Source organism: Saccostrea echinata, unplaced genomic scaffold (genome assembly GCF_033153115.1).
Source record: "Saccostrea echinata isolate AGI-Se365-2 ecotype Australia unplaced genomic scaffold, CSIRO_AGI_Sech_v1 ptg000033l, whole genome shotgun sequence".
Classification (NCBI taxonomy): Eukaryota; Metazoa; Mollusca; class Bivalvia; order Ostreida; family Ostreidae; genus Saccostrea; species Saccostrea echinata.
Window position 1 is genome coordinate 20,506,385 of NW_026889782.1, and position 144,179 is coordinate 20,650,563.

At 33.3% G+C, this 144,179-nt stretch overlaps 7 protein-coding genes across 11 annotated transcripts; 6 read left to right on the forward strand and 1 right to left on the reverse strand.

Annotated features, from left to right (window-relative positions):
* Nucleotides 1–14,342: 14,342 nt before the first annotated feature.
* Nucleotides 14,343–25,981, forward strand: LOC133199041 (uncharacterized). Its single transcript, XM_061334927.1, has 2 exons — nucleotides 14,343–14,408; nucleotides 23,539–25,981. Exon 2 carries the CDS (start codon nucleotides 23,550–23,552, stop codon nucleotides 25,581–25,583), a length of 2,034 nt encoding a protein of 677 aa, XP_061190911.1. The 5' UTR covers nucleotides 14,343–14,408; nucleotides 23,539–23,549; the 3' UTR covers nucleotides 25,584–25,981.
* A 742-nt stretch (nucleotides 25,982–26,723) lies between these two features.
* LOC133199042 (tropomodulin-1-like) lies at nucleotides 26,724–41,935 on the reverse strand. Of its 5 annotated transcripts, XM_061334929.1 has the most exons (10): nucleotides 41,920–41,934; nucleotides 39,890–39,963; nucleotides 35,695–35,832; nucleotides 34,659–34,815; nucleotides 33,644–33,844; nucleotides 32,725–32,855; nucleotides 31,810–31,917; nucleotides 30,462–30,605; nucleotides 28,726–28,873; nucleotides 26,724–28,277 (listed from the first exon to the last, which is right to left on the reverse strand). In XM_061334929.1, exons 3-10 carry the CDS (start codon nucleotides 35,818–35,820, stop codon nucleotides 28,249–28,251), a joined length of 1,044 nt encoding a protein of 347 aa, XP_061190913.1. In that variant the 5' UTR covers nucleotides 35,821–35,832; nucleotides 39,890–39,963; nucleotides 41,920–41,934; the 3' UTR covers nucleotides 26,724–28,248. The 5 variants fall into 5 exon arrangements, with proteins under 5 accessions (XP_061190913.1, XP_061190914.1, XP_061190912.1 ...); XM_061334930.1 differs by lacking the exon at nucleotides 39,890–39,963 and having other exon boundaries at nucleotides 41,920–41,935; XM_061334928.1 differs by lacking the exons at nucleotides 39,890–39,963; nucleotides 41,920–41,934 and adding an exon at nucleotides 38,544–38,590.
* A 773-nt stretch (nucleotides 41,936–42,708) lies between these two features.
* Nucleotides 42,709–87,821, forward strand: LOC133199044 (dynein axonemal heavy chain 6-like). Its single transcript, XM_061334933.1, has 70 exons — nucleotides 42,709–42,988; nucleotides 43,254–43,451; nucleotides 43,630–43,741; nucleotides 44,867–45,002; nucleotides 45,453–45,600; nucleotides 46,108–46,230; nucleotides 46,568–46,702; nucleotides 47,153–47,291; nucleotides 47,567–47,702; nucleotides 47,906–48,089; nucleotides 49,343–49,414; nucleotides 50,551–50,741; nucleotides 51,255–51,363; nucleotides 51,516–51,636; nucleotides 51,813–51,964; nucleotides 52,241–52,393; nucleotides 52,598–52,699; nucleotides 52,965–53,114; nucleotides 53,459–53,701; nucleotides 54,129–54,272; nucleotides 54,426–54,635; nucleotides 55,099–55,311; nucleotides 55,628–55,808; nucleotides 56,030–56,126; nucleotides 56,306–56,448; nucleotides 56,724–56,794; nucleotides 57,037–57,294; nucleotides 57,464–57,745; nucleotides 58,052–58,213; nucleotides 58,699–58,990; nucleotides 59,332–59,603; nucleotides 59,980–60,192; nucleotides 60,649–60,834; nucleotides 61,223–61,419; nucleotides 61,835–62,018; nucleotides 62,278–62,502; nucleotides 62,752–62,973; nucleotides 63,410–63,847; nucleotides 64,132–64,303; nucleotides 64,578–64,741; nucleotides 65,036–65,167; nucleotides 65,320–65,480; nucleotides 65,764–65,914; nucleotides 66,725–66,906; nucleotides 67,235–67,421; nucleotides 67,750–67,904; nucleotides 68,164–68,344; nucleotides 68,768–69,003; nucleotides 69,557–69,719; nucleotides 72,162–72,244; nucleotides 73,042–73,279; nucleotides 73,582–73,884; nucleotides 77,707–77,892; nucleotides 78,213–78,385; nucleotides 78,715–78,895; nucleotides 79,323–79,502; nucleotides 79,879–79,985; nucleotides 80,416–80,692; nucleotides 81,011–81,181; nucleotides 81,612–81,802; nucleotides 81,962–82,296; nucleotides 82,816–82,916; nucleotides 83,720–83,824; nucleotides 84,251–84,365; nucleotides 84,896–85,017; nucleotides 85,187–85,444; nucleotides 85,714–85,960; nucleotides 86,175–86,338; nucleotides 86,530–86,752; nucleotides 87,164–87,821. The coding sequence occupies exons 1-70, from the start codon at nucleotides 42,713–42,715 to the stop codon at nucleotides 87,265–87,267; spliced, it is 12,618 nt and encodes a 4,205-aa protein (XP_061190917.1). The 5' UTR covers nucleotides 42,709–42,712; the 3' UTR covers nucleotides 87,268–87,821.
* Nucleotides 87,822–91,830: 4,009 nt separating this feature from the next.
* LOC133198741 (E3 ubiquitin-protein ligase DZIP3-like) lies at nucleotides 91,831–94,205 on the forward strand. The gene is made up of 3 exons (XM_061334750.1): nucleotides 91,831–91,860; nucleotides 93,315–93,928; nucleotides 94,057–94,205. The coding sequence occupies exons 2-3, from the start codon at nucleotides 93,331–93,333 to the stop codon at nucleotides 94,203–94,205; spliced, it is 747 nt and encodes a 248-aa protein (XP_061190734.1). The 5' UTR covers nucleotides 91,831–91,860; nucleotides 93,315–93,330.
* Nucleotides 94,206–94,777: 572 nt separating this feature from the next.
* Nucleotides 94,778–100,721, forward strand: LOC133198742 (uncharacterized). Its single transcript, XM_061334751.1, has 2 exons — nucleotides 94,778–94,805; nucleotides 97,561–100,721. The coding sequence occupies exon 2, from the start codon at nucleotides 97,716–97,718 to the stop codon at nucleotides 100,089–100,091; it is 2,376 nt and encodes a 791-aa protein (XP_061190735.1). The 5' UTR covers nucleotides 94,778–94,805; nucleotides 97,561–97,715; the 3' UTR covers nucleotides 100,092–100,721.
* Nucleotides 100,722–108,929: 8,208 nt separating this feature from the next.
* Nucleotides 108,930–110,769, forward strand: LOC133198743 (uncharacterized). Its single transcript, XM_061334752.1, has 2 exons — nucleotides 108,930–108,956; nucleotides 109,370–110,769. Exon 2 carries the CDS (start codon nucleotides 109,383–109,385, stop codon nucleotides 110,355–110,357), a length of 975 nt encoding a protein of 324 aa, XP_061190736.1. The 5' UTR covers nucleotides 108,930–108,956; nucleotides 109,370–109,382; the 3' UTR covers nucleotides 110,358–110,769.
* Nucleotides 110,770–136,060: 25,291 nt separating this feature from the next.
* LOC133198744 (uncharacterized) lies at nucleotides 136,061–138,500 on the forward strand. The gene is made up of 2 exons (XM_061334753.1): nucleotides 136,061–136,264; nucleotides 137,905–138,500. Exons 1-2 carry the CDS (start codon nucleotides 136,064–136,066, stop codon nucleotides 138,088–138,090), a joined length of 387 nt encoding a protein of 128 aa, XP_061190737.1. The 5' UTR covers nucleotides 136,061–136,063; the 3' UTR covers nucleotides 138,091–138,500.
* Nucleotides 138,501–144,179: the final 5,679 nt, after the last annotated feature.

Genomic DNA, 144,179 nt, shown 5'->3' on the forward strand with positions numbered 1-144,179 from the left:
AAATATGTAAACTTTTTTATACAGTCAATAACTTTGTTTTAAAAAGATATATGATACCTGACTTAAAAATTGCTTAAGGCCTAAAAATGTGCTTGCATCTTAATTCAAAGCAATATTTACAGTCTGTCTGTTCTCTCTCTCCCCTCTCTCTCTCTCTCTCAAAAGTATTTCCCTTGATATTTCTGTCCATCGTGGATCAGAACAGATGATGCAAAATATAGATTCTCTTCTTTTCGGCCACTGTATGTTTTAATCAAATGGTGTGCTATCTTTAGTTTGCATAAATATAGAAATGTGTTAGTAAAAGAACACATATACATATAGTTTGATCTCATCCTGGTAAAGACGATATGTGAGGCATGTTTACCTGATATTTAAAATATATCTATAAACTGATCTTTCATATTTCAGAGAAAAAATGTTACATGGGTATATTTTTCATATCATTTAAATCCTAAGTAAAGTTATATACGATCACTGATTTCAGAATTGTTCTTCAAAACTATTTTCAGTTGAGTTGAGCTTTGCAAAGTTTGAGTACAAAAGGAAACATATTACAGTAAGTGGGAAATAATTTTCAACTTTAAAATTAAATGCAATAAAAAGTGTTAAATATTAAAATGTCGCTGTTTTGTAATAAGTACACTGTAAATTGAGTCCTAGACATAGAGACCTGTTTGAATAAACGTAAAATTAATTTTGACTTGAATTAAATAGCAAAGTACTTATAATAAGCTTCAGCTGGTGATGTTTGATAAGAGTAAAACATATTCAATCATTCATATTGAATTTTATGTTTAAGTTAAGACATTAAATAAACCGGGTTTTTTTTTCCACAAAACTTACAATTAAGATTGTTAATATACATTTCCTTTTGACATTTTTTTTTTCAATACCAATCATATTTGGTATACACAATCGTGATAAGTCATAAAACATGAATAATCTTGAAATAATATCCTGCAACTGATGATAGTTTTTTCTACGTTCATGTATGATTGGAAAAAAAACCCTGTAAGTTCTATTTAAAACATATATGGCTAAAGGAAGAATGTATACTGTATGTCTCCAAAGGTAGCATTTTAATATAATTCTTTATTTTATCCCTTTCGGCATTTGATTTTTATAACTTGATAAATTATTTTATATCTGATCCGTCAACGTATCTAGCCTCAGTCTTTGGCACCCGTTTTTCAGCTCTTCAAAGTCTTTTTGATTCAAATATTTCTACTTTTCATCATGAGCATCACCGGGGAGACATAATTTTTCGACATGCGCATCCTGTGCTTCAAAGTTTGGTACTGTGTATGATTTACTTTAGAAAAAAATATTCTACAGTATTTCAGTTTTTATGTAATAAAACAGAATAATAGGAATAATGCTGATAATGCTGAAAATAAGTCCCTAAGCCCACTTTGTACACTTGTACATTTAAGTATTGCTTTTTGTACAATGAACCTAGGAATTCTCAAGATTTATGTATTCCCTTTTTCGTAGATGGTTGATTGGATGCCTGTACTTTCTCAGATAAAATCTGCCGTACAAGCTATATTTTGCGATTTCAAAGGGGCAAGAAGGACTCAGGAAAATTTTTCAAGGCAGTGTCCGCTTCCCAGGGAAGATCATTGTTTGAATTATTTTTTATAAATAGAGAAACTGCACTTGAGACTCAAACTGAGTGTCTACAAATTATCAACGGTTTCTTTGATGCGGTTCCTCTGGTTGGTCACGTAAAAGGCTTCCTTCATTATGTTATAGGAGACAAAGATGGCGGGGATTATGCTATGAAAGCTGCTTCACACAAACTGGTGTTAATGGTAGGTGGTGCCGCTGGTTTCGTTATCTTTGGAAAAGCAGGGACTATTCTTGGAGGTATTGCGTTTGGACAAGTCATAGATTTAGTGATGACAGAGATAGACTCTGGTGTTCATGGTAATAGAGGTCAATATGGTCTTTTTCGGCAGATTGTAGAGATCACAGAAAATCCTTCTGACTCTGGGATATGGTTCGATACTATTGTTATGGTAGCAGTGGATGGATCTTGTGGATATGCAGGTGGGAAGGCCTACGTCTCAGTGAAGCAATTCTTTGCAAAAAAAGGAATTCCAAAGCAATTTAAAAACTATTGGACAATTCGAGAGCAGGAAAAGGCTAAAAACATGGACACTTATCCTAATCCTAATTTTAAAATTCCCTATGTGGAGCCGCCTATGAAGCCTAATCAAAACATATTTACAGAACAACCGGATTATTACAAGCACTACAAAGGGAATCCACAAGTTCTTCCAGAAATTACACTGCCTGCGAGCAATAAAACAATGATAAATTACATGACATATGAAACTGGGATATTTCTACTGGATATACATGTTTGAGGGAGAACTTTTTTTCCTTAATGATCCAGATTTTTGGAAATATTTCTGCTACAAAAATCCTTCTCTATGAATGATAATGGTTAAAGGGGTTGTAGCAATTGAGATTAGAACAGAACAAATAAAAGAAGGAGAAAAGGACCAAAAGAAAAGAAAGTGAATATTGATTTTTCTTTTTCTTTTTCTTTTTTTTTTGGGGGGGGGGGGGTGTTGTCGTTTATGGTTTAAGGAAGCCAGCATTGCTATTATTCTAAAAGCTTTTGCTGCCCCAAGTAATAGGGGTGTGATATTTGACTTTACTTACATTTATCAATTGTAAAGATTTTAATTTTCGGTGTCAATTAAAGACTTCATATCGTGCTTCATATTTTTTGGTTAGATTAAATGTTGAATTTGATTGCTGCTATTGATGGATAAAAAGAAGAAATACAAATGAGAGCTATACAACAGGCCTGTAAAAATTATATAGGCAAACACTCATTTTGATTTGTAAATAAATTATAACATGTATTTAATAGCATGTGTTTGCATGCATTTTCTTTATCTTGTAATATTTCTCGTATTTATATTGTGATATTATCTAGTATATAAAATCAATTACCGGTAATTTTTTTCTTATTTTTAATCTTTGTAGATTGACAAATGTGCAAGCTAATATTTATTTATTATATCAGAGCAAATAAATAAATGTTAAAGCTATTGGTGCAGTGGCTGCAAAGCCATTTTTGACAAACCAATCGTGCAAAATCGTTCGTGTAATGTGTGTAATCAATCATGTATCGTGATAGATCGTGCATGAATCAGATTCAGTCGTTTGCGGTTTTGATCGAGCGTGATCATGCGAGAGTAACCATGCAAGTTCGTTTGTCAGTTTTTTTGGAATGTTTCCCCTTTCTGTACTTTTATTGGATAAAAAAAATTAAATCAATTTATATATTACTTAATTAGTTTTTCCTCTATTTCATAAGATGGGTCATGCAGTGAGTGTCTTTCGGATGATTCAAACCAGATGTTTAATGAAATAATTTCTTATACACATTTTATTTTTTTACATACTTCAAATTTTAATCAATGAACTTTTTATCTATGCATAAGCTCTTTAAATTGTTTATCACACTAGATATTTTACATCCCATCTCTATGTCGTTCAAGACATGAAATAATTCATATTAATTGTGATATTAAGCGATTTTTTTCTGCGTAGCTCAGTTAAATACAACTAAACTAACATCAGCCAAAAAACTATACAAATACATAATGGCAAATAAATACTAATATTCTTTTTCAAACACACTCAAGTACAGTTTTTCTGAAAAATAATGTAAACATGAGTTGATGTGAAACTATCTTGCCATAAAAACACCTTTTGAATGTAGCCACTTTGACCGAGATGACGTAACGAACTAGTTTGATACGCAGTTTTTCTTTACTTGAGTCGTTGATAAAGCTATTTTTAGCATTTATATATAAAACTTTAAATAAAACAATCGTGATCTGACCAAAATGGATACATTTTCTTGAATGTATCAATATTTTATATTCTAATTAAATTGAATATGTATAGACCTTAAATAAATAAAGTCGCAGTAAGACACACTTACACAGTAATGTACTAGAATGACAGGCAAAGACACTCAAAACTCTGTTAAGTTCAGGGATATCCGCTTTATTATAAATTATGAGTTTTTAAACACATGTAGCTATTATCCGTACTATTTTGAAAAGTGCTTGAAGCTGGACGTTTGCTGTTGCTTTCTTTCTTGCAATTTAACATTTTAATGTTTCAATGCTTCCTATTTCAATGCAGAAAGTTTATAGAAAAACGGCTAAATTCTACATAATTCCCGGGCATGAGGAAATTGCTTCCAGCACTTTTCATGTAAAGGGACTTCTTTCAAAGAAAACACAAACAATTTTAATAGTGAAAATATATCTGTATATCGTTGAGCTTTCAGGATCTTTGTACTCATACATATTTATATATATACATATACATGTCACGTGACAGACAGCTGATGTAAGTGAAGTCGCTTTGACCGAACTCGGCATAGACCCGATAGAAACATATGAAAAAATGGAGCCCCCATTCATCAAAACTCATGCTGTTAAAAAGTACATCAAAACCATATTCCTTTTCTCCGTATTTCCTATTGGCGACCTTAATTATGTACACTGCTAAATATGGTTTAGGTATTTATATATCAATTAAATGAAAAGGTATATCTTTAATTTCAAATAACACTGCATGATATCTCAAGAATAGTGCAAGTCTAATCATTATCCCGGAAGATTTACAGGAAATAACAAGAGGAGAATTGGATTTGTACCAGCATACATAACGAGAACTCCACTTTTTTTTTAAATTACTGTCAAATAAACGGAAATGAAAAAGAATTAATTATAGAATTTTAAGTACTATTCTACATTATTTTTTCTTCAAAGTGACCTGTTTTGATAATTTCAAAAAATACAATTTGTCATTGAACCCTCTTAATACGAATGAATCTTTTTTGTCGTTTTTAAATTGAAATGATATTCTACTTATTTGGGGGTGGGGCGGGGTGCTCCCTTATTTAGATAAAAAAAAGTGGTCTCTAATTAGACTTTGAATGACAATGTCAATGTTGAATTCACAAAACAATAAGTGATTATCGTAATTATTCATGGCTTATAGCTGTTATGACAGTTATTTTACAACATAGGAAATACACGCATAAGGTTTTTTTATGTTACATACAAACTAGTAAATCTGGCCATAAATTATCAAATACATATTTACAAATAATTTTTAAAAGATGTTTCATGTCCATTTCAAGCGTTTTCGATAGATTTTACAATATTGTATAGGATATAGAAAGTACTGGGGGCACTGAACAAATTCATATTTAGATCGCGTAATTGACAAATTTAAACTAAAAAAAAAAACAAAAATAGATTACTTGATTTCTTTCCTTTAAATATCAATGTACAGGATTACATGAAAACCCATTTGGTTTCCTTTGATCTTAATATTTCTATTTATACCAATTAATACTTTGTTAATTAATTTAAGTTAGTTACTGTATTTCCCAAAACCATCTTCCATATGAGACAATATATGATATAGAATATGTTGGCCTTATATGAAGTTAACGTATCCTTTTTTATAAAGTTGATTTTCTGTATTTTTATTTAGAATTCAAATTAGTCAAAGATATATTCGATTCATCATTGTAACCACCTATTATGAAAAAAATATATATATTAAAATGCACAGAATACATGTCAATCAACTTTTAAGTACTCTTCGTTGAAACAAGGAGAGGACAAAATAGCCAAAAAGGTACAATGCTTCTTTTAAATATAGATACATGTCTTTATTACGAAGTGCGATTTTTTTTAAATATTCAAAATCTTGCGGAAAAAAATTTGTCGACAATCTTGATTTAAATTTCTCGATTTATTACCCTTTTAGATGCCTTGAATCTTTATTAAAGAAATCGTTCTATCATCTATCGGTGAAAAAATCGGAAAGATTTACGTGGAACAATTATGGAACGGCAAATTATATATTTACTTTTATCGTGATAACGTAAAACTCCTTTACATATTTAGAGAATTAAAAATATCCATAACAGAAGATATTATTATAAAGAACAATACTGTACATTTAACGAGGCCGAGCCTAATTTTTTCTACCCTAGATATTTCAATAAATTTTCTTGAATAAAGTTTTACTATTATATTAATTATTTTAAGATAAAACAAAAATCAAATGTTTACCATCCCGATTTCTTAGTGGACCATCTCAAAAGCTGTCAAATTTCACTATTGGACCCTATGGAAATTTGTTGGAAAAGCGCCAAATTATCACATTTTTCCATATTTTTTGTATTTCTGTCCTAGAAATTTCTTTTCAAGTCAAGTACACGAAAGTTATTGTAAAAATCACGAAATTGTGAAATTAAAAAAAAAAAGACCATTTGGTTTAGTCTAGGAATTATTACGAAGTTTTTTTTTCCGATGCCCAATACCTCTAATTTTGCCATTGAGGGCTGTAAAAATTAACAGTGTTTAGATTGCTGGTATGTTTTTTCTTACGTTCTGTCAACAATTTTTAATAAAATCTACATGGGCGTCTTGAATACTCAAACGGTTCATGCGTCATTCTTCAGCGTCATGCATTGCTTATAGAACCGAAAACAGAGACGTCGTGAAAGCCATTTCAGCGTTTATTCCTAATTATTATGTTAAAAACACATTGTAAGACCAATGCACGTTACAGATAATGTAAAATAATGTTAATTTTGTATCAAAATTATTATACTTAAGATAGGTGTTATGTTGCAACTACGACTGCATGAAACTAAAAACATGCGCAAAGTCATGCGCACTCGAATTAGACTCGGCCTCGTTAAATGAATAATTATTTCAAGGTTTCAATCATGATGTACAATTATTTCCCCACTTAGTTTCGGCGTCAGTGTCCGTTTGTTCTGAAAACCTACATATTGACACAACCGTCTTTAATGATTTATATATTGACTTTTTTCCGCTGAGCACATTTTTTGCAAAGTTTGAGAAGAAAAGGAGACATATTACAGTAAGTGTGAAGCAATTTTATATTTTAAATTCAATGAAAAGGAATTAATATAAGATTTGTCGCTCCTTGTAATTAGTTTAATGAAACCCTGATAAAGTGGATTGTGAGAATACATGTAAAATTGACATTGACTTAAAATAGTAAAATAGCTTCAAATGGTGATGGTTTTTTTTTTAATTTATAAATGTAACATACATGTATCAATTTATATATTTCATGTTCAGTAATTCAATTTAAGATTCAATTGAAAAAAGAAAATAAGTCATTAATGTGACATAAATAACATTAATAAAAATTACATTAATTTTAAGATTGTTATATATGTATTTTTATAAACTTTTTTATACTCATCAGTAAACGTAGTCACTCACTGTTAACTTTAATTTTTAGAAATTCGTACTGATAAAATGTCTAAAAATTCACAATTAAAGCCTTATATTACCTAAAGTATTGCTGAATTCAGTGACCTTATCATGTATTGCATATCGCATTGCGATTATTTTATAAATTATTTAAGAAATGTGTAGTGTAGTATTTCATTTTTCAGATAATAATAAAAAAGAACAATAAAAATAATAAAATATGATGTAATACAGCTACAAAGAAGTTTCTAAACAAAGTTTATACACTTGAACATTCATGTATTTCTTTTTGTACAACTAATCTTTACTAACATTCTAAAAAAAGACATGCTAACTCTTTTTCATAGATAATTGAGAGAATGCCTATGTTTTCTCAGATAAAGTCTGCTATACAAGCTTTATATCAAGGGGGGCAAGAATAACTCAGAATTTTTTTTTCCATGCAGTGTCCGGTATTATCCCAGAGACGATCCTTGTTTGAGTTAATTTTTGTCAATCAACAAGCTGCACTATAGAGACTCAAATGGAGGGTCTATACTTCAGCGGTTTCTTTGATGCGGTTCCTCTGGTTGGTCACGTAAAAGGCTTCCTTCATTATGCTATAGGAGACAGAGATGGCGGGGATTATGCTATGAAATCTGCATCTCGTACAACAGTGGTAATGATGGGTGGTGCCGCTGGTTTCGTTATCGGTGGAAATCCATGGGCCGTTCTTGGAGGTATTGCAGGGGGAGAAATCATAGATATAGTGATTACAGAGGTAGATTCTGCTGTTCATGGTTATAGAAGACCATTTGGTATTGTTAGGCAAATTGTAGACATCAGTGAAAATCCTTCTGACCCAGGGAAATGGTTCGAGACTATTATTATGGTAGTAGGGGATGGAGCTTGTGGATATGCGAGTGGGACAGCATACGTCTCAGTGATGGAATTTTTAGGAAAACAGGGAATTCTAAATCAGTTTGAATCCAAACAAAAATCTTTAATCGTAGATTTAGGGAAGCCTGGTGAAAAGGATTTTACTAAACCTGCGGATAGTTCAAAATACATGGTTCCTGACAATGAGCCGTATGATAAAACTATTCTTTGGGATTTGGAAAATTATGATGAATACCCTTGGTATGAGGTTCACCGTCACCAACTGAAAAACCTTTGGAAAATTCAAGAGCAGCAAGAGGCTGAAATCATGGGTAGCAAATATCCTCATTCAAAAATAAAAAGTCCATATGTGGAGCCGCTTTGGAAGCTTCAGCCTAATCAAAACACATTTACAGAAATACATAATTTTTACAAAGTAAAACCTCATGTTCATCCAAAGAATACACTTCCTGCAAGTGCTTCTATTGACAAAACAAATAAAATTCGAGCAATAAAACACTAATAAAATTACACAGCTTATGAAAATGTGTTTTTAGATGTTCCAGAAGATAAATGACAGATGGTGATTTTTTTTCTTAATTATCCAGATTTTGGAAAATGCTCCTCCTTCTGTGAATGGCAATTGCTGAAGGGGTTGAAGAAATTCACATAAGAACATAAAAGAAAAATAAAAGGAGACAAAAAAGAAATAGAAATAGAAAATTAGTCTTTATTTTAGAAGCCAAAACTAGTCTTTGCTAACTCATATAAGGCCATATGGCTTTTTGTCATGGAATACAATTTTATTTTCTTTTATCAATTGATTTTTGGAGTCACTGCATTAAGTTAAGTTCAGATTCGATTGTTTTAATTTTAGTGATCGCTACTTTACTATCAGAAGAAAGAAAAAATATAAATGTGAGTCATACCACAGACCTACAAACATTATATAGTCCAACACTCATTTTCCTATGTAATTTTTTATCATTCATTTTATGACTTTAATATTACATGTGTGTGCACTCGTTTTCGTTATCTTACAGTCTTTCTCAAATTCACAGTGTAATCTTATGTGTAACAAAATTAACTGGCTTTTTTTCCTTATGATTGTAGATTTCATATATGCAAGCAAGTAATTTTTTTCATTACATCAAATTTGAATGTTCATATTTCTATTAAACAAATACATTAAAGCTATCTATTAGTTTTGTGAGATATTTAGTTGAAAGGTTGCCATATTCTGTATATTACAGTTTGTAGAAATTCTGTATTATTCATTTTAGCACTGATTCTGTCCGCCGTGAACATGCTGAACGGATAAGGTCGACTAAGAGATCAGAATGGTTAGAAAAAAAATTTCTAACACGTATTGAATGATGAAGGCTAGAGCTGTTTCTTGTCTTCCAAATATTTTGTCGATGTCCCAAAATCTGCTACTGCAACTCTTAGCAGCAATATACCAGAGGCCTGTTCAACAGAGCGAACGTTCGCGAGCGCTCGCCAAAATTCCTTATCTTTCCAACAGAAATGTTCGCGAGCGCTCGCGAACGTTCGCTCTGTTGAACAGGCCTCTGGCCCTTCAAATACAGAACGAATTATTTTGTTATGGCAATTGATTTTATTGGATATTGTTAAAACTATGTAGTAGCTTGCGATATCTACAATGGAAGCAAAAAAATGGGATATGATTTTTTTTTCTATCGGAATTTCTTTTCAGGAATCTAGCTAAAGTAAGCACCAAATACTCAAATCTATACGCACATAACATATATTTATATATCTATTCTACATATATTCGGATATTTAAAATGCTCAGTACGCTGCTCTGTCTAAGCTTATGTTGGTGTTTTGCCGAATTTCACCAAGATGTTGTAATAGCTGGAAGTACACTCGAAGGCGGAATTATTGGCATTCCTTTCTGAGCTTTACAGACTAACGATGGTGTTTTGCAATTGTGCATCGCTTTTGCTCAATGCCATATGTTTAATTTCATTGTCAGGTGTACATGTAAAAATGCTGTTTGTTCTTCTCCGAAGAGAGATTATTGAAATGTGATCCTATTCAGATATATGAAAAGGCAAGAAAGGTGTGTCCATCGTAATTCAACTTCACTGGTCATGACCTATAAGGAATTAAAACTTTGCGCCAAAATTATGTCTATTGTGTATATAGTTTTGGCCTTTAAGACCTGGAAAATATTTTCATTTATGTCAACTGAGTCTGCAAAAAACAAGAAAAAAGTTACAATTTTTTTCAGCATAAATTATGAAAGCGAAAGTTTCTTTTTTGATTTTACAAATTTAAACAATCACAGTTATTCAGCATCCAATTTTACGGAAGTAAATAATGTATGCCTGCTCTGAGCTTTCCATTACAGATCTTCACTTAAGATGTAGACAAAGTAGAAGTGGAGAAACTCAAAGGCATTTATATAGTTTGAATTGTTATTAAACTAATTGTCCCCCGCTTTCGCGAAAGTGAGGGAACATTAAATCTCATTCGTCTATCTGTCAGTCTGTCAGTCTGTCACAAAAACTTTAACCTTGGTCATAACTTTTGAATGAGAATAGATAGGGCTTTCATATTTCGTATGTATATTACCTGTGACAAGACCTTTCCAAACATATTATGATTTTTGACCCCATGACCATGATGTTGAGGTTTGAACTACTTTTAAAAATTTGTAACAATACTTTAAATTGGTCATAAAATTTGAATGAAAAAAAATTTGACCTTCATATTACATTTTTACAATACATATGACAAGACCTTTCCAAATATACTATGGTTTTTACACCCCGTGACCTTGTCCTACTTTCAAAATAAAAAAAAGTATCTATGCTAAAATTTTGATTGAGAATAGACAGGGCTTTCATATTTGACATGTGACAAGGTGATTCTGAGCATGCTATTCTTTTGACTCCTTGACCTTGACCTTTATGTTTGATCTTTTTTTCAAAACTTTTAACTTTGGTGATTACTTTTGAATGATATATGATAGGGCGTTCATATTTGACAAGTGAAATTTGTGATAAACCAAGTGATGAATTCGCATGTTTCTTTCGTGTAACAAATCCTGATTGCTGAAGGGATACATGGAACAATTGTACAAGACTGACTACAAAGTGTATAAATTGAACAATTTAACAGAAGGGATCAAATATTTTTGTTTCCAAAGCAGATTACTAAACACCTTCAATGACACTCGTAATCAGTAGCAGGTATTGTTGTACAAGAAGTTATGTTTGTTTGTTTGAATGTTGTTTAACATACCTCTCGAGAATTTTTCACTCATTTGGAGACGCCACCGCTCGGCACTCAGGGCCATTGAGCAGCGAGGGATCTTTTTCGTATCAACCTACTGCGACACGGGACCTCGGTTAATGCAGTCTCATCCGAAGGACTGGTCTCCACATCCCACAGTGGATTCGAACCCGCGACGTAAGGATAAACTCCTTACTTCGCGACTCTAGAGCAGATGCTCTAACCACTACTCAAGAAGTTATGTGCACGGTCCCTATTATGGCTGAGAATTAATTTTCTTAATTGTCAAAGGCTGATCCAGCACCAGCGGACCGTGCGATGCCCCCTCCCCCCTTTTGAGATTTTTTTTTAAATTAGCTATATTTATTTATTTATTTTCCCTTCTGTTAATTTTTTCAACTTGCTCATACACTTAATTTAGTCCACATGAAATGTTTTTAATACTTTTAAGTTAATGGAAACTCAGTCGTGTAGGTGAATTACTTTTCTTAGATTTGCATACATTATGAACACATTTATTTTAATGCAAAACCCATTTGTGTTGGATTTCTATTTTAATAATTTGTCAGTCATCAAAATATGATAGTTACTTTGAAATATAAACCCCTATATTTTCCTCTGTTTTCAGTTTAAAAAAAAATTCATAATTGATATTATATTCATTCATTAATTTTATATCATGGCACTTAACACATGAAACACCTCAATGTTACGAAAGCCCAGAAAACTCATTCCTTAACATTTTATATAATTTTATTTTCTCCCTAATCAATGGAGTCATTAAATTATTTATCGACGTGAAAAATTTCTTGTTCAACGATAAGGCTTTATAATATCTATGTATTTATTGTTTTATTAAATAAGAAAAAAAAGTCATTAATGCATAATTTTATCAACGTAACCAAATATCCATGTTCATTTCGTTTTCATAAATGTAACATTCTTTCTTACATTATTATTTAATCAAATGACTCGAGACTTACACGCTAGGTGTCGTTTTTGCATCACTTCCGTAATTTCTACTTTGACATTTCCAAATCTTGTAGCATTTTTCACGTTTGACAATGAATACTCGGATTATTATGGAATGCCTGGGCAATTAAATAGCACGATTAAAGACAAAAATATCTACCGAAACAAGATATCATGACACATTTTGGTGACATTTATTAGGTAAATGATATTTCGGGCCTGATATCCAAGAGGGGTCAAGTGTAAACAAATGGAAGTGACTTACCTTCTCTATTTTATAATACCGCGGGTATGATTTTTTAGTAAAAGGTTAATTCTGCGTTTTAGTAAAAAGTTAATTCTGCGTTATTTTTTTTTTTTTGATTTTTCTAATGGAATACATTGCAAATGTGTACTAGAAGAATATTTTATGAAAAAAATTACATAAAAATATTTTTGACCTGTGGGGTATATTCGGGGGGGGGGGGGAGGGGGGTCTTGTCCACAAGTACCTGTGCTAGGGAGTTCTGGTATAATTTCATTGCAAAAGCTCAAAAGCTTCTTGAGATATCGCCCAGAAACGAAAGTGTTACACAAAGACGGAATGTATAAATTTATGACCTTGACCTTTGACCTTTTGACCTCAAAATCAATAGGGTTCTTCTTTAGGCCATAGGGAGTTGCTATGAAAAATTTCATTGCGAAAGCTGAAAGGGTTCTCGAGATATCGCGCGCAAATGAAAGTGTTACAGACAGTGCAGCCTCGGTTGACAATGGTTTTCTTGGGGTGAAAATTTTCAATGTTACACTCAACTACATGCAGTATTTATTATATTATACTGAATGTTTTATACAAATACATATTACAGTGAACCTTGCGCGCATGAATTCTGCGCAGTCAATATTTTTTGGAATAACACCCGTTGTCAAGCAATGTTAACTGTTGCTACGCTGGTGGGCGTGGCTTCCTTATTCAGCGGGTAATAGTGTTTATTAACAAATGTTTCTCGACGAATCAGATTCAACTAATTTACATGAAAGTATAATATACAGAAATACAGACGGACGGATGGACGGACAGACAGACCCAAATCAATATCCCCCACTTTCAGTGAAAGCGGGGGACAAAAATGTTCGATTACAAACTACTTCCAATTACTTGACAATCTGTAAAATAATTACACTCTTTTTCACTTACTTTTTTTAAACATTTTCCCATCCCCTTTATCTATTACCAAGATACACATTTGATTGTGTACCTGACACCAGAAAATCTCGAGGACAGTGCTACGTGCAGTATATAATATATAGCCCGACAGATTTACAGTAAGTGGCGAGGAGGAAATTGTGTTGTTGTTTTTATTAACCAACACTATTAATTACGAGAATCCCAGTTAGCAAGAACTGTCACATATACCTAAATGAAAAATAAGTGAATTTAAATGTACTTCTTATTCTATTCACTACAAACTAACGAATTGCCAAAGCTTTAATAAGTTGGGAAAACAAACTGCCATTGTGCCTTCAAAGCGGGAATGAGTCTATGTGTACTTTTCCTTTGTATAATAATATTTATTTACATTCTGCATATATTATTTACGTTCTGCATATATAATAACGAACTAAACTGCAATGGTAGCAATATAATTATTTTAATGTGCACATTTACAAAACAGCAGAAACATATTATTTATCTGCTATAACTGTGAAAAAGTTAAACCAATATAAAAAATCAATGAAATCAATCAAATTTTGAAAGAAAAAAAAGTTAATTGGTTGATGCCAAAATTGAGGCCATTTCTTTCTACAGAAGCCAAAATAGAGGACAGGTTTCGGGGGCCAGGTCAGGTTTTTATGGTATGCCAAAACAGAGCGCACTTAAATCATTATGAATGATTCATTGTGATGTAGTTTTCTTTCCTTTACACGTACTCAGGATAGTTTCGGTTTCAGTGTGCTTATCATGTTTTATACGGTACTGTATTGACTTAACCTTGAAGGGGAATTTAAAACACCGACGTAAGTTTTTGATTTTCATGCTCAATTGACAAATGCTCATTGATCTGAGTAAATTCATAGACATTTTTACGCATGTTGACCACAAGATGCAACTTTTCATGTGTACTTACCTCATGCTTTTATGTATTCAAAATATATAGGTTAAATTATTTCGCATTGCTTTGACATCTTTCATATTTACTCACACATGGTTTACCTTTAAATATCAAGCACACTTTGCAATGTCGTTATAAAGATGGCAAAAAATAAGATGACATTTTTCGAGAAAGTTATTGAAATATGCTGACATTGAACTGCCAAGGCATGAGGGATGTCAATAAAAATGAGAAATGACTTCGATTTTTGCAGGGAAAAAATAATGTGAAAAAAAACGAGAAGTACATATTATTTTTAGTAACATGTACATGTAGATTGTACGATTCTTGTATTTCTCAACACTTAATTCTTTGTATTTTTTTTATAAAAAGTTACTCCTTTTATATTTTACACTGATATTTAAATAACTTGCAGGACTATCGTTGTTTTTTCTATTTCTATTTTTTTTATTGCCAAAAACAGATATTTACTCGTGTATGGTGTATTTATCTTACTAAGGGGCTAGCTGTTTCTAACTTTAAACAAACATTCTGAGGGTATTGCGTAAATGATATTAGTCCCTAACAAGCAAGTGCAATCTGGTACCTCTTTAAAAAAATGTAATTCTCTCAAAAATAATTAAAAGCAGATGAAAATTGATCTGGAACTCAAGACAGATTTATATACCAAATCCTAGTATCAGTTGAATATCTGTGCATTTTTTTTTAGAAAATAATTGCGGAAAACCAAGTGGGGTAGACTGACAGAAAAATAAAGGGTGAGACAGATTGACATTTGAGGAGGAATCCTGTAGTCCCCTCAGGTTATCAGGAGAGTTATGTTTGTTTGTTTAACGTCCCTTCGAGAATTTTACATATTGAGACGCCATTAACTGTCGGTGAAGGGCTGCAGACCTGTACTCGGCACTTACGGCCTTTGAGCATTGAGAGATCTTTTTCGTGCCAGCCCCTAATGCGACAAAGAACCTGGTTTATACGGTCTCATCCAAAGGACCAGTATCCACGTCCCCGTGTGGGATTTGAACCAGTGGGATCATCTCCTTACTCCGCGACTCTAGAGCAAACGCTGAGCTACGCCGGCGACTAGGGGACAAATAAAAATAAACACAGCACACAAACATCCCTAAACTAAGTGGTATGAACGTCATTATTTAATTGTAGGGTCATTAACTTGTGACAAATTCACTTTTAAAATAAGGACACAATATCTGTTGAAAAGTAAAATATTTTAAAAATTAAATTTAAATTGTTAGATGTATAAAAATGCCATCATTTGTTGCGATCAAAGTACAACCATGGTGTGGATTATTTTATACCTAATTATATACCACCTTGTTTTGTTTTCCTATACTCATTACACAAGCTGTAATCTGAAATGCATTCACACTGTTTCATTTCCTTAGGGATTTTTTTTTCTTTACTCTCCTAAAAATCACCTTTTAAATTGACAAATTATTATCATAGCTCATCCTAAGTCGTAATACATGTAAGTGCGTGTGAATTAATGCAATCAAACGGAAAGTTTCTGTATTGTTTAAATTTAATAACAGAAAAAGGGTTTGTCGTTATTTGAAATTTTGAGGGCTTATTTCTTTTGTCCATTCATATTGTAATGATGATTTGGAACCTTCGATTTGGTTTTCCTTATGTACGACGCACATTTATTTCAATAAAATAATCCGAAAAGGTATGATTATATACAGGTCCATTTTGAAGTGAAAAAAGTTTCGGAGGAAATGGATCATGATGTGCCGGGTTTCGGTTTCGCATAATTACTTATTTCTAGAGTTAAGTACATGTAATTGTTTGTTCACAAGGGGGTATGTGTAAAACACGAAACGAGAAACAAGAAATGAGAAACTACGGAATAAAAACATAAAAATGACCTCAAAATGTCAACCAAGGGGGCAGTTTTTACTCTGATTTAATTTTGTTAGACAACTACGGAAGCCGGTTGGTGCCAGGTAGAAAAAATATTTTATCTGGCGGCCGCCACATAAATAACTGGCGGCCACCAGAAACTTATCTATTTTTCTACCTGCCACCTACCGGCTTCCGTAGACAACAGATGCTGAGTGAAATTAAAACATTTAACTGCTCTGCTAACCCATAAAGTCTTGACAGATTTAATTAGATATGAACAGCTGCAAAGTACATGCACGTGTTATTAACAATCGGATCACCTCGCCCTTTTCCGTCGCACGCTAGAATAAAGACTCGGAAGTAAGCGTATGAATAATGCTCGAACAATCGGATCACCTCGCCCTTTTCCGTCGCACGCTTCTTTTTTCTAGCGTGCGACGGAAAAGGGCGAGATGATCCGATTGGTGTTATTAACTGATGAGGGTCAGATCACATCAAATTATTATCTGATTGCTACATAATCAAAGAAATAAACAAAACATTAAAAATACATTTATACATGCTGTTTATCAATAAAAATATATAAAATATCAAAAGCTATTATAACATTGACTTACTTAAATTACAACAATTATTGTAATGTAACCAGATTTACTAAATCACAAAGATGGTCTTGGACATTGTGATATTGAAAGCTAATGATCTGTAATAGTTCATTTTTCTTAGACAGAGTGTAGTAAGTTTATCACTGAATTATCACTGAAAGTATCATTTGATGACAAATTTATTATTATCGGCAAAAACTGAGCAAGCATTTCTTTCAGATAATAGTATTGTATTAATTAAATCCGTCAAGATTTTCTGATTTTTCTGTGTGAGATAGTTGTGTGGATCACTGGTAAATCTAATCTAAATTAGATGTTTAAATCATTTCACTATGCATCTGTCATCTAACAAAATGAAGTCATAAGCACAAGATGTCCCCCTTTATTGACATTTTAAGGTCATTAGTTATTTTATGCTGAATCTCATTTCATTGTTTCTTGTTTCGTGTCTCTTGTTTCTCGTTTCGTGTTTTACAAATTCCCACGTTGTCGCATAACTGTTACAATTCAAGGCTATGTACCGATGAACATCCATTACTACGTTGTATATGTAAACATACAGGCTTTTCAAGTAAATGTGGGGAGTTACGTCTTTGATAATGCATCAAAATAAGAGGATGAGAGGATGACACAGTTTTAAATTTTCTTCATAAAGTGTTATCTAAAAATGAAATCTCAAATAGAAATAAAACAATTTTGTTTCAGTAATAAATTTCAAAAGAATTGCAGGTTCCAGATTAATTGAAATGACCGGTGTAACGTAGAATTTTGACCTGGGGTTCATTTTTCAAGGTTGAATATTGAAGCAGGGGTGAATTTTCAATTGAAAATTGAGACCAAAGGTCATGAAATTTATATCCGGAGTCATTTTTAAACATCTTGGTTATTTTTTTTTTTTTCGGCGCTTACGGCATAAACGCGTTGAGAATTGCTTGAACATCTTCATAAAATTGTTTCAGTAATATAAATTATCGATTTTAAAAATCTCTCGTTTTTGAAACATTTAAAACATGGCCGTAGGAATCGGAGGGAGGGGGGGAGGGCGTGCCCCCCCCCCCCAATAATTTTGCCGATATATAGATTACTGTAGTAAACATAGATACTATACGCTTGTGTCTCCTCAATAAAAACGTCTGATGACCTTTGGTGTTTTTTTTTTTTTTGGCTTGTCAGTGGTAGTGCCCCCCTCAACTCTCAACTGCAAAATGTTTGGCTGTGCCCCCCCCCCCCAACTGAAATTGCTTCCTACGGGCCTGTTAGATCACAATTTTTCTCCAAAGTCAGTAACACCAAAACGTATGATTTTTCAACACATTATATAGCCATTCCTTACGATAAATCAAACATAAGGTGTTTTGCTATCATAGAATGGCTTCCTCAAGAAAAATGGAATAAGGAAAATTTCCTGCCTAGTGACTAGTCATTATACAATTAATTTCATTAAGAAAACAGTCTAAATTCTACAAACAAGTATACTCTAAGGATGATGTTAAAATTATGCCTTAGTTACTCTTTCACAAGATCTACCGGGTATGTAGACTTTGGAGACCATGTTCTCCAATAATCTGTTGGAATTTCGATGGGACCTAATTGTATTCCTTTATTAAAACCTGTTTTTATAATCCTTATGATGTAGAATTTATTCAAATACTTCTACATGAGAACAAAGCAAAAAAAAAAAAAAAAAAAAAAAAATCCTGCATGTTGTGGGCTTTTACTAAACATTCAGATATATCGACGACGTTTTATCTATTAACAATAATTACTTTCATGAGCAAGATTGCCTCTTCCAAAATTGTGAAATTCATAGCCCCTTGGTAAGGGTTTCTGGTGTTATGGCGGGGCTCTATTGATTATATATAGTGAAAATGCATTAAGTATTTGAAAATCTTCTTCTCTATTCCTGGGTATTATTTTAACAAACTAGTAAGTGCGTAGTTTATGATTATGATAAGCAAGGAATGCTCTTCCAAAATTGTGAAATCCATTGCCCAAAGGTCGGAGTAAGTAGTTCATTACTCTTATGCAGTTTAGATTCGCAAATTATTTCATTTTCTGTTATTGTGAGGAATTGCTATATTTGTGTGATGTCACAGTAAACTTTTCCCGTATAAATTAGGCCCCGCCCCCTTTATGCAGCCTTAACAGAGCTGCGTGGTTCCGGTGATAGAGTAGGTGAATTTGTAGTGAAAATGCATTATTTCTTTGAAAATCTTCTCTGCTCCTGGGCATAAACGAGGCATATTAATAAACGAGGGTATTTTACCAGATTTTTGAACATCTGGACATTTTGTCAAGTGTTCTGGTCCTGGCCAGGGCTCTACATGTGTATTAATTTACAGGTATTCTACTGATGGAAGTTATTCCCCTTTGCCATTCACTTTTAATAATTAATTAGTGTAAACAATGTATTTGAAAGGTTTGTTTGCTTATTGTTTAACGTCTCTCTCATATAGGATGCCACCACTTGCCGGTGGAGGGCTGCAAATTTATACCTATACATGGTCTCCACGTCCAGCAATGGATTCCGGTCCTTCGGATGAGACTGTTTAAACCGAGGTCCCGTGTCGCAGTAGGTGTTGGCACGAAAAAGATCCCTCACTGCTCAATGGCCCTGAGTGCCAAGTTTAAGTATTTGAAAGGTTAATAGAATAAAAGAATTATGCAAGAATTTTATTGTATATTACAAAAAGTACTTTCATAGTTTTAATGATCAGGTAAATAATAAATAAATAAAATGAGACAAAAATAACATATCTTATTAAATGTTCTTCAAAGATCAAGGAAGGCCAATGTGAGAGGTTACAATATGGGGTTAAAAATGTACAGAATAGTTTGTTAATAGTCTACATGGTGATGGTGAAAATGGGGGGGGGGGGGGCAGATTAAAACTGAATTTATGAGTTGTTACTGAATACTAGACTAACTACTTCGTTGATCCTGATCATCCTATTTCTCTTGCTTTTGGACAACAAAGCTTCATCTATCAGTTGTTTTATTCTCTGTGGATCCTCTAAATTGTTGTATTATACTCAGGTGACCCTTAAGGCTCTTGGACCTCTTGTTTTGAATTCAAATAAATAAAGATATTGAAAACATCGATACATTGTTTTATTGACTTGGGAATAAATTGGAATAAATTGCTTTTTCACTGTTAAAAAGTGGGCACATGCATATACATTTCCTTAGGATGCTTTTGAATTAAAATTAGTATATGACACATAATGGCTTTGCTGTTCTTAAGAGTAAAATTTTTATTGATGTATCCTTTATATTCCTTTGTATAACTGATCCCATGTTATGGCCCCTCTATTTCCCTGGGGGTCATGATTTGAACAAATCTGAATCTACATTACCAGGGGATGCTTTAATATTATTATGACCAATCATGGCTTTGCTGTTCTTGAGAAGAATTTTAATGATCTTTCCTATGTATTCCTACGTAAAACTTTGATCACCCATTGTAGCCCCACCCTACCCCAGGGGGTCATGATTGGACAAACTTGATTCTACATACCTGAGGATTCTTGCATATAAATATGACCAATCATGGCTTTGCTATTCTTGAGAAGAAGATTTTTAAAGTTTTCTTATGTAAAACTTTTTAAAATCGCCCATTGTAGCCCCACCCTACCCCTTGGGGGTCATGTTTTGAACAAACTTGAATCTACACTATCTGAGGATGCTTGCATATAAATATGACCAATCATGGCTTTTCTGTTCTGGAGAAGAAGGCTTTTTCAATGATTTAAAGTATGAATAGATACCTTTCTAAACTATCTTCCCTTAGGAATACACAAGGTCTAGAGCAGAGGTAGTGTACTGTCCAAGTCATGGCATAGTCCTAAGTTAGTTTAGAGTAGATTTTACACTCGCATTGTGACATAGGAGGGGACACAACTCAGATGTCTCAACCTGCAACACACAAATACAAATTATTACACTATAACAGAGATAAAAAGAAAATCCAAGTCATGATTACTTTATGGAAGGTATACTCCATGAATTGTGCCAAAGTCAATACCAAACAGCCAATTACTAGTATAATTTTTTTTATAAATTTTGCAGTCAAATTGTGAAAAGTGATTTGGAATATATGTACTGCACTGAGCCCTAAATAGTGATTAATTTCAGAAATAATTTAAATTAATAATTTGATTTCAAAAATAATTTCAAAAATCTGAGATATTGTCAGAGAATGTACATGTACCATGATATATTTTGTTGGGAAATAAAAACAAAGACCAATGGGCAAGGATTTTATTTATTTTTTAAAAAAAATCTGGAGATTAAGGGAAACCTATATTCTCCTACAGTGGCAAGGAAAGTATTTCTATTCTGCTAAGGCAAATTTTTAAACTTCTAAAAAAAAAAAAAAGAAACAAGTTCAAACTATAGATTTCCAATAAAAGAAGTGTTGCAATTATGACTTGGCAATCCATTAATAACTTTACTATAATTTTTATTTCCATTTCACACAATAGAATTTGCATCAAAATCGAAGAATGCACTGATCCCTTTCCTTTAGTGATAGCAGTAAAAATTAAAATTAGATTCAACTAGATCGTAATGTGTAGCAATCTCGTTGGAGTGGAATAAAGATCTAATTTTAGTTAGACTGAATTTACTGAAATTTGTTTATTTTGTTTGTGATTTATAGAAGGATAATGACCAGCACTTATTACTCATCTTTGCAATCAATCAAAGTTACGCATATTTGTACAAAAGACAAGAGACAAAATGCACATTAAACCACAGGTGTTTGGGGACAGGAACACCCCCTCCCCCCATAAATTAAGGGCTTCCCGAGTTTTTTTTATGATTTATTTTTTTAAGCATATGTTGATGTATATTGCACTATAAAAATTCACAATTAATAATATAGCTACTTCATTCTTGGGTTGGGCATGCTGAGTCTTTTTCTCAAATTTATTTCAGAGAGCTATATGCGATACACATGTACTTCCTGCCATGTCGCGTCTAGCCTCGTTTCGTATGATATAGGGGAAAAATAATTATTTCATTTGAAGGATAACTGGAAACGAGATATATATCTCTTATATTAAAAAATATATATCTTTCTAACTTAGAAAGATATTTCTTTTTGAAAATCTAAAGAGATATCTCTTAAGCTTAGAAAGATATCTCTTTTAACGTTGTTTAAGAGATATCTCTCTAACTCCATGAGGTATCTCTCTCGCTTAAAGAGATATCTCTCTAGCTTAAAAAGATATCTCTCTAAGTAAAAGAGATATCTCTTGCAAAAAGAAATATCTCTTTCGTTTAAAAAGATATCTCTCTAGGTTATAAAGATATCTCCCCTAGTCAAAGAGATATCTCTTTTAGTTAAAGAGATATCTCCAAAAGGTGAAGAGATATCTCTAAAAGCTAAAGAGATATCTCTCTTATTGAATGAAATTGAAAGAAAATTTTAATTTTATGATATTGTTAAAGGGCCCTAGTAGAACAATCTGAAAAAGGAACAGAGTATTTAACGTCTATATAGCGTCTCCACGTTATGTTCTTTTCACGGTTATCTGGTGTACGGCTGTACTCCTTGTATCGTGAAGCCTCGATGGGGAGATCAGAACATCAAATTTGTTAACCGCCTGATGAGAGACTTAGATATAGGTTTTGCCTCCATTTCATAAGCTTTATTACTACATGTAAATGTATAACCTAGTCTCACTTAAAGGGTGGTTGGATGTAAAATGAAAAGAAACAAGATGTGTTTGTGAAACACTGATGCCCCCGTATGGCAGCTTATGGCGAAGATTAAAGTTTTTGAATGCAAGTCAAACTCCATGTCAAGAAATCAAAAATGTTGGTACCCAAAGAAAGGTCTTGTCTCGAGTAAATACCTGTGAAATATGAAAGCCCTAGTACAAACCGTTGAAAAGTTATTTTTTCTAAGTAAGTAAAACGGCAAAGTCAAGGTCAAATGGTGCCCTAGGGGAGTTCTTATCACAAGTGAAACACATGATCGTGAAATGTGAAAGCCCTAGAACCAAACATTCAAATGTTATGGCCAATGTTAAAAATTTTTAAGAGTAGGTCAAACTCCAAGGTCAATGCCAAAATTGTTGGTATCCAAAGGAAGGTCTTGTCACAAGGAATATACTTGTGAAGTATGAAAGCTCTAACACCAACTGTTCAAAAAATATGGCCAAGGTTAAAGTTTTTCAAAAGTAGGTCAAACTTCAAGGTCAAGGTCAAAGGGTCAGATTTGTTGGTATCTAAAGGAAGGTCTTGTCACAAGGAATACACATGTGAAATATGAAAGCCATAGCTCCAACCAATCAAAAGTTATGGGCAAGGTTAAAGTTTTTGCGGACAAACAGACAGCTAGACAGACGGACGGACAGGGCAAAAACTATATGCTCCCGAATCTTCGATTACGGGAGCATAAAAAATGAACGAGACGGGTGGCTTCAAATCCTTTGCCACTGTTTGCAGTTTAACATATTATCATATTCAAACCAAAAAACCAACTATAAACTGCCTGCATGTTAGTGTTAATATGTTTTGTTCAAAATAAGAAAAAAAAGGTTTTTTTTCTCTTTACAGACTATTTCGAGATGTCTGAAAACATTACCACACTAACTGGCGTCCTTGTTGATGTTTCTGGATCAATGAGGTGGAATGTTGGAGAAGGTGTTAACGAAGGAGGCGGTGATTGGGTGCGGTCAATATTTCAGGTCATTGACGATCTAATCAAACACGATATATCTGAAACAAACGAAGTGTTTGCTATCGCTTATGGAGCAAACAATTGTAAAAATGAAATTTTTGACATTCTTAGCACGTTAAAACGGTTTCAAATTCCAGTGCCTCGTTACGAGTCTTTTAGACAAATTATTGACCGTTTACTGCAAATACTTCATAATGCCGGTGCTTCATCTGTCAGAAAATGGGCAACTATTGATGTCATCAAGAATGCCATTTCACATAACCTGGCGGCTGCAATATTGCGCGAACTCGAATCTGACCGTAACTTTGTAAGATTTTGCGTCGATAAATGTTTACCACCAGCATGCAAGGGATATACACCAGTAGCCCTCAGCGGATATGATATATTTTCTTTGTTTGCAAAGGGAGTGATAGGCACAGCTGAGTCCGTAGCCAGTACAGTTCGTCCAGCAACGAAGGCTGATGTAACAGAAGCAGTGGGAAAGGCAATGGGTTTCCTCCTAAATGATGTCAGCATAAGTTCATCCATATTTAGTGTTCAAGAGGCTTCAAACATAATCCATGGAAGCGTTGGTGAAGAACTCACAGAAAACCGTTTGCAGGAGCTGATGGACACAGTGAAACCTATCATTTATGGTCTTACACCATTTTATACATCATTGCGAAAGGCGAAAGAGCTGTTTTCCAGTACAAGGTATAGAAACCATAAAAAGCTGCTGTTTATTTTTTCTGATGGAGTGCCTACGGATCAAGGAAATGAAAAAATGTTCGGGGAGTTGAGGGATGAAAATGTAGTGGTGGTGAGCTGTTTCATTACAAGATCAACAGCAGTCGAGTCACAGAGACTTTATAGTAAGATTGAAAGAGAATGGGACAACGGTGCTAAATTAATGTTTAAGCTGAGTTCCAAAGTTCCAACTCAGCTGCTGCCACGTACAATATTCGTAAAGCGTGGGTGGAAGATTGATATAAAAAATAACGAAACAAAATTGTTTTTGCAGGCGAATCACCCTGATATTATGAGGGATGCTTGTAGTCTAGCGCGGAATGTAGTCTGTTGTCAAGATGCATTAGCGGATATACTTGTTTCGGTTTCGCTAGACATTTATATCAACCAAAGTACCACTGGGTTTGGTGCACAACGTCAGGTTGGGGGTACGTGCTATGCTAACGCTTCAGCAGCAGTACTTCATCTGTCAATGAAACGAATTCTTGGACGAGAGGGTGGTTATCCGGACTTCTTAGAGTTGAGACAAGATTTAATCGATCTGTATGGTATAGAGGGAGCAAATACTCTTGCAGTTCTTCAAAATGTGTGCCCAAAGTACCGGCTACATTGTAAGAAAGTTGACATAATCGGCGCAATGCATGCCATAACTGCCAAGCGCCCAGTGGTTGCAAGGTTCCGTCTTACTGATGCCGAATGGAAAGTATTTTCAAAGTTCTATGAAGAACACAAAACAGGTGTTCTTACTAGAAATGAAATAGATCTACGCAAATCCCGATATGGTAAACTAGGAGGCCATGCAGTCGTTCTTACTAGCTTCAACAGTGAGTGTCTGTATTTAATGAATTCCTGGGGAACAGAATGGGGAGACAATGGATTTTTTAGGGTGCAAAATGCTGATGTCCTTGATTTAGAGTTCATTGATGTTTTCTGGACACTAAATGATCTCACTGAAAATGAAAAAGACTACCATAAGCGACATGGCTCCGAAGTTGCTGATAAATTGATGAAAAGTTTGATTAGCTTACAGAGGGCAAAGTACCTATGCCCAGTATGCAACCAAACATCACTTGTCACTGAGTTTTCAGGCCATTTGACACAAGCAAAATGTCCGAAATGCTATTGCTTTTTCAATAGTAATGAAGCGGGGAATATCTTAGCATTGAATATGTACCTCACCTCCATCAGTAGGTAGATGGTTTATTTTTGAAAACTGAGAAATGACACTTTCAACATTTTCATCCTTATACACATTCCAGTGGATGAAAGAAGATAGGTGAACAAGTCGAGAAACATGTCTATGGTTCGACAAATAAAAATATGAAAATGAAATCTCAATTACAACACAACTTTCTTTGATATCTTAGTGAACATTAAAGTAGTAACATTGAAGTTTAAAATATAACATGCATATGATGAACGTATCAGATATAGCAAAACATCTATAAGGAATAAAATTGTTTGACCCTATAGCACTCACTTGAAGCGTGATTTACTGTAACTGTACAAAAAATGTTAAGCAAGACACGCTCTATGCTTTATCAATATGATATACTTTACTATACAGGGAATAAAAATTCCTTCGTTGTAAGTCATTAACAGTGTTTTACAGTTTCCTCTTTGATACATACATGTTATTCATATTATAGCTATATATAGTAAAGATTGTTTCTGCAGTTTTATATTGGGTATTGCCCTGTTGGCCACCTCATCAGGGGTCCACCTTACAGTGAATTCCTGTGGGAAACGTAATCAAATAATCATATCGCCTTTGCTTTTGTGCTTGCTGTAAGCTTTAATTGGTTCCAGTGTAAATATGTGTCTGTTTTCATCTCATTCCAGCATTTTAAGATGCATCTTATTCATTCTTTGATTCTTGGATCATATTCTGCAAACAGAAGTGATAACTAATTATGGATTATGGTTTTATTTAGCATGTCATTTCTGTCAGCTCATGCCCTTAAGAATGAAGTTTATTTCAGAGAAAGAAACTTGGGGCAAGTACGTGTACACAATATAAAACCATCGAAACACCCTTTACTATATTACCATTTATCATGAATTATACACAAAAAAGGAAAATAAAATGTCGCAAAAATTAGTATTGGAGTGTCAGTTACCTAATAAATTTCATACACGAATTTGGCTGAATGTCCTTTTTTCACACCAAATGATGTTTAACTTTAAGTCAAATCTGATCTGTAAGTCATCAGAAATAAAAGCAAACACAAATCTGGAAAACTTAATGTGAAAGAATGACAGATTGACAATCTGAGGGATAGAGGGGGTTAAAAAATTCCATGGCATTTCTTTATAAAACAACAACAACATTAGAAAAAGGTCTCAATTTTTTATTATTGCACATCTATTGACTTCTACAGGACTCAGGACATCTGTATCTCCTACAATACAAAAAGATTCAGGACATAAGTAAGACTAAGTGTCATGATACAAATGACATATCCAAACTTTACTATCAAGAACATGGAGTGTGATAAAAATCACAAGTACAAAGTACTTACAATTATTTCAGTATTTTGAAATTCAAGAATTAACCAAAGAAAATCAATGTCTGCTACATGTACAATAAATATTATTCAATATATTTTTGGGCAAGTAACATTCCAGGTAAAATTTTCAAAATAAAATAGCTGAATTAAATTTTATTTTTAGACTGGTGCAGGCTAATATCAGCATCAGTCAACTGAATTACAAAATACCTCATAATTCCTAACCCATGTGTATGCATTAGACATAGAATTCCATTTACCGGTACGTAAAAAAATTAGTGTGCAATAACACAGGGGTATTTTGATGTAATCAAATGCATCTTAATTAAAATAAAATAATTTTTACAGTTAATGACATATCAAAATAATCAATTATATTCAGGAGTCAAATTTTTGTGGGAAAAGGAAAACATTTGGTTTCTAGGGACTTTATTTCATGGTTTAAGAAGACACATGAATACTTTTGTTTAAAATTTTATCATTTTGTGAAGGATGTCTCTTTGTATCCCATAAACAAATGAAAATTAATCCACTTTGGAAATTAATGAATTCATGGTAATAAATACTGTAATGAAAAAGGCCCATGCAAACATATATATATATATATATATATATGATCATGTAGAGTTTTAAATTAGTTTTAAAATACATAACATCAAAAATACTTATATTCATTATGATAATTATTGAGAGTTTAATTTTATATTTCTGCTGTCATTAAATTGCTCGCAATATGGCAATAAGATTTATTTACCTATATTCTATATCACAAAGATACCATGAGACCCACTAAATCCATTAAATGACATCATTTACTTGATAGTACTGAAGTAAAACTTCTAAAACAATTATAACAAAGCTACTATAAGCAGTATAAAAATGTACAGAAAAATGACAAAAACATTTAAATATTACAAAGTAACATATTTTTAAAACAAATGCCACCGTGATTGTTACATTATTTTTCTAGTATACCAGAACTTAAATCACAAATATTCATTTCAATGATTATTGCAAAACGAACATCATAAAATCTTCATAAATGCAGCAGCTCTGATGACATACGAAAACTTAAACACAAGACATAAACAAAACTTTCCTATTCCTCATTTTTGTAAGAAAATATGGTTCATTACAGAGATTCTTTTTTTTTACATTCTATCCAGTCGAAATCAAGTCGCCCTCTTCTGCGGGTTTCATTTTAGATGCTGCAAGAGAAACTGGCTTGTACTGGAAGCACGAATTATAAACATTCCATTTCCTTTGTGAAATAAGGCATGAAAACCATGTGACAGGTAACTAAGCAACAAGATAAGGTCAGTCTAATATCTGTAAAATGTCTGTACATCACTAATCCTTTCCAACTCGCTTCTTTCTCACTGAAAAGAAAAATAAAGATCAAATCTTGTCAGTAACACTTAAAACATTTTCTATTAAAACAAGTTTAGAAAAATATTTATTCATATACTGTAGAAATACTTTTTTCTGCATCAGAGATTACTTTTTACTGTGTATGCAGTAAGAAATTTTCCACAAAAATTTGTCACTGCGTACTCTGAGTTCCTTTAAGACACAATGACTATCCAAGAAATCTGCGTATTTTTCTAACCATGTACAGAAATTCTAATTTCACAGAATTATGACCCCATAGAAAGAAGTATGTCTACAGTACATGTATTTAAACAGCTTTTTTTTTTCAAATAAATGGTATTGCATCATAGTATTTAAATTGCATCTTGAAGCACAAGTTGAAGAATAATCTCAGATAATGTCTATATGCATCAGTTTTCTTTCAGCTTTTATGGAAACATCTTCATAATTACTTACAATTATCGTTGTTCTCCTGGAGTTTTTCATGGATTCGAACTCTTGCATCAGGAAATTCTAAAGCAATTCCAAACCTAAGTAAGTTACTGTTTTCACCGACTAGTTTGACTAGAGCCATCTCGACTTTGTTTCCCAGCACCTCTGGTTTCTACAAAATAATATCAAAAAGTGGAGATGATGCACAATATGTGTCACATACATGTAAATCATGCTGAGAAAAAAAATAGCCTTTCAAATCACTTTCAAAGAAATGAGAGTTGTCTTTCTTGGTCTATCACTTCTGATCTGGAAAAGAAGTCCAAGACTTCAAGAAAAGAATTTTTTTAACTAAATACTAAAGACAGTCAAATTTTGGATTCAAAATAAGCATTCACATTAAATTCTGAGTGCTAACAATCTATGTATTGTTTGTTTTGTCTTTAAAATTTCTTTAATACAGGGTGTTTCAGAAAACATGCAACCATATACTTTCCTCACTTTATTCATATGCAAACAGGAACATATGGACGTTTTATATAAAATTATGCTAAAAAGGCTAAAGATTTTATTAATAACAAAAATTTAGAAAAAAAATTACCATTTGAATTAATTATGACATCATATTTGACATCACTGAAAAAACAGATAATTTCATTCTTAATGTGGAATTTAATAAAAAGCAATCATCAGGAGTTCTGATACTGCTTTATCAGAGCATGTCACTAGTTCCTGTGATTAGGACAAGGAAAATTACGTTTACAGAATGCAAAGAACTTACTAATAGTAATATAAAGTGGAAGTTGTATAAATCTGTAAAATTTTGCAGCTAATGGAAGAGTTAATGCATGATAAAAGAAATTTAAAGAAAAAAAAATTCAAGAAAAAGACAATTAGAACACATGAAAACATTTAGAATGTTACAAAAGAGGCATTGTTCCAGAGACTCACATGAAATCCTTTTGTAAAATAACAGAGTTTGTGAACAAATTGAGCAAGTCAAGTGTAGATCAGATGCTGAAATATGTCTTAAGTCTTAAACCTTGGACTTGTTAGAACAAGTGTTTGGAGGACCATTCAACTCTTTCAAATCCGTTAAATTGGGTCTCCACACTCACCTGACTTAACACCCCTTGACTTTTATCTGTGGGGATATTTAAAGGTCAAAGTTTTTAAAATACACCCCCAAAAACAAATGAACTCAAAATGGTGCGAAAAATGATTCCTGATTCATTACCAAGAGACTCTCTGCAATAGTAATGAGAACTTTCTTGCATCGGATAGATTTATTCATTCAGCAAAAATGACGCCATTTAGGACATATTTTGTAACCAAGTGAAATTTTACAAGTTTCTTTTTTCTTTTGTAATTCATTATCTATTTGACATATTAACTTTATTTTCATAAGAATAAATCTTGAGCTTGTGACTTTTAATTTGATATGTTGGTGCATGGTATTGGTTGAAACACCAGTAAAATTTAATCAATCAAAATGGTTGCATGTTTTCTGAAACATCCTGTACCTGATTTTCTATTTTGATATCATAATCATCTTATATTGACACATTCTTTCTGTTGACCGCCGATATATGGCTGAAATATTGCCGACTCGGCGTTAAATAATATCAATCAGTCTTTCTGTTCTTTTATCTGGTTGGCTACTTATATATATATAGCTCTATAGAGCTCCTTAAATGTTTTCTTTATATTGAAAGCTTAATTTCTACAATCTGATTGGTAGTTTAGAGTTTTTCTCTTACCTGATTGGCTACTCTAAGCTCCTGAAGTGTTTGGTTCTTATTGATAGCTTTCATAAGTTCTACTATGGATTCCCCGCTAATGAAATTGGACTCCACATTTAACACTTTCAGGGTTTTATTTTCTGACAAGGCCTCTGCTAATTTCTGAAAAATGCAGAACAATTTAACACTAGAAATTAAAAGAACTATATTCTTAAAAGCATATTTTTGCCCCCATAAAAGCCAAATTTTGAAAAACTCTTGAAATATATACAATTGTATATATCGTATGAAAAATCTTAGATTACAGAAATTATCATAGTTTGGAAGATTTATGTCAATGCTTCTTTGACATCACAAACTATTTGAATTTTCTGTTATTTTCAAGAAAAAGGATAAAATTTGCTCAACTTTGAATACAGAATATACAGAGCACAAGCTTGCCCCAGATCAATACATACAAATCTGATCAATATTATAACTCTACACATTATATCAAAAGATCGAGCTGGGGCAGACCTGTGCTTGATGACTTTTAATTAAAATATCTATTTAAAATACACTATTTTCTCTCAAAATCATTGAAATATGAATTTATGTTATCTTCTTGATGTCCTATTTAACATATGGCATCATGGCTGATGAAAATACATGTATTTAATACTTTCAATTCTGCAGATATACCCTGGTTTAGAACATACCTCCCGGTAATTATATATTTCTACCTCTACGTTTTATTTGAGGGCAGATATTGGTCATTATCGAATATAGTCCTTTATTATTCACAATCTAAACATGCAATGAAAGATAAGAAAACTCAGCTAACACATGCAACTTTGACCTGTTAACCACTTTTGTTGTTTTTCAGTATTTCAGATGACATTTGTCAGTAAAATTTGGCCTTCTAATTAAGATTCACAGATTTGACAATGCAGAATAAAGTGATTAAAGTAAAACAAAAAAACAAAAAAAGAAAAAAAATCAATAGCTTTAGTTACTTTAACTAAGCTGCCATTACAAAGCATTCTAGATTGTAATCATTCAAGCATTTGCTTGACAATAATACTTCTGAAGTGTTTATGAAACTTAAATGCTAAAATTTTTAATTTTCAAATTTTAATAGATAAACACACACTTAGAATATACAATTATTTAATTAGCATTCAAATTCAAAAGAAAAAATTGCTATTACCATGATGATGTCATTTGAATCCTCAAAGCATGCTTATATTTGTAAATCCATTCAAAATATCTCCAACATCAACATCCCCTGGCCACATTTATAGATAAATCAGGCATCTTATAAAATGGTTCCATGTTTGGTAATTTCTATAATGCAATGTTTACTGAAAAGTTTATTTTATGTTACCTTGGCAACTTTGTCTGTCATATTAACACTAGCCATCTCCAGATTTTCCAGGACTGTGTTTGTTTTCAGAGCATCACAAATCTCTATCAACCTCTCCACCGAAATATTCTAAATAAACAAATGCTTTAATTTAATAATCACATTGATTTTTTAAAATCTCAATTGTACAAAAATTCACCAAACTGCTACAAATCTTATGAAAGAATGACACTGTTTTCTTTTTTTTTTTTTTTTTAACAATCATTTGCACATTCCAGCTGAATTTACTTATTTTGAGGAATAATCTTACACTGATGTAAATTAACAGTCAACAAAGTTGATATGAATGTTCCCTCAACATGTCATACACTGATTTGAATAAAATCGAAAATTTGTGTAGCAGCGAGTGTTGGATTAGACAGGTCTCACTGTACACATATTGATTTCATTGCATTTACAGATAACCTTACATTCAATGACACTTGTATGAGACTGACCTTGATATTGTTAAGGTGTTTGAAACTGACCTTGATACTGTTGAGTTTGAGGTGTTAACTGACCATGATATTGTTGACACTGAGTTCACTGACCTTGATATTGTTGAAGTTGAGGTGTTTACTGACCTTGATATTGTTAAGGTTGAGGTATGTACTTACCTAGATATTTGAGGTTGTGGTGTTTACTGACCTTAATACGTTTGAGGACTATTGAGGTTGAGAGGTTAACTGACCTTCATACTGTTGAGGTTGTGGTGTTGACTGACCTTAATATGTTTGAGGACAATTGAGGTTGAGGTGTTGACTGACCTTGATATTTGAGGTTGAGATGTTGACTGACCTTGATATTTTTGAGGTTTAGGTGCTTACAGACCTTGATGTTGTTGAGGTTTAGGTGTTTACTGACCTTAATATTGTTAAGGATGAGGTCTTTACTGACCTTGATATTGTTGAGGTTGAGGTGTTTCAGTTTTGGATCATTGTCCTTTAGTTTCTGTAGACTCTCCTCCACATCTGTGGTGTTGGGAGGCTCGTCTGGGACCTTGATCAACTCCTGGGCTTTGGCAACTCCTAAAACACGTATATACAGACATCTGAATAACACTACTGAACAGCCATAATTTGTTGTATATCCCGTCTCTATCCTGACAAACTACTAGCATTCTGATAACCATCTTAAATGGTTTCTTTTCTTTTGTAATATTTTCTTTCATCAACTTCTAAATGAATTTCATACTTTGTAATGATAAAACAGCTTTACAATTCAGCAATACGTTGACAATTTATATCTACTTTGAAAAATATTAAAATTATTACATTTATGTCACAATTAAACTTTATGATACTATGAGTTATTTGATTTTTTAACAAAAATAAAAATGCAGTATTTCATGACTAAAATGATATATGGTTTGTATTAGAAATATGATAGGTAAAAAAAATACTTAGCTTTAAAAATGTAACATATATCATGAAACACTCTGTATGTAATATGATGTAGTCTTCTAGAATTTACTTTATTTGTTGGTTTTATTTTTTGTCTTTAGTAATTGCTAGAAACTCATTTTCAAGCCTAAACACTTTAATCTACATTTAAATTAATCTTGAGCAAAGACACTTCTGTTTTCAAGTCTGCATCTATTTACTATTATAAGACAAGTGGCTTTACTCAGGCCATCTAAAAACTAAATAGAAATTCACATTCATAGTTTGACCCAGTGTAGAAAGAATTTTCACTATTAAACCAAAAATCTGAAATTCTAGCTAAAATCTGTACATTTTGGAACATAGCTTTAAAATTAGACTAGCTCATTTAAAAAAAAAAAAAATTCATAACACCCAGAAAATCTGTCGTTTACCCTGAAATCCGCCACCGTCAATCTTCGTGTTCTCCAGTCCGGCATAGTACTGAGTCTGGTTCAGCATTCCGTGGAACCCCAGCACCGCGGCGAGGTCTACCAGCTCCTCCTCTGAGGCCTGGGTCAGGATGTCGTCCCACTCTGTATCAATGCTCTCCTCCTCCTTAGTTTTGGGTTCCTCCTTCGGTTTCCAGATTTTTCCTGGGTAATTAATATATCATATACTGTGAAATCACTACTTTTCGGGGGGGGGGGGGGGGGGGGGGATTGTTAATTCTCATTGTTTTTGTGGTATGACGAAACCCACGAATTCGTGTCCTCAACGATATGTACAATTTCAAATGCCTTATAACTAACACTTCTTCATCCACAAAAATAAATCCCCATAAACCTTCTTTTTTTTTCTCAAATTGGGATGAACCAGTATTTTTTTTTCTCTCAAACCACAAAAATCTGACCCATACAAATATGTACAGTAATTCTCTAAGCTGTAGTTGGTCCTTGATATCTTGAATATGTTGGAACTATATCAAAGACATCCAGTTGTTTGTGTTATTATTAAAGTAAATATTGTAATGTTGGATAAGGTCAGGATCACTGATTCACTATGACACATTCACCAATAATAAACATCTCAATGTTTGAGATATTAAAATTAAATAGAGTGTAAGTGGAATTTTGAGCAAAAATTTAGCCATTTGATGATGCCTAGAAGATAACGGAAATCTCCGATGTGGAATGAATTGCTAGTAATATTCAATTTTAGTGATCTCAACATCTTCGCTAAAAATATCGAAATCATTTATAACAACCTTCAGCCTTTGACCTAAAGTGACCTCTGATTTCCTTTTTAATCTTTCACCTATACTGAGCTCTGATTTCCTTTTTAACCTTTTACCTATACTGACCTCTGATCTCCCTTTTAACTTTTGACCTATACTGACCTCTGATCTCCTTTTTAACCTTTGAACTATATTGACCTCTGATCTCCTTTTAACCTTTGACCTATACTGACCTCTGATTTCCTTGACAAAAGGTTTATTTTGTTCCCAGTCTTTTTCTTCCTTAGCCTTCTTCTCCAGGAACTGGAGCAGTTTCTGTCTCTGGAACGGCCCGGTCGGTGCCTTAGAGGTCTGGTTCTTCATACGCTGACTAGGGGGAAGTAAGGAATTCTGTGAAAAAGGGGCACAAATTACATAGCATATTTTTGAATAGTAAACATTATGTTTGAGACAAAGAAAATATACCTTTTTCTGCTGCACAGAAGGTATGTTTTGACAGATTTACCTTGCTAGAAAATATTTACTGAATTACAGAAGTTAATTTTTTTTCTTCTCATAACTGATCTATTCTGTTTTATTACATTTACTAATACATGTACTATAGTGACAATACTGATGAAACAAGTACAGAATTCCTAAACCTCATCATTGTTTAACTTTCTGCATGATGATAGCTGATGTTTATTATGATGATGATCATAATGATGATGATAGCTGATAAGGAAAGAGCTCTCTCCCAATTTATGAAATTAATGCCCTTAAATCCAGACTAAGAGTCCATGCTGTAATAATCATTCAATTTACACCTGGATGTCTCAAAATAATTCCTTAACAAACTCACAGCTAGGTCAAAGTTCCCATTCAACCCTAACATTTAACTCACATGGGGATCATTTTAAGTTCCCATTCAACCTTAACAAACTCACATCTGGGTCAAAGTTCCCATTCAATCTAATCTAAGACTTAACAAACTCACATTTGGATCAAAGTTCCCATTCAACCTTAACAAACTCACATCTGGATCAAAGTTCCCATTCAACCTTAACAAACTCACATCTGGATCAAAGTTCCTATTCAACCTTAACAAAACTCACATCTGGGTCAAAGTTCCCATTCAATTTAATCTTAACAAACTCAGACACATTGGGATCAAAGTTCCCATTCAACCGTAACAAAACTCACATCTGGGTCAAAGTTCCCATTCAATCTAATCTTAACAAACTCAGACACATTGGGATCAAAGTTCCCATTCAACCTTAACAAACTCACATCTGGGTCAAAGTTCCCATTCAGCTCTTCCAGCTCCTCTGGGGACAGGGATTCCAGGAGTTTGTCGATGTCATCGAGGTCAATTTCGGGGACATCATGGACGGGCTTCAGACTGGGGACCTCCATATTGTCAGCTGACTACAATTATACAACAGTTATCATAGTAACATATTAATCACAAAATTTCTGTATAAATGTACAGATGACAATGAGTTTCATGTTTTAATTACTATGTACTAGATGTGTATTGTCACAGAACCACTCATTATTATTTGCTATAATTCTTAGATTTATTTCAATATATTTTTTCAAATATGTCTTGTACATTTCTCTATGGACATGATCCGAATTAAGAAATATAAAATTTTACAATATTTATGAAATACATACAACACTATTTAAGTATTCACTTTATATTTTAAGATTCGGTTATGAAATGAAATAAATTCCATGAAAATTATTTTTAAAGACTTTCATTTTTCTCAACAATTGAATAGAAGCATAAAATAGCTAACCCATATTTAAAACATGATTAACTACCTGTACATTAAATAAAACTGTATGTATGATGCATCTAAGTTTCCCTTTATCTAAATTTTCATTCATCATATAACAGTTGTCAAACTTGCTGAGGAACATTATTGACACTTGAAGGCATTAAAATACACATACCATTGGAATGACTAACTCATGAATACAAATTATAATATCTGTTTGGGCTGTAAATACATCTAATAAATAGGTCTTATGCACTTCTAAATATCAGTTTTACCTTTTTCAAAGTATATAATTATCTAGATATATCTATATACATCTCAGAGTAAATTTATGCTAGTAGCTACACTCTATTCCATATTACATGTATGACACCTTTAATACTAATCTTAGTACATATGACACTTGGATATACCTACCTATGATTTTATTCTTTAATAATAAACTATAATATGAGTATATAGTATCATGTCTACAATTATATGTTACATGCTAGAAGACTAATACAGAGCTTACTTCAAGTCTCTTACATTATTACAATAACCATGATAACTAAAATATATTTACAGACAGAAAATGGATTATACTCTTATAATCTTTTAATTAAATCATGGCACAATGTAAGTACCAGGTTTCTTCATTCAGAGCAAGAAAACTATGATACAGCTGCTGTTTGAAATATACGCCATAAACCAGCTGATGACCTGTAATACATATAACCTGATCTATTTATAGACAGGAATGTCTGGCAGGCTCCATAGATAACACACAATATGTGGCCAACATCGAGGGTGTGTTCTTGTACAATATCCAATGTAAAAATAATTCTGTTTCAATTCATCTTTTTTTTTTTTGGCACCTCCATTCCGTTTATTATATTTTCAAAGTCAGAACCCCGGCCGACCTTCAATCAGTTACACAGCCAATACATTGTGTTCAGATCAAGAAATTTATGATAGAAGTTTTCTTGTTAATTGGGAATTCAACAAATATTTAATTTAACTATTCCACTAATACAATGTCAACTAGTTAAAAAAAAAATGTGTAGTGTTATTATTTTACAATGGATTTCCTAGATTCATCATTTAAGTGTGATTTAACTAATTTGTCAATAATAAAAAGCAAATATTAAAAATTTGTGTAACTTCTCTTCAAAATGGGATTTTTTTTTCCAAAACAAGGGAAATTGGGGCATGATCTGCTAGTTATATGTATAGCCCTTTAAAATCTCTGCTATAAAACAAAAAAAATCCTTATAAATATTGTTCCTGAAAATGATAAACTATCATATTACATAAATATACTCAAAATATTCTGCAAGTAATCATCTAGCTAACAAAGGCTTAAGAAACATTATTCCCACTCCAGTTTTAAAAATGACTGCCCCCTATTTTTCAAAGTAAACCTATGTTCACTTAACTGTTCAATAGGTTTAAACTCGTATTTTGGGTTAAATACCTGCCGATACAAAGCCTGTTTATCTTGGCTGTTATAAGTAACTGACTCATCAGATTAAAAAGATCAAAAACTGTTTATTATTCACAAGTAGTTATAAAGGCGTAATTTATGTGTGTTTGTTAATATGCTTTGAATATACAGCACACTAAGAGAATATACAACAATGTATTTATAAGCAAGTCTTAGAATATTCCATAAATTCTGGAACAGTTGATTTCTCTCTAGATTTTAAAAACCTATCATTTATCTACAAATATCAGCAAACGTTAATTATAATTCTCTAAGTGCATATGTACTACATATATAGCTGTATAGTAGTGTTATAACATTCTCATCAAACATGTGTTCATAACTGGGATAAGAAAAAGCAAATATTTGTAGGCTTATTATTTTTTGTTCCTGGATGTGTATTCTGTTCAGCTACATATATGTATGATAAATACGAGTGCTATAAATTAAATGCACTATGTAAATACCTGACTATAACTCGGGGACAGTTTTTTGTGAAACTCTCCAATCTTACATAAAACATGATAATTCAATATGACCATTTTTGTTTAAAAAAAATCATTTTTATGTTCTATTCTGAGCATAACAAACATAAAGAAATTGTTTTGTTTGCTACTTGTCTGTCTGTCTAGCTGTACGTCCGTCTGTCTGAGAATTTCCAAATTTCCAAAAAAGTACTTTGTCAAGATACTGTAGCAATTATACATGACCATTCCTTTTTCATTCAGTTTTAATAATTAAAGAAGAGTAAAAGGTGGTCTTTCAAAATTTTAGACAAAGTTTCAAGTCAAATCTTTTCTTTTATCTCTATCCATTCATTGACATAATAAATTGTTTTCTAAATCTACAAAGTAAATGCACTGCTCTATAAAATCTACAATGAAAACCTGTGCATTTTTCCCATCTGTCTCTTTTGAATCCATCTCTGAAAATAAGAGCTGGCTACCTTAAAAATCAAAGAAATTATAAACTAATCCATGTTCTAAAAATGCTTTAAATTTCAATGATATCATAAGCAGTTGTCAAAAACTGTTGGTCCTGTAGGCAAAGCCAGTAAGAAATTGTCTGGATGAATAGCTTAATATTAAAAAAAAACATTGGTCCAAATGTCACTGTTGTTTGGAAAAAAAAAATGGTGTGATGCAAATTTTTAAAAGATCAGGATCCAGATGCATAGGTAAGAGGCGAAAAAAACAAAACAAAAAAAAAACAACAACAACAAAGATGGCTGCACAGTGATGGTGCATGATCAAATTTATGACAGCATAGACATAAATCATGTTCTTTAGATTTCTCTGAGATGGAATACTGTTGAAAACAATGAAAGGCATTTGGGTGAAGTTTACAGTTACAAATTTTATTTTCTGTATGTAAATAAGATACATGCACAGTAAAGATGTATCTGGTCTGACAGAATTTATTCTGGTCTGATAGAACCTCTAACTTTGTCAGACCAAATATCTGACAGTGATTTTAGAAAAAATATTCTACAACTCTGATCAATATAAGCATTTTCTATTTTATTTTTTTTTAAAGAGTTTAATATTTAGCCTTTTATATTACAAATGCAAGTCTACAAAATTAAAGCCTTGTCTCCTAAAAATATGTAAAAGTGTTAATTAAAATATGTAATTATAATTAAAAATTATTGATTAATTAAGTGGATTACTCTCTTTTCACTTAGAAAAATCTAGTGTTTAACAAGGAAATTCTAAATCCCATAAAAAAAATATTTAATATAGAAATGGCAATGAATCTTCATATTTGTATTACATACACCATGTATATTCATGTATATAGCACCTCTCAAAAGGCTGCATATGCTGTAAACAACTAATTAAGTGCTGGAAACACTCTGATCTTATCTTACTGTGCTCTATATAACACAAACCATCTGGTGAAATCCAATACATTAGCAGGCCTGTTGTGTGTTATGTCTAATGTACATGTATTTTATCACCAAGCAAATCATGTAAATACAAATGTAGCCTAAAATTGTGCAAAAAACACTTTTTCCCCATTGCTAGTATATATTTATATGGTTAATTTACCCAACTGCGTCAGAAGGAAATTTGAAGAGAGCTTTCATAATATTGTATGCAGGTTATGTTGAATAAAACAAGTGATAAACTTATTTTGTCCAAAATGAAAAAAAGAAATATTTTCCAGTTAAAATAAAAAAAACAAACAAACAGAAGTTTCAACACAATGCTTGTAACCACTAGCCACTAACCTGATTTTTAGGCCTGTTGGAGTTTTACGTTCCACTTTAAAGTTCTGTGCACATGTAAATCACACTGTCCTGACCTGTACAAATATTATGGTCACTTTTAATACCACTGACTTCTATAAATGTTTACACCTGTTTGTGAGTAATAGCTGAACAAACAGTGAAAAATTTCACTTTTGGTGTTATTACATACTTATCTGATAAGATGAGTTTAATATGTTTATAAACATGTTACAGGATAGCTAAAGGGCCATAACTTTTGCTTCATCTTGGTAAGTCTACATAATTTATTTATCATTATATATACCAATGCATCATTACGCTCATGTCCTAGTATGACTGATTATTATTATTTATATTCATTCAGCAAATTTTTACATAATGTCTATGAATGGTAGAAGTTATGATTCTCTTTATATTACCCCCTCCCCTAGAAATTTATATACATTTAAAAACTATATATTAAACTTTTGAAACAATGCATATTGTAATCAATAGTTCACTATGTGTTGATAATTATTAAACGTCGAGTTGGAAAATAGATCAAAATAACATTTATTGATGATTCCCTGACATACTTATCATTAAATTGTATTTAATGGAGCACATTCTGATTCAAAGCAAGAATTTTAGTTTTGGAATCCACTGTACAACCATTAAGACTAGAGGGGATATGGACCTACATCTTTCTTTTCTCTTTGTAAAAATAAAAAAAAAAAAACAAACATTTGTAGTTCCCAATGGTTAGAAAAAAATCTTGAATAAATAATTATAATGCAGTATTGAAATAAAAACCTCTAAATTTAGTCTGTAGGCAGTGTTTTGTTAACGCAAATTTCTGCGTAATTTATGCATAAAAAATACCTTATACCCCCTAATTCATCACCCAAAGGGTCATCATGATGCAAGAAAAATACGGAAACCAATATTAAAAAGTTCCATGTTGTTGCCTGGATGGAACCAGTTTAATAATCTGCATTCAAAAATTCTAGGAATAAACTGTTGCTTTAATTTCCAAGTGACAGTGCTTGGAGTGAGTCTCGTTCAAACAGACGTAAACTCCTACGAGCTAGAATTTTAGCATATCAACAATCTATTTAAATTTTCAAATGATCTATCCAATTTTTAACAAAACTGGAAGTCCGAATTTAAAAGAAATCATGTCTGACATCTGCATATTTATTTCAGTTTTGGCTTTGTAAAAAAGACTGAAGATAGTAAGAATAAGGTCAGCGAAATTCAAATAATTAATGAACAGTTTTGCAAAACGTTCAAAGAACTTTTAGATGTTGCCTCTTGAAAGACGTACTGTAACCAATATGGCGGAATTGGTAGAATGTGTAAATAAAACAAGTTCAATTATATTTTTTACTTTCATATTTTTAAACATTAAATTATGATGAAAGGAATCATACCTAGTATAACATCTGAAAGCAAAATAAGAATATATTTTGACCCTCAAAAATTCTCTTTGACTTCCAAAAGTTCAAAAGGTCATGATGACCCTTAGTTTTCAGAGTCAGCGGAAACACTGGGAAGTCTGTGGTCTTGACATAAGCTGTACATTATTTTGTAGGAGTACAAAACATCAAAGAGAGAAGATTGAGTTTGTAGTAACATATATACATGGTCCTCCTCCTCTTCATAATGAGAGAGAGAGAATGAAACAAGCATCTAAGGTCCTATGATGTAAATAATTAATAATAATAAGCCCTCCTAATTAATGACTTAACTAAAAATAAATTGTCAGAAAACAGCAAAACAATCTCGTTTTCCTATACTATACTGAAGCAACAATACACAGTAGATTATCTCACTCAGTAAGCGATTGTTTAGTAAAAATGAGTCAGAATAAACATCAGGCTTGCTCAAAGGTCTAACGTTAGTCTGGGCCGGGACAGGTCGGCATTAAAATTTTCTTCAATAAACTCTACTTTATAAACAATTCTAATGTAAATGAATATCATAAATTTAGTTTTGATATTTTTAGTCTGGAAACATTTGTTTTACCAAAGTAAATGTAAAAAATTCACCTTTTATTCACTTCTTTTCACTGCACCGTACGTCTCACTCTTCGTCAAGAATCCAATTGACCTTCACCTTGTCAATAAATCTAAAAATAAATATACTTGTTCTCGTTACTGCGAGAAGACATTATATCTTCTTTTTTTTTTTTACAATTTTTTTTTTGCCTGTTATTGTTTCATTGTGAATTAAAGCGTTTGCTAAATTTCTGTATATGTATTCATTTTTTTTTTTCTTTAAAAGTAGCGAAACCTACCGTGTTGCCAAGCAATGTGTAAGCAACATGGCCGCCAAAAAGTGTATCTACTTTTGATTAGGTGGCCAAAATGCAGTAAATACAAGCTGTTTTAGACAGCAATTCATATAGATTTTGAATAAACGTGGAGATAATAGAAAAGGTATTTATAAAATGTTAAGAAAACTTAATGTTTTTCATCTCTTTTTCCTTTGAATTTATTGTTTTGTGTGCAATAATTGAATGTCTGCCAAAAATTCAAAAAGATTATACAGGACAGGGGGTCGTGTTAAATTTTGTAACACTAGTATGAGTAATTGGTAACTGCGTTTTTGTTTGTCATTTTTGCTATTCATTTCTTCTGGATTTTTCACTGTTTGTTTTTAAGGTTAATGGAACGATCAAGATCTATACTGCATTCTAGATCTATTTTTATTTATAATTGTATAGAAAAGTTGACAATGGTAGATGTCAATGAAAATTTATACTTTCATATATAACCAGAATTTGTTTTTATGTGATTTAAATACAATTGAGTGATTTGACATTGTTTTATAGGTTACAAAATGGCCTACAGACAAACAAATGGTGTACACAGGAGTATGAATGATGCTGCAAACATGAATGGATCAGGGATGAATGGAGCAACAGATAATGATCAAATGGCAGCTAGTCAGCCCATGGGATTGAGGGGTATAGACCCAGAATCTCTTAAATCCCGACTCATCTCCTTTGCTCCACAGCAAGCGGCAGTGAATACAAAGGCTCTTCGATTCAATAGAGTCACACAAACCCAAATGAGGAAAAGTTTTGCTCCCATTGGACCAAAATTGGAACCTGTGGTATATACTTATTCTTTGATTGCAACAGGATCATTTACCGAAAGCTGTATTTTGTGTTAAATCACATGTAAATGTTTTCAACATGACGAAATAAAATTTAATCTAAACTTATTAAATGCATCCCTCTAATATTGTGATATTGTGGTGTAATCAAAGCTTTAGCATTATCCATGAACACATGATATGCTACCTCAGAAGTACTGAATATATGTACATTGTAAGATTAAGACTGGAATAAAAAGCAACACTTTTATTTCAACTTCAGCCAAGTTTACAAAAATACCAAGAGAGAAATCATCCAACTTACATTCAGAATCAGAATAGAATAAGGTTGGAGTCCCAGGGAATGTTCAAGAAGGATGAACCTACAGCCAAGAAGATGAAAAGGGCTGGTTCTGTAGAACCAATGGACAAATCCGAGTCCCCCCTCCCAGAATTACCTGGTGACCTCCAACAAAAACAGGTCAGAATTTTTGATAAATTTTGTTTCGTCAAGTTGTTAGAAATGCATTTTTTTTATTCTTACATTATGGTTATCCCCATGACTATTGAAAATTAACCCCCAGTAATTGTGTTTGCCTGCTACTCAGTTGTTTGATTAATAAGCATTGTTCAATAATTTTTTAAAATTTTGAAACCAGGATTCCATGGTTTTACGAGTGCCTACACCCCCATCAGAGCCCAAGCCTATCTCACCTCGGGGTAAAGCACACACATCTGGTCCCAAAATGCCAGCATCAACAAAAGCCAAAAGTAAGTGCTTGGTTTCAGAAAAAAAAGAAGCACCAAAAATATATCATACAAACAATGTAGCTCAAAACTGTATTTAGGAATTCACAAAGTAATGTGCATAGCTATGTTATTATAAAATGTAACTTTTAGGGTTAAATTGTTGCTCAAAACTGTATTTAGGAATTCACAAAGTAATGTGCATAGTTATGTTATTATAAAAGGTAACTTTAAGGATGAAATTGCACAAAAATTATGTTGAACTAAATGTTGCTTCCAGAGATACAGATAAGAGAAATGTTCATATCTTATATAGATTATTTTATTTCATGAACAGAAACTTACAATTAAGACATAAATGACTTTCAGACTCTTTAGCTCTATATGAAAAATTCAAATTACCATTATTCCGTGAGTATGAAATACGAATGAAAATTTTTTGACTTTCCATTATCTTGGAAAAAGGTAGCACATGCTTAAATGAATAAATTTATGTTTGGATTGAAAAGATGTGAAAAATGTTCCTGAAAATTTCAAGACAAAATTGCTTAAACTTATTTCAGTCTTGGAACCTATATTAAGACTTTTATTACAATCATGTATTGATAAGTTTGGAATAGATCAAGCAAGAAAGCAATTTTTGAAGATACATATTGATTATTAAAGAACATATTTCACATCTTTAAAGTTCAGAATTTTTACAGAGATTTAAATATGTTTTACTTGAGTTTTCTGTTCCAAATTTTGGTTAAAGAAAAAAAAAGCAAGTGTGCTTGTTTATTTGTTTTAAGCATTACCAAATTGTTTTAATTTGCATTTTGCAATACATGTATAGCAATGCATGAGACATATGTATTGATGATTTATGCACATTTGCTGCATCCATGATTTTTGTGCAACATTTGCACATTAGCTATGCGGCAAAAATTCTGAATGCAACATTTTACATGGAGTACAAATATGTGAAAAACAAGAACTTATTATTACATGTATGACAAGTGTGGTTTCTTTGAAACCGTGGACTCGTTTTTATTTCTGAGTGCTAAATTTTTAAAGATTGTCAAAAACCTAAAAGATTCTCTCAATATTTCTCAGGTTTGATCATAATTTTGACATATTTATTAACCCTATTTTTTTTTCATATTTCAGTTGCTGAGACCCATGAAGGGCTGAATGATGCTGATGAAATCATCAGACTGATAAAGGAAGACAAGAGAATCGGATTCTTATATCTGAGTCCAAATGTACCGAAATCCTCAGTCAAATATCACTATTACAATCTCAGGTAAGTACCAGACTTGTTACAACTCAGTATCTGTTATCTGTGCTGATCCAATATAGTGGGACATCAGCAGCATCCCTCAACCCCCCCACCTTACACACAATGTAAGTACATGTACATGTATTGTTGAGGCCATTTTTCATGCAGAAAGTTGTCTCGGACTTGGATGGCGATGTTGTTCACAACGGAACATCTTATGATTTGACAATTGTGTGCTTCAATTCTTATGTATATATATGTAGACAATTTAAGTATTTAAGCTATGAATTTATCATGAATGATAATGTTAAAAATTCTTAAACTTAATTCATCAGATAATAAAGCAACACCAGAAAAAATGTCCTAATTGGAGACCAATGAGATTCAATTTTTTTAATGTTGTCCATCAGATCATAGGAACATTTGATAAATGCACAAAGGAGTTTCCTTTAAACACTGTCTTTTTTTTTTCAGGGTGGTGAACCACCAAAACATCAACCACACAGACTACTGTACGATCAGCCAGGAGGGCGTGACGAGAATGCGTAATGATGACGAGACAGAGTTTGTGACCCTGGATCGCTGGGAACAGGAGTACAACTACTTCAAAAAAATTATCAAGGTCAGCGATGTCTGTAAATAAATTAAGGAACTACGTTTTTTGTAAATACAGGACACAATTTTAAAGTACAGTAAATGCTGGTTATCTCGAACTGAATGGGACTGAGGAAAAACTTCGAGATATCTCAGGATTTGAGTTATTGAGGGTAAGATACTTAAAGAATAAGTGTTTTGGACTTCAAAATCACTTCAACCTATCCATGGTATTCCAGATATCAATGTCCAAAATTACAATTAAAGTTCAACTGTATTTGGACCAGTGCAGCATATGATTCAAGTGTCTTTTGTCTACATGCTTGAAAGTATTGTAGATTTATACTTGATATTTTGTAATCATTAAATACATGTATTATTCGTACTAATTAAGAATTCTTCAACTTATTTTGACTTTCATATTTTGATATATCTGAGAGCATGGAAGTATAGCATTTATATTTTAGATTAAGCAGTTACTTATTCTGTTCTCAAACAAAATACCGGGATATTCCATCTTTTACGTCTTTTCCAGATCAAGACTTTTGCACTGTTTAGAAAATGGAAGGCATTTAATGTCTGGAGGAAGAATGTCAGAACAAAGAAGATAACAGAGTGTACCAAAGCACTCAATGAAAATCTGTTTATTGTTAACCCGGTCAGTGTTTGTATTTACATTGTAATTATTAAAGAGGTTATCAGTTTTGTTGTCAGGAACTATTCACAACTGAAAGATGTTAAATCAAGCTTACAGTTGAGCTATTAATTATATTTTATTTACTCTTTAGTTAGTTTTTGAGTTTATGAGACCTGCTTGCCTATTTGAGATTATGTTTGAATGGACATTCACTAAATATTTTAATTTTGAATAAGTAATGATTACTTTGGATTTCAATCAGATGTGTAAAATTCAGATCTACATTTAATGTTTTCAGGCTTTCAGTAGAGCTAAGCCATATCACTCTGTATTTTACAATTTAAACATGTTTTTTCAGTCTTTGAGACCTGCCCTGCTTAACGTACGTGAGATGTGTCATCGTATCAGTGATATGGGTCTGTGTAAGGTGGAGAAGGGGAACACGTACGCCCTGTCACAGTTCCGGGAGGCCCAATTTACACAGCTTACAGAGGTATCGGAAATGTACATGACTCTTTAGAAAACTGTAAACCAAATCTTATTTGCATGCAAGAAATATCCACATATTACTAAATCTTACTCGCAAATATTTCTCATCCTGAACTATTTATTTAATTGTGTATTTATTGTCGCATACTGCAGATTTCAAATGACAAATTGCAAATAAAAGTTGTCACAAATGATAGTTGCTCTATAGTAACTCGATCCACAACAAATGAAAACTTACTAGTTATATGAAGCTAGATGTTATTAAATAAAACTTTTTATGGTCAATTAAGTCATATACCAAAGAACTGATAGTGACAATGGGTTAATAGTTCTTCATATTGTTTGACTAAACTGGAAAAAGCTAGGAAATTTCCTTTTACACTTACTTTTCAAGATTTAAGTTAACTTGCACATGATGCATATTCATTAACACATTGAATAATTTATTCTCCAGGTTGCAGGCAGATTGTCGGAGTTCCGGGACTTGGTTAAGGAGGTGGTCCGTTCCGCCTGTAGAACCGCCCTCCTGGAGGCGGGCTTCACTCCTGACGATTATTACATGGCAGATGATGGCGCCAACAGCCCAGGACTTGGTAAGAATCATTCTAAGACTATAGTTAGTGATAGCATACAGAGTGAATTCTATATCAGAGGATCTCAGCTTGGTTATCTATAACTCTTTACCCTCTGAACTTTACAAATTACATGACTCCTTGTGTGTTTTTTTGCTCTTCACCCTTTGACCATTACAAGCAAGATGGCTTCTGCTGATCTGTAACTCTTTGCCATTTAACCTTCACAAGTGACATGGCCCCAGGATTATAGTTCTAGAGTATATTTGTAACTCTTTGCCCTTTGACCTTTACAGGTGACATGGCCCCTGGTACCTCCTCCAGCTACATGATGCCTAGTAACTATGATATGGATATATATGGTGAGGCCCCAGACAGGATGACATACACAGAGCAGGCCAACAAGAGGGCACACTGCAAGCGCCTCACGTGGTAAGCTTGTTATTCAGAATAAGTTGAATTTATATTTTTTTTTTTAAAGAACAATTACAATGTTTGAAGATAATACAGACTGTTGTATTTGATTTGTACAAAGCATATTTAACATATTAAATAAAATTTTGAAAAATGAAAAAAAAAAATTACCAATACCTGGAAATATTTCTGAAAAGTACTTATGATAAATTTATTCACAGCTTCATCCGATTGGCTGATTACCTGATTGTGAACACAATGCATGTTCTGGCTGTGAACTCCGTGTCCACTCTCCTGAACTACCTATCTGAACAACTCCAGAGCACGCCCACTCTTGAACAAATCCAGGCATTCGCAGAAGAGGCCAAGCAGGCTGCCGACGAACTCAAGGAAGATCCAGAGACGGTAAGTAATCCATGGAGTAAATCCAGATGGTTTTTATCTGGCTTGGATGTGAGATTCTATTTTTCTTTTTGGATAAATTTAAATTTAAAGATATGAATTCTTATATACCCTAGTACATGTATATTTAAAAAAAATCTCTTTCATAGAGTTTAAATTGTTTTTTGAAAAAGCTTTTCAGAATATTTTAAAGACCTAAAAAATCTTAGTACCCCTGGTACTTGGGAGGAGGGGGTGTTACATTTATACTCAAGTAAATCAAGCACAGTTATAATACTGGCACCAGTCCCTATATAAAAGAGATAATAATAACATTCTTATTGATAGTGATGTATTTTATGTATTGTATTGTGTGTAATTAATGACTTGACATTTAATCAGATTCTCCCTGCAGTGTGTGATACATGTGTATAATATTGTGTGGCATTCCTTTGTACTAGCATGTAAAACTTTTGTGGTCTTTTTTATCTGCAGTGTGAATTACTCCATTTAAATACTCATTTGCATGTGTGTAATAAGGAAATTTATATCTATGTGCATTCAACTGCCTTGCAGAGTTAAACTTAATTTGCTTAAAATACATTATTTTAGCCGAACTTTCTATTTATAAGGCTTTCATTAAATTGAATTTCACTCAGTGTCCTTCAGTAAATGAAAATAAAAAGTATCCTTGTAAACTTGATTATTAAATAAATAAATGCAAGAAAATAAGAGTCAAGTCTTGTAAGGATAGGGGAGGTTAAATCTTCAATATGGACCTAATCTAAATCTTCACGAGAAAAATTGGGGAGGGGGGGGGGGGGGGGTTAGAGTATAAATTTCTCTTCAGTGTGCTTTGAAATTCTAGCAGCATTGTGAATATATATATACATGTATGACCAAGCTTCAGTGATTGTGTTATCATAAATCAGACTAAACAACCAAATACTATTTCTGAGTAACTCTCCCAGCTTTACAATGATATGGAAACCAAGCATTCATTATCTTCCTTATAAATTCTCTAATTATTTTATTAAAAAGCATTATCTAAACCTTGTTGCAAGGTTTTTATTACACCCCTCTAAGGCTTTGTAATTATACATGTACTCATCATTTCCAGAGGGTAAAGTAATTTCTATACCATATCTCTAGTTCTACGAGGTAGGAAAAAAAATTCTTTCAGAATCCGAATTAAAGCCGAGCTACACTGATCACACAAGGCAAATCTATTTTTCTGTTTAACCCTCATTTAATGTGGCTGGCCTGTGACCTTACAGAGAGAAGAGAAAAAAGCCGAAAAAGCGCGACAAGAAAAAGAGAAAGCCGAAAAGGGAAAACATGAGGAACAGGTAGAAGAATTATCTCCCTTATTTTGTTGTTTTGACGTAGTTATCACCCTTTTCCTGGTAGATCTATATATAGCTGCCCTCTGCTTATGCTTTTAAGCACACATATCTCCCCTGCTTTTATAAAAAGAAGAGTTACTTGTAGTTCTTAGATAAGGTGAAGGGATATCAATTTATTTTTGTTTTAGTTTACAGGTTCAACTTGCAAGCTGTATTTAATATTAAAATGTCTTCACTTTTAACTGTCACTAATGAAATGACTTCACATATTAATAACATGGTGTGCTCATGTTCATGGAGTGTAGTTTGAATAGCTAATCAATGAAAATTATCAGAAACTACCATCATTTAGCTGTTTCCCTATTTATAAGATATGCCTAACATTTTCAATAGGGAATTTTTTTTTCATATTTTCATTTCCAGATAAAAAAAAAAAAATTAATAAATAAATAGATACATAAACAAATGCAGTACATTTTTTTTTTTTCAAAAAATGTTAAAGCTACTGTTTCATTTAAGATTCTAAATGTTATATTCTCCAAAAATGTTGAAATATCAAAGGCAGATACATATAGTTGTACCTGTAGGGATATTATGACCTTCAAAGATGTCTGTCATCTTTTTGAAGTCGATAGCTACAAACTATATACTATAAATAAATTATTTCTCTTTAGTACCTATATTTCTACTGTGACACACCTGATCTGGACTCTGGGGTACACATAAAAATTATTTAGTAGTTGTATTTTTCTCTCTCTCTCTCTCTCTCTCTCTCTCTCTCTCTCTCTTTGTTATGGCATTTCAAAAGGCAACATAGTCAATTTCTTTTGAATTTAATGTTATTTACTGGAATGTTTTGTTTTAATTTTTTTTAAAGTCAATGTTCATGACTTTTGTTATAGTTTGACTTTTTTCTAAAACTAGTTTACTTTAAAACAAATAATTAAATTAAAAAAAAAAATAATTTTTTATGCTCATTAATTACAATAATTTTCATAAAACTCAAATCAAATATACAGAACTTCTAAAAAATGTTTATGAAACTAGCTAAAACAGATCTAAGGTTATCTGAAATTTCAAACAGCAGATCAAAATTTACTTAATTCAGATTTTAATTTGAGTGTTATCTGCCCTTACAGGAGGATGAGGAAGGGCACCAGTTGCCTCCCTTGTTCATCACAGAGTTTGTCCTGGAGCCCAATCAGCTCTTATTTGCGCCGGACTCGGACGACTTCCAGGAGGGACTGGCTGAGGTCATCAAGAAGTTCCAGGATGCTGTGTTGTCGGTTCAGAACCTGGTACCAGACAATTACTTTGATGCTTTCACACAGTAAGTTAATGCTGAAACATGTTTATGTTTTTAAAGGAACTGACACAGTGAATGAGAAAAATGAGGGTGCTGTAACATTTTGTACAGTTCTATATGTTAACCTAGTCATACATATTCTTGGTCATATTCAAATTTTAGAGCAAGTGATGGATGTATAATCAAATTAAAATCAGCTCTTTGATCCACTCCCAAATTTTATATATGTATTTATATCTCATTCGGGAGTTGATCATAGATTTGAATTTAATCAGATTGGTGTTGGATATGCTGTTTTTAACAAAATCATGAATTAACACTAATGAGCACAGAAATATATTACTAACACCAAATGCATTATACATCCTGGTTTATATGCACAAAATGCCAACATCTTATTTCAACTAAGATTTCAACACATTAATTTGATGAAATAAATTCAGATATGATACATGTATATGTCAAGTTCATCAGAGATGCTCTGGATGTTTTTAGATAGAATTCTTGTAACTACATTTAATGATTTCCTTCTTTTAGCCCGATCATCAACAACAAATTTGAGGAGAAGACGTGTGGTGACGGTCCTAGTCTAAGTACCATGTTTGAAGATGACAAGCACCTACAGAGCATCATAGCAGACATCAGGGTCAGTCAAATGTTTGGTTTCTATGTACAAAGCACCTGTTCATAATATTGATCAATTTATAAATTAATTTTAATCCTTATTATCATTTTTGGTGAACAACACATAATTTTTTGATACTCAGTCAGTAAAATGATTTTTGTTCTTTCTTGCAGAACTCCATTACTGCGGCTTTCAATGCTGCCTCTAACTATGCTGACACATTTGAGCCTCACCGAGAATTCTACAGAGAGAACGAGAGTCTGGATCTGGAGGCACTCCGAGCACAAGAGCATGGTAAACTCAGAGTTATTGCCCTTTGTGATGAAAGTACATGCACAAATACAAATAATGTACCAGATGAAATTACTCAATTTTATTAATTGATTTACCTTTTTAGAAATTACCTTTTAGAAATGTGAACTTCAAATATTTAGTATTCAAGCAAGTTACTTTTTTGAATCCTATTTTAGATGTGGCCTTTTTTACTGAGGCTCTAGAGAAGTACAATGGACAGGTGAGAATGGCCCAGGTCATCAAGGAGAAACGACCAATTGGAATGCTCCTCATAGACGGAACTAAGATGAAGAGTCTGCTGTGTCCCTCACCCATACGATGTCTGGATGTAAGTCATCTACATTTGATTTTTAGATGCAATGTAAAGTTTTCATGTACAGCATCTTATCTGACTTTATGTATTAATACACAGACAAACTTAAATATCCTTAGGCTAGGGTAACTGTGAAAATATTCTAGATATCAAAGAGTTTGAAATTTCAAAGATGAAAAATTAATTGAAAAGTCAGACCACCGTTTCACTTTTACATTTCCTTTGTATTCAATATATCAATGTTTTGAGAAACTGAATTTCAAAGGCAGGTCTATGATTGATCAATTTCAGGTCATTAATGATCTACTACCAGTGAAGGCCAGAAAGGAAGTGGACAGACTCATTGCTGAGTTACAGGACGCTCAGTTCAAACTTGAGGTCGTACCTACCACCACCATTGAGTTTGTCAACTCGCTCACGTTCCTGGATGACATTCAAGTCAGGGTAAGTTAAGTTGACTCAGAGTAAGTTGCCACACGACAAAGATGGCTTATGCTCATGAAAACATGGGAAATCTTAGGTGTAATAAAATTTTTAGATACTTATCTTTTTTAACATGTTCTTAAAATATTTAAATGTCTTGAATGTACGTCATCAATAAAAATGTACAGTGTATATTTAAGCTTAGAATTCCTATTTTTTTAACAGATTGATCCTTTGGAGAAGGAGGCAATGGTTGTGAAGGATATGTATGAATTAATTGAGCAGTATAATGTACCTACACCACCAGAGGATTTTGCTGTATACCAGGTAATGTGTACATGTGTCTATAGGTAGTCAAAATTGTTACAAGTCAACTGACTTGATCACTTCTGAGAGGCATAAAGCCAATTGTGGGATATTAAATGCTGAAAATTTTATTCATAATTGGGAAAGGGTGGGAGAGGAGGGGGATTCTAAGGTAAGAAGGGGGTGGAAAGAATTCAGGGAACCTTCTAAAAACCCACTTTATTTCAAAGATGAAAGCACATGTACTTACTGAACTTTGATGTTTTGTTTTTGAATTTTCTGACAGACATTGAACCCCAGCATCACAGGTGTTAGAAATGCCATAGATAAGTCACTAACAGAGAGAGATGCCAACATTGACAAGTTCTGTACTCACCTTGACAAGGACATAGCCGAGCTCGGCAAAGAGGTCAAAGAAATCAAACAGGAGGCTCAGGTAAAGGGAGATAATCCAGAGGTTTGGTAAGGGAGATAATCATGTGAATGCTGCATGCAGGAATTCTTTCTCAAACAAATGATTTTTGTTTTTTTCCCTTTTTAAGCTTTTCAAGATTCAGAAATAAAAAGTTAGAATTTAGATCTTATTGAACATAGTTGCTAAGACTGTCAAATTTTTCAAAGTTAACATAGGAATTACTCAAATATTTCTAAAAGTCTCTCAGGTCTGCTTTAAAAAAGTTGAACAGAATTTTTTTTGTACTACACAAGGTGCAGTGTGCTTCAATGTTTTTTATTTTGTTATATGTATATCTTGTAACACATAACATTAAATGTCTTCAGAACCCATTGATTCTGGATTCCACCGCAGAGAAAGATAAGGTACAGGGCATTCTGAAGAGAATGCTGAACCAGATAGAGGGTCTACAGAAACAAGCCTTCACGTACAAGTCGTACCAGAAGAACTTCAAGGTCGAGGTCACAAAGTACGATGCTCTGGAGGAAGTCCATGCTGAACTGAAGCTGAAGGAGCTGTTGTGGACGGCCATTGATGAGTGGGATGGCCATATTAATGAATGGATGAATGTAAGTAGAATACGGAAATTAGGGCTGGAAAAATTTACTACAGGAAGCATTCTTTGTGGGGCTGGGTGGGAGAAGCAATATTTTTTTGTTTACATAGTAGTTAGAAAAGGTTAGAATGTGCATAAGACATTAGATAATTGGAAAATTTGAAGTGAATTTAATTTTTATTAGACTAATGATTTTATGATGCAATTAAAATTTCAGAATATTTGAAAATGGGGAATAAATTCTTCACTTCAAATTTTCTGAGGAAAATAAATCATTATAAAGATATATCTTAAATTTTTAAGAGATTTAAAGTTGGTTTATGATATTGTGTGTGTGTGTTGGGGGGGGGGGGGGGGGGGTAAGGGGATGGTGAACATGTATATGCCTTGAAAAGTTGAGGTGTACTTATAATTTAAATAAACTGCAAATACTTTTTTAGGTTCCATTTGAGACCCTTGACCCAGAGCAGATGAACAACACAACCATGAAGTTTGCCAAGTCTGTGATGCAGCTGGAAAAAGGACTGCCCCCTAATGGGGTTGTCCCCATGCTGAAGGAAAGAGTGGAAACAATGAGAGACAGGGTAGGTCATTTCATGTAACCAATAGTTTTTTTTTTTCTTGAATTTTCAATTTTTGATGTGTAAAATGGAAATGGGATGGTTATAAGAGGTGAATAGATTAGTTTATTAATTTTCGTCCAGTACTTGTGATGTCTGACATATCTCCATTTTCAGTTGCCAGTAATCACAGATTTAAGGAACCCTACCCTGAAGCCCCGTCACTGGGAGGTGATAGAACAGATCCTGGATTACCACTTCACCCCAGAGGACCCCCTCACCCTGGGGAAACTTGTGGAAATCAATGCCTTCCGCAGTGGAGAGGCCTTACAGGAAATCTCAGGCCAGGCCAGCTCAGAGGCCAGTCTGGAGGCCATCCTCAAAAAAGTACGTAGTAGTAGGAGGCAATTTTATTTAAGTATGAAAGGGGAGTAACATAATTTTCTGTTTGAAGTTAAAACAAAAATAACCATAATTCAGAAAATTTGATGACAAGAGGAAGAAAGATAACTCTTGCAAGAAGAATAAAAATCTTAAAACCTTGCTTCATTTTTTTTTTAAATGAAATTTATAGGAGAAGCATATTATCAGATGAATTTCATTATTCGCAAGAAATATAAATTTTCTGAGATTTCCACAAAAACTGAACAACCACAAAAACTACTTGTTATACTGCTGTGTTAGCATGCTAATTCAAGGTTCAAATTTGTTTTCAAAGTTTAAATAATTTTATACCCAATATTTAGCAACTTAAGTTAGTCATGTGCTTGTACAAAAATTATGCATTTTCCTATTATGTACCGGTAATCAGAACATTGGTTTAATGGACCACATTTTCTGTCTCTTTTAGGTGGAGGATTCCTGGAAAGCCACAGAGTTCATGGTTCTGCCACACAAAGATTCCAAGGATGTTTTTATCCTTGGTGGCACGGACGATATTCAGCAACTTCTGGATGACAGCAACATCAATGTAGCAACCATCGCTAGCTCTAGACATGTCGGCCCAATCAAGAGCAAGGTTGACGAATGGACCAGAAACCTGGATCTGTTTGGAAAAACCCTGGTAAATATTTCATTTTTTGAGATTACGTAATTAACCAGTCAAATTAAGTAATAATTTTATGTTTTTGTAAAACGACAAGAGATTACATATTTTATGTATTGGTCATATGATTGACCAATCAAATTAGCTTGTAATATCATATGGCACAAGAAATTAAAAAAAAAAAAAAAAAAACAAGATCTTTATATATCTGAGAATGAATTTATTCAAAACTGTTTGCTTCTCGATGGAAATTATCTGACATCTAAGGTCATATTTTCTTAGAAATGTAAACAATTACACTGTAACTCAGTACAAAATTTTCTGTCTCTTTCAGGATGAGTGGTTGAACTGCCAGCGTAACTGGTTGTACTTGGAGAGTATTTTCTCTGCCCCTGACATTCAGCGTCAGCTGCCAGCGGAGGCCAGAATGTTCATGCAGGTGGACAAATCCTACAAAGATATCATGAGGAAGGTCAACAGGGTACCACTGGCCATAAGAGCTGCCACTCAACCTGGTAAGTTATACCACTGGCCAAAGAAGATTCCACAGGCTTTTATGAGTCTGATAAGTCTGTAGGGTACCACTGGTGATCTCAGGCACCACCTAGCCATAAAAGTTTGTCATGTAACACAGTTTGATAAATATTATGACAGATATACATAAACATGTAATAAACATGTATCATGTTTTAAATCTTTGTCTGATTTATTTTTTTCCAAATTTGTTAATTTAAAGGTTTGCTGGAGACTTTCCAGAACAACAATGCCTTGTTGGACCAGATCCAGAAATGTCTAGAAGCCTATCTGGAGTCCAAGAGAGTTCTGTTTGCCAGGTCTGTCTGTTTGTCTAGCTGTCATCATTTTAACTTCCTTCAATTGCATCTGCTAAATCATATCAAACTTTAAAGCATGGAATGGTTAAGATATATATAAATTATAAATCAATTGAATGTTGTTCTGAATTTCAATTGAGTTGAAGGTTAAGTTGAAAATGATTTGAAATCTATTCCAGATTTTACTTCTTGTCTAATGACGAGCTCCTTGAAATCCTGGCTCAAACCAGGAACCCCCTGGCTGTACAACCACATCTCAGGAAGTGCTTTGACGCCATCGCTAAACTCGAGTTTGGAGTTTTACCATCTCAAGACCCAGATGGTGAGATATTCTGTGAAGTACAGAAATTTATGAGTCAAAACTAAATAGCATGATTTGAATTTACAGATTTACTAACACTGAGTACCCGTTATGTTTATTATTATAGCAGAAAGTCTTATCTATTACAGTTTAAATCTGCAAAACATCTATCTGGCAGTGCATTGATAAGGAATTGTCAGTGTTACTTTGTGTTATATTGCAGCAAGAATACTTGATCATTATTTATGTCATGCTTTTGTGATTTTCAAAACTTTTAAAATATTTTTGATCAACAGAGGAAGTACAGTACAGTAATGATATCCTGGCCATGGTTTCTCCAGAAAATGAAGTCGTCAGCTTAGGAAGGGTAAGTTGAATTAGACTGAACTTTCAGAGTTTAATTAAAGAAGATAATTATTGAGGAAATTTTGTCCAAGATCACATGAGGAACCTGTGGGAATTCACATAAATTTTCAGCAACTTTATATAGTAAGTGGTGTCTAGATTGGTAATTCACATAAAGTTATCACCTTTTGTCATGAAGTATGAGAGCTTAATTTCACAATTTAATGATTTTTTTGCACAATTAATGCATTCTATTTTATCCAGGGTTTGAAAGCCAGAGGAAATGTGGAAGACTGGTTAGGAAAAGTAGAAGAGGCCATGTTTGTTAACCTCCGTAAGCTTGTAAAGGCGGCTTTGGTAGATTTTGAACAGAGACCGCGAGCTGAGTGGGTGGTGACTCACGCCTCTCAGATCGTCCTGACTGTGTCACAGATCATCTGGTGCCGAAATGTGACAGAAATTCTGGAGGGTGACATGGACAGACTAGAGGGCATGAGAGAATTTGAACAGAAAAATTTCAAGGTGAGCTGAGGTCATTGAACCTTGACCTCAAAAGTTATCTTGTCAAATTTTTTCAATAAACCTAGATTCTCATTTATCAACATCATATGTATGTAGTAGGTCTTAAATACATGGATAGCAGGGAGAAGGCTTTTTTTCACTAAAGTCTTTTACCTGCTGTGTATCTTAGGATTTGAATGAATTGGCTGCCATTGTACGTGGGGAAATCCCCAAACTCGCTCGAGCAAACCTCTGTGCTCTGATCACACTTGACGTCCATGCTCGAGACATGATCACTGGTATGGTGGCTTCTAAGGTAGACACTGTAACTAACTTTGAGTGGCAGAAACAACTGAGATATTACTGGGATCTCGAGATGGACAACTGTGTGGTCAGGATGTCAAACTCGCTGTATGTGTACGGATACGAGTATCTCGGGGCATCACCGAGATTGGTCATCACCCCATTGACTGTAAGTATATATTACAAAGTTTTGTGATAAGAAACAGAAGGAAAATAAACATGTAATTTTTGTTAATTTTGTAAGCTTTGCCAAAGAAAAGATCACTAAGTTGCATTAAAATTGTTTTACAGATGATAAAAATATTTCTAGGCAATTTAAAAAAAAAATTATTTTTGGTAAATCTTCAGAGAGATAAATAAAGCTGTTTATTTCACTGCAGTGTATAGAATTATCTTTCTGAGCATAAAAACCAGTGCTGGTTTTATATAAAAACACTAAGAAACTTTGTACAGCTTACCTTTTTGACTATTAAAGGATCGTTGTTACCTATGCCTTATGGGAGCCCTACAGCTGGATCTTGGAGGTGCCCCAGCCGGCCCTGCAGGGACAGGAAAAACAGAAACCACCAAAGATCTGGCCAAGTCCCTCGCCAAGCAGTGTGTGGTCTTCAACTGCTCTGATGGTCTGGATTACAAGGTAAAGAGATTCTGAATTTATATGCTGTACAAGCTAAAGGGCAATAACTCTTACAGTAACCTAACAAATCCTTAACGGTTAATAAAGAAAAAAAATATAAATCTTTTGGGTTCTAAATTGTTTCCATTCCTTCAAACTGAAATGGAGTTGTATGAATGGGAACTGGTTACAACAGTGAAATAACAGGAATTCATGTTTCTTGATAAAATTTTCTTATTTACAAGCAAATGTTTGATTAAACACCAGTGACTTAACCTGTATATTAAACTCAGGTCTTGATTGTGCTGAAATCAGATACAAAACCTTATGTATATTCTGTAAATATACTTTTTTTTATGAGGTCTTAATTCCATGGAATGACAATTTCTTTTTAACTACACTTGGACTAATTTCCACGGAAAACTTAATACAGACACATAGCGTAAATTAATACCATGCAGACAAAAGTACATGTACTTCTACTAGTAATTATTTTTCCTCTTCAGATGATGGGTCGGTTCTTCTCTGGTCTGGCTCAGTCTGGTGCCTGGTGTTGCTTTGACGAATTTAATCGAATTGACATTGAAGTCTTGTCTGTGATTGCCCAGCAGCTGATCACAATCAGAAATGCCAAGAGTGCCAAAGTGTCAAGGTTCATGTTTGAGGGACGTGAAATCAAGCTGGTGATGACCTGCGCTGCCTTTATCACAATGAATCCAGGGTATGCCGGGAGAACTGAACTGCCTGATAACCTGAAGGCCTTATTCAGACCTATCTCCATGATGGTCCCAGATTATGGTGTGTTTTTCTTGTTCACTCATAGAACTTTCCTGATGTTGAATTTTTTGATGAAAGGGGAGGGGGGTGTTGAGCTGAAAAGAGGAGGTGTGATTTTTAAAAACCTATAAGATAGAAAGAGGTGGAGACTTTTCTCTTAATTTAATGTTTTAATACATGTAACGGTAAATGTACAAACTTTCCTTTTTTTTTTTGTCAAAGCTATATTCCTCACACTTTAGAATTATACATATTATATCAATCCACCTTTATTTGCAATAACCAATTTAGGGTGAAGACATATGATTAATCTATGAAAAATAGCTTTGAACTATTTATAACCATATTACTTTGTTTTTCAGCCTTGATTGCAGAAGTGATCTTGTACTCGGAGGGATTCGAGTCCTCCAAGAACTTGGCCAAGAAGATGGTACAGATGTATAAACTCTGTAGTGAACAGCTTTCCCAGCAGGACCACTACGACTTTGGTATGAGGGCTGTCAAGTCTGTGCTGGTGATGGCTGGAGCTCTGAAGAGACAGAACCCCGACAAGAACGAGGACGTGGTCCTGATTCGTGCACTCAGGGACAGTAACCTCCCAAAGTTCCTCAAACAAGATGCCTCTCTGTTTCAGGTGGGTGTCAGAATTTAGTGAGTTTTGGGTACAAGTGAGCACATTGCTTATAGTTTTCATATTTATATTTCTGTTGCTTTGATAAAAGCTGGAGCTATACTGTGGTTGTTATGTATGATCTTTAAAGAAACAAATATCTGTATATGAAATCTATCAAATGAATACAATGTTGAACTTCTTATGTTAAAAATTTCCTGGGTGACTGATTTTGACATGCATTAAAAAATACTTGAACTTAATGCATAAAAGTTTCAGTATGTGCAAGTTCTTGATTCATGCACTATATAAAATTATCTATGCAAGTTGTAGCTGATTTAGAGTAATACCATATATTACAGCATAATTTTTACATATTTCTGTTTTTTTTTTTTGGTAGGCCATCCTACAAGATTTATTCCCAGGGGTTGAAATCCCAGAACACGATTACGGAAGATTGGAGGAAGAAATCAAGAATGTTGTAGTGACCCGTAAACTTCAAGTCGTACAGACACAGGTCAAGAAGGTCATTCAGTTCTATGAGACAATGGAAGTCCGACATGGAGTTATGTTGGTGGGGCCCACAGGAGGGGGCAAAACCACAGTGTACAATGTAAGTTAAAGGGCAACAACTCTGTATCATGTTATCAAAATGGTCACAGGATAGTTGTAAATAAGTCGCAATTAATTATATTTTAAATTTTAACATTTGGACTTAGATTATGATGTTTAGTAGACATTAAGGACAATATAAATAAACTTCCCATTTTTGCAAGTTGAATAATGATAGAATATTGTGTTTGAAATAACAAAGTCAGCCAAGTAGCTAAGATAAAAAATGCCATCAAAAAAAGATGAAAAATAAGGTCTGTTCACCAAGGACCAGTAGAGAGCAGGCCTCAACTGGCAGTTATTGAAAAAATAAAAGAATAAATGACCCCAAAGTTTTCGAAATTATGTTCATAATTGTCATAAAACATGGTTTTGAGTTCACAAGCTTGGTAAAAGAAAAAAATCAATGTGAAGCTCCCATTGGTTACCAATGATGCATGTTTGTGTTATTTTGTAGGTACTGAAGGATACGCTGACCAATCTCCATGCTGCTGGGGAGAAGAACCCCTTCTATCAGCCCTGTCACACCCACGTCCTCAACCCTAAGTCCATCACTATGGAGGAGTTGTATGGGGGGATCAATAAACTGACCCTGGAGTGGTCTGATGGACTCATGGCTATGACTGTCAGAGCCTGTGTGCAGGTAAATAGACTTAAGTAGAGGGGTGGATCTAATGTAGAGGGGTGGATCCATGCCTTTGCCAAGTCCATGAACATGATGTTAGTTTGGGTGTTGTCTTTTTACATTATATATTACATTTAAATGGGCAAATTTTAAATCATAGAATGGGAAGATCATTAGAAATTTCCTCCCATAACTGAATACATGTATCTTGGTCAGAAAGGAAAATTTGTATTGTCTTGTAGCTGCGTTTAATTAATTGCCCTGAGCTTTATTTATTGCCAAAAGTTTTATCTTTTGGTGCTATGGGATTGAATTCTTTATTAAGATCTCTGAATCTTAACAATAATTTCAAACATTTAGTTAATGAAAGTGAGAGTAAAAGAAAAACACTCTATTCTATTTTTAGGATACCTCAATGGACCACCACTGGGTGGTATGTGATGGCCCTGTGGATGCCCTGTGGATTGAGAACATGAACACAGTGCTGGATGATAACAAGATGTTGTGTCTGGCCAACAGTGAAAGAATCAAGTTCACCCCCTATATCCACATGTTGTTTGAGGTCCAGGACTTAGCAGTCGCCTCCCCTGCCACAGTCAGCAGGTAAACTGAATTTGTTCTTAATAATTGTTCAAAAGAAAAGATTTATGGGCATATTTTTTTGTAATTTAACCAATATCTTTTCCAATAGGAATATATTTGTGTAAGAAAGAATTTCATTGCTGTTGATTATAAATTGTAATACATCTGTTTTTTTTTCCTTTGGCATTTGGATAAATGACAAAAATTTCTTCAATTGAAGGACAGAAAAATATTTTTTTTAAACTCCTTCCCATCTACTCACAAAAAAATATTTCTATACAGTAATTTGTAATTTAAGAACATGGCCACAAATTTTGTACCTGCCTTTCCTTTGTCCACTCAGGATAAACACAGTCACAAAACTATTTCAATAAATAAAGATAAATTTAAACTTAAACTTTAAAATTTAGAAATTTTAACTTTGTAAACTTTGTAGATGTGGTATGGTATTTGTGGACCCAGAGGAACTGAAATGGCTTCCCTTCACCCAGACCTGGATAAACGGATATGCTGACAAAGTGAAGGATGAAATCCGAGAGTACATTTTGGATTTGTTTGTCAGATATGTGGATGATGGTTTGACATTTGTCCGCAAGAAGTGTCAACAAAGCATCAACCAGGTAAAAAATCACAGAATTTTTTTTTTTTTTTTATAAAACTACATGTAAATAGTGCTGTAAAGAAGACTAGTTAATGAATCATATTGCAGCAATACATTGTAAGTCATGATAAATAATAAGAAGAAAAAAAGAATGGACATGAACATTGTCTAGCATTTTGGACAAAAAACTGCAAGTAGAAGAAAATTTCAGATTAAATTGTTTTTAACTTAAAATTTTTTAATTGAAAATTTACAGATAAAACTTTTTCTACCTTTAGGTTGATGTCAGCAAAGTTATCTCCCTTTGCCGTCTGTTGGAATCTCTGCTGTTCCGTCGTGGCGGTCCGGATTTGAACCAGGATCCCAACAAACTGAACCCGCTACTGTGTACGACGTTTGTCTTCTGTTACCTGTGGTGTATTGGTGGCAACATCACAGAGAATTACTGGGATGCTTTTGATACATTTGTCAGACAACAGTTTGAGGAAAATGGAGACGCCAAGGTTTGTTTGACTTTGTCACCCCAAAAAATAGATGTCACTACATTTAATGTAGAAAAAAAGTCAATAGTAAATTATCTGTTATCTGCTATTTATCAAATTTGTTTTTAGGGTAGGATTTTTAATATAGTCATATTGCATTTTATTTCAGAACAATTCGCAATAATTGTTTTTCCTCAAAATTAAGACAATAAATAGTAATTAGTCAAAAGCATTAAGTGATTAATTGATTTTCCTTTGATTGTGCAATAGCTTCCCAATGCTGGAGACCTTTGGAGCTGTTACATGGACTTTGAAACCCGCCGCATGGACTTATGGGAGAAGATCGTCCCTCCCTTCAAATACGACAGAGAGGTGCCATTCTTTGAAATGTTGGTGCCAACTATCGATACCGTCAGATTTGGTTACCTGCTGGAGAAGTTCCTGTCTGTTAAACACTCTGTATTGTACACTGGAGGTACTGGTGTTGGAAAGGTAATTCAAGTTTGCTTGTTGCTTGTTAATTTTGCAATTGTATTGAAGTGAGTTCTGCTTTTGTATTTTCAAAGTACAGATGACTGCATGTCCAAAAACTTTGAGATCACTGGATCACCCAAAACTTTTGATAGATCAAGAGTTTGAGCAATCAAGCCCCAAAACATTGATCAGAAATTAAACAGTGGATTCATTAACTTTTTATTGATTGTGGCAAAAAATAAAATTTTTTGATATGTAAATTTGTGGATTCATTTCCAGTGTCAATAGCTAAATGTACCTAGTTTTATTCTATAATTAAATTTGTAGTTCATTGATTACAGGTGCTTTATTTCTTGGACTTATTCAACGATGAAAACATTGAATAATAGTGATCATTGAAAAAAAAAAATGAAACAACTTACAGTATATAAAAAAACATTTTCTTCTTTGACAGTCTGTGATTGCAAGAGGACTTCTGAATGGCATCGCTGAGAAGGCCAGCTACGTTCCTCAGTTCATTAACTTCTCCGCTCAAACAAGCAGCAAGAGAACCCAAGAAATGATTGAAGGAAAACTCGAAAAAAGGAGAAAGAACATTATTGGTGCCCCAGTCGGCAAACGTGTGATAATCTTTGTGGATGATTTGAACATGCCTAAACTTGACACATATGGCTCTCAGCCACCCATTGAGTTACTGAGGCAGTACCAGGACTTTGGAGGAATGTACGACAGAGAGAAATTATTCTGGAAGGAAATACAGGACGTGACATTATCCGCTGCTTGTGCGCCCCCTGGTGGAGGAAGGAATCCTGTCTCTCCAAGATTTTTCCGTCATTTTGCCATGTTATCAATTCCCCCACCCACTGAGCACAGTCTTAAACACATGTTTATGGTGAGATCTAAAATTTTGTAAAGTTAAACATGTTAAAATGAAGCTTGGATTCTAAATTGTATGTTTCAACAACAATTAGAAGAAAGATTCTAAGATATCACCAACTTATTGAAGATGACATTAAGGTGTCTTTGAATCAGAATGAAATAACGCAAATTAGCAAAGCTTGAAATCAAAGTTAAATCCTATACCAGAATATGCAGTACAACTGACATGAAGTTCACACTTCATCTCCTAGGTCAAAAAATTAATTTGCATTCAATTTTGATGTATCTAAATTTCAGCAAATCCTGGCTGGATTTTTAATGGACTTCCCTACATCAGTACGTCAGTCGACCGAGTCGATCGTTCAGGCTGCCGTGGAGATATATGGCCGAATGTCTACTGATCTCCTACCCACCCCGGCTAAATCTCACTACGTCTTCAACCTTAGAGATCTCTCAAAATGTGTCCAAGGTTAAAATTCTACCAAAAAGATTTTATTGATGCGTAAAATTTCATCAGACTGTACATAAATTTTTCAAAAAATCCAAGATGTATAAAGTAGTATGTATGTACGTGGTTAGCTTATTGAATGTTTTTCATCAAACTCAAAATTCTGTGGAAAACCATAAAAAAATCTGCATAGCAAGAAATACAATATTTATCTGGTGCACATGTCGGGTAGAAATAGGTGAAAATTTCTCGATCAATATATTTTAAATCACGAAATACTTGTGGCCTTCTTCAGGTTTGCTCCAGGCAGACACGGGAGTTATTCGAGATGCTAAGCAAATCTTCCGTCTCTTTTGTCACGAGGCCATGAGAGTATTCCATGATCGTTTGATCAACAATGAAGACAAGAAATACTTCCACACCATGCTCTCTGAGATGGCAAGCAAACACTTTGGAGAGGTACAATTTTGTCTTGTCCATAATTAAATCCAGGAATTTTTTCTAGAAAGGGAGGAGTTAGGGTAACCATGGCAGTAATATAAAGGGGGGGGGGGTCTGAACCTGAACTCATTGAAAATATAAAATTGGCAAATACAGCTTTAAAAAAACATCTCCTCATGCAAAAAGGCCGAGTAATTTCACATCATTCCTTATAAGCCTGCAACAAAGTTACTTGTACATGATTAAAAAGGAAATTGATGGTTTAAATAATATTCTTTAGATATGATTATTACAAAATCTACATTTTTTCAGAATGTGGAGCCTGAGAGTTTTACTACACATCCTATAATATTTGGAGACTTCATCAAAATTGGCGCTGAAAAAGCCGACAGAATTTATGAAGAACTCAATGATCTGAAGAAACTTACTAATGTATTACAAGATGTAAGTCACTGTGTCTAGTGTTTCTAAAGTCAAAAACCAAGTTATATTTTCAGAAATTTGTATAACAAATGATTTTTAAGTTTGAATTTTTTTGGTATAATTTGATGCTACATGGGTAAGCATTTTTATATATATTCTGTTTTGTGTTGTAGTATCTGGATGATTACAATATGAACTCGTCCAAAGAAATGAAGCTGGTATTTTTCATGGACGCCATTGAGCATGTGTCGCGTATTGCTCGTATGATTCGACAGGATCGTGGTAACGCCCTCCTAGTGGGAGTGGGTGGTACTGGTAAACAATCACTGACAAGGTAATTAATAATTGTCTTCCTTCTAAATCAGATTCAGATTCTGTGTTTGGTAAGAGTTATTCCCCTTTAAATGCTTTCTGGTGTTTTTTCTCAGTTTAAGATTTTGTGTTTATAAGAGTTGTTCCCCTTAAAATGCTTTATAGTAAATTTATTCAAAAGTTTGATAGATTTCAAATATCATAATAGAGAATTATAATAATTAATGAATTCTTACACCTCAAATATTTTTATTCTCGAAGCAAATTAATTTGATGGTTTTCCAATATTCCATTTCATCTTTTAGATTGGCATCACATATCTGTAACTACAAATGTGTCCAGATTGAGTTGAGTAGAGGTTATGGCTATGCTGAGTTCCATGAGGATCTAAAGAAACTTTACAACTATGCGGGAGTACAGAACACACACACGACATTCTTATTTACCGACACACAGGTAATTACAGAACACACACACAACATTTTTATTTACCGACACACAGGTAAACAATGTTCAGTCTTAATTATTGTTTTCACTGTTGTGTAATTGGAGAAAAATGTCAAAAACAAAGAAAATCTCTTCCTTTATATAAGCATGTACAGTAGGCTATCAATAGAAGCTTTTCTATTACATGTATTTCCCTTTATCAATAATTTTGGACAATTTACATAATTTTGTTTGATCAGAGGATTTTAACAGTATTTTAGAATACATGTACATGCTGCAATAGTCTATGTTCTTACATAGTACTTATGAACTTCTTCCTCATAATGAAACCTGTTGGAATAAACTTCCAGCATTGGCTAATTATTAATAAATTAATTTTGGTTGTAACGCATCATTTGATTGGATAAAAAAATTAGAATAAATTGTATAAACTGGGTTGGCTACTTCACAATGACTTACTTCAAAAATGTATCAATCCGCTTGACGTTACATTTAAAATACGTACAATTTGAAGGCATTTTTGAAGGAGAAATTGTCTTATTTTTTTACACTTAATGATGGGAAATTAAATTATAAGGAATGAATTTAATAGCTACCCAAGTTATACTGGTATAACCTGGGTTGGAACAGTTTACGCTTTTTTATAAACTGCTTCGTAACTTGGGTAGCTATTAAATTCATTCCTTGAATGAATAACTAATGATGCGTTGGTTAATTATTAATGAATAACTAATGATGCGTTGGTTAATTATTAATGAATAACTAATGATGCGTTGGTTAATTATTAATGAATAACTAATGATTCTGTGTTTTTAAAAGATTGTTGTGGAGGAATTCTTAGAGGATATAAATAACATTCTGAACTCTGGTGAGGTGCCTAACTTGTTTGAACCTGACGAGTATGAACAGCTGATTATCGGATGTAGGCCGGGGGCCAAAGAGGCGGGTATTGCTGAGGGTAACAGGGACGCCATCTATGATTTCTGTATAAACAGAGTCAGGTATATAACAGTTCTTTTTTTCCTCTGAGAAAAAAAAAAAGATAAAAAGTGTGTAAAAAATGGATATATGCTATGTATGTACAAATATAAGTGGATGAATTGAAATACATTTTTATGTGAATTAAAAAAAAAAAAAGAAGAAAACTAATTTTGAATAATTAACAAACTTAATTACATTCATATTACATGTATCAGTAAGACAGAATGTATTTTGAAGAACTCATAAGTACAGGCATGCCTATAATTGATACGTCATAGTAATGAAAAGAGCAATGTAAACAATATTGATACATCATAGTACTGAAACAATATTTTATTTTCATTCCAGGAACAACCTCCATATTGTCCTGTGTATGAGCCCTGTGGGTAGCTCCTTTAGGACGCGCTGTCGTATGTTTCCCTCCCTCGTTAATTGCTGTACCATTGATTGGTTCACGGAGTGGCCCAGGGAGGCCTTGTTGAGTGTCTCAACTTCATTCTTTGAAAACGTCGAACTGGGAGAGGAAACACTAAAGGTAATTGTTAGATTAAAAAAAGCTCTTATCTGATTTTAGGAGGGGGGGGGGTAGGGGGATGCTGGAAGAGGAGGGGAAAGTAAGAAAGAGAGAGGAGGCAGAATGAAAGAAAAAAGAGACACATTTGACGAGAAAAACAAAAGTGTTTGTAAGAGGTGTAAATAAAGGAGGGGAATTCCCTTCTATGCAATCCTCACAGTCAAAAACTATTGAAAACATAAGCTCTAATGAAATACCGTTTGTATTTCACATTACATAAACATGCATGAAAATTTATGAAAAAAATTACAGATATTTTCCTAATATGGAAAATATTTTGTCTATACAGCAAAAGATAGCAGAGATGTGTGTGGAGATCCATATGAGTGTGAGTGATATGGCTGAGCGTTTCTACTCGGAACTAAAGCGACGTTATTATACCACCCCCACCAGCTATCTGGAGCTCATCAGAATCTATCTCTCCATGCTGCAGGAGAAAACAAAGTGAGTTACCTCCTTTTATTTATTGCCAAATGCACATTTATGGGTACACTTAAAAACATCTTTCTGGACTATGTAATGCAAAGTTTTAAACGTGCTTCCATTCCTTTGAGCTCTTTTTCTCTCCTATTTAGAGTTGACTGTGTGCATTTGAAATACTAATCAGTGATTTATATGAGATTTTTTTCATCATTTTCCACCTACATAATTTGTCAGATTGTCAGAGTCATACAAATACTAAAGTCAAAACCTTAAATTTCAGGCAACTGAAGATGGCCCGTGATCGTGTTGACAATGGGTTGAAAAAGATTCTGGAGACAAACGAGCTTGTGGACAAGATGAAGAAAGAGTTGATTGCTCTGGAACCCGAACTGAAAAAGAAATCTGAGGACACAAACAATTTAATGGAGAGACTTGTGGTGGATCAAGAGGCTGCTGACAAGGTCAGGGTCATGTGATTTGTCAAGAGTCATGTGATTTGTCAAGAGTCATGTGACATGATTTTTTTGAGTTTCATGGGAATTATATGAGAGCTACATGTTAGCTTTTGACTTGTGATGCACACATTTATCATATGACTCAGATATAGAATTTTTTTTTTATTATTAGAGAATTACATTTGAAACATGTACATATGGAAAGCATTTTTGATGCCTAGAGAAACCTTAATTTATAAAGTCCTTGCATTTTTTTGACATACTTATTTGACATATTCCATATCATTTGTGATATAAATTAATGATTTAATAGAACAATTTATATTAAGAAATTTCAATAGAAAACAAGGAGTAAGCAAGATTTGGGGGGGGTATGTCTTAAAGAAAATTGCAGATTAAATTTTCATTGTTTTCTGTTTTGAATTATAGGTCAGAAAAGTAGTAGTGGAAGATGAAGCAGTGGCTAAGGTCAAGGCAGAGGAAACTCAGGCTATCGCCGACGATGCCCAGCGTGACCTTGACCAGGCCCTGCCTGCCTTGGAGGCCGCTGTCAAGGCCCTGGATGCCTTGGATAAGAATGATATTTCTGAGATCCGTGTATTTGCTAAACCTCCAGAGATGGTACAAACTGTCATGGAAGCTGTGTGTATTCTGATGGGTTCAAAGTAAGTTGGAGGATCAAAAAAAAAATGTTTGCTTGGCCTCACCCAACTCCAGATAAAAAAAAAATGGATAGGTAGTTAGGGAGGAAAATTGTATGAGGCAAGCATGATGATAAAATAGTTATTACATGAGAAAACTTGGGAATGAATTTTAAAAAATTGTTTCGTGGGGGTTAAAAAAGTTTTGAGTTGGGTTGTTTCTAGTCAGTCTGTTGGGAGAGGGTGAACAATTTTTTTTATAGATGGCCTAAACTGTAAACCAATTATTGTTTGTGATAATTTTTATTAATGATGCCTCAGTTCAAATACCATTAAAAAATATTCTGCATTAATAAAATTAATGCACAATAAAAGGAATGGATTGCAATGAGAAATAACTAATACATCAAGTTTAAGTAAATGACAGTTGATGAAACTCAAAAGATATTTCTCTGAAAAAAATTGTTTTAAAGTTCTTTTTTCAATTACCTCAGCTTTTTATATATTGGTCTTCTGTTTCTGGTGATTTTCCAAGTTTACATGTTAAATTATTAACTTTACTTTTTTAATTGTTCAGGACAGACTGGTCATCAGCTAAGGTCCTCCTTGGAGATTCTAACTTCTTGAAGAACCTTCAGACCTACGACAAGGACAGCATCCCTGACAGAATGCTGAAACAACTCAAAAAGTACATAGAAAACCCCAACTTTGTCCCCGACAAAGTAGAAAAAGTCTCAAAGGTACATCCATTTAAAGATTTCTGTTCACCGATCAAAGTGCATATTTTTTGTCTTCTATATTTTATTTTGGTCAGATACAACGTACATTTTATTTTTCTGTGAAGTACATAATTTTGGCATATTTTGAGCGAAAAATTAAATTTGTTTTTTGTTTTTATCTATATGCACATAAATATTGTGTTCATAATGATATAGTCAAGGCATTTACATATCTTTTTATATATCATAAATTTGCAAAGGGAAGATATAGTCCAATAAATTTGTTTTATTTAACAGTTTTAAAGCAGAGAATTTTATTTTATATTAAAATGATATACACTTATATAAAATTAATGAACTAATAATTTTTCTTTCAGTTTCTAGATCTATACCTTGAATATTGTAATATTTAAAATTCCATCAGTTTTGAGTTTCAGCATGAGAATGATATAATAATCTCTTTATTAAAGTAATTTGATTCTCGATGAATTGTTAATAATATAGACCAAATAATGTACATTATCTAGCCATTAGATTTATTATCAATATACAGTGGAGCAGTATTAATCCGGATGCTTCAACTTCTGACCAAAATTTGTGTGAAACAATAAATAGTAATTTTATATACATGTATTATCAAGGATACAGTAAAACACGCTTATAACGAAGTGCCAGGGACGGGCGGTTTTGCTTCGTTTTAAACGCAATTTGTTATATCCATTAAATTTATAATATATTTTAAAGCCACGAGGAATGAAAATCACTTTGCTCTAAGCATAATATAATAATATGTCATGATTCTGATGAATTTATAATTTCTTTTGAAAATATAGCTGTCTTTTAGTTTATCTATCAAACATTAAGGTATTCAATGTATAACGACCATATTTTGTACCTAAAAAATGAATGATCCAATATTTTTAATCACGGTAGCATTTTGAAGGTGTTACCAAATTAAAATGCTCCACCAAAGGAATTTACAAAATTTTTTATTATTTTCCAGTTAATTGCACCTTGAATTTTACATTGAAGTCTATGGGCAGTGCATGTTTTTTTAAGATATTGTATAAAGTAATTTGAATTTCAAACAAATCTCTTGGTGAAAATATGCATAATTTCTCTCTTTATTAGTCTATGAAATAAAATGAATCATTTACCACAGAAATTTTGAGAAATTAAAAATTTCCTGATTTTAATCAAGGGGAGATAACTCTTCAAAAGCTTTTAAGGTGCAAAATGACCGGCGTCTTACTTGTAATCAGTCATGTGAATTTGGCTCATTTCACTTTTATCGTTATCTAGCAATGCATTTTTAAATAGTTTAAATTTATTCAAAATTGATAAAAATCCCTTCATTATACGTTGAATACCTTAACTATTTTTCTCTCCACCCTTCCTCTCTAGGCCTGTAAGTCCATGTGTATGTGGGTTCTCGCTATGGATTCCTACTCCCATGTTTTCAGGACTGTGGAACCTAAGCGTGCCAAGTAAGTCCCATACAAGAGTGAAGCGCTGTGTTACAAGTTGTGAAGTCTGCTGCAATGCCCCAACACTTCCATATTTACCATGTTATATAAACTGTTTGTGATGTATAATGTTGATGTGTTTCACATGAGTTTGGCATGCTGCACACTGCAGGTCTTACCAGGTTTTCATGGGATATATGTAAATATTTTCCCCCAAAATATTAAATTTTAGGGTACATCTTTGTATGTTAGTCCAAAAGACTAGCTTTTGCAACACCATGAATTATGCAAAAGAGAGGCTTACGGTCATCATGGTTCATTTGCTTGGTGAAACAAGTTTTAAAAAGGGTAAGGGGGGGGGGTTAATTGCAAACACACATATATATGTACTATGAATGTCCCATGAAAACCCAAATTGTAACTAACTCCGTCCATTTTTGTTTTCACTGCAAAACGAGCAATCATGAGTATAAATTAATTTAAGGGGATGCTTAATACTCCATGGCACCTGATCCCACCCCTGATGTTTTTAGAGGTCCATATTAGCTCTGGTCCTGATTTGTATTGTTTCCATGGATTTTTGAGCTTTAATTATTACTTCAGCTGGTTACATGTATCTCCATGTTTGATTAAGCACTAGCTATTCTGCTTCACAGAATCTCCAAAAGATGTTAAAGATTTCAGGAAATTCGGATGCCTATTAATTTTTACCATGTTGCTCCTTTTGCTTTATTGAAGGCTTTATTTTTGTTTGTTCTGTAATAAAGAATAAACCATCTGTTAGGAGTGTTATCTAATTGCTAAATTCCAATAGCTGATCTGAAGGCAATTGATTTAGCAATTAGTGATAAACTGACTTAATTAATATTAAGCTATTTCAGGACTTAGAAGGAGTGATATGCCGATGGTGATTTAATACACAACTATTGCAATCAAGGTCCAGGGTTCTTAATGTTACATTATCACATATTCACATATTACTGTAAATTGTTTACAGGCCTGTAAATCAATGTGTATGTGGGTCCTGGCAATGGATACGTATGCACAAGTTTATCGACTTGTCCAACCTAAAAAAGAGAAGTAAGACTAGGAAATGCACATAGAGTTCTAGAGATAGAATAGAGATATATTTATAGAGTTAGTGTAGAGACTGTAACTTTTGATCTGGAACAGTTTCTTTAGCTAGTTTTATTCTAGATGGAGGTGAATACTAGTACTTGTAATTCTTCCTCTACTTTAAAATTATCTATCTTTATATTGTATTCATTCCCTCTATATAAGCTAGCTATTCTGCACTTCACAAATTTGTTCTGTTAAGGACAAAATAGATCGTAAGAAAAAAAAAAGGAAATCACTTTCCATTTCTATAATAGTTTGCCTTTTTCCTAAACATTCATTTGAGTTTTGTATTATGATCTTTCCTATATGAAATTGAAATAATTTGATGGCATTTCATGATTTGCTCTTTGTGGATCTCAGTTTGTATATTTAGTTTTTACTAATCATGACCTCACTTTCTCTTAGTATGTTAAATTCTGATTAAACAAATATCTGATTAAACAAATATCAGTTTAAAATTATTTCCTAATAATATTGCATGTTTCTGACTTTTAGTCTATTTCTTTCTACTTACATATAATTATGTATAAAACTTCAATTATGTTCAAATATTTCTTGAAATTTAAAGAAATTTTGATGAAAGAAAAAGGTTTAAATAACGCATCTCTGAAAGATATATTCAGTAAAAAATTGTCCAAATTTTAATCTAAATGACTCTAATGATGAATCATATCTGATCAAATTTAATGATATAATATTAATGATTATACATGGTATAGAAAGGCTAAGGCCTAACCCCGCCCCTTTTTGATTGACAGGTTGGCAGAGGCCCAGAAGGAGTTAGATGGAGTAATGAAGATGTTGAAGGAGAAACAGGACCAGCTGGCAGAAGTCGAGGCAAAGATTGCCGAACTTCAGGCGACGTATGACAACAGTGTCAGAGAAAAACAGAAGCTGGAGAGGAATATCGCCACGACCGCCGCACGACTCAAACGTGCCGCTAAACTGACAACAGCCCTTGGTGACGAACAGATTCGCTGGGCCGAAACAGTAAAGGTAAGCAATTTAGTTATTGTAGTTTGAATACTCATATGGCTAGCAGAAAGCATGGTATATGACAAAACAGGAATTTTCTTTATTGCTGTTTTGGTGAATTAGATGACATGCAGCGATAAATTAATAAAGTATTTCTCATATTTATGTAATCTTGGAAATATCAGACTTCTGCATGTGATTAGTTTCAAATTTAGATAAATTTTTGATATTTTTTTGAAATTAAAATTTTGATATATGAAATAAAAAAAACACTTTAAATAAAAATTCTGAAAAATGAAATTAAAAAAAAAATTTGGTTTCAGGACTTCAACAAGCAGATAGGCAATGTCGTGGGAGATGTATTTGTGTCCACAGCCTGCGTTGCTTACTACGGAGCCTTCACCAGCAACTACAGACATGAACTCGTTGAACAATGGACCAATCGCTGCATAGAACTAGAAATCCCCGTCACACCAGGAATGACCATCGTGTCAGTTTTAGCCGATCCCTTTGAGATTCGACAGTGGAATTCTGATGGACTTCCTAAAGATCAGCTGTCCACAGAGAATGCAATTCTCGTAACCAGAGGGCGTCGCTGGCCATTGATGATTGACCCTCAAGAGCAGGTAACCCTTACACATCAGGGATGGGGTCAATTACTTTAAAAAGTAATTAATTAAATTACAATTACTTTGACTTTTTCTTCAATTAAATTACAATTAAATTACAGGCTTTCTATGATGTGTAATTAATTAAATTACAATTACTTTGCAAAAGTAATTAATTAAATTACAAATTACATTTTTAATTTTTTTGAAATTTTTTATAATCCTTGTCAATGAATATACAGAACATCATTCATTCGTATAAAAGCTCAGCCTCTGCACAAACAATACAAGAAATAATATGCTATATTAAAGCATTGTGTATCTTTGTTGTTTAATTTATAATTTTTATTTACAAAATGTTAAAGAACTAGCCAAGATCAGTTTGATGCAGTTTCCTCCTGTACATAAATTGCATGGCTTGTGATATTTGATTAAAAGCGGGTATTTTAATAGAGTAAAATGAGTCGCAACTGTAGCCCTCTAATGAAATATTTCCTTTGAAAGTAACCTGAAAATCCTAAATTGCTACAGTCCTTGAAACATTCTACTTTCCCACTTGAACGGTGAGCGAATGCTGAACGAACGCAGAGCGAACGGTGAGTGAACGATGTGTGAACGCTGAACGCAACTTGGTGAACGATGTGTGAATGGTGAACGGTGAGCGAACGCAGAACGCGAACGGAGCGCAAACGCGAACGCAAAGTGAATGGTGAACGAACGGTGAACGCAAGATGGAGGATATATTCGGAATGCCTCTGATCTTTTCCTTGCACTGAAACTATTTAATTGTATTATAATGTCAGGAGCCAAATAAATAAATAATATTAATAAGTAAACCAGTAACTGAATGAATAAATAAGTCAAGAAAAAATTCTCCAAAATTGTCGTAAGAAAGACGATGCATGCACATTAAGTTTTTAATCACACGAATTTTATCGCATTAAAACATTGCAATTGTTGCCGAACGCTGAAGTATAAAAGATATTTTGTTTAGTTGGAAAATAAAAATGTTTACTCTTATTTGATAACAAATCAGAGAAAACTTATGACTTATACAATGAATTAAAGCGATTGTAACATCCAATCATATACATATATCTCCGTGTCAAGGCGATTTCGTGTAAAGTAATGAAAAAAAATTAATTACAAAGGTCAGTGGACCTTTTTTGCATTTATACGCTCGTATTTAAAATATTTACTACAATAATATATTATGTGTCATTTCTATTTTTCATGATGATTTATTGAGCAGACTTCTACATGTATCTCTAGATGGTCGTGATTATACTCGTACAAGATGATACAAATAAGCTACATATTCATATTATTTGTTATAAATTCAAATTTCAGAACTTGATATTTAAGTAATATGCTGTTATAATTTTTATTAAACAGACAAATGAGAGAGAGAGAGAGAATAATATTCAGTTTAAGCCCCCCCCCCCTCCTTTCAGGCTTCACTAAATGTTTGTACCTATATCAAACAAAAACTCAGAATTTTTTTTCTAAATATATCAGACAGTGAAAGTAACTTTTTTTTTTATTATCAACAAATCATATCCATTTGTTTGACAGTCATACTCGTTTTTTAAGATATAACATTTATTTTTATCATTTCTAGATTTGATTCCAATATTTGAATAATAAATTAATAAAATACATTGGGCATTAACACTTGAATTTGAAATATACTCTCTGCCAATTTCAAATACCACCGCCGACACATGTACATTTTGAACTACTATTATTTTTTGACTTTTTTAGATGCATGTTTGTTTTGAGACTGAAATTTTTGTTCTAAAAAAGACCGTGACTTTTTTTAAAAAATGTTAATTAAAATATTCTGGAAATACGGTACTGACTAAGTAACCGATTTAGGGGGAAAAGGGGGGGGGGATATTAATCATATCGAATGGCAAACATATAAAGTTACAGTGAAGAAAGAATTTTTTCTCTATAACTATTGACTTTATATATTATAGTAGAGAAAATTCTGTAGTGCATTACATTTTAAATAAATATTTTCTTTAACCGCACTATCAATTTAATTCGTTCCAAAGATAATAAATTAACAGGATATCCGCAGTACTATGTATATATCTCTCAGAACTAGTTCTATCATATTTTCTGTAGTAATTGAAAAAAAAACGTATTAGAAATAAATACTTTCGTAATTTTGCTGCGTAATTATTTGACTTGGATAATTATATCTCCATTAACGATTTGTCGTCTTTAACAAAACAACAAAATGTTGCAGTGCTTGAAGTATTTGCACATTGCCCTTAATTAAATTTATAATTCAGCATCGTTCTACATAGGTACAGAATGTGCTTGTAACAACATTTATTTTCCAGAGTAATAATAAAAATATATATCGTAGATATTTTTCCTCATGAAATAATGATTCTTCAAACACGAAATGTTAGTTAATTAATTAAAAAACCTGTAACTCCTTAACTACTAAAAGATAAGTCCTTTCACTTCGGAGTTCCGAATGACAATGAAAACTGAACGATAGGGGAACGCTGAACGCAAGGTGAACGCAAAGTGAACGGAACGAAGAGCGAACGCTGAACGCTTTGTGAACGGTGAACGCGAGCGCACGGTGAACGCTGAACGAACGGTGAACGCACGCTGAACGAACGGTGAACGAACGGTGAGCGAACAGAAAAATGGGAAAGTAGAACGTTTCAGGGACTGTATTTATGGTGAATATCTTTACTTCATAAACAATACTTCTACAGAAAAAACTTTTTCAGAAACAAAATTTATTCATTAAAAATCTGTTTAAGATGTTAAAATAATTATCAAATTGAAAGATTTTATTTTCTAAAGCTAGCGGAGCATTTTTAATTGAAATAATTATCGCCATTGGCTTTGTCTTCTAAATCATGGAATGAATACCTCTTTAGAGGAGTTGATTTGTTTTGATTGCAATTTACAGCTGTGATTTGGAGGGCAATTATCTCTTTCTAACAAGAGAAACTTAATTCATGACACACACATTCTTTTTCTTTATCATTGACCAACAACAAAGATTGAAATATAATAAATGTGTGTTTCATAGCTGACTTAAGAAGGGTGGTACAAAATTTTGATAAACATAAAATAAAAAATTCAAATTTTACACAATGGTTAGAAAGAAACTTGATTATTATTATCAAGCCAATCATTTATTTGCTTGTAAACATTAACTTAAGATTTTGTATAATTGAAGGATTGATTATTATTGTTTTACAATAAAATAAAAGACAGTAAAATGGGGAGGTAGTGGTGACAATATATCATGAATGTGTATTATATAAAGTAATTGAATGTAATTGAAATTACAAGGTATTTTTCAGTGTAATTAATTAAATTACAATAACAAGTAATTGAAAAAATGTTCAATTACAAATTACTTCCAATTACTTCAAAAAATGTAATTAATTACGGTCAATTACAATTGCTTCTTTCAATTACCCCATCTCTGTTACACATGGTATTTAATTGGTGGCTCTAGAATTACAGATATGATTAACAATGACACTGGTTTTTAGCTCAGCCAAAGCCCCCCTCCTGGATCTATCATTTACTTTTTATATGATAACAACTAGGAAAGAAAATTGTGATTAAATAATTTTATTGTGGGTGTTTAAACCTATTTTGATTGGATAAAAAGTTAAGTTTATACTGAATAAACTGTCTCATCACATGGTGATATTCTGAAGTGCTGTATAAATTTTTTCATTCTATCGAGGGATATTGATTCTGTTTCAATATATTTATTTAGAAAATGGATTAAATTACATTGTCAAGGAAATTTCCAGGTTTTAATATTATGATATACTCCCTCTCCAGGCTAACAGATGGATCAGAAATAAGGAAGCTAAGAACGGCCTGAAGATCATTAAGCTGACAGATGGTAACTTCCTGCGTACCCTGGAGAACTGTATCCGTATTGGAATGCCCGTCCTGTGTGAGGACATCGGGGAATCCCTGGACCCTGCCCTGGAGCCTGTGCTCCTTAAACAGACCTTCATGTCTGTAAGTAACAGTAGGGGTGACCCATGATTTAAAAAAAAAAAAAACAAACTTGGGTGCTGGATTATAGTTTTGTGTGTAAACAATCTCTTTGATTTTTTTTCATGGCTGGTTTTCTTTATTCATTCAGTTTTTACGAGTACAAGTTTTGTGTTTTTCCCCCTAATTCTGTAGAAAAAGGCTTAAACATATAGAAGCCATGCCTGCTGCTCAGTCTAATTATGAATTTAACATAATAATCAAAATAATTTTGATTAATTGATTTCTGTGTGGTAAATTCAATAGAGAACTGATTTGATATGATTTTCTTTAATTGTTAATAGGGAGGTCGTCTGCTGATCCGATTAGGAGATAGCGATATTGACTACGATCGTAACTTCCGATTCTTTATGACGTCTAAGATGGCCAACCCCCACTACCTGCCGGAAGTCTGTATCAAGGTCACCATTATCAACTTCACTGTCACTCTGTCTGGTCTGGAAGATCAGCTGCTCAGGTAAATCTATTTTCTTATAGCAAAAAAATTCACTTCAAACATAGGGTTGGGTTTTTTTTTCAAATGGAGTACTATTTGCTATGTTCTACTATGTATTGTAAAATTATTATGTTATAGTTTCACAATATGTTTATATGCTTGGGCTTTTCTGGAGATTTTACGTCAGTGTTGCCTAAATGTGCATGAATTTGCCAAATTGTAATAAATATCAAGCTGGTAAAAAGTACTGTACTGTTAAATTACCGAGCAATGAATTACCATACTGTTTAATTACCCTGTTGATAAATTACCATGACACACTATAATGTCATATGTGTTCTCCTTTCTAGTGATGTGGTAGGCTTAGAGAGACCCGATCTTGAGGAACAGAGGAACCAGTTAATCGTGAAGATCAATTCCGATAAGAACCAGCTAAACGCTATTGAGGACAGGATCCTGAAGCTGCTGTTTGAGTCACAGGGAAATATTCTCGATAATGAGGAGCTTATTAACATTCTTAACGAATCCAAGGTAATTAAATGAATTTTTCAATAGGTTTTTATTCTTCAATTTTATTTACATGTACCTTGGAACAAGTTTTACTGCAAGTAGAAAGAAGTTTTGTCACTGCATTATTTCAGTTGGCAAACTCAATACTGACAGAGGCTAGAGTTATTTCTCTTTAAACACAACTTTAAATTTATATGGCAAAGTTGTATACAAGTATGACAGGGTGAAAATAACATGGGATGAAATAATCATGAATTCTGTATTCCAGTTTCCAAATGGATATTGTTTTACTGCAAAATAATTCTAATAAAACGTTTGAAAATTGTATTGGTAAAAATACTGTTAATGGTATTATAGCATTTTGGAAATAAATGTTGATTGAATACTTTTTACAAGGCATCAAGATGAAATTAAAAAAAATAACTCTTTTATTTTTCCTGTTGCCTAGGTAACATCAGGAGTAATCAAACAGAGGCTGAATGAAGCCGAAATAACTGAGGAGAAAATTAATACAGCTCGAGAAAAGTATCGCTCAGTGGCCACGCGTGGTTCTGTCCTGTACTTTGTGGTGGCCAGTATGGGAGAGGTGGACCCCATGTACCAGTTCTCACTCAAGTATTTCAAACAGGTAATAATTAAGCAAACTTTCTCAATATACATTGAACCGTTTACTACCACACTTGTAATGCTGAACAAAATGTACAGAAATTAGTGAAGTGAAATTTCGCAAGCAGAATGAATTGTTAAGGAACAGTGTATATGTAAAGTGAGCACAGAGTGCAACTGGAGCAGAGCGCTAATGTACAAATGAGTGCTAAGTGAAAAAGTGAGCAAAATGTAGAAAGCTGAATTGCTAAGAAAATAGTGCACTTCGATCAAAATTTTATATCTTGTTCTAATCCATAGGTAGTAAACAACTTCATTTTATCTATTTATATAGTATGAATTTATGTTAGTTATAAGCTTTTACAGAGTAACTCACAGCTTGTTTTGTTTTTTAACAGCTGTTTAATGCCACCATTGAGACGTCAGAGAAGAGTGACCAACTAGCCGAGAGATTAGCAATCTGTCTAAGGGAGACAACCATGACAATCTATAACAATGTAGCCAGGTAAGCAGTTATATCTATATATATCTTTATATAGACTTCAATGTATAGACTTGATCAATTAACCACACCGTGAGCAAGGGTTTAGTCATGCACATTTATGCCGTGTACTTATTTCTATCGCTACAATTTTTTAACTGCCCTTTGTGTTACTCTTGTGTACTTTGCTAAGTAAATTTACATATCCATCATTTTTTCCCATAAGGTGTTTATGCATAAAATGCATTGAAAGTATTCTTTTTAATCTACACTTTTTTAAAGATAATCAAGTCATAGTATTTTTCTTCAAAAGACTTTTTAAAAAAAATTGATAAGTTAGAATTTAAGCCTGCTAGCTTTATCAAGAGATTTTCCATATCATTTGCATTATTTATACTGTTTCATCAAATTGAGCGTAACACTTTACAAGCCTGTATTTTCTGTATGTTTACAGAGGATTATTTGAGAAAGATAAACTTGTCTTCTCCTTCATGATGTGTATCGAGATCATGAAACAGGAAGAGAAGATAACTCCTGCTGAGTGGAACTTCTTTCTCCGCGGCGCAGCGGGAATGGACAAAGAGCGACCAGGCATGCCCACTGCTCCCTTCCTGAATAACGTCAAAGTCTGGAATAATGCTTTTGATCTCAATGAGATTTTCCCAATATTTAAGGGAATTCATAAGGACCTCACAAAGACACCCGTGTTCATTAAACTGGGATCTCTTGAGGTAAAAATTAAATCAAAGTACTGAAAGTACTGAAACTCCCTTAGCTTAATTGGTTGTCTCTATTAGGCAGAATATTATTGTTTTTTGATTCAGAAATCAAATACTTTAAAGAAATACAATCACATACATGATTTAATCTACTGGATGATGTTATCTGGAGGTATGAGAATGAAAGTTGAAATCCAACTAATGGCAAAAATGTTGCTGCAGTTATAGCTGTATGCCTAGTGCTAAAAAAAGGAGATAGTAGTCAATCTAGTCAATGAAGATCACTGTAGAGTATCTGAATTATCTGAGATATGATTTAAAATATTATAGGTACGAGCTAACCCTGAAACTTATGAAGATTATGAGGCTCTTCCTGCCGAGCCTCAGGGGGTACCTGGAGCAATGGAGGACATGGAATCAGACAAAACTAAGGGTCACTGGGAAATGAGGCTGACCAGCTTCCAGAAACTCATGTTCATCAAAGTCTTCAAAACAGAGAAGGTAGGCCTTTTTAAAAACCTTTAAGAAATTTAAAATTTAATTTTTAACTCCTTTTTTAAGTAAGAATATTTGCTTCTTTTCTCACAGCTCTTGTAAAATTCTTGAAGAGAAAAATCATTTTCTTTCTAGACCAAGGATGATAAGACAGTTTAAAATCAAAATCTGTACATTTTCCCAAAATGGTGTAAAGGGCAAGCAGTACAAAATGATTTTTTTTTCAATGAACGTGTATGGTATCTGAAAATTCTGAAATTATTAAGAATTTTCACATGATTAATATATAGATTTAAGATTGAAGCCTGAGTGTATTCCATGATCCCAGTGCATGATATGTTGGAGAAGAAATGAACCTCTATATCTATATCACAGATATATGAAAGTCTCTCTTGTAAATATATCATCACAAATGTAAATTCCTCGTGCCTTTTAGACAATCTTTGCTGTGACGGAGTTTGTGAGTGAGAACCTGGGTAAGAAGTTCGTGGAGAGTCCCCCCGTCGGCCTTCAGACCCTCTACGACGACATGAACAATATCACCCCCCTTGTGTTTGTACTCAGCACCGGGTCAGATCCTATGGGGGCATTCCTCAGGTTTGCCAGAGACAAAGGATATACAGACAAGTAAGCAGAGCAGTTATTATTGTTGGTCATAAATCATGATTATCATGGATATTAGTGTTATGGTGCACTGAATCATGTTTTAACAAAATATTTCTTATGATATATAGAAGTATATACAGAGTGTACCATGTAAACTGACTTCAATTAAATGTTTTATAGAGTACAGTCCATCTCTCTGGGTCAAGGTCAAGGTCCAGTTGCCGAGAAACTAATCCACGCTGCCGTAAAAACGGGTGACTGGGTGTTCCTTCAGAATTGCCACTTAGCAGCATCTTGGATGTTGGCCATGGAAAACACAGTTAAAGGCATGTCCGAAAAACCAGACGAAATTCACGAGGACTTCCGTCTTTTCCTCAGTTCCATGCCTGCCAGACACTTTCCCGTTAGTGTCCTTCAGAACAGTGTCAAGGTCACCAATGAACCACCAAAGGGCATCCGTGCCAACATGAGGAGAGCTTTTGCTGAAATTACACCTCAGTTCTTTGAAGAGCATGGTATGTAGAATTTTTTGATTACTTAGCATTGTTTTTTTTTTTCAGTAAGATAAAGAAGGCTTGAAATCAGTATGTTTAAAATGTGTTTCTATTGATAGTTGGAAATATGTCAATATAAAGTTACATATGTAAAAATGTTGAGAAGTTATGTCAGCTGTCAATATAGATGTGAAATATAAGAACTCCAAAGCAGAGAAACAATATTTAAAAAAAATCTCTACTAAAACTTATTTAGAGACATTTGATTTAATTTATCTTGAAATACTTTCTTGACCTATCATATGTACATGTACACCCCATCATACAAGATAAAGTAAATTTCAATGAACAGAAATTTATGTTGAATTTTGACCAAGTATGTAAACTGCTGGCCTCTGACACATGCACTTGGGGAGACGGATCCCCCTCTTTTCGGATTCCATTTCCAAAAAAGAAATGAAAGGGGGGGGGGGTCCATCCCCCAATGGCTGTGGCGTCTGATTACTGATTTTATTGATATTAAACTGTAACCCTTTTCAGTGCTTGGATCCAAGTGGAAGAGGATGATTTTCGGTGTCTGTTTCTTCCACGCTGTTATTCTGGAGAGGAAGAAGTTTGGTCCTCTGGGTTGGAACATCAGGGTAAGCCTCATTTTCTTTTTTTAGCCACCTCCTCCTTAAAGAACTGTTGCTATAGTTAAGTCATGAAATCAGTATTAAGGTTGAGGTACCGGGTATATTTTTCTCCAGATATTCTTTTGCAAAAACAAATGTGTAATTTGTCCAGAACTATTTTTGAAAATTGCAAAATGGTATTAGAAAGTTACAGTAAGTTAGCTTTATTGAATGACAGAAATGATCAATGTTATTTTTCTCAGTTTGAGTGGGTTCACTACTATTTGAACTCTCAGGTTTTATGAGTGTTATGATAATCTGTTTGATTTCAGTATGAGTTTGGTTGTCATGAGTGTGCTCAGTTGAATCATTAGATGTTATGAGTCTCTGACAATCTGTTTGTTTTCAGTATAAGTTCAGTGACAGTGATTGCGATTGTGCTCAGTTGAACTGTCAGATGTTTTGAGTCACTAATGATATTCTGTTTGTTTTCAGTATGAGTTTAGTGACAGTGAGAGTGATTGTGCTCAGTTGAACTGTCAGATGTTACGAGTCTTATTATAACCTGTTTGATTTCAGTATGAGTTTAGTGACAGTAATTGTGAGTGTGCTCAGATGAACTGTCAGATGTTTTGAGTTACTAATGATATTCTGTTTGATTTCAGTATGAGTTTAGTGACAGTGATTGTGAGTGTGCTCAGTTTATCTGTCAGATTTTATGAGTCTCTAATTATTCTGATTTCAGTGTGAGTTTAGTGACAGTGATCTTGAGTGCGCTTAGTTAAACTATGAAGATATTTTGAGTCTGATGATATTCTGTTTGATTTCAGTATGAGTTCAGTGACAGTGATCGTGAGTGTGCTCAGTTGAATTGTCAGATGTTCTGTGCAGAAGGAGTCATTCCATGGGATGCCCTTATCTACATCACAGGCATGGTATGTATCATTCTAAATGTTTCAGGTGTCGTACATGTAATAAATTTTGTAAAAATATTACTAGAAATCTAATATATACAATTTAGGAGGTTGCACATCTATAGGCAATATTTTTAAGTATGTGAAATATCCTTTATATCTGACAATTTTATATTGTACAATATATTTACCTCCTCAAATCTTCTGCTTTTATTACCTAGCTTATAAATATTTGTTGTGAATCAGGTACTTATACATGTAAATAAAAAAAAAGTGTAATGTAACTATTTGTGGATTTCACATTGATAATTGTTAAAATAATGATGTTGCATAGACGGTGGCTGTAAATGAAGTGTTTTTTATCCTCCATTTTTGTTTAGATCCCCTTCATTCCTAATTATTTATTGTCAAAGGATGTTATAAAAGTTTTCTGTACAAATGTTTCAGATTACCTATGGAGGTCGTGTGACGGATGCTATTGATCAGAGATGTCTGGAGACCATCCTAAAGACTTTCTTTTACCCCAACACCCTGGAGGAGGGTTACAAGTACTCACCTTCAGGTAAACCTACAGACTTGTTAATACTTACTCCATAAACAAGTCCACCAAGAAATTATAAACTGTAACAAGTTCAAATACTTCAAACCTCATTATCTAGAACTCAATGGGACTGATAAAATAATTTGAGATATCCTAGGATTTGAGATTTCGAGGGTAAAAAAAACTAAAAGGGTAAGTGACTGGGACTTTGACATATACATGGTATTCAAGATATCAGTGTTTGAGATACTTAAGTTCAACTGTACTGCAGTTTTAACATTTGTGCATGATGTCACTATGTCCCTGCTTGATAAATGTCACATTTACAAATGGAGTATATAATTTCCATTACATGCCCCTACCTTTTCTCTCTGCTGCAGAATACATAGATATTTTTGTTGCTTATTTCTTATATAACAATCCTACATTGAAAATTTGTGATGTTAAGATGAAGTTAATTAATTACAGAAATTAATTGTGAAATAAATTATGTTGCTTTGTGAAATGTTACAGGTATAAATTATGTCCCTGACTGTTATTAATTATTACAGGTATATACTATGCCCCTGACTACCCTACACTACAGGAATACAGAGATTATATAGAGACTCTACCTATTAATGACGAACCCGAGATATTTGGCATGCATGAAAATGCTAACATTGCATTCCAGGTAATGATAATAAAGTTTTTAAATTTTTGTTCTTAAAGATATTTTCTCCAAGTTTTGAAGAAGATATGTAAAAAGAAATTGAGCTTAATAATCAACATAATTGGTGTAAATAAATAAATGCTGTAAATGACTGAATGCTGTAAAAAAAAACAATGAATGTATTTTCCAGGCAGAGGAGACTAACCACCTGATCCAGACCATTCTGGATGTCCAACCCCGTCAGTCTAGTGGTGGTACTGGAAAATCCAACGATGAGATTGTGTACGAGTTAGCGGAGAGCATTCTGGGTAAACTGATGGATAAACTCGACATTGAGCAGGCCAATCAGGAAATGTTTGAGCCAGACGAGAAAGGTCGACTGAATTCACTGACCACTGTACTGACTCAAGAAGTGGACAGATTTAACAAGCTCCTTAAGGTCATCAAGGTTAGTAGAGGTCAAGGTTATTTATGCACTATTCTCAAATACAAGATGCAATATGTCTCCAGTTCTAAATTGACATAGTGAGTCAAATGAATCCATTCTATGTACCATGAACAGAATATCTTTCAACAAATTGGAACAACAAATTCATTTTAAGAGTTTTTATTTCATACAAAGACTCATACCTATCAAATCTTCTTAGATAAATATTAATATAACACATTGTTACAATATATTTTTATAGAGATTTTTTTTCCATTTGTGTTTTGTAGAACTCTCTTGATCAGCTGAAGAAGGCCATCAAAGGTTTTGTTGTGATGAGTGATGAGTTAGAACTTGTCTACCAAGCCTTCATCAACAGTCAGGTTCCCAGCCTGTGGGCTAACGCTGCCTACCCCTCCCTGAAGCCCCTGGGTAGCTGGGTCAATGACCTCATTTACAGATGTGCCTTCATTGATAACTGGGTCAGGCACGGACAGCCCAAATCTTTCTGGATGTCTGGGTTCTTCTTCCCTCAAGGTTTGTTTTCGTTTTTTAATACTTATATTTTAAAAAATGGCTATATATATATTTGTACATTGTGAGTTTATCAGATAATTGGTTCATCTAAATTACTAAACCTCAGGGGCTGTCAAATCCCATTGCATTGCACTTACGGCTATTGAATATTTAAGTAAAGAGTTTATTGTGAGTATATATACTGCCAATATTGATTTTTCCCCCTCTCGTTTAGGGTTCTTGACTGGTACCCTCCAGAATTATGCCAGGAAGTACAACCTTCCCATTGATCACCTTACCTTCCATTTCCACCCTCTCCCTCATTTCCGCGATCAGAAAGAGGTCACAGCTCAGATGGCGGAACTCAAATTTGGGGAGGAGATTGAACTGGACAAAGAAGTAAGAAGCACTGTATTACAGCATTTGAAACTCTGGAATTGTGAAAATTTGGGGCGCCATATCTGAAAAATATTTCAATGATGTTTACTGTACATTTTTTTTAAAAAAAAGTCATGAAATTCAACCCAATAAAGGATTAAAGTTTAAATTTTAAAAATATTTAAAAAAACAATATTTGAATTTTCCTGCAGCTGCCCACTCCTCAAGATGGTGTCCTGGTCCATGGAATGTTTATGGATGGATTCCGCTGGGATGAGAAGGAAATGGTGGTCACAGACTCCATTAAAGGCATAATGAACTCAGCACTGTGTATGTTCCACATGGAGCCTAAGATGGACTTTGTTCCTGATGAGGCAGACTATATTGCCCCACTGTACAAAACCTCAGCCAGGGCTGGAGTCCTGTCCACAACAGGTAATTCATGATATACAGATACATGTAAATAATTGTTATACAGGTTAGAGTACTGTCAAGATTTTTATACTCAGGAGATCAAGGACCTGTTTGGACATTTATTATTAAACTACCTCTCCAAATAGAACTGTTATTGATATGTATATTTTATCTCACAGTGTTTTTCTTCCCATCCATCTTCCTACTATTACACCTCTTTAGTAAGACTGCATAAACCACGGAGCCTTACAAAATTAAAGTTACATTATCTTTTTCTCTGCATTTTGAAAAAACCAAACTTTTGAGATTTTTTTTTCAAGTTTTCTAGTTTTTATGCAGTTAACTTCATTTTACAGTTTTATATAGACACAGCAGTCACATACATGTAGCAATGCTACTCATAGATATGCTCACCATATTTTTTTTTTGCAGGGCATTCCACTAACTTTGTGGTGTTTGTTCATCTGCCTTCTAAGCAGCCTCAAGACTACTGGATATCTAAAGGTGCTGCCCTCTTGTGTCAACTGAATGATTAAAAGGCAGACAACTCTAAAGCATTTAAATGGATTTTTTGTTGGTTAGAATACATTGCACAAAGGATGTGAAAGTTAAATTTTTTTACATAGAGATTTCACTAATATTCCGTCCTTATATTTAGAGACTTTATTTATATGTTATATGAACTGTGATAATTTTACAAGTATTTGTGTGCATTTTGATTTTAATTCTATTAGAATAATGATGTATTTTTGTATATACCGGGTATATATATTTATATATTTTTGTTGACTTAAAAGATGTTTTTTCTGATAAGTGCAAGTTGCTTGTTGAGGGCCTTAATTTAGTCTCTTTTTTTCTCTAAAATAATTTGATTATTTACACTTTGTTTATTATCCAACTGTGATTCGGGTGTGCCTTTTGTTTTGTTTTTTTTATCTGTCTGTATTACAGTTCATCAATATCTTTTACATTTCATGAATATGAACCTTCTAGTTTTGCTGTGAATTTCACATTAAAAAAATCCTTGTTTCTTAGGTAATTGAGTTATTTATTTAATGTTCTTTTAAAAATTATTCAAAACATTGGATGTTAATTACTGTGTTGATTTTCCCGTTATCATTCTGTACATCTTTTATAAGTTGTGATTAATAAAATGTCTCATCTAACTTTTGTTTTACTTTTGATCACATACTGAAGAGGGGGGATGGGTGATCACATACTGAAGAGGGGGTATGGGTGATCACATACTGAAGAGGGGCATGGGTGATCACATACTGAAGAGGGGGTATGGGTGATCACATACTGAAGAGGGGGTATGGGTGATCACATACTGAAGAGGGGGTATGGGTGATCACATACTGAAGAGGGGGATGGGTGATCACATACTGAAGAGGGGCATGGGTGATCACATACGTAGGAGGGGGGATGGGTGATCACAAGCTGAAGAAGGGGGATGGGTGATCACATACTGAAGAGGGGGGATGGGTGATCACATACTGAATAGGGGCACAGGTGCTTGTGGACAGGACCTCCTCCACTTAAATGTGTGCTAGAAAAATTATTTATGGAACAAAACAATGAGAAAATGGCCCGGAGTGTATATATGGGGGGGGGGGGTTAAAATCTTATCAAGGCTGTAGATATCAACAACATTAGATGTAAGTGTTCCCGATTTACATGTTCATGTTCATTCGCTTAACCGTAGCGCACTGTAGAGCAATACAAGGTGATGTGCGTTAAAATATGCATGATTGCGGGGGAAGTGGGTAAAAAAAAAAAAATAAAAAATAAGCCAAAATGGGGGCACTGGGGAAAATTTTGTAAGGGAAAATGACAGTCTTGGAAAGGGGAGCATAGCAAAAAACAGAGGAGAAGGTTTACAAGAAATTTAAAATTAGATATCCTTTGTCTTTCACACACCGTCAGGTCATTGTGATTTAGTCGCTCACGTGGCGCAGTGGTTAGAGCGTCTGCTCTAGAGTCTCGGAGTAAGGAGTTGATCCTTACGTCGCGGGTTCGAATCCCACTGTGGGGCGTGGAGACCGGTCCTTCGGATGAGACCATATAAACCGAGGTCCCGTGTCGCAGTAGGTGCTGGCACGAAAAAGATCCCGCACTGCTCAAGTAATGGCCGTAAGTGCCGAGTATAGGACAAAATTTGCAGCTCTCCACTGGCAAGTGGTGGCGTCTCCATATGAGTGAAAAATTCTCGAGAGGGACGTTAAACAACATACAAACAAACAAACATTGTAAATTTAAGGGACCGAGAAGCCTTAGTGTATAAAAGGCTGCTAGAAAATAAAATGTAATGGTTGACATGCGTCCATTTTATTTCATAGTTGAAATGAAGAAGTTAAATGTCTATAGGTCAAGGCCAGTAATAAATATTGATATAGTCAAGACTATTGTATTTTAGTGACTTCTGATAACTAAAATTATTATTTTGAGGATTATTACCATATTGCACCTTGACATTGTACAGTATTACAATATTGTGACACGATTGTGGTGTTTTTCTTTGAAGTTTGCTGTTATGTATTAGCAATACAGAACAGAAATACAGTGGGCGGAGCTACTTTCCGTTCTGTATTAGCTCTGTATACTGTATTTGTATTAGCCAACTGTTCTACATCTAAAATACAGCACGGTCTAAAAATAAATCTGATTCAACTTATCAAAAGCACGTACAAATAGTAAATGCTGATTTTTTTTCCTATTATAAATCACAGGTGCTTGAGGACAGGACCCCCCCCCCCCCAATATAGACCCCCGGGCATTTTCGACTTTTTTTTCTCATAAATTATCCTTCAATGACATATTTGTGATATAATCTATACCAACAATTGGAAAAATTACCTAAAACAAAAATTTTATAAAATCTACCCCACTCTATATATAAATTTTTATATATAGGGTAGGGAAGTAATTTTTATAAAATGTTTTTTTAAGTCAATTTTCCGAATTGCTGATATAGAGATTATATCATAAATGTGTCAGCCATATATAATTTATGAGAAAAAGTCGAACAGGCCCGGGGGTCTGTATCGGGGGGGGGGGGGAGGGAGGGAGGGTCCTGTCCTCAAGCACCTGTGTTATAAATTTGAAGAAATATTTCCTTAGGAATGTAAAATGTCAAAATTTCTCAATCACTTTTAAAAAAATTATTCCACACAGAATCTACACGTTATTTCGATCCAAACGAAAAGGAAAAATCGCAATTATGGAAAACATCCTATGTTGGAGAAATTCCTGAAAACCTGTTTGCTTTCCCTGCTTTTTTGTGTCCCCTTCAAAATAGTAAAGCCAATCGGTTCGCGGATGCAGCATACATTACGTGAAATTCGCACTCCCCCTCCCCCCCCCCCCCCATTTTCCACTCTTCTCGTGTAAACTCAATCAAGTCTATTTTTTAGGATTTTTTTTTTTTTTAATTTCATCTTAAATCCTTATCGCTGACGACTGCCGCACATCTCTTTCACTTCGTTTTTAATGTCGCATTTCAATAAGAAAATGAAAATCCGTAACATCAAAGTCCATCGAAAAACTATCTGTATGCCCTGTATGTGTATCTATATAGTTAACTGAGATTTTAAGACCCCTGAAATAATTCGGATCAAATTCCATTTACAACAAGGTTAAACAGTTAAATCGTCCACCTTATCAATTAAGACTGACTTCGAGTCTGTTACGTCTTACCCCGTTGTCAAAACTAATCTGACTAAATCTTACGTTGTCCGTGAAAATATATATATACTGCGGATGTATACTCCCTGTCGAGGCCTCATCTACAGAAAGAACAAACGAACTCTGGCGGAAGTTTGGATGCTGCACAGGTATGAAGTGGGCGGTGCTTTTTTTGATTGATCGTGTCACAAATCATTTAGAGAACTCGACAGGTTCTGTATCGTAGATACAAATTTGGGGTGGAGACTCGTGCTATATACGCACTCGTCCACCCCAAAACAGTACCTGTCTCGTTCTCTAAATAATACTAGTTGTTCGATTTTCACACGAAATCCTTTTTTCGAGAATTCACTTTCTTTAGACAAAATCAGGAACTGACAGACCTTTAGGTGAATGAAAACTCTAGAATACTGTAAACAAGATTTTATTTCAACAACGAGGTACATACATGTATATTATATAGATGGTCCGCTCTCTTGGCAATTTCATAGTGATAAAGCCATACTGAACTTCTGAATTTCCAAGTGAGAAAAATGGGGCAAGTTTTACACAAATAAAATGAACCTTTGTTTCCTGTTCAAAACTGCAACACGTACTTTGGGAATATAAAAATAGAACTGCTACACCTTGTTATCATTGTACGGGGCATAAGACAACAAATGGTCACAAACCAGGACTAATTTTGCTGTGACAAGGTCTAAAAAACGAGAATAATATTAGCGAAATTCCTCATAATTTAACTATAAAGTATCCGAACTATTGAAAACTGTTCATAAGGTGCTACTTTTATTCACTCTTGTTTGAAAAGTATCGAAATCATTGTAGATTTTTAAGAATTTCGTCATAGAAAAGAGGACTCCTGACATAAGCTTTGGCAGTTCATATTTTAGCGTAATTTGGAGTTTCTAACATTTAATGGCACTCATATTTCTATTTTTTTTTTTATTTGTGCAACCACAGGTACTTGGGTCTTGGTTTATAAATATGTATGTACCTTATTGATATGTAAAAAAAAAAGGTAAAGTACATCTTTAACATATCAATAAGGTACATACATATTTATAAACCAAGACCCAAGTACCTGTGTGTGCAAGAATGAAAGAAAGGAAATACGATTATAGCAAGAAAACAAATGGTATTACATGTATTCGGTTATTAGGCAGAGTTTTCTGCCATACAGACTTAGCCACAGTTAATATCTAGAGTTTAAAAAAGAAATATAACAAAAAGTGAGTAAATCACGTTATTTAAACTTCTATGCGCTTCCATATTCATCAAAACATGGGGCGGAAAGAATGACAACAACAAACAAACGAGATCACTGCTAGGATTATTGTCGTCAATCAGAGGATTTTCTGTTTAGAACTTTTTCAAAAAAGTTTATCTTTTGAAGGGAAGTTCATTTTGAATGTATATGAAATGCAATGCTCTCAGTCGTCTAAGAGGTATAGTTTCTTCAGATTAATCTAAAATTTGCTTTCATAATACACATGTACGGACACATGTAATTCGTTTAGAGATTTTTTTTTTTTTGTACATTGTAGTATACAGATGTGTAAAATATCTGCGTATTAAAATTACAATTGTATACATGGACATTTGAAGTGATTAATATATAGTTTGATATGAATTAGAAAAATAACAGTATGACCTACAAATTTATTGCGAGGCCATCCACGGGCACTGGAAGTTATTGTAATTAACCTCCTCCGGGGGCCCAAATTGGACTAATAAATCTTGTATCTTGTATATAGCATTTGCATGTATAAAGAGGTCCTTTTTTTATACGTGCACATACATGTACTATATTATATTAACATTAACTTCAAATGCGGCACTGTGACTGTGAGGCAAACTACTTTGATCATCATTCGGTCATTATAATCAGGCGCGGATCCAGGAATTTTTTCCAGGGGGGGAGGGTCCACCCCAGTCAATATATTCCCAACCCAGAAAATTTCGTGACAAGCAGAAATAAAAAAAAATCCTGTTGTTGTTGTTGTGGTGGGAGTGGGGTTTGGTTCCAAAGCCAATTTTTATTTAGATGAAATTTTACCCAATGCATGTATACAGGAAAAGAATTTTCTTCTCTATAATTGAAAGGCCATTTTAGTCATTTTGACATTGAAGCATCCTCGCGGTGTTTGAATTTAGAGACCCCATAATCAGGGTAGGGCCATAAAATGGGATCACTATTTTTTAGGGGAATATAAAATCTTTTTTTAAATATCTTCTGAAGAACAACAGGGCTAAAGGAAATGATGTGAGCGTTGTGACCCACGGGTTTTTTTGTCATATCTTGCAAAAGAGAAAAATGAGAAGTTCAAACGTGACACACAGATACCTTATGACCTGTTGGTGTATCATGACCTTGGTCCAAGATCATTTGGGCAAGTTCAAGGTCACAAACAGAAAAAAATGTATATTTTTACTGTACTCTCATATTTTGCAATGGAGGAACATTGGGAGTTCATATACTTCACACGAACTCACGAAGGTTGCTGATAATCTGAGAATTTGTATGATTATCACCAAGGTCATTTGCACCTCTCAAAACCACTGGCAGAAAAATGTTTAATTGGTAATGGGGAATTTAAAAAAAATGCATCCAGAGTATTATTTTGTGAGCTTGCTCACAGTACCTCTACCTTATTTCTAAAAAGAAAATCAATATAAAATCCGAAGACGCACATTATGTCATTTTAATCTAAAGGCAGAGAAGATGAAAGTGATCTAGATATTGTGTCGAAAGACAGCTAAAAGTAATATCAAATTTAAAAAAAAATACATCTCTGCTGTCGATTCATAGATTTAATTCTTTTGTAAAAAGGTCCATTCTATAATTTATTCAAAATAAATATTTGTCTCATCCATATGATTATGTGTTATTTTTCTATAGATGATATGTTCCTGAGATGGCCCAATGCAAATACGCATCTACAAAGCAGACGACAAATGCAGCACGTTTATCACGTGTAGTAATTGACGTATTTACAGACCTTTTTCGGGAAATTTTGCAACTGCATATAACAGAAATTCAATTTCCATTTGTGCTGCAAGAAAAAAGAGACAAACTCTGTTTTATACTAAATAAAAATCAGAAAGAATGTTTGTATCCAGCAAAAGATTTATTCACTGGTACATATAAAGAATTTGACCTGTCATTACTTTACATTCTCCTCCGTAATGTAAGTGGCATACCATCACACCAGCATGGATGGGGGAAAACTCCAAAGCCAATGGATCGGAGCGTATCTGCAAATATTGAACGTGTTCGAGAAATAAGGAATAAGTATTGCGGGCATAGTGGGAGTGTTTCGCTTAATGATAGTGATTTTCATAGTATATGGCAGGAATTGCGTCTTATTATAGGAGAAATCGAAGCAGCATTGAAGTTGACAACTTACACAGATGCTATAAATTTCTTGGAAAATGAAACAATGGATCCCGAGCAACAAGAAAGATATCTCTCTATTATTGATGATCAACAAGTTACGATTTCTGATGTTAAAAGTACGTGGAATATGATAAATAATACTGAAGGTTCAAAGTTGAAGATGAAAGCATAATAACTTTTTTAAGGATTTTGTGGCTGCAAACTTAACGTATTTGTAAGATACTTAATGGATTTTCTTCTTCAGGTACACAAGATATAATAATGAAAGAGCAAATAAGACAGAATCAGGAAATTGAAAGACAAGGAGAAAAGCTTTGCAGCCTTAAAAAGCTAAGTAAGAAAGTTCAAATAACGAGCAAGAAAAAAAAAAACCCACAGGTGTTATACTTTTGATATAATATACTCTCATGTGAATTAGTTGAAACTGATTCATCGAGGAACATTTGTTAACAAAACACTATTACCCTAGCTTTACACCTTACTCTCCATCGCTTGACGACGGATGTTATTCTAAAAACAAAAAAATTATGCGCCCTCAGTTCTCTAAATTATGTTTGTTTTTATAAGTCATTCAGTATGATTTAAGAAATATTACATGTAGTTGAGTGTAACATTGAAAATTTTCATCCCTAGAAACTTGAAATTGGTAGATATTTTACTTCAGTGAAAATATCTAATTGTGAGAAGTATTTGACAGAGTAATATTTTTTTTCTGTGGAGTTCAATAAAGTTAATTGTGAGCTGGATGACCACTAATTAATTTTACTCAGTATAAAAGTAAATGATTTTTTACCTCAATAAAAATAATTTTACTGGACTAATAATATTTAATTGTGAATAGCTATAGCCAGTGTTTTATGTTAATTGCAATGATATAATGATTTTATTTGAATTAACATAAATAATTGTGAGGAGCATGGCCAACCACAATATGATGCATTTTTATTTTTACAGATGAATTTGCAATTTTTCCTGAAGCAAGAAATATTTTAGGTAAGAGATTGTCAGTTATGGCTAACATATCATATACTGCCATTTAATCTTTTGAAAAAATCAAAGATTATTGTTACTTATCGTTCAACTAGGCTTGCAAACAATGCATGGGTAAGTTTTACGTTTTCTCTGTGAAATATTTTATAAATATTCTTAGTTCACCGAATCTTTGACGTCTGTTTTTCTATCCTTAAGCTTTACCCACTTTTTGACTTCTCTTTAACCAGTGGGCAAATTTCAACAATGATTAGTATACTGTCTCAGTGAAAAAAAAAGAAATTTAAAGTTTTTCATACGAAGGGTCCTGTCCCCCTTCAAGGAGAGAGTGAAGATTGATTGATTGATTGTATATTGTTTTACGTCCCATTCGAGAATTTTTCACTCATATAGAGACGTCACCATATACCGGTGAAGGGCTTCAAATTTTGACCTTTACTCGGCACTCAGGGCCATTGAGCAGTGAGGGATCTTTATCGTGCCAACGCCTGTCGTGACACGGGGCCTCGGTTTTTAAGGTCTCATCCGAAGGACCCGCAACTTTCACTTCAAAGTGCCGAACGCATGGCGAAGGAACAGTTGCTACCCATTTTTTATCGACTTAGGTCAGTCGCGGCCGAGATTTGAACTCACGACCTCCCGATCACGGAGCGAGCGCTCTACCGACTGAGCTACCGTGAACGGTGAGAGAGTGAAGAAAAAATGGGTCAAATTATTAATCAATGTTTCAAGTTCCGCTAGTAGGAAAGATAACATTCTGTAAAGGCTCTCTGGCAAAGTGTAGAATCTAAATAATTTTATAAGAGGGGCCACAATAGGAAGAAAGGTTCAAACCATCCCCCCCCCCCCATATCGGTTAAGGGGGCAAGTTTTAAAAAGATAGTATTTTTTTTAAATTTTATTTAAAGTCGGGAAATTAAAAAAAAAATCTTTGAAAAATGTAATTCTACGTAATAAGATTTTATGTAATAAATTATGAAAAATATTTGTATAAAATCTTCTCATCCGCAGCAGGGTCGTATTTCATCACATTAGTAACTTTGTATGTATTTTTAAGTTGTGCAGATTCCAAATTGTTCACTTGATACCTTTGAAATATTACATTTTTTCTCAGTAACTGACAAGGCATGTATGATTTTTCCTATTTAAACAAGATGTTTTTGTGAAACACTGATGCACCAGTATGGCAACTTATAGCAAAGGTTAAACTTTCTCAAATGCAAATCAAATATGTTGGTACCCAAAGAAAGGTCTTGTACCGAGGAATATACCTGTGAAAAATGAAAGCCCTAGCAGCAACCATTGAATAGATATGGAAAAGCTTAAAGTTTTTCAAAAGTGAGTTAAACATCAAGGTCAAATGGTCAAAATTAATGGTGCCCATGGAAAGGCCTTCTCACAAGAAATATACAGGTGAAATATGAAACCCGTAGCACCAATCGTTCTAAAGTTATGACCAAAGTTAAAGTTTTTCAAAAGTAGGTCAAACTCCAAGTTCAAGGTCAATGGATTAAAATTGTTGGTAACCACAGGAAGGTCGTGTCACAAGGAAAAAACACATGTTAAATATGAAAGCCCTAGCACCAACTTTTCAAAAGTGTCCAAGGTTAAAGTTTTCCAAAAGTAGGTCAAAGTCCTAGGTCGAAGGTCAAAGGTTCATAGTTGTTGGTATCCAAAGGACGGTCTTGTCACAAGGATTACATATGTGAAGTATGAAAGCCCTAGCACCAACCGTTCCAAAGGTATGGTCAAGGTCAAAGTTTTCCAAAAGTAGGTCGAACTCCAAAGTCAAGGTTAAAGTGTCAAAGTTATTGGTATCAAAAGGAAGGTTTTGTCACAAGGATTAAATATGTGAAGTATGAGAGCCCTAGTACCAACGGTTCAAAAGTTATGGCCAAGGTAAAAAAAATTCAAAGGTAGGTCAAAGTCCTAGGTCAAGGTCAAAGGGTCAAACTTATTGGTATCCAAAGGAAGGTCTTGTCATAAGGATACATTTTTGAAGTATGCAAGCCTTAGCACCAACCATTCAAAAGTTATGGCCAATGTTAAAGTTTTCCAAAAGTAGGTCAAAGTCCAAGGTCAAAGGGCCAAAGTTTTGGTACTCAAAGGAAGGTCTTGTCACAAGGATTACACAGGTAAAGTATGAAAGCATTAGCACCAACTGTTCAAAAGTTACGGCCAAGGTTGAAGTTGGGTAAAATTTTGCAAAACTGGGTCAAACTCCAAAGTCAAGGTTCAAAGGTCAAATATGGTGGTACCCAAAGAAAGGTTTTGTCACAAGGAATACACACGTGAGATATGAAATCCATAGCTCCAACCAATCAAAAGTTATTGGCAATATTTCAGTTTTCGCAGACAGACAGATAGACAGCTAGACAGACAGACGGACGGACAGGGCAAAAACTATATACCCCCGAATCTTCGATACGGGGGCATAAATATGCAAACATCATACAAAAGACTATTTTGTATGACATTTTGTATGAAATATTTTTATACATATACCGGTATGCTACAACATATGAATTGCAATTAATAAGTAACATTTCTTTGGTTATGATAAAATAATTTAAAACCAAACTTACGTTTAAATGAAAAAAGGTAGCATCCAGTTCAATTGAATAATGAGCTGCTAATTAAAAGTTCAATAGTTATGTGAATTTGTATGTAAGTGTAAAGCAAAGATCCGTTAAATCAACTATAATGTATAATATGTATGATATAATGTCAAATCATGGATCAAATGATTCTCTTTCAGTTAATACGGCGACTGTGCTAAGGACACATCGGTCATCAGAAACATACACGATTACATCCGCTGTCCAAGGAACAATAGAAAAGCTGAGAAAGTATAAAATTTCCGTTTTAGTAGGATATGGTGGAGAAGGAAAAACGACTACGGCTTATGAAGTAATGTGTCATATGTTAGATAACTCCAGGGATAATCCACTTACACCCGTTGAAATAAAATATCCAGAGGAATGGAGCAAAGTAGTAAATGTCCATGGGAATTTTATTGTTTTCCTTGATGATTTCATCGGTTCATTTAATCTAGATACAGATGCAATGGAAAAGTGGAAAAATCACGTAAATTTTATTTTTCCCTCAATAAAAGGGCAAAATATATATCTAATGTTTGGGATAAGGAAAAATGTTATGGAAGCGGCAAAGAACTTTTACCAGTACTATGAATTTTTTAGTGAAAGGTATATAATTGACTTCTCCAAAGAATTTGCCCTGTCAGAAAAGGAAAAATTAACAATGCTAGAAGCTTATGAAAAGAAATATATTAACAAAAATGCCAGTTTGCAAGGCAAAGAGATGAATGGGCATCTCAAAGAAAATGCTACAGAGAAAATATGTCAATTATCAGACTTGGATAAAACAAAAATTGTCCAGTCTAATCCTTTTTATGGTTTTCCTCTCACATGTTTCCAGTTTTTCACAATACGAGAATGTTATGAACTTGGGCCTGCATTTTTTTTGCGTCCAAACCGAGAGCTATTTACACGAATAGAAAACATGCGCACTTCAAACAATACATACGAAAAAATACGTTACACAGTTTTGTCTTATATTTTTGTACATGGATCTATTTGTATTGTAGACTTCGACGTTGCCTTATATGAGACTGTTTGCAGTAAAGTACGTTTAGAAGGCATCACGAAAATTGAAATACAGGATGCTATACATTCAATGGATGGATCATTTCTTTCTAAATCATCAAAAGGAAAATACGTGTTTTCACATGACACAATTTTTGAGACAGTTTTAGTATCATTTGGGCAATTGGCACCCGATGTTGTAATTAAAATGTGTAGTAGACAAAAATTGCAAGAACTGATTCGAACCGAAAACTGTGAGATGAAGCAGCATGAAGTTGTTCTGAAGATTACAAAAGAAAACTTCAGTGATCTTTGCCAGAGAATGTTGCATGGTGATGATGGCGATGATATCACATCAAAACCATTGCTTGCAGCTAGAGACATAGCCTGGCATCCTGCTTCCACCGATCCCAATTTTGTGTCTCATCTTTTACATTTGGATGCTTCAGAAAGACTGATTGACGTTCTATCAGAGCTCCTGAAAGTATTGCCATTTTGTCCACAAAAAGAACCGACACTACTTTTTATGTTGTTGGAAGATTTTGGTCCACACATCACCAATCTAGAAGAATCAAGAAAACCCACCATAACTGATGCAGCTATTTTCAAATTAGTTTCAGAAATTGTGCAGTTTACATGTGATAAGGAGAAATACATTTTATGTATACTGAGATATGTACAAAAATATAGAAATGTTGAAAATCTTGTAGATGCAAAGATCGGAGGACAGTCTTTTCATAGCCTGTCTCTCATTCACTATTGTGTACTTCATGGCTGGAGTAATGCTGTAAATTTTATCCTTCAGTATAGAGATCCAATAAAAACGGGGGAAAATTGGACATGTGCTCATATAGCAGCATATGCAGGACGTTTTGAATTACTGAGCAAGTTTGAAGCTCGTAATCAGGATGTAGAAAGATTAGAGAGGACAAACGAAGGTTATTCAGTACTTCAGACTGCAATGCTTGGTCTCAGGTACGGACTTGGTGAGGTGTACAAACCGTCTTACAGCATGAAAACAGGCATGTTCTATTCTTTTCATTTTAGCATTGTATTTCCAGGAGAGGAAAGCTTTAGAAACGTGTTGAATTTTTTGCTTCAAGTTGGGAACACTAAAACAACACCAAATGACATCGAAATGCGCGTGGATGATATTCATAACGACAATGCCGTTATACATGCTTTAGTTAATCACTCTCAGTATGATACCAATAGGCGTTATTGTGATCCCACACAGAAATATGGAAATAATATAGTGTTTTACTTGACTATTCATAATTATGCAGATATCCTGGTTCTGTTACTCAAAGAAAATAGAGGTATTGCACTTTACAGGAATGAAAATGAACTGCCGACTCCATTACACTTGGCTGCATATCTTGGTAGATATAAAATTGTGAAAATATTATTGGAATGTGGAGTATTTGTTCAAACCCCTGCCTTGGAACTATCTCTTCTGGAAGCAGTCAAAAGTGGTGAAAAACTTTGTGGAAGAACTCTACGATATGACTTGATAAAGCATGAAAAAAATGATTGGATATCTTGCTGGAATGATGGCGAAAATGAAATTCTGGATTTCAAGCTTAAATCAGTTATGTTTGTGAAAGTCCGCTTTGGAAATGCCAGCGACTTTAGAGACACAAGTGAATATATACAAGGAAACAGAGAGTTGGCGCTTCACTAAAGTCTAAAAGACATTGAGTGCACAAAAGATTGCACATTTTCAGTCTCACTCCTAAGACCGTGAAGCGAAGGCTAGCCGAAGCAAAAGTTTGGATTTCAATTATGCTGACTTAATACATTGTACCGATCTTTAAAGGTACTATACACATATTATACAAATATAGCCATTTTTTAAGTCGATCCATATATATATATCGACTTTACAGCACGACTGAGCACGAATTTTGTATATCTATGGATTGACCGAATCAAAGCGCTATATTTATTATATCACTTTCTTTGGAACGAAATAGAGACAAAAAAAAATCATTATTAGAATTTACATGAAGACTTCTTTGCTATAAACACATCTTTGGATTTTTCCTAGGTTACTTTGAGTAAGTCAAACCAATATCATAAAATTTAATTTAAATATCAAGCAAACCCGTAAGATTTCTTGAACTACACAGTAAAAATGATATAACCATAAATGGATTATCAACCTAAAGGCATGTTTATCGGAAAAATAATGAGGGTTACTGATGTGATGCATTGTTAAAATCTCGAGAAATATTATCAAATAAAAAATGCTTGTATGTCGATACGATATATCCTGGTGAGCTTGAAATAAAAGATACCACAGAGTCTGACACATCTGTTTCATATTTGGATATTTTACTAGATGAAGGCTTTAATGGTAATCTAACAAACAAGCTATATGATAAACGTGATGACTTTTACATTTCAATTGTCAACTTCCCTTACTTATGCAGCAATATACCTTCATCACCTGATACGGGGTTTATATCTCTCAGTTGATTCGATATGCAAGAGCATGCTCTACGTATGAACAATTTCTAAAACGAGGTAAGTTATTGACAAACAAGTTGATGAAACAAAAATAGCAGCAGTCTCGATTTAAGTCGTCATTTGATAAGTTCTATGGTCGATACAATGACCTTGTCAGCAAATACAATCTATCATTAAGACAAATGCTGACTGACGTTTTTCATACTAATTGTTAGGCCATTATTTACACACTGAATTGTCGACGCATTTTCCCGTTATTTCCCGATCATGACAAGGAGTACACTGCGGGTGTGACCGGTCGGTAGGGGATGCTCACTCCTCCACGGCACCTGATCCCACCTCTGATGTTTTAGTGGTTCGTGTTTGCTCTGCTCCAAAATTTGTATTGTTTAATGGACTTTTGAGCTTGAACAGTTCAATACCATTCGCTATCTTCATTTAATTTAGTTTTGGTTGTAACGCGTTGTTTGATTGGATTAAAGAAAATTAGACTATGTCGTATAACCTGGTTTTCCTACGTCACAATGACGTACGTCAAAAACATAAATCCGCTTGAAGTTAAATTAAAAATACGTAAAATTTGAAGGCATTTTTGAAGGAGAAATTGTCTTATTTTTTGACACTTAAAGAAGAAAAATTAAATTATAAGGAATGAATTTAATAGCTACCCAAGTTATACTGGTATAACCTGGGTTAGGACAGTTTACGCTTTTTTATAAACTGCTTCGCGGTTTATAAGCGTTAGCTGCCCCAACCCAGGTTATGCAGCATAACTTGGCTAGCTATTAAATATATTCCTTAAATATTTCATTGTAGCGTACATATTTGTAAAATTTTTTGCAGAAATTTCAAATTATTCTTATCTTATAATCTACTAAAATAAAGCTTCATCAGTTTTCAAAGCAAGAAAAAAAAATAAACATATTTTATGAAGAAATATTTTTGAATGACAAGTTTTCAACTTGATGGTGAAGGATGATGTATATCAGTTTTAAAGATATAGGAGTTTTTGAAAAAAAAAAGCCTGTGATGTACTAATAATATACTTTTATTGATTTTAAGATCACCCAAGCCGAAAGAATGTGATGTTTTCTGATCCACTTTTGTTGGGTGTTCGTCCGTCTGTAAACTTTTCAAATTTTCAACTTCTTCTCAAGAACCACTAGGCCAATTTTAACAAAAGTTATCCTTGGGTGAAGAGAATTTTTGATTGTTAAAATAAATAGCCAAGCTCCCTTCGAAAAGGAGATAATCAAGAAAAGGCAAGAATGATGATTAAAAAATCTTCTCAACAACCACTAAGCCAGAAAAGGTGAAACTTATGTGGAAGTTTCCTGAGAAAATGTACATTCTGAATTGTTCAAATCAAGTCCTTTGGGGGGGGGGGGGGGGGGTAGGTTGGGGCCACGATAGGGAACCAATAGAATATCTACATTGAATTATATAGGGAAAATCTTTTAAAATCTTATTCTTAATAACCACTGGACCTGAAAAAGAATGAAACATGTGAAGGCTTCCCGCGATAGTATAGATTGAAAATTTTTCAATTCATGTCCTCCGGGGTATGGTGGGACCACAATAGGGAATCAAAGTTTTATATAGGAATAGATGTGAAAAAAATATCTTCATAAGGACACCGAAGACACCATTAGTCATATAAATGTGGAAGCAACTTCAGGTAGTGAAAATTCAAGTATGTTTAAATCATGACCCCCCTCCCACCACCTCCATTCCTCTTTTGGAGGTATGGAGGGGAACATTTGGCGATCAAAGTTTTACAATGGGATATATAGGAAAAGAAACTTTACAAATTTTCTCAAGTACAGCAAAGCCATGATTAGTCATATTCATATGGAAACATCTTCTGGTAGTGTAGATTCGATTTTGTTCAATTCATGCCCCTGTTCACAGGGTGGGGTAACACAAAAGACGATCAATATTTTACATGTATAGAGGACAACACATCTGATGAAGAACGACAGGGTCAAAGTGACTCAGGTAAACACTGTGGCCTACAGGCCTCTTGTTATTGAATGTAACATCTTAAATACAATCAGAAAAAAATAGATGTTAATCCAATTGGCAGAAATGTCAAATTTTGTCATGCTTTTGAATGTTCCATTTTGGAAACCTTCCCCTCTTATTTTCAATTTTATTTTTAGAAATGATAGTGACATCTTATGAATTACAAACATAAAATCTGATACTGTGAAATCACTAATTTTCATGGGGGTTTAATTTTCATTGTTTTCGATGTATGAAGAGACCCACGAATTCATGTCCACCATGCAATGTAATTTTACACACATATTACTACTCAACAATTCTTCATCAGCGAAATAAAATCCCCATGAACCCATATATTTTCCTCAAACCACGAAAACTTTACCCCACGGGAAACATGTGATTTTACAGTAATAGTAAAGAGGTAATACTGTCTTTAATTTTGTATCAAAAATTACCGACTATTGATTTGGGTTGAAGCCGGTTAATAAAAGATAGAGGTATACTTATTCCAGAAGTTGTAGTCATAAAGGTAATATAAGCCAAAACATTTATTTGAGGAAAATGTCAAGGAGGGACCTTCCTTAAAATGTGCATTAGTGTGATCTTTACTACCTTTTAAAAACATCTCCTTGGTTTGGGCGGCTAATAATGAAATAGGAAAATCTGGGAAATTACAGCATGACTTCGCGCAATCTTCGGAAAAAAGAACACACATTTTAAATCTAGAAACAGTCCTGATATGTTAAACGAGAACACCAATTAAGTAATCTTTAATACTATCAACAGCTATTTTCTAATGAGGAATAAATGCCTTTAGACGTAGATTCCATCAATAGTCCTCATTGTCTATGATGTCCAAACCGAGGCAGGTCAAGGGAAGACATGGTCCTTTTTATGAGATCGTGACAAGACCAAGGTCTACAATAATAAAAGTAACCTAAAAACTAGAGTGAAAACCCCGCAAATCAATTATATAATTCATATCAAATCAATTATCATCCATTGTATAGACGTCATTGAGTCTTAGGCTAAAAGAAGCACTCCACTAAGACGTCATCACGTGACGTCTATAAATAGAGAAATTGCCTTAACGAAAAAGTGAAAAGTTCAAAACTTCCCCGTGGATAATTTATTTCTTTTTGTAAAAATAATTATGTAAAAAGATCACTGGGTCATGAAAAGTGCTGCTAGAACCCTACTCTCCCGAAACAGAAAAAAATATTCCAAAGTTTCGCATGAAACCTTACCAAAACTCGGTATTTGATCAATAGTTATGACGTAATGGGTTTGGTATTTAACCCCCGTGATATTTATGCCACCCCAAAACGACAAGATTTAGTTTATATTATGTTTTTGATTGATGCCATTCACTTCTTGGTCCTAAAATTAAACTTTAAATATAGATATTAAGAAATCAGTATCTTTTAAGTTTACGTCATACAGCTTACTATGACGTCATACTGTGTTGGCAAGTAGGATATCTGAATGCAGCCTTAACATACGCATGTGAGTTAAGGCTGGGTATAGGCGTTTCTATGCAAATGAGCTAATAAAAACGCATAAGAGGTATACTTATTATTCAGAGAAAGTTTTGATTTATTTTCTTATGCATACTTAGTACCCAGATATGTTATAGCCAGTACACATTATGACGTCATATTATGACGTCATTGTTCTTACCTACTTGATGTTATAAAACATATCAACAAAACAGCTTCGGCGCAAGGGATTACCTTATTTAATTTTACATAAAAATTGTATAATGGTAAGAAGAATATTCTATAGATTAATTAAACTACTGCACAAATCCTAGGCATTTTCTCATTTGATCGGAATTTAAGGAAACATATACAGGACTGTACATTTTTACTCTGATTCAACTTAAAACTTTTCAAATAGAAATTATACAACTGAGCTGTTGATATTTGTGCAGCAATACTAGCAATCTTTGTGATATTTTGTTTCTAAATATACCTTGTTTCAGTTAAATAAAATAGAGTATGCCCTTGCGCCGAAGCATTTTTGTTGATGTCCATTATAATCTTGTGTAGTAAAGAACAATGACGTCATAATATGTACTGGCTATCTCATTTCGTGGGTACCAAGTATGTATTAGACAATACGTTTTAACTTCCCCTTATAATAGATATAGTCCTTAGACATTTTAATTAGTTTATTTGCATAAAAATGCCTATACCTAGCCTTAACTCACCTGCGTACCCGCGTAATCACTCGTTAAGGATTATTTAAGGTATTTTATTCACAATCTTTGTAGATTATTTTAGCTTATAAACTTTTGTTAAAATTTAATTTCAGGGGATGCTTAGTCTTCCGTTGCACCTAATCCAATCTCTGGTGTTTTGGAGGTCGGTGTATGCCGTTCTCCCAAATGGTATTGTTTTAATGGACCTTAGAGCTTGAGCTTGAGTACTGTTCACTATCTCCATATTTCATTTCTTGTTTCCTGTGTTATTTCTTTATGAAGGCCTGTATATGTATTTCATCTTTATTAGTTCAATACCCCTTTAACAGTGTTTAACAATTGATTAAAATAAGCAACAACAATTCATACACATGCTAGTCCGGACATGCACTTCGAGTTTATTTTAGGGTAAAATTATTGAAAAGCAAACAGAAATAAAAAAAAAAAAGAAAAATGAAAATTTGAACATTTAATATTCACTACCTGTTGTATCAGGTACAAGAAGACCTAAACACTTTGTCAGAATGGATTAAATGTATCAGATGTATGTTAAAATCGCACATTAAAAGATTGAGGGGCAATATGAGAACCATTTATCCTTCTGTATTCAATAATCTAGAAGTGAAAAAGAAATTAGATTAGATGATCAGTACGTACTGGTCCCTGCTGACAAAGCAGGTAAAACATTGTTTGTAAGGCTCATTATATTAAATGTATTTTAGAGGAACTTGGATTTAATTCTACAAGTGGTATCTAACTCATACTCATAGATCCCTTTCTAAGGAAGAAATTCTTTAAAATCATATGTCAGTTTTGAATATTTTTAATATTCCAAACAAGCAAAATGAATTTGAATTACCATATCTATATTGGATTCCGAAACTTCATAAAAATCCTTACAAACAAAGATACATAGCGGGTTCCAGTAAATGTTCAGCCAAGCCTCTTTCTTTACTCCTCACTAAGATATTAACAGTAGTGAAGGAGAAACTTAAGAGTACTGTACAACAATATATTCGAGAAGTGGGGTAAATCAGATCTGGATACTTAGAAATTCCAAGGAACTTTTGGAAAATTTGAAATCACAAGATTTTATCAAAATCAACAGCTTAAAAACTTACGACTTTTCAACTTTATACCCAACCATTCCCCACGAAAAATTAAAGTCCGGGCTTTTTGAAATCATTGACAGCTGCTTTTTCAATAAAAATGGAACTCGTAAATTTACTTACCTTGTCATTGGTCATTTGCAAAATTATTTTGTTAAAAATACATTCTGATTGTACACACAACTACTCTGAAGTTGACATTATAAGATGCTTGAGTTTCTGATTGACAATATGTATGTGGATTTTGGAAACCAGGTCTTCCAACAATCTATTGGAATTCTCATGGGAACCAATTGCGTCCCGTTATTAGCAGACCTTTTTTGTATTCATATGAAGCAGAATTTGTCCAAAATCTTGTACGTGAAAAGAAGAAAAAACTTGCTGTGGCCTTAAACTCGGCATTTAGATATATCGACGACGTATTGTCAATTTACAATTGTTATTTGCATTCTTATGTCGATACGATATATCCCGGTGAGCTTGAGATAAAAGATACCACATAGTCTGTTCCATATTTGGATTTTTTACTAGAAAAAGACGTTAATGGTAATCTAACAAACAAGTTTATGATAAACGTGATGACTTTAACTTTTCAATTGTCAACTTCCCTTACTTATGCAGCAATATACCTTCATCACCTGCATACGGGGTTTATATCTCTCAGTTGATTCGAAACGCAAGAGCATGCTCTACGTATGTACAATTTCTAAAACGAGTTAAATTATTGACAAACACGTTGATGAAACAAGAATATCAGCAGTCTCGTTTAAAGTCATCATTTCGTAAGTTCTATGGTCGATACAATGACCTTGTCAGCAAATACAATTTACAATTGAGTGAAATGCTGACTGAAGTTTTTTCATACTAATTGTTAGGCCATTATTTAGGCACTGAATTGTCGACGGATTTTTCCGTTATTTCCCGATCATGACAAGGAGCACACGGCGGGTGTGACCGGTCGGCAGGGGATGCTCTCTCCTCCATGGCACCTGTCCCACCTCTCATGTTTTGGGGGTCCGTGTTTGCTCTGCTCCTGATCTGTGTTGTTTAATGGACTTTTGAGGTTGAATACTGTTCGTTATCTCTATATATTTCATCAGTGACATATAGTGAGACTTCCCCCATATCGAGACTTCCCCTTTAGTGAGACTTCCCCATATTGAGACTTCCTCCGTGGTGAGAGTGAGACTTCCCCCATAATAAATATAAGGATCCTCCACAGCATATTTTAGATGCCATTGAGACATTTGGTACAAAATGTTATATTTCTAAAATATGTAAAAAAAAATGTAATTAGAACAACCCCTAAGTGTAGCAATTGTTTACTTATTCATGTTATTAAGAAAATAAACTAATGGTTCAGTTAACTACTTCTATGTATATTAATGATTACAGTGCTAATTAGCTTGACTAAAAGGACAATACCAAAGGACAGACATTTCACATCAGACAAAACTGAAAAGAACTATTCTGTCAGAAACTAAATTGAAGAGGAAAGCTTCGTTATGAAGGAGGAACGTCTGGCTATATAATAAGGCTTTCGACACTCCTCCAACTCAAAAGACAAACTATTTGGTGAGACAAAACATAAGAACTTTTCTGAAATGAAACTGAAGGGGAAAACGTCGCTAAGAAGGGGGAAATAGAAGCCTGCCTGTATACTGAATTCCTTCTGGGGGACTGGATATATAGACAGTCTTTCGGGGGAAGTCTGATTATGGGCGAAATCTCACTATACAGCACCAGAAGTGACGACGAGCACGTTTATCCCTCTATTATCTATCAATTTTAAAACTTTGTTCTCTAAATCTTTCATTTTTTAAGAACTTGCGCGGTCAAAATTCTTTAGCGAATTTTGAAAGAAAAATGAAAAAAAAAAATCAAGATATTTTCATTTTTAATGAACCCCGAAAGTTTCAAGGCAATTTATTTCACCATCTATTCAGCTTGCAATAAAAAAAGTGGGGCAAACACTCTAAAGTCTTCTGATCTAAACACTTTGATATCTAGGGTTTCAATGGAAGCAACTTCTCTGGAATGGTACGCTAGGGTCATTTATGACATATTTTGCCTGTACATCTTTAACTTTCATAAATACCGTTTCCCTGACTTACAGTTCACGTAAATGATTTTGTCCGATATTGATTGCCTGATTTATAATCAGGCCGTGTCGATTTTGCGGTTTCTTGTAAATCCTTACAAAAATGTCTTAACAGGAATTAATTTTAACTTTCTTAAATACTGATGGTTAAAATGTCGGACTACCGGACCTTCGGACTATCGGGACGACGGACTACTGGACCGTCGGACTACCGGACTGTCGGAATACTAGGCTTGAACCTACAAATACGATGCAAATACTGGATACAAATGGGAAACATCAATTATTTATTAAGTTAAAAATTCTATATCATTATGTAAACAAACATCCATATGATTAAAAAGCCTGAAACCTGTTTTGTTTTGCTCATTCACGTATGCTTTGTAAGTCTGAGTTTGCTGAATGAATTTATATTGATTCAATAAAGAAATACACCACTCCTCTTTCGTTCTGACAAATTAAAAGTATACTTAATATTTCCTGTCTGATAAGCCATCTGAATAGAAATAAGCCTCGTTTTGAAAATTTTATTAATAATGTTTTATTAAAACCAAAAATAAAATATAGGCAATGGGATTGCCTATTCATCTTACAAACCGAAAGTAGAAACTGGGTATTTTCCAGAGTTAAAAGATTCTCCTTCAGGTGACATTCAAGGTACATATATTATACTATACATATATATCTACACTAATGAATCTTATATAACATGTATAATCGAAAATATTTGATCTAGGGTTTTTTATAATACAATATGACATCCTTTAAAAAGATTCCTTAATAAATGTTGAATAACAGAAAGGTCAATAGGATTGATGTAAATAAACCCCTCGTAGATAAAATCCTTATCCATTGTCAATAAAGAAATGAAGAATAACTTCTCAGAATTGAAAACTGATGAGCGTTAAAATCTTGATCGAGGCTCTGATAAGCACATCCTAAAACTATATGTATACATGCAGTCTGTCAACAGCTAATTATTTTCAATACATGCGTATATGAGGAAAATCACTATACAGAGCTAAAACATTTTATTTATCCTTCTTAAGATTTCTTTCTTATAATTTAAGAATATTCATTGAAATGGATCACATCCCTCGGCTATCAGAGGCTGTGTATGTGGGACTGTGTCGTAAAATAGGGAGTCCTACAGAGGTGAGGATGAGGAGAGAAGTGACGGACACTGAAGAGGTGGTGAGACAGTCTGTGAAAATCATGAAGGGTTTTGACAGAATGATGAGTGGGAGTAGACGTGAGGGATTCAGACTGGTTGCTTCTGATCATGATTGCATGTTCTGGCTTCCAGGTCACAAGGTGATATGTTATCTCTCTCAAGTCAGTCTCTATCGTATCCCAAGACATACAGTGATTCTGATGGAGAGTGATGATTTACCACCGGGATTTACTAGACTTAATCTTATGAGTCCATCAAATGATGTAAAAGTCAGATCCTCCTGTGTAGCGATCAATAACAGTGTGTATATATCTAGTACATTATTCCGTGATAACCACTTACTGTTCCTACGGACCTGGAATTTCGCCTCTTTATCTAACCCTCATGCACCCTGTGTCCATTGTGTATTTTGTTTCCGATCCCATCACTGGCCTGCAAAAGCTTTACCATGGATACAAAGATGTCGACAACAAGGTTGGCCGTCCGAAGTAGTTATATCAGATATATTAAGCGCAGGATTCCATGTTGTTCCTATCGGCAGCACACCTGAAAGCAGTCAAGAATGGAGAATTTCATTCTCATGCGCAGAACAAAAACTTGTTTATGCAATGAATCGCTGTCAGTTTTTGTGTTATGGTCTCTTCAAGACTTTTCTTAAGGAAGTAATCAATTTTCATGATAATCTGCCCGTTCTATGTTCATACTTCACAAAAACCGCTGTATTGTGGGTAATTCAGACTAATAATTTCTTAACGTGGACACCTGAAAACCTATTGCCTTGTTTTTGGGAATGCTTTAAACTACATGTATTGATACACTGGGTATTTACTGGAGAATGCCCAACTTTTTTATTCCACAGTATAATATGTTCCGATATAAATTAACTGGGTCTATACAAACATTAATGTTCAATAAGTTGTATGAATTGTATTGCAAGGGTATACCTAGTCTACTACTGAGTGAAACTTTAAGGCCTTTTCTCAATCATGTCATATTACACAGGGCATTGAGAGTCTGTATCACCGAGAGCAGTATCATTACTAATACTGAACTAGAGATGAGTTTATTTAAAGAATTCAATAAATTTCATCAAAGTATCTCTTGTATTGCAGAATCTGTAGCTTTCATGAAGGGAATTGAAATGGAGATTAGTAAGCGATTGTCTCCATACCAGAAAGTAACACTGCAGTATATGACATCAAACGTATTATAAAAAACTGTCATGTTGATACAGTGTGGTTTATATCCAAATACAATTCGTAATAACGTTTTTACCGAGCTAGTAAAGTAATACTAAAACTGCCATGTACATTAGGTTGTGCGTCAGACATTCTTTATCTTTCTATACATCTTTATAGAATATGTAGATATGAACGTTCACTCAGTTGTTTACGAAAAACACAGGAAAGAACGACTCTGCCATACATTATGTACCGCGAACATGTAAATGTAGATATGTACAGCAATTACACGGTGGGGATGTCTCTGGATCATAAAATGAGGATTGCTCTCTTGAACGATTTTTAGTTCTACTGTGATTATACATACAATGATGAACTAATTCTAGAGCAGAGGGTCGGGGGCAAGAATGACACACTTATATTATTCATCCCACCTCTGGTGATGTTACACATGTTGTTAATACTGAATCACCACAAACTTGGTGACACAGTCAGGTCACAACAATCCCTACGTGATCTGCAGACTCTACTTCTCTATGATGAAGGGATTTATGTACCACTACACCTCAGAAATATTTCGTGGCAAATACTGGGAATCTGTCAACAACTCTGTGGGGACTATTTGGGAGCCCTAGTATCATACCAACATTCGTTCCAACAATATCCATTGCATAAGATCCAGGAGGCGACGCTGTTTAGAATGAATACACTTTCCCAATGAGTGATGTTAAAAACTTAATATATATCAGTGCAAATTTTGAAAGACTCGTTTTAAATGTACATGTAAGTGAAGGACTAAGTATATTCTTTCATGAAATATGTATTATTTCCTAGTTTTAAATTAAATTTTAAACACCTACAGATCTCTGTATATCATTGCTTTATTTAACTGATTTCTTTTGCATATTGTATCATGTGTAAAAAAAAATTACGTTTCTGATATTTTTTAAGATTAAGAAATACGACTTTTTTTTTTTTTTTTTTTTTTTGGTAAGATTAGCAATGCTGAAGATAAAAAAAAGAGGATATCATGTTTGTTTTGTTTTCTACTTCATTGTCCCTCTTTTCCTTTGCTATTCAATTAACAGAATCAATTGTTGTGGACATGTTAGAGAACTTTTCCTTTTCCATATCGTTATTACATCAAGAAACATGAAGCAAATCCTATTATAATAATGACGTTATGTTTCTTTGCACCATCAATCTGTTGAAAACAAGAATGCATTCCTGAAGGACGATTTTTAATATTTAGCTTTACTTTATAATATTAATGATCTGCTTTTTGATTCTAGTATCAGTGTGTGATATAAAAGAAATGCTGAAAAATATTATTTTCTCTGTCTTCTCTAAGGCTGATACACATGGTTCTTATCTACAGGACGGGGAAATTGCTAGGAGAAGTTACAGATATAATATTATAATATATATATATATATATATATATATATATATATATATATATATATATATATATATATATATATATATATATATATATATATATATATATATATATATATATATATATATTACAAGAATTTCTTTGCCCTAGAAAAATACAAAAAAAATCCTGGATTTGTTTTTTTTCTACTTGAATATTCTTATTCTTTTCGTGTATTGCTGGAACTGAATATGAATTGACACTTAATATCTACACAGCCTGCAATGTCAATTTTAAATTAAGAAACTTTTTGTCTCCAATTTTTTTAATAAATTTTCAAATTGAAAAAAAAAAACTATATATAAACTCAAATATCTTCAACTCGAACTCAATGGGACCGAGAAAAAGAAATCCGAGATATCAAACGGAAAATACATATCCAGTATTCTTAATATCGGCATTCGAGATACCAAAGTTCAACTGTACTTTTCGTAATATATTCTTCCTTAGAAATGAAATACCTTCTAGGTAGATAATCCTTTATACGATTTCTATACTCATTTTATATATAGACCTCAAAGAGAATCACAAAAATTCTGTGCCTGATTGGAAGTACAAACAAAATGTTTCCTTATGAATGTGTCCTACTAGTTCATAAAATATATCCAATTAAACAATTATATCAGCACACATTTTACAATGTAGCAAATCAATTTATAAAACCTACTCAGCGAAAGTACATATGATGATATCATCATGACACATCTTTTCTGTAAAGTAAGCTCTTACAATGTACTGTACTTTAGTTTCCTAGAAAGTCGTCTAAAGTATCGGGGTTCACTCATCCGCAAATGCCCAATATTGATATAAAGATTTTGGCGACAAGAAGGAACCCCGATCCTTTAACTGGCGACGTAATTTCATACATATTATGGATTCTGTAAAGGATTACGCCAGACGTTGGTCAGACATGAGAAAGAAATCCATGGCACTTTGACAGAATGGATTAAATGTATCAGATGTATGTTAAAATCTCGCATTAAGCGATTAAGGGGAAAGTTTGAAAACCATCTATCCCTCTGTATTCAATAATTCAGAAGTGAAAAAAGAATTAGACTACAAGATCAGTACGTACTGGTCCCTGCTGACAAAGCAGGTAAACAACATTGTCTTTGTTTGTAAGGCTCATTATATAAATTGTATTTTAGAGGAAGTGGGAATTAATTTTACGAGTGGTAATCAATTCTATACCCATGGCTCCCTTTCTAAGGAAGAAATTCTTCAAAATCATATGTCAGTTTTGAATATTTTTGATATTCCAAACAACAAAAATGAATTTGAATTACCATATCTATTACTGGATTCCGAAACTTCATAAAAATCCTTACAATCAAAGATACATAGCGGGTTCTAGTAAATAATCTACTAAGCCTCTTTCTTTACTCCTCACTAAGATATTAACAGTAGTAAAAGAGAAACTTTAAAAGTACTGTGCAACAATATATTCGAGAAGTGGTATAAAGCAGACGTGGATACTAAAGATTCCAAGGAACTTTTTGGAAGAATTGAAATCACAAAATTTAACCAAAATCAACAACATAAGAATTTACTCTTTTTCAACTTTATGTACAATTATTCCCCACGATAAATTAAAGTCCAGACTTTCTGACATGGTTGACAGCTGTTTTTTCAATAAAAATGGAACTGGTAAATTTACTTACCTTGTCATTGGCCTTTTACAAAAATTTTGTTAGAAAACATTCTGATTGTACACACAAGTACTTTGAATGTGACATTAAAAAGATGTTCGAGTTTCTGATTGACAATATCTATGTGGTTTTTGGAGACCAGGTCTTTCAACAATCTATTGGAAATCCCATGGGTACCAGTTTCGCCCCATTATTAGCAGACCTATTTTTGTATTCATATGAAGCAGAATTTTGCTCAAAATCTTTTGAGTGAAAAGAAGAAAACACTTGCTGTGGCCCTCAACTCGGCATTTAGATAATGGATTACATGTATATATGGGTCCGTATAGTGCAAAGTGTATTTAATGGCTTGAGTTAACTCGTATCTCTATAACAATCATATTCATATTTTGCATTATTCTAACGTCAAACTGCTAATGCATTGTAATACTTGATATTTTGTCCGCAAGCAATATCGTAAAATAGAGGTTAAAGCTTTCCTGTAGCTCGTAAAGTTCTTTTTTTTTCGTTTATTGACCAATAAAAAACGCGTTGATTATAGCCATGGCACTTATTTGCATGGTATTTTCTACACCACTAGGCTAAAATATTTCAAATATTTTTTTTTATTGAATTAAAAATTCCAACTTTTTTATTTTATATATTTTTATCCACTCAGTACTGTACGTGTACTTAAAAAAAGTGGGCTTCATATTTTAGCGGCATTCGTTCAGACAACGATGTGCTAATTCATGAATACCGCTGAGCAATCATTTATATATATTCAATACATGGCACGGATATGTGCAGCGCTACTTCATAATTACGCCAACAACAACTCCATGCCCAGCTTGAGCAAAATTTTGAGTAAGCAATTTATGTACACGTACAGTATTATCTCCTTTATTCCTTTTAAAAACCATTGCCATTTATCACAACATAAATACTCTAAGCAAGCCACCCGTACAGACTTCTTGAGTGGTGGCTCCTCCATCAATGAAACATATAATGACGTCCTATTGTATCAGATTTTTTATACAGACATAGACATAAGCAATAAAATGTCTTTCTTTGTTTCTTATTCCGATCTTAAGCGGGTTACAAAGAAATAAAGCATTTTATTGTTTAAAACGAACATACAGAAGGCGTACAATTAAATGTTTATCATTTTTAAAATGAATTTTAAATTACAATTAAACACCAATAGTCCTCTTGCATTCAACGACGTTAGGTCAATCAAGGATAGATTTTACACCCAGGTTTTTGCACTGTGGTACGCAGCACAGTTAAGGTGCCCAATGGAAATATCGGCGAATTTTTTTAGATAGAAAATACATTCTTTACAAGGATGGGGGCTTCTTTTTATGACTTTACTATTATCGGAAAAATGCAATGTGGTTGAAAACTACATGTTGAGGACGATTAGATTTCTTATTTAGACTTGTCAAGTGATGTGGCAGTCACGTGATTTTAGCAAATATACCTGAAGTATTGAGGTCATCTATAAATTCTAATATTGCAAGGGCATAACCAAGTTAAAAATATAAGTTTAACATATAATTATTTTCAACACTCTTTGTAGTTTGTGAAAAGTGCTGCGAACCTATATAGATTCTACTATCTAATTGCTAAAATTACATTTGTTAGACCGTATGTTGAATATTTTGCTGGTCAAGTACATTAAATATAGATATAATTAATTCATTTGCAAGACTTCAACAGGTTCGCAGCACTTTTCAAATGTCTTCATACTTCTTGAGTTTATGTGTAAAAGCTTGTCATAATTCATTGAGGGTATGCCCTTGCAATATACCGATTTATGACGACGCTTCTTTTACCTTTCAATGAATCTGCATACAAATGTACGACAGTATCGCTTGTCTAGGGAATGTGCAGGAAGTATATAAATAAAATCATAAAATAGACATCGCATCTAAGTTAATGGCCTCTTATATATCTACAATTTGTATTTCATTTAATTACAAAATACATTTTTCATTGTATAAATATAACTTGATCCGCCTCTCACTTCATACAAACTGCGTCAAATTTTACGATATGACGTCACATTGACAAGTGCATTGCGATCAGTGAATTGTTTATATATTGCTCTGTTGGATTTAACCAACGACAACAATGCATGCACTAGTTAGTATTGATGTAGTTTAAAGCTATTCAACAGTTTAAAATAGCAAATCATTTCATTTTGTGGTAATTTGAAGAACTTATATTTTTGTGTGATGTCATAATAAGCATTTCCCGTATAAATTAGGCCCCGCCTCCTTACTGCAGCCTTAACTGTGCTGCGTAAACACAGAATCGATAATTAAGAAATACATGCTAATAAATCGCTTCATCTCTTGGTATAAATACTAAAATACAGAGTAAATCATTCAGTTAAAATTTTTAAGAGAACAGATAACGATCAGAACAAGATTTGATAGAGTTTAGTATTGAGTTGTTCATTTTTATTTATATTGTTCTTTTACTTCTTATTCTAATTTACACTACACCGCTATACCATTTACTTCCATGGTTAAATTTTCATACTATGGGTTGTTATTTTATATTATAATATGATTTTAGCTTTTTTCTTTGTTGAAAAACTAAACATGGCACACATGGTACATGCAGCACCATTTACAGTAAGGCATGTCCAATGTTGCAATATTCGATTTTTTTTTTTACAATTGCTTTTGAATAATTGCCTAATTAAATGTATTTTTATGTACATGTATTATATGTATAGATTTTTTTTTATTCTCATTTCTTTTTTGTATGAATTTTTCACCCCTTTATATTTGTTTTATTTTGTATATAATATTTTGTAATAATATTGCATGACATTCTATCACTGACTTTTTTTTATTTGTTATTTTTATGGTATAACTTTCGTATTGATAATTTCTTGTATTGTAAAGCAACCTTTCATACTCCAATTGGGTACATGCCTCTAATTATTTTTAGAATCGGTAGGGGAAGAAAGTAGTGCAGAAAAAATTACAAGTTCCTTAATTTGCAGACCTGAATAAAAAAAACTGTGATAATGTATTAAACTGAGCCTCATACTTGTTGATAAGGAGTATGTTCCCTTGCAAAAAAGCTTGGCAGATGTAATTTATCAGTAAGATCAGCAGAATTATTTTATGTATTATAACACCAGTGAGAAGTCTGGAATTCCCCTACTTTCACTTTCATTTTCAGAGGTTAACGCAGACAGACGCATTTTGCAGGAAAACGAATCTGACATGCCACCTCGAGATTTTAACCAAGGAAAGACAACTTGATGTGCTTTGATTTGAGGGGTCACTCACTGCTGAACGAAAATTAGGGAGATTGCTTTGTGAAGAAACGTTAACATTGCCGCCTATGGGAAAACAATTAGTGGACTGTACCCAATTGTTAAATAAGAACTCGGAAACTTTTAAAATTTACCATTAACATAATAGAAAAAACTATTTAATGTTCTTGTGAATTTCGTAAAATTGTAAAAATGCTCAGTTTTACTTGACAGTACCTTTCATGTCATTGGGCCCTTTGCGAGACCATATCTATTGAAAATGGCATAATTGTTTTGCTAGTCAATACACCATAACTTTTTGAATTGCGTCATCATTTCCATTTCCGGACAATTTCATCAAATGTTTAAGCTTTTTTGAATATTTTCGTTTATAGCACATCCAAAATGTGCAATAGTATAACGTTAGAAATCTTTCTGAGTATTATAAAGCGTGTTTTAATTTTTTTAAACAAGGATGTGCTAGTATTCTGATTGTACACACAAATACTTTGAAATTGATATTAAAAAGATGCTTGAGTTTCTGATTAACAATATCTAAGTAGTTTTTGTGAGATCGGGTTTTTCTACAATCTGTTGGAATTTCCATGGGTATCAATTTGCGCCCAGTTATTAGCAGATTTACTGTTATATCCATATGAAGCAGAATTTATTCAAAAACTTCTATATGTACTCCTCGTAAAGATGGCGAATTACACAGTGCAAATAGTGCTGTGATCAATGCCCTTCTGAAGAAAAAATACAAAGATGACTCATTTGTGTATATTAGTGATAACGTAAACATGTCTACTAGGCATGCCAAAGTCCTAGAAAGAGACAATATCCATCTTACACCAGATGGTGTTGCCATGTTAGCCTCCAACATAAAAAGATCAACCCTTCTAGCATTAGGAATTGAGCAGTCTCCAATTCAGATGGAAAAAGACCAAGACTCTCGCCGTGCTTCACCAAAGAAGATGTACACGTACCATCGGAGATCGCGAAACTACCAGTACGCACCATCTGGACCATGGGAAAGGAGATCTTACCAACCTGCCAGCTATGGCTTTAACTATAATTACTAACTTTTTTTATCATCTATTTAGGTTTTACCTATCAGTTACACAGATGATAAATATAAACAATGCTATGTGTTCTACTCCAGTATATGAATTAAAGTAATAACTTGGAATACTGCACCACCTCCACTTATCGGTGCACCTGTACTCATGACCATCATGTTTATTTTCAACTCCCTTTTTTTTCTCACATAATGTTGCTAGAATATATATTGTTTTATATGTATTGAAGTATGTTGTACCTTTTCTCTTGATTTGGGTTTAGAAATTTGGTAGTTTTTTTTATTTAGAATGTATCAGATGTACAGCAAGACAAATGTTAAATGTGCTTTTTGGAATATTGGAGGATTGATATCAAAAGGTATGAACAAAATGGATGATGAGCTTTTTCTATCAAGAATTATGGATAAAGATTTAGTATTTCTTGTGGAAACACACATTGGACCTGATACAATTGTTATACATGATGATTTTTATTGTCATACAATATGTAGAAGTAGATCTAATAATGGCAGATACTATGGAGGAATATCAATATTAATTAAGCATGAGATTAAAGATCATGTCTCTATAGTTAAAAATACATGTAGTGAATACCAGTGGATCAAATTAGAGAAAACTTTTTTTCAATTTTGATAGAGATTTGTATATATGTACTGTATACAATCCCCCTGAAGGATCACCTGCAATTACAAAAAATAATATTAATATTTTGGAGCTTGTACAGAAAGATATTTTTCATTTTAAAGATTTAGGAAATATAATGCTTTGTGGAGATTTTAATGCTAGAACAGGAAGCGCAGTTGAATATATATTTGATGATAACATTCAATATTTACCTTTATTTGAAACATATATAATTGATAATGATATTTCCAACAGAGTTAATAGGGACACTTGCATGGATAAAAGAGGAAAAGAACTAGTAGATTTTTGTATTGCAAACCAACTCCGTATTATGAATGGAAGATGTTTTGGTGACATCTTTGGAAATTTCACTTGCCATAATTATCATGGTAGTAGTGTTGTTGATTATCTTTTAACTGATGAAGAAACTGTACAACATATTTTGTTTTTTGAAGTATCAAATTTTATTTCCACATTATCTGACTGCCACTGTATGTTGTCATGGAAATATTTTTTCTCAATATGGTTCTACTAATAGAGAAAATAGTATAGATAATAATCAATGCAAGACCCATTCATCCTTTAAATGGGGAGAAGACTCTGCTATAAAATTTATAGAAGCGTTACAGTCCCAAAAAATAAAAGACAATTTTGATAACTCCATGAGCATCAATGACATAGAGTCTATAGAATCAAGGGTAAAAAGTTTAAAAGATTCCCTGGAAGCTGCAGCCATTATGTCATTAAAACCAAATTTACCTAAAAATAAAACATGTAAAAGTAATAAAAGCCCTGCTAAACATAAAAATAAATGGTTTGATAATGAGTTGATACATATGCGTTCAAAACTAGTAAGGAAGGGAACTCTATATGGCCACAATCCTAGAAATATTTATGTTAAGAATCAGTATTATAGAGCGTATAGAATTTATAACAAACTATGAAAACAAAAATTTAGAACATACCATTGTAATATTATTAACAAGCTAAATACTTTAGGTACAACTGATCCAAAAAAAATATTGGAAACTTATAGGGGAATTAAGAAATGGAAACAAAGGCACAATTGATACATCAATCTCTAATAATGATTGGATAAACCACTTCAAAAAATTGAATAAAACTCATGGGGATTTTTATGATCAAGATCAGTTTCTCAAAGACCAACTAAAACAAACTGAGGAAACATCAACACCCATTTTTAATGAACTTGACTACAAAATATCTTGGAATGAAATAAATAAAGCAATCAGCAAACTAAAAAATGGTAAGGCAGCTGGGCCTGACAGAATTTGTAATGAAATGTTGAAACATGGTCAAATGTTTCTTATACCAGTCTTACTGAAAATCTTTAATGCTTGCTTATCTCTTGGCTATTATCCTTCTTCATGGTGTGTAGGACACATCACTCCAGTATACAAATCTAACAACACTAATGATCCCAACAATTATAGAGGAATCACAATTACCAGCACAATTGGCAAGCTTTTTAATTATATTCTTAACTCAAGACTAGATAAATATTTACAATGTAATAAAAAAAAATCAATCCATGTCAGATAGGATTTACAAAACAAGCTAGAACTTCAGATCATGTTTTTGTTTTGAAAACACTTATTGAAAAATATTGCAAATCAAAACAAGGGAAACTATATGCTTGCTTTGTTGACTTTCATAAGGCCTTTGATAGTATAAACCATGCTGGTTTGAAACTTAAACTATTAAAAGCAGGTATCAGCACAAAATTTTACTCAGTTGTTAAGGAAATGTATTCTAAAAGCTATTCGTCTATTAAACTGGGTAACAAATTAATTGGTCACTTTCACACATACAATGGGGTTAGACAAGGCGATAACTTGAGTCCAAACTTATTCAAGAATTACCTTAATGATCTACCTAATTATCTATCAAATTCTGAACGTTTTGTAAAATTAAACAATGATTCATCTACATCTATTCATTGTCTCATGTATGCTGATGACATGGTGCTTCTCTCCCCCACTGCTGAAGGTCTACAAGAAAAACTCAATATACTAAATACATACTGCAAGGACTGGTGTCTCAAAGTTAATACACAGAAAACAAAAATTATAGTCTTCAATTCATCTGGCAAGCACATCAAAATCCCCTTCCATCTGAATAACAACAATATAATGTGTTAAACAGTACAAGTATTTGGGTCTGACAGTTAATGCATCTGGAACACTAACTAGCGCTAAAAATGATTGTTGTAATAAAGCAAAAAAAGCCTATTTCAAACTTCAAAAAGACTTTCTCTCATTTAATCCATCAGTTAAAACTGCTTTAAATGTGTTTGACCACACTATTAAACCCACTATTCTGTACGGTTCAGAGTTATGGTTTTTTTTTTTGACCCATCAACTTCCAAATTTAAGAGAAATCCAAATATAACATTAGATAAAATATACCAAAGTTTAGAAGGCGAAAGTTTGCATCTTAAATTTTACAAACATTTATTAGTGGTTCATAGTAAAAGCAGCAACTTTGCTGTAAGATCTGAGCTAGGACGATTGAATGTACACTTTGATGTCATTAAAAATATGTTGTTATATTGGCATAGATTAGAGAATCTAGATGGGAAATTTCCCTTACTTAGTGAGGCTTATAAATGTTCCAAAACACTACACCAAAATGGAGTTACTTCATGGTATTCTTGTATTAACTTCTTACTTAACCATATTGATATTAAACTTAGTGATGTTTTAGGTATGTCACTCCCACGGTTTAAAATAAACTTGAAAAGAATATTACTTAGCTTCTATAAAATTACATGGGAAAAAGACAGGAATTTGCATAAAGATGGTAAATTATCTACTTTCACATGCCTAAAGAATAAATTTTGTTTTGAACCCTATCTAGATATTTTAACAAACAATCAACATAGATCAGTCATAACTAGGTTACGAATATCAGCTCACTGGCTTAAAATTGAAATTGGACGATATCAAAAAATACCTAAAGATGAACTATTTTGTTCCCTTTGTGATCACAAGGAGATTCAGGATGAAATTCATTTTCTCCTTCTATGTCCTCATTTTAGTGTACAAAGACTTGAACTCATAAATATTTGTAATAATAAATGTAAAAATTTTCAGTCCCTATCATATGATAATCAATTTCTTTGGCTCATGACTAATGAAGACCCTGAGATCCTAAGATCTCTTGCTAGATTCCTTGATAATCTACCTTAACTGAAAAACTTAAATATATTTGGGGATGTATATACATGTCGGAATGGCAATATATCATCTCTTCTGTTCTTTGATATGCATATATGTATCTTTCCAGCTACTTGACTATATATTATTATTATATTACAATATGTATACTCGTATATATCTCTTGTAGATGCATTTATCAATGATTATACAATTAAGCACTGCTCATTATATTTAAGATCATGTTTGTTCTATCATTTGGATCTTCCTCCTTAATTCTTTGTTTCATGTTTGTAAATCTTTTTTGCTCCTCCGGGGGCCCAAATTGGACTAATAAATCTTGTATCTTGTATCTTGTATGAGAAGAAAAAAAAACCCCTCATTATGTCATTGAACTCGACAATTACATATATCGACGACGTACGATTAATTTAAAATAGTTACTTCCATTTATACATGTATGTCGTTTCAATATATCCCAGTGAAATAAAAGACACAACAGAATCTGACACATTTGTTTCATAATCAGATATATTTTACTTGAAGAGGACGTTAATAGTAACCTAAAAAACAAAACTTTATGATAAACGTGATGACTTCACATTTTTTATCGTCAACTTCCTTTACTTATGTATCAACATATCCTTATCACCTGCATATGGGGTTAATATCTTTCAGTTGATTTGATATACAAGAGCAAGCTTTACGTACGATAAACTTTTAAAACAAGGCAAGCTATTAATCAACAAGCTGATTAAACAGGGATATCAACAGTCTCGTTTGAAGTCATCATTTCACAACTTCTATGGTCGATACAATGATCTTTTTAGCAAATACTATCAAATACTGACTGACGTTTTTCATACTTATTGTTAGGCCATTGTTTACACACTGATTTTTTTTTTTACAGATCTTTCCGTTTACCCGATCATTACAAGGAGCACACGGCGGGCGTGACGGGTCGAAAGAGGATGCTTACTCCTCCATAACACCTGATCAAACTTCTGATGTTTTTGGAGGTCAGTGTTTGCTGTGCTCCTGAGTTGTATAGTTTGAACGGATTTATGAGCTTGAATACCGTTCGTTATCTCCATATTTGATGTAGATACTCAAAATAACTGTTTCCTCCAAAACACAAGCACAGTCATGTACAATGCAATTTCACAACGCCTGTTTTTCAATAATTAGACTCTGAAAGGAAACCTACGCCTGTTTTTCAATAATTAGACTCTGAAAGGAAACCTTGTTAATGGAAATAAAGCACTAAGTATCTACTTAATACTGATGTTTAAAATGGAACATATAGTGATAGTCAATTAATTGGTATAGGGACATGACCATTTAAATGTGTATTCTACGTTTTCCCTTTCGCGGAAGAAAACTTCCGCTAAATAAAGTACATAGCGAATTGACTTGTAAAAATACAATGTATATATATTTACAATTCCATTTATGTCAAATGCAGGACGAATATGATACATATATTAGTATTTGAATTCTATGATTAAAGTTCTCGAATAGAAATTGAATTAATATGCAATACAAAGACAAGTTATGAATCACAATAGATAATACAAATAATCAATAATACAATGTAGAAATATATAGAATACAAATGAAATTTGAATGTAATTAATACGATGGAAACACAATTTATTTAAATGTAATAGATATTGACAGAATACAAATAAACTATGCAATACACAATGTGAAATTTACAATACACATGTAAAACAAATGGAGAATATTAACTATACATTTAACATTGACAACCAAATTTGAGAATCCAGATTACCTTAAAATTGATATATTTCAGGCTATTTTCTGTTCATGTTTTTCATCCAAGTTCGTTTTCATTTGTGTGACAGGTGTCGAGTAAATTATACTCGTATGTTTTAATTTAACTAAACAAAAAATATCATTCCTCTACTGCTCTGATGAAATACTAGTAAACAAAATATAGACTGATAATCCTTAAAAGTGTGAACTAGGAAATAAGCCTATTTCAGCTACTCAATGGGTGCTCTTTAAAACTATAAATAAAGGTTTTTATATTGTATATTCATGTAACAAACGGGAATTAATGTAAAAGTATGTGGGATTTTCCACGGTTACAGATATTTCCTATAAATTTCATTCTTTTCCTATACATTTCATCCATTGATGAAGGTACATATATCTATACTACATTTATCGCAATGCAATTCAAATGACATAATGGTATCTTATGGTTATTACTTTTAAACCTTTGCGGTCTTTTTTTTTATTTTAGAGAACTATCTTTTTAACAGATTCTGATTTATTTTCATTTTTGACTGCATATTGTTTCATATATTATATTTGAACAACCGGAAAGTCAATTTGTATTAAGTTGCATCGTTAAAATATACAAATATCTGATATAATGTAAATGAATTCTTGGAATAAATTTAATTTTTAATTTTTTAACAAGGGATTACTATTTACACATTAAATGAGACTGCAATATGATTCTTTTTGTGAGAATTTATTTATTAGATAATCATTTTTCTAAGATTGATTAATTGATTGTATGCTGTTTTATGTCTCTTTCGAAAATTCACTCATATAGAGACGTCAACATTTACCGGTGAAGGGCTTCAATTTTAGATCTTTACTCGGCACTGGGCAGTGAGGGTTCTTTATCGTGCCAGCACCTCGGTTTTTAAGGTCCCATGCGAAAGACCCGCAACTTTCATTTAAAATTGCGGAGCGCTTGGCGAAGGAACAGTTGATACCTATCTTTTATCGACGTAAGACGGTCACGGACGTGATTCGAACACACGATCTTCCGATCATGGAGCGAATGCTCTACCGACTGAGCTACCTTGACGACGCCTGCTTCTAAGAATAGTTTACCAAAATTTGAACATTTTAATATGTATTTAACTAATTCATAAATGTGACAGGAAATGAAGAAAATCACATATTACAGATTTATCTTATTTTCTTTTCAGATTTATGCTGTATAATTATTTTACATACTTAAATGGATCACATAACTCGGCTATCAGGAGCTGTGTATGTAGGATGTGTCGTAAAATAGGGACATCTACAGAAGTGAGGATGCGGAGGGAAGTTATGGACACTTTGGATATGGTGATGAACCCCGTGTATATCATGAGGGGGTTAGACAGAATGAGGAGTGGGAGTATGCATGAAGGATTCAGACTAGTTTCTTCTGATTATGATTTCATGTTCTGGCTTCAAGATCACAGGGTAATATGTGATCCATTTCAAGTCAATCTCTCTCGTACCCCACAGCACACGGTGATTCTGATGGAATGTGATGATTTAATACCCGGATGTACCAGACTAAATCTAGTGAGTCCATCAAATTATCCATACACCAGTTCCTCCTGTGAAGTGATCAATAATAAAGTATATATTTCTAGTACATTATTCCACAATAACCTCTTGCGATACCTCCAGACCAGGGATTTAACCACCGCTTCATCTATCCCTCATGGACCCTGTTCTTCATTTTCCATGAACAGTACTGAAATTGACTTTGCATTCTGTTTCCGTTCACATTATTGGCCGGCAATAGCTATACTATATAAAACAAGATCTCGTCAACACGGTTGGCCATCCGAGATAGTTATATCAGACATACTAAACTCCGGATTCCATGTTGTTCCTATTGGCAGCATACCTCAAAACGGATTTGAATGGAGAATTTCATTCTCAATGGCGGAACAAAAACTTGTTTATGCAATGAATCACTGTCAGCTTTTGTGTTATGGTCTCTTTAAAATATTTTTGAAAGAAGTAATTAATTTTCAGAATACTAGCCCAGTTCTTTGTTCTTTGTTCATACCTCACAAAAACTATTTCATTTTGGGTCATTCAGACTAATAATTCCTTAATTTGGACACCTGAAAACTTACTGAAAAGGCAAATCCTGGAAAATTTCAAGCAATTGCAATTGGGTCCAAAACACAAAAACAACAAATATCTTTTAACTTGGAAAACGTTATCATCAAATGTGAAGATGAAGTTAAACTTTTAGGAATTACAATCGATTTTAAACTTAATTTTAATACTCATATCTCAGAGATGTGTAAGAAGGCAGCAAGACAACTAAATGTTTTGAAACGGATTGGGAAATACTTGAATAGATTGGGAAAGCTTACCATATATCATAGTTTTATTATGTCGAATTTTAGCTATTGCCCCTTGACTTGGCATTTCTGTAGTGAGAAAAATACTCAAAAAATTGAGAAAGTTCAGTTAAGAGCGCTGCGTTTTATTTATAATGACTATAAAAGTTCATATGAACAATTATTGGAAAGATCTAAATTGCCCTCTCTAAAGACTAGAAGAATGAGATTGCTGGCATTAGAAACATTTAAAATTATTAGTAAAAAGGGTCCAGTCTTTCTCTAAGATCTGGTTATAATTAGAGAAAATTCATATAATTTTACGTATTCTAAAGCCGCAGTTATTCCTAGACCAAAAACTACAAGGTATGGAAAAGGTTCTTTCAGATATGAGGCAGCAAGGATATGGAATACTCTTCCTAATGATATTCGAAACACAACATCCTTTAATTTATTTAAAAACTATATATCTACTTGGTGTGGAAATCGGACATGTAAATGTAGTTTATGTAAACACCAGTCCATGCTGCCTATGTCTAAGAAGCCTTTTTAAGTGTTCATCTGTGGTGTCTCTTTTTATTTCTAATATGAATTTGTTTTATATTCTGTTTTATTTTATTTTCATGTTCTGTGATTGTCCATATGCATGCTAGTCATATGTATAATTACTGTCTATGTTGCTTTCCTTGTGTTTTCAGTTTTTCTCTTCTGTCGGTGCTAGTAAATGTGCTATGTGATTGTACTTACTTGTGATAGTCATACATGTCAATGTTATTTGTGCTCCTTTGCTTACTTTAGTTTTTATTCTTTCAATTAGCATGATCAGTGATAATTAATGTGTGTTCTGTATTGTGCTTTTTGTCAGATTCTTTCTTACTTGTGATAGTTATACATGTGCATTACAATTTCTGCTGATATTGCTAGTATATGTGCTTATTTCCTATGGTTTATTTAAATTATGTTTTTTTTTTACTAACTATGTATACTTTTACTAACTTTTATCTATGTAAATTTGTTAAAGTCGGTTAAAGAGCTATCATATCTCATGTTATTATGTTATATTGTAAATATATGCCGACTATAAATAAAATTTACTTGACTTGACTTGACTGTGTCATCCTAAAATATCACGCCCGAGTTTTATTTATCTAATTTTTTTAAATATATATATATATATATATATATATATATATATATATATATATATATATATATATATATATATATATATATATATATATATATATATATATATATATATATATATATAGGGAGTCCTACAAAAGTGAGGATGAGGAGGGAAGTTATGGACACTGCAGATATGTTGAAACAGCTTTTTTTTCATCATGAAGGGTGTGGGTTGGAAAAAATTGGTAGTAGAAAGAATTCAGATCGATTACTTAAGATATAGATTCGATCTGTGATTTCTCTCAAAGTTATCTTTACCGTATCCCACGACAAACGGTGATTTTGATGGAGTCTGGTGATTAACCTCCGGGATTTACGAGACTTAATCTGATAAGTTCATCAAACGATGTAACAGTTGTATCTTCCTCCAAAGTGATAAATATAAAAGTTTATATATCTAGTTGTTCATTATTATATTTCCTCCATTACAAGAATCTCTTCTCTCATATCTCTCATGGACCTTCCCTAATAAAAAAATATATAGTAAACTATAGTTAACTATAGTAAATTAAAGTTCCAAAGTTTTCACTATAGAAAATCAAAGTTCCAAAGTTTTCACTATAGTAAATTAAAGTTCCAAAGTTTTTACTATAGTAAATCAAAGTTCCAAAGTTTTCACAATAGTAAATCAAAGTTCAAGAGTTTTTACTATAGTAAATCAAAGTTCCAAAGTTTTTACTTTGGTTAACTATAGTTTACTATAGTATTTAAAGAGATCAGTAATGAATTACAGATTTATGGTTTGTTTATCAGATGATGCAGATATTTAGAGAAATCATGTAGTAATGAGGTTATTACACCCCACCTCTCTACCCTGGGCCGCTGCAGGGGTTTTCATATTAGATTCGTATATTATGTACGCATAGGTATCAAGATTTAGACATACTGTTGTTAACATTAATATAAAATAATCGAGTGTGTATGTATAATATGTATACATGTAGCAAGATGTATTGGCAGTGCCCAGGAGCTGTGTCTATGCCCCCCCCCCCCCTTTCCCTTACACACACAACACACACAAACTTGAGGTTGCACACCAACAATTTAATTTGCACTGAATATGCAATTCCTTGTCGTTCAACTAATTTTTGAGGGAATGCTTGTATAATGGAGATCTGCAGGCATGCAAAGGTTTGCTGTTAAATTTATTTAAATTAATTATTGTTCAATTTCAAATCCAGTCATTGATAAAAGATTCACTAAACATGCACATTACATGTAATGATGTAGGCATACAATCATCTTAATATGTAATTTGAAAAGGAAAGCAGGATATCAAATGATAATTGAGCACATCTATAAAGTGTATATTTCTGTATTGTGTAAGTAATATACATGCCTGTATGCAAAGAGCTTATGTTATTTGTTTGAAAATCCGACTTTAAATAAAATTTTCTGATTCTGTTTCTGCATAATAATAATAAATAACAGGAAAATACATGTACTGTAATTAAATTTCATCTGATTTTAGTCGCAGTACAGTTATGCAGTACAGCTAAGGTGCGCAAAGGAAATCTCTACAAATTTCTGTGATTAAAAATGTATTCATAATCAGGATGGTGATTATCTTTAGTAAAATTTTTATATCAGACAAATGTAATTAGGGTTAATAACTACATATTGAGGACGATTAGATTTTATATTTAGAATTGTCACGTGATGCGGCAGTCACGTGATTTTAGAACATTTACTTACAGTATTGAGGTCACCTATAAATTCCACTAGTGCAAGGGCATAACCAAGTTTAAATTCTAAGTTTAGTTTATAAATATTTTCAACACGCATTGTAGTTTCTCAAAAGTGCTGCTATCATATATAGATTCAGCTATTTCATTGTTAAAATCGTAATTGTATGACCGCATGCTGTATTTTTTGCTGGTCAACGGCATTAAATATAGATATGATTAAATCATTTTCAAGATTTCATCAGGATCGCAGCACTTTTCAGATACCTTAATACTTCTAGAGTTGATTTGTAAAAGCTTACGATGATCCATTGAGTGTATGTCCTTGCACTAGATCGATTTATTAAGACCCTTACATTACTCTCCGATGTTCTTGCATACAAATATACTGCAGTAACAATTAAATAGGAAGTGTACGGAAAATATATTAATAAAATCGTAAAGAAAACATTAATTCCAAGTTAATGGCCTATGAAATATCTGTAAATGATATTTTATTTAATTATAGACTACATTTTACTTTGAGAAAATATTACTTAATCCGCCTATCATTGCATACAAACTGAGTCAATTTTACGAAATGACGTCACATCGACAAGTGCATTGCGATCAGTGACTTTTTAAACCTTGTTATTTGGGATTTAACTAACGACAAAACAGCACGTTGTAGTAAGTTTTGATGTAGTTTGATGGTCTCCTAGAGTTTGAAATAGCAAATCATTTGATTTTGTGATATTTTTAAGAATTGTTGGTTTTGTATATTGTCATAGTTAATTTTTCCCGTACAAATTAGGCTCCGCCCCGTTTCTGTAGCTTTAATTGTGCTGCGTAATGCTACCCATGAATTTTTATGGTATTGAGGTCATAATGAGGTTTGACGTCATGGCAGTCGCCAGGCCCTGATATATCTATATAAGGAATTAGAGCTCAAAATAACTATTTAACGACATTTGCAAGAATTTTTAACAAATATCCATATTCCTGTGTTTGAATAAATTAGAAGTAGTGATTTTCTCTTGTTTAGAACATCATGTTTTCGAAATAATTCGCTTTTTATTGTGTCGTTTGGCTGCACTTGGCTTCAGCCAAGTGCTTGCACTCAGTGACGTGGCACAGAAGTTGAGATTTGCGGTAGAAAAAAACAACAAACAGGAAAACCTTTTAATAGTACAGCAATAAAGTAAGTATTTATGGTTTGTTTATTAGATGATGCAGATATTTAGTCAAAAAGAAATCATGGAGTACTGAGGCTATTTCACCCAACCTATCTACCCTGGGCAACTGCAGGGGTTTTCATATTAGATTCGTATACATTATATTTGTATTATGTACGCATAGGTATCAAGATTTAGACATACTGTTGTTAACATCAATATAAAATAATCGAGTGCGTATGTTTTATATGTGTACATGTAGCAAGATGAAGATGTATTGGCAGTGCCCAGGAGCTGTGTCTATGTCCCCCCACCCCTTCCCCTTACACACATGACACACACAAAAATGATTTGAACTGGCTCGTAGGGAGCAATTACACATTGAGGGGGCACAACCAAATATATTCGGGGGGGGGGGACCCCACCCCACCCCGATTCCTGCGGCCATGATGAAGTTGCACACCAACAGCTTAATTCCTTTTCGTTTAACTAATTTTTGAGGGAATGCATGTATAATGGAGATCTGCAGGCATGCAAAAGTTTGCTGTTAAATTTATTTAAATTAATTATTGTTCAATTTCAATTTCAATCATTGATAAGAGATTCACTAAACATGTACATTTAATTATGTTGACATACAATCACCTTAATATGTAATTTGAAAAGGAAAGCAGGATACCAAATGATAATTGAGCACATCCATAAAGTGTATATTTCTGTAAAGTGAAAATGTATCGTGTATGTAATATACGTGCATGTATGCAATTTATACCTCATGTTTAAGAGTTCTCGTTAGCTTATAAATAACTCAGATATAAAAACCAGGTGGGGGTTATTTACACCTATTTATATAATTAGTCCTGTCCTACTTTCTGTATATCGTCGCCCGCGTGGCGCAGTGGTCAGAGCGTCTGCTGCTGTTGATCCTTACGTCGCAGGTTCGAATCCCACTGTGGGATGTGGAGACCGGTCCTTCGGATGAGACCGTATAAACCGAGGTCCCGTGTCGCAGTAGGTGCTGGCACGAAAAAGATACCTCACTGCTCAATGGCCGTAAGTGCCGAGTATAGGACAAAATTTGCAGCTCTCCAACGGCAAGTGGTGGCGTCTCCATATGAGTGAAAAATTCTCGAGAGGGACGTTAAAGAAAATACAATCAATTTTTATATCTTGCAACAATATAAAGGATCGTGGAAATGCTTGGACGAAGAGTTTCTTGATCTATCATTTAATGCATCAGACTTGAATTGTTTTACACAATATTTCTATTGTAAAGAATGAAATAATTTTTTTTCCAATAAAAAAATTCTGAATTAAGATTCATTTTTCCTAAGAGGGCGGCTATCTACAATTGAAATCTTTAACAAATATTATATATTGTCCGTATTCCCTAACTTCACAAGCAATAATTTATAATAAGATCGAAATCTCAGTTGTTTGAATTTTCCCCCTTGTAAGTATAATAACGAGAGAAAGTTATTGGCATTTAAATATATGTATACTAGTTTCAACATCTGCTTAATGTATAACAATTCTGTATATCTTTGCTTTCCCGTTATTACAATAAATACTTAAGTTTTCTCAGGAAAAATGTCTTTTACAGAAACATTTATTGGTCAGGGTATAAGCAAGCAATGATAATACTATAACCGTCTTATTTTAGGGGGATAAACATTTCACGTTTATTTCATATTCAATTTTGAGATATATTGGAATTTTTTGTAAAATTAGTAATTTGAAAACCCATGCAAGTTTTTGAGAAAAAAAAAAATCTCTAAAAATGAATGGATCATAGTCTGAAGACTTCCGTTTTTCCCCATACTTATTCAATGCAACAAAAATGCCAAAATAGTGATCATGGAAGTTTCTGTAAATATGATACTTCTGCATGAATGATACTTGATTCGTTTTAAACAGGTGCTATTTAGAATACTGTGGTTGAACTTTGCATTGTTCAATTCAAATACACAATTCATTTCTAATAACATGTATAACTACATATTAAATAGACGCACGTCTTTGGCGATAAGATATTTTAAATGAAAACCTGTTTCGTCACACTTTGTTAAAGTAAATCAACCCTTTCATAAGAGAGATAACTCCCAAATAAATAAGCCTAAAATGTCTAATCTTATCATAATTCAGTAATGAACCCTTTAAATATAAGTTTAAATAACACTATTTTAAAACTATAGCAAGCTATCATACACCATATATAGAATTTTAAGAAGTATAAATAAAAACAACGCAATATTCTGACTTATAAATACGATTTAGAATGTTTTCTAATAAGAATGTAATATTCATGACACTAAATATGGTTTTCAAAAATAGCTCTTTTTTTATTTTTATTTTACATATTGTTAAAATAAAATATTGCTCTTTCTATTCTCTGAATCAAATATTCCTATGTCATGTTCAGACATAAAATTCGTCTCGGTAAAAGTAAGTACCGATTGGTACTTTGTGTAAATGTTGGCAAGTTTAAAATAGAATTACGAAATTTATAGCATTTTACTCGCTGATAATTCTTGCTTCAAACATGTATAACACTAGTTATGGATAAATGCGTAAGTTTGTATCAGATTATTTAAACTGATTTTCTGGTTGTTATTTTTAAAACTTAAATTAAACAATTTTTCTTTTAAATAAAACTATTGCATACTATTGTTACATAAATTTCAATAAAAAAGAATAATGTTATTTATTATTCTCGAAAAATATTGCTTATTTTAGAATATATGAGTTAATAGTTATTGTGATGGGTGTCTTATTTACCTATTTAGGAAATAAATCGACACACTATTGCATTTGCATGCTCCAATGAATTCTTTTAAATGATTTTCGTGAAAAGGAAATTAAATTGACTGGACATCACATCCAGTGATTATGTTTGCAAAAATAATCTATTGTAAGGGCGAATGTTGACATTTCTTTTAAACAAACCATTATTTCATACTTAAATTCTATGGATTTTCCCTTGTTAACCTGATCATGACAAGGAGTACACAGTGGATTGCTTATTACTCCATAGAATAGATAACAACTAACAATAATCACTTCCGCTTATACGTCGACTCGATATATCTGAGTGAACTCGAAATGAAAGACATCATAGAGTCTGCCACATGTGTTTCATATTCAGATATTTTACTGAATTTAGACGATAAGGGCCAACTAACAACCAGTGGCAAACAAGAAACTCGGCACTCAGGCCATTTAGCAGTAAGGGATCTTTTTCTTGCAAGCACTTCTGCATCACGGGACATCGGCCTATACGGTCCGAATGACCGGTTTTCCCATTATCAACTTTCATTTAATGTGGTAAAATTCCATTATCATTTCTACTTATGATTCTTATTCGATAAAAAAAAACATGCTCTGAGTTATTAAATTGAAGCAGGCTGCTGCAAATTTGTTGATATTACAGGGATTTCAGCGACGCAGTACAGCTAAGGTGCGCACTGGAAATATCGTCATTTTTTTTTTATTAAAAATCTATTCTTAATCAGGATGGCGATTCTTTTAAGTACTTTATTTATAGCGGACAAATGAAATTATGGTTATTAACTAAACATATTGAGGACGATTAGATTTTATATTTAGACCTGTCACGTGATGTGCCACTCACGTGATTTTAGCGCATATACTTGCAATATTGAGGTCATCTATAGAAATCACTAGTGCAAGGACATAACCAAGTTAAAATTCTAAGTTTAGTTTCTAAATATTCTGAACACGCATTGTAGTTTCTTAAAGGTGCTGTGATCCTATATATATTCTGCTATTTCAATGTTAAAATCATATTTGTATGACCACATGCTGAATATTTTGCTGGTCAACGGCATTGAATATAGATAAAATTAATTCATTTTCAAGATTGCACCAGGATCGCAGCACTTTTCAAATACCTTAATACTTCTAAAATTTACTTGTAAAAGCTTACTGTGTCAGTGTGATCCATTGAGTGTATGGCCTTGCACCAGATCGATTTATTAAGACCCTAACATTACCTTCCGATATACTTGCGTACAAATATACGGCAGTTTCAATTAAATAGGAAATGTACAGAAAATATATGAATACAATCATAAAGAAGACATTGCATATCTGCAAATATCTGCAAATAATATTTTATTTAACAATTAAATACATTTTTCATTGTGAAAAAGAAAAATTACTTGATCCGCCTCCAACTGCATACAAACTGCGTCAAGTTTTATGAAATGACGTCACATCGACAAGTGTATAGCGATCAATGACTTGTTTATACTCTGCTGTGTGGGAATTAACTAACGACATAACAGCAGTTATAGTAAGTGTTGATGTAGTTTAATGCTCTGGTACAGTTTACAATCACAGATCATTTCATTCTGTGGTATTTTAAAGAATCGGTAGTTTTGTGTGATGTCATAGTTAATATTTCCTGTACAAATTAGGCCCTGACTCCTTTTTGTAGCGTAAACTGTGCTGCGAACCTCGTTAAAAACAGCATTTTGTAAAATCTGTGGTCGTTATAATGACCCAGTTAGCAATTACAACGTATCATTGGGTCGTAATTTGACTCTGTTAATTTGAAAGGGGTATTTTAGGATACGGATAAAAAAAAATCATTATTGAAGAACTTAAATCCTGCGATACGGTTTTTGGTCATTTAAGATTAAGAAAAAATACAAATCGAATTTCCAAATGTTTCTACGTTACAGTCTTTCACATACAGCTAATGATAAAAATAAAATCTAAGTAATCAAAACCGTGTTCATTGCATATATTTCAGTAAGCACCTGCGTAATAAAAATGACAAGTTTCCCTGCATTTGATACTACTTGGATTCCTAATTTAAAGTGTTATATCGGCCCGTGTAAAAGACGAAAAACATGTGAACTGAAACTAACATTTTGATATGTCATTGGATGTAGCTTAAGTACAATTTTTATAAAGTCACAATTTGAATTTCATACTTCATATAGTGTTCTGTTGACTTCCATCGAAATGGATGCAGTTAGAAAGGTTCATTTCTACTACAATTGTTACGTGATGTTAATGGACGATAATTGAAACACAAAAACATTATTAAGATTACACACATCGGATTAACAAACAATTACGAAGCAGTTAAAGCACATATGTAAAAGCAATGTGAATTCTGAATGATTTGATCAAAAGTCAAAACAAAATACACAATTTTCATATAAAAGAAACTATTGTCTTTGTATTTTTCAAAAAACAAATAGAAAATAAAAACGTTTGCATGATTCCCTACGTGTTGATTTTGCTTGATGATTTTAAACTGAATTAGAAACAAACAAGTTCCTTTGTCTTATTTTCTGACGAATTACACGTAAACTAATTAATTACCAGTACTCCATCTTAATTTATAGATACATATAATGAGCCTCCTTTTGAAATTTCTAAATTCTGTTCCATTGTTGTCATTAATTAAAACTAAAAATAAAGTACAGGTTATAACGTTATCTAATCATTTTGCAAACCGAAAGTAGAGGCGGGGGATTTTCCAAACACACAGATTTTTCTTCCTCTGATATTCAAGGTATGTCTATTATAATGTACATTTATATCTACACGTATACGTATTCTATCCTATGTAAGGAAAAATATTTTATCCAAAGCTTTCTTTTATATAAAATAGGACAGTTTTTTAACAGATTCACAAATGCATGCTAGTCTTCTTTTCATTTATTTTGAACAACAGAAGGGCCTATGGAACTTGTGTTTATAAATTCCAGGAAGATAATTTTTTTTTTTAATCTTGAATTAGGAAATCTAGACATTCTTCTCAAATTGAAAATGGTGAACTGTGATATATGATCGAACGATGTTTTGATAAGCATCGCGCAAATCTTAAATTAATATGTACTATCTCAAAAATAACTTTTTTAAATACGTATTGTGAATGAGGAAAATCACCTTTACCGAGATAAATAAAGTTATTTATTCTACTTAACGTATCTTTCTTATAATTTCAGAACATATATTGTAATGGATCATATCCCTCGACTATCAGAGGCTATGTATGTGGGACTGTGTCGTAAAATAGGGAGTCCAACAATAGTGAGGATGAGAAGAGAAGTAATGGACACTTCGGAGGTGATGAGTCAGCCTAAGTACCTCATGAGGGGAATGGATAGAATGAGGAGCGGGAGTAGACGTGAGGGATTCAGATTGAGGAATTCTGATGTTGATTGCATGTTCTGGCCTCCAGACCACAAGGTAATATGTGATCTCTCTCAAGTAAATCTTTATAGTATTTCACGGCACACAGTGATTCTGATGGAGTGTGACGATTTACCACCGGGATTCACCAGACTAAATCTGATGAGTCCATCAAATGATGAAAATGTCAGATCCTCCCGTGTAGTGATCGATAACAATGTTTATATATCTAGTACACTATTTCGAGAAAACTACTTGCGGTTCCTCCAGAACTCGGATGTTACTTCCTGTTCTATTCCTCATGGACCTTGTTCTACATTCTGTACTGATGAGATAGAAACAGATTTTGCTTTCTGTTTCCGATCCCATCACTGGCCGGAAATAGCTTTACCATGGATTCATAGATGTCGCCAACAAGGTTGGCCGTCCGAGGTAGTTATATCAGATATATTAAGCACAGGATTCCATGTTGTTCCTATTGGCAGCACACCCGAAAGCAGACTTGAATGGAGAATTTCGTTCTCACTGGCAGAACAAAAACTTGTTTATGCAATGAATCACTGTCAGTTTTTGTGTTATGGTCTCTTTAAAATTTTTCTTAAAGAAGTAATTAATTTTAATAACGATTTGCCCGTTCTATGTTCATATTTCACAAAAACCGCTGTACTTTGGTTAATTCAGACTAATAATGTCTTAAATTGGACACCTGAAAACCTTTTGCCTTGGTTCTGGAAATGCTTTAAATTATTAATATATTGGGTATATATTGGAAAATGCCCAAACTTTTTTATTCCACAGAACAATATGTTCCAATATAAAGTATCTGGTTCTGTACGAGCATTAGTGTTCAATCAGTTGTATGTATTGTATTGCAAGGGTATACCGAGTCTACTTCTGAGTAAAACTTTCAGCCTTTTCTTCAGTAATGTCATTTTAAACAGAGCGTTGAAAATGCGTACAAACGAAAGCAGTATTATAACCAGCACTAAACTAGATATTAGTTTATTCGATGAATTAAGGGAATGTCAAATAACAATTTCGAATGTTGGAGAATTTGCAGCTCTAATTAAGAAAATTGAGATAGAGATTAGTGAAAGGTTAACGTCATACAAGAACATTACAATACAGTGTATAACATCAGAGATATTACGAAACACCGCCATGTTTATACAGTGTTGTGTATATCCGAATACAAATCGCAATAAGGTTTATTACAGAGCTAAGAAAGTAACCCTATTGCTAAAACTGTCATGTACATTAGGTTGTGCGTCAGACATTCTCTATCTTGTTATGCATCTTTATAGAACATGTAGATATGAGCATTCACTCAGCTATTTACAGAAAGCACATGACAGAATGACACGACCATACAGAGTGTACTCTTATCATGTGAATGTAGATATGTACAGGCATCACACGGAGGGGATGTCTCTGGGTCATAAAACCAGGATTGCTCTAGTAAAAGATATTACCTTATACAGTCAGTACACATACATTGATGAGTTAGTGCTGGAGCAAAAGATCAGCAATGTGAACGGCATGAGTTTATTGCACATCCCACCTCTAGTGATGTTACACATGCTGTTTATACTGAATCACTTCAGACTTGGTGACACAGTCATGACACTACAATCTATACGTGATCTACAGACATTGCTACTGTTTGATGACGGGAGTTATGTACCTTTTTTCCTCAGGGATATTTCCTGGCAAATACTAGGAATCTGTCAACAAATCTGTCGGGACTTCCCGGGAGCCCGAGAATCTTACCAACATTTGCTCCAACAAGATCCACTTCACAAGATTCAGGAAGCGACGGTGTTAAGAATGAATACACTTTCCCAATGAGTGATGTAAAAAGATTTATGCTACACATGTATTAAATCAGCTAGTGTAAATTTTGACAGCTCATATTGAATATTAGTGAAGGACTAAGTATAGTTTTCCATTTAATATTTATCATTTCCTCCTTTTCAATCAAGTTTGTAGTTCCAATGTGGAGGATAAAGAAAAGCGTCGTGTTATTGTCTCTCTCATTGTCCCTCTTTTCCTTTGTAAATTGTTGTTGTACAATTTGAATGGAATATTGATTGATAATTGTGGACATACATGTATTAGACAAACTTTAATTTTCCTTATCATGTTTATAGCAAGCAACATAAAGCATAATGAGTTATAATGATCTAATTTTCTTTTCCGCCTCAATGTGTAAAATGCAAATTATTTCTGAAGTAGATTATTTAATAATTAGCCTTAAAATATAACAATAATCTGATTTTGATTCCATTTACAGTGTGCGAAAATAAATGGTGAACAACATTAATTTTGTCTGTCTTTTCTCACGTTGATATTCATGGATCATATCTAGGGGACAGATGAATTAGGTAGAAAGGTAAAAAATAAAATGTATATTTTTTAAGGTATTCAATTTATAACGTCCATATTGTCTACGTAATAAATATACAGACCTCCTAATTCTGGGACTGACTTTTTGGATAAATGTATAAGTACTGTAGAAAGAGCTATAGATACAGAGATGCATTTATTTTTGTTAGGTGATTTTAATGTACACATGTTAACCCCTGGAGACAATATATTCAAACAACCACTACTACAACTTAATTTAAGCAATGTTGTCCAAGAGCCTACCAACTTTACAACAGATAATGGAACCTGTAGACTTAGTGTTAATTAATGATCTTAACATGGTTGAGAGTGTTACAGTACTAGTTGATGAAGCAATTTGTAGTTCTCACTCACATGTCTCTATAGAAATTTCATTTCAAACATATAAACAACAAGCCTTTAAGTGCACAGTTAGGAATTATAATAAGGCAAATTATCAAGGCCTGAATGAAGACCTACAAAATGTCAATTGGGATGAAAAAGTGTTTACCTCTAATAATATGAATGAAATCTATCAAAATTGTACATACACTTACCTACACCTGGCAGAAAAACACATACCAACTAGGCAAATTACGATACGTCCTTCAGATAAATCATATATTACCACAGAAATTCGTAAGAAAATGCGGCAAAGAAAAAGAATACATAAAAAGGCAAAGCATACCAAAAATCCATTACATTGGCAAATTCGTAATGAAGTAATAGATCTGGTCCGAAAGAATAGGAAGGAATACAAAATCAAACTTGTTGCACAGCTTATTGATAAGTCTATTCCACCAGCAAAGTGGTGGCGCATAGCAACAAAATCTGTTGCAAGAAACAAAATTCTCCTCCACCCTCTATTAAATCACTGGATGGTAGAATTGATTCATCCAGTCGATAAAGCTGAAGAACTTAATAATTTTTTCTCAAATATATCACATATTGAAAATGAGCCAGACTAGCATGAACATGGAGCTGGACCTCCAGAATATTTCTTTGATTTTGAAATAAGTGATCAAGATGTTCTTGATCAGTTAAGTATACTTGATCCCTCTAAAACATGTGGACCAGATGGGATTTCTCCCAGAATGTTAAAAGAAACCCTTATTGTATCTAAAACACCATTATGTAAAATATTTAACTATCACTTACAAATAAAGTTCTTCCATACATATGGAAACAAGCACATGTTACACCTATTTTTAAGAACAAAGGCTGTCCCCAACAGTCTAATAATTACAGACCAATATCATTGACTAGTTCTATATGTAAAATAATGGAAAAAATACTTTTCAAATATATGTTTAATCACATTAAGGAACATCACTTATTGTCTAAGTTTCAATCTGGCTTCCAACCTGGAGATTCTACTGTTAACCAACTGGTTGAAATCTATAATAATATTATGTCAAACTTAGACAAAGGCAGAGATATACGCTTTATATTTTGTGATATTTCCAAAGCTTTTGATAAGGTATGGCATAAGGGAATGATTTTTAAACTTAAAAAACCTTGGTGTTAGAAGTAATACTCTAGGTTGGATTGAAGATTATCTTACTGATAGACAACAAAGAGTGAGTTTGGAAGGTTTTTCATCATCATATAAAACTATAGATGCTTTGGTGCCTAAAGGGTCTGTACTTGGTCCCTTCTTGTTTTTGTTATATGAAATATATGGAGATAACGAACAGTATTCAAGCTCAAAAGTCTATAATACAATGCAAAATAGGAGCAGAGCAAACACGGACCTCCAAACATCAGACGTGGGATCAGGTGCCATGGAGGAGTGAGCATCCCCTGCCGACCGTTCACACCCGCCGTGTGCTCCTTGTCATGATCGGGAAATAACGGAAAAATCCGTTGACAATTCAGTGTGTAAATAATGGCCTAACAATTAGTATGAAAAACGTCAGTCAGCATTTGACTTAATGATAAATTGTATTTGCTGACAAGGTCATTGTATCGACCATAGAACTTACGAAATGATGACTTTAAACGAGACAGCTGATATTCTTGTTTCATCAACTTATTTGTCAATAATTTACCTCGTTTTAGAAATTGTACATACGTAGAGCATGCTCTTGCGTATCGAATCAACTGAGAGATATATACCCCGTATGCAGGTGATGAAGGTATATTGCTGCATAAGTAAGGGAAGTTGACGATTGAAAAGTTAAAGTCATCACGTTTATCATAAAGCTTGGTTGTTAGATTACCATTAACGTCTTTTTCAAGTAAAATATCCAAATATGAAACAGATGTGTCAGACTCTGTGGTATCTTTTATCTCAAGCTCACCAGGATATATCGTATCGACATCATATAAATGATATAGCTAAAGATATATCCTGTAATATTCGATTGTTTGCTGATGATACTTCTTTGTTTGCTATTATAGACAATGATCCAACAATGTCACTTACTCAAGATCTTGAAAAAATAAGAAATTGATCCAAAGCCTGGACTGTAGACTTCAATAGTGAAAAAACTATTAATGTTGATTTTACAAGGAAACACATAAGTTATCCTGATATTCAATTTGGACATGGAGGTGATTATATAAAACAATCAAAAACACGTCTACATTTAGGAATACATTTTCAGACAGATGGCTCTTGGAATAATCATATATCAAATATATATGAAAAGGCATGTAAAAAATTGAATATACTTGGGTTTTTGAAACATACTATAGATAGAAATTCACTTATAAAATTTATTTTGCTTTCATAAGACCCATTTTAGAACATGCAGACATTGTGTGGGATAATTGTACCCAAAGTAAAGCAGAATTGCTTGAAAAAAGTTCAGATAGAAGCTGCTAGAATTATTACTGGGCTTAGAGTTAATTCTTCCAAATCTTGTCTGTATCGTGAATTTGGATGGGAACCATTATATCTTAGAAGAGAAAAACATAAACTTCAATTGATGAATAAAATGATTAATGGATCTGCACCTGATTATTTGTATTTTCCGGTTCAACATACATATCTTACTGTAATAGTTTATTCCCTCAACTATAAAACTTTGGAACAGTCGTAGTGAGGATATCAAAAACTCTTCATCATTATCTATCTTTAAAGCAAAGCCTAAAAGTTGGGGAGCAACTAACAAACCATATAGGTACTCTAACTTTGGTGATAGAAAAGAGAATATCTTACATTGTCAGTTGCGAAACAATGCCAGCAATCGAAATGCCCATTTAAAAAATCATTTTTTATCAGATGTTCAATCATGTGAAAAGTGTGGCTTTTGTACTGAGGATACTGAACATTATCTTATCAAATGTCCTACATATACTGTTGAAAGAAATTTACTGGGAAAAAAATGATATTGATGTTGTTTTTGATCTTGACACTTTTTTTAAGAGGAAAATGTCAATATTCCTATCATAAGATCTCCGAAATTTTTTCATATGTACATGAATTTATTAAATCTACTAAGAGACTATAAACTAAGTATATTGTTATATCAAATACTATATTAAATGTACAGTTTTACTGGTAACAATACTTATATGAAAGCTGGAACAGTAAGTAAATAATTTATACATAATCAGGGGTCATCATCTGTTTTTTTTTAATACAATATTGAGGAATGATACTTGATTGCGAATCTTTATTTTTGACTATTAGTATTATTATCATGTACAAGTATTATTATTTATTGTCTTTGACTTGACCTATTATACAAGGAGAGGGTATGTATAGGCTTTGTCTTGACCTATTATACAAGGAGAGGGTATGTATAGGCTTTGTCTTGACCTATTATACAAGGAGAGGGTATGTAAAGGCTTTGTCTTGACCTATTATACAAGGAGAGGGTATGTATAGGCTTTGTCTTGACCTATTATACAAGGAGAGGGTATGTATAGGCTTTATCTTGACCTATTATACAAGGAGAGGGTATGTATAGGCTTTGTCTTGACCTATTATACAAGGAGAGGGTATGTATAGGCTTTGACTTGACCTATTATACAAGGAGAGGGTATGTATAGGCTTTGTCTTGACCTATTATACAAGGAGAGGGTATGTATAGGCTTTGTCTGTTTCCCGATCCTTATTGATTTATTCAATGAAATATGTTTAAATATAAATATACGTAATAAATGAATGTCCGACATTCACTGAGTTCTAATCATGTTAAAATTTCGAAGGTACGTGTAATCAAATTTATCAGGTACACAAGAATACAGTTAATTGATTTATATAAGAAATAGTTTATAATGATTGTGTTAAACAGGGCTTTTCAGCATAATAGGTATTAACTGCTGTAATTTGTAAATTATTGGGATACAACAAACAAATTTTATTTTTGGAAATTACAAAAACTTCTTTTTTACTCAACGTTTGGAGGTGCAATGTTGAAAAATCACTGTTAAATGAAGAGAATATTGCATATTCTTGCAGGAAGCTGACGAAATTATGCTTAACTGACTGATTTCGAATAAGCTATCTTCTTTTGGCCTTATTTTAATTACGAAAAAAAAAAATGAATGCCATAATCTGAAAGCTGAATTTTCACTTCGATGTTAAATACGGACAATGTATCTTCATATGTGCAACTGTAACAGAAATATTTGTTGATGAATTTGGAACTTTTAATTAAGGTTTAAAAAAAAAGCAAAATGCATCCTGGCGTCATTTGATGTTTAACATATACAATGTTATCATGTATAAACAAAATTATATAAAAAATGATAATTTTTATATACTGAACAAGATAATTTAAAACAAAGAATTATTTGTAAGTCAGAGTCATTGCATGACATGTCTTAAACCATAAACATATAATATTTAAGGAGTTTTCTGTAGCCTTTAGAAAAAAATAAATAGTCTTTGACTAAACGCTCTGATTGTGAGTACTTTTTGCGATACACATCCCTGTACTCTACATATCGAATTGTGTGTGGGTGCTTTATTGTAGGAATAATAGATAAAATAATTAAATTTTACCGTTACCATTTTCCAAATCTCCGGATTTAAGAAAAAATAAAGAAATTATAAAGTGCAAATAGATGTATAAAAACATCTTTATCTAATAGGTCATTTTTAGGTTAAACTCTGCAGGTATTTGCATGATCGGAAGGTCGTGAGTTCGCATCTCAGCCGCGACTGACCTAAGTCGATAAAAATTAAATAGGTAGCAACTGTTTCTTCGCCCAGCGCTCGGTACTTTAAAGTGAAAGTTGCAGGTCCTTCGGATGAGACCTTAAAAATCGAGCTCCTATGTCACGGCAGACGTTGGTAAAATAAAGATCCCTCACTGCTCAAGGGCCCTGAGTGCCGAGTAAAGGTCAAAATTTGAAGTCCTTCACCGGTATATGGTGACGTCTCTATGTATGTGAAAAATTCTTGAATGGGGCAATCAATCAATCAGTCACGCGGCTAGGATAAGGCTGTCCGTAAAATATCAAACAGTTCCAATGTAGTAACGTCTCTTAACTACCTAGATATGACCTCATAATACCATATGACGTCAAGTCATTCCAAGCTTTATGATAAATGTGATGACTTTAACTTTTTAATTGTCAACTTCCCTTACTAAAGCAGCAATATACCTGCATCACCTGCATACGGGGT

What these genes read in the sequence shown, in the direction of transcription:
- LOC133199041 (XM_061334927.1), top strand. Translation starts at nt 23,550, where the DNA reads ATGTCTGAAAACATTACCACACTAACTGGCGTCCTTGTTGATGTTTCT.
- LOC133199042 (XM_061334928.1), bottom strand. Translation starts at nt 38,579, where the DNA reads ATGGATTCAAAAGAGACAGATGGGAAAAATGCACAG. An exon ending in ATGGGAACTTTGACCCAGAT is followed by an intron (nt 34,816 to 35,694) that starts GTGAGTTTGTTA and finishes CCTTTTTCACAG; the next exon opens with AATTCCTTACTTCCCCCTAG. An exon ending in TGACGGTGGCGGATTTCAGG is followed by an intron (nt 32,856 to 33,643) that starts GTAAACGACAGA and finishes TACGTGTTTTAG; the next exon opens with GAGTTGCCAAAGCCCAGGAG.
- LOC133199044 (XM_061334933.1), top strand. Translation starts at nt 42,713, where the DNA reads ATGGCCTACAGACAAACAAATGGTGTACACAGGAGTATGAATGATGCT. An exon ending in ATCTGTTTGGAAAAACCCTG is followed by an intron (nt 55,312 to 55,627) that starts GTAAATATTTCA and finishes TGTCTCTTTCAG; the next exon opens with GATGAGTGGTTGAACTGCCA. An exon ending in TGTATTCTGATGGGTTCAAA is followed by an intron (nt 69,004 to 69,556) that starts GTAAGTTGGAGG and finishes TTAATTGTTCAG; the next exon opens with GACAGACTGGTCATCAGCTA.
- LOC133198741 (XM_061334750.1), top strand. Translation starts at nt 93,331, where the DNA reads ATGGCCCAATGCAAATACGCATCTACAAAGCAGACGACAAATGCAGCA. An exon ending in TACGATTTCTGATGTTAAAA is followed by an intron (nt 93,929 to 94,056) that starts GTACGTGGAATA and finishes TTTCTTCTTCAG; the next exon opens with GTACACAAGATATAATAATG.
- LOC133198742 (XM_061334751.1), top strand. Translation starts at nt 97,716, where the DNA reads ATGTGTCATATGTTAGATAACTCCAGGGATAATCCACTTACACCCGTT.
- LOC133198743 (XM_061334752.1), top strand. Translation starts at nt 109,383, where the DNA reads ATGGATCACATCCCTCGGCTATCAGAGGCTGTGTATGTGGGACTGTGT.
- LOC133198744 (XM_061334753.1), top strand. Translation starts at nt 136,064, where the DNA reads ATGTATGTGGGACTGTGTCGTAAAATAGGGAGTCCAACAATAGTGAGG. An exon ending in TCTGGCCTCCAGACCACAAG is followed by an intron (nt 136,265 to 137,904) that starts GTAATATGTGAT and finishes TTTTTTCCTCAG; the next exon opens with GGATATTTCCTGGCAAATAC.